The following is a 144,179-nucleotide window of genomic DNA, read 5'->3' as shown; positions in this document are numbered from 1 at the left end:
ACTTTAGATCAACGAGGAAGAAGAAGAAGAAGAGAGAAAGGAGAGGAGAAGAAGAGAACGTAGAAGGAGAGAGTTTGGATTAAGGGAAGAAAGGTTTGCATCAAATAAGAAAGAGGAAGGCTGGACGTATTTGTGGAAGAAGAGGAGAGGGATTCAATACCCTACTTCTTAGCCAATGCCTTTACTTATAGTTTTACAATGCCCTTAGGGCTGCAACTTGATAAAATAAAATACATGAAAGGAACACATATTTTCACATCTATGCCATTATGGAAAGTTCTATATTTTACACATATGCCACTCCTTTGACGTGTGGGCTTCTTGTCTTGAGAGTGTGGGCTTCTTGTCTTGAGAGTGTGGGCTTGAGCCCATCATCCAACACTCCCCCTCAAGCTGGAGGAGAAAGACATCATAAATACCCAACTTGCCAGATATAAAATATAAGATTTTAGATGTAATGGGTTTAGTGAGAATATCAACTACTTTCTCTTGAGATGAAACATGTTTGAGGGAGATTATTCTTGCTTGAAACTTCTCCCATATAAAGTGACAAACCACCTTGTTGATTTTCAAGGCTCCATGATTTAGGTCAAGGAGAAATATTAGAGAGACACCATTGAGAGAAAACGGGAGGTTATAGACTTGATCCAAACCCTCCCCCATAAGGTATATTTATAGATATCATAACTACCAATATTACAAGTATACCCTTCACCCTAATAAGAGTGAAGAAGAGACAGAAACCATAAACTAATTACATCAGTGCCATCCTAATTACATCATATATTCCAACACCCCCCCTAAAGCTGCGAGGTAATGGCAGTGATCCCAACTTGAACCAAATAATTTAAATGTAATAATAATCTCCTCCATCACGGTGTCCCAAGGATAAGTACGAAATTGGACACAAACTCTCAAAAGGTAAAAATGGGTGATAAAACATAAGTCAAAACCAAACTAAAGGATTTCGAACGAATAAAGTGACAATAATCACTAAAGTGGGTAATGTCTGTCATTCACAAGATGGCGATAAAAGACCCACGGGTACCAATAAAAAGTCTCAATGGACTTAAAACACCCATATGAATAAAGGGACAACCAAAGCAATGTGGGTTGGCCAATAAGGGTAAGTAAGAGTCAAATAAATGATGGTAGGAGAAAGACTGCCAAAGGGTAATGGGTAATGGGTAAAGAGGAATATACAATGCTAGGGCCACCATGTGATTTATTTTTCTAAGAAATTCAAAATTTGCATCAAACGAACCAATGCCAACGAAAGTCAGCAAATATTGAACCCAAGGCAAGCAACCGAGGAGTTATTCTTCAGATATAATGTCTCAATCAAAGTGACACAATAGCAACAACGGAAATGGACCAATGCCCAGATAACATGCACCATATGTGTGGTTGTATAGTAGCGGGTAATCGGTAAATAATAGAGGTCCTTAAAATAATAAGAAGATGAAAGAGTTTGTAGCGAGTCCATCAGTAAATAAGGAAGTTGCACCAAATCTGGGTAATAATCCAAGATAATAATCCAGCCGGAGACCGAGAATCGAATTGAACCGAGTCAAATAATAGACCAATATAGCCGAGTTGTGGGAGGAATCAGCATAGAACTTGGGACCCGGACACGTATACCGAGGCAAAAAAATATAAGTGGCCATGGCTGAGTTGACTCACTAACTTGACCCGGACCGGGTTGACTCGGTCCGAGTTGACCCGAGTTGACACGGTCAGGAACAAAATCAGTAACTACCCTCGGGTTGCTGGGTTGCGTCAAGCGCTGAACCGGCGCCACATTAATTGTTTCCTAACTTAGGAAAATCAAATTTTCCAACAGTGTCTTCTTCCCACAGTGCCAAAAACACCAGAGATCACGACGATCAAAGACAATCATTCCAGGCCGCTAATCATGCTTCAACCGAATTTACAGAGCAGATCAATATGGCTTCCAGAATAAAGTCCTCCGAATAAACATCAATAAAATCAATCCAACAAGGAAGATAAAAAATTTCGGAAGCTCACGGATATGTATCTCGGTATGAAAATGCAACGATAGCAGAAAAATAGAACTTCTTTGTCTTCCCCTCACTGACGCTGGTAAGGACTCGCCGGAAACAATATTCTCGGTAGAATAAATAATCCAAGGAACAGAAACACGGCTCGGCAGTCTCACAACAAAGTCATCTTCTCTGGTTCCAAATAGAGCAAAAAACCAGAGAGAGCTGAGACGTATCATCGCGGTCACGGCGATGAACCAGTGATAATTTTTTGAAGATAACGCGGCAAAGGAAATAATCCAGCAAAGCAGAGACCAGACTTTCTTCAGAAAAAAATTGCCAGCGAGGCTAGTGCCAATAACAGCGCATGTCTAGGAAGATGATTATGAATGTCGAATTGGACTAGAAGTTTGCCTGGATCTCTCACCGACGCAAAAAACCAGCGGATAAAGTATACCGGGGGATGAGGATCAATGACCAACCAACCACCAACCAATATGACCAAAGACGAGAGTCAGCTGATTAATGAGAGGAGAAGACCTTACTCAGAAAAACAGAAAAATAGAAAAACATAACCTTCCCGCAACAGCTTGAGAAAGCTGAGCCTGATTCAGGCTAGAGGATACTGCCCATGATGGAACTAGCAGCGAGACCAACCAGAGGGGTCAGGCACCATATCCTCAAGGCATCGGGCTAGTCTCATGAAGATAGAGTAAAATTAGAATAAAATAAAAAATAAACGATCTTGTAACTATGAAAAAACAAATCATCAGAAAAGAAAAAATACCATAGCTACGAGTCCTAAAAATCAATGCTCTCATACCACGTGGATTTTCAAGACTCCATGATTTAGGTCATGGAGAAAAATAAGAGAGACACCATTAGGAGAAAACGGGAGGTTATGGATTTGATCCAAACCCTGCCCCATAAGGTATATTTATAGATATCATAACTACCAATATTACAAGTATACCCTTCACCCTAATAAGAGTGAAGATGAGACAGAAACCATAAACTAATTACATCAATGCCACCCAAATTACATCATATATTCCAACACACCTCAGTATGTTTAGTTCTTTCATGGAAGACTGGATTTGAAGTAATATGAATGACTGTTTGGTTATCACCATGCAGACCCATGGAACCTCTTTTATAAAATCTTAATTCGGTATGAAGGGTCCTAATCCATAAGTGTTCTCTACCTGTATGGGCCATAGATATGTATTTTTCTTTGGCGCTAGATCTTGCAACCACATTTGTCTTCTTACTTTTCCATGTAACCAAGCTCCCTCCAACAAGAGTACAATATCCCGATGTGGATTTCCTATCATCAGGTGCTCCAGCCCAATCTGCATCTAAGAAGCTTTCTATGTTGAAGTGCCAATATTTTTTATACGGCAACCATCTTCCCAGAGCTTGTTTTAGGTATTGTAATATTCTCTCTAAGGCCTACCAGTGGGTAATTTTGGGTTTTTGCATGAATTGGCTCACCACACTTATATCATATGATATATCCGGCCTAGTTACCGTGAGATAGATCATTTTTCCCATGAGTATTTGATATTTGTGAATATCAATATCTTCTCCAGTCGTGGCACACAATTTTACATTTGTATCCATAGGTGTGTCATCTGGTCGACAACCCTTCATTCCTATTTCTTCAAGGAGAACCAAGATATATTTCTGTTGAGACAATATTATCCCATGCTTTGATTGAAGAACTTCTATGCCCAAAAAATATTTAAGCATACCCAAATCTTTAGTCTTGAATTCCTGACATATCATATTTTTCACTTTTTGTATGCTCTGAGCATCATCACCAGTTAAGATAATATCATCAATATATACAACCAATAATATTTTCCCTTTGACAATATCTTTAAAATATATTGAATGATCGATCGAGCACCGTTGAAAACAAAATCGAGAAATGTTTGACTAAATTTATCAAACCAAACCCGAGGGGACTATTTAAGCCCATATAAAGATTTTTTTAACCGGCATACCGACTCCCCCTTAACCACATAACTAGGTGGTTGAACCAATAAATTTTCTCACATATTTCACCATTTAAAAAGGTATTTTTGACATCCAATTGATACACGGAGCATGATGAGTTAGTAGCAATAGAAAAGAAGATATGCACCATATTCAATTTGGCAATAGGAGAGAAGGTCTCCTTATAATAACCTTTAGCAACGAGTAGATATTTAAGACGAGCAATTGATCCATCTGGGATATATTTCACCGAAAATACCCATGTACAACCAACCGGTCTTTTACCTTTCGGGAGTGATGCTAAGGACCAGGTTTGATTTTCATATAAGGCGTGCAATTCTTCATCCATATCCGTCTTCCATCCTAGATGCTTCAGGGCCTCCTAATACGACTGTGGAATGGAAGTAGAAGAAAGAGAAGCAATGAATTGAAAACACTCAGAAGACAATCGATGGTGAGACATAAAATTTGAGATATAATGTGAAGTAGTACAGTAACAACTTTCCTTTCTTAAAGCAATATGCCTAGTATCAAATTCAGACCCAAACATAGGCTAAGCAAATCTGGTGGATCCGACAATTCCACAGGTGAAGGTACGGCCGATGCGTCAGGGGGTGGATTAAATCAACATTGAAAGGCACAAGTGGACACGGAGTGGTAGAAGGAAATGTTCATCTTGGAGGAGTATCATGGGAGGAGTAGAAGGAGGTGTCCTCAAATAAAGTCACATCCCAAGAAACAAGCATCCTCCAAAGGGTAGGATTGTAACAAACATAACCTTTCTGGGTGCGAGAGTACCCTAAAAAAATACATCTCAAAGACCGAGGATCAAATTTATTTATTTTTGGGGAAGTGACATGAACAAAACATGTACATCTAAACAATTTAAGAGGAAGAGAAAATGGATCTTCACCATGAAATAAAGCAAAGTGAGTTTTATTATGAAGAACCGATGAAGGTAATTTATTAATAAGAAAGCATGTCGTAAGTATCATGGAGTAGAGGAGGCCCCGAGAAACTTCAACAAGGTGATGATTCTTCCTTTTAGCAACACTATTTTGTTGAGGGGTATAGGCACATGATGTTTGATGGATAAGCCCATTACCCTCATAAAATGATTTGAAATCATTAGACAAATAATCCTTAGCATTATCAGACCTAAGGATTTGAATTTTATTTCCAAATTGTGTCAATACCATAGCATGAAAATTTTTAAAAAGAGGAAAATTTTCTGAACGTTCTTTAAATAAATATAACCAAGTCACTTGGGTAAAATCATCAACAAAAGTGACAAAATATTTAACTTGAGAAATATTTGAGACACATAAAGGTCCTTATACATCAGAATGTATTAACTCAAAAGGAGCAACACTTGTAGTTGTAAGACGAGGAGAATATGTACTCCTAATGTGTTTACTTAATTGAAAAACCTCACAATTGAAAGTATAAATTACTTTTAAAGATGGAAGCAAAGTGGTAGACGGATGACCAAGTCGGTTGTGCCAAAGTTGGGCCTTGAATGTAGTGGATGATAGGGCAGCTAATGGTGGAAGAGTGAAGTAGTACAAGCCCTCCTTTTCATGGCCGCCACCAATCACTCGCTTAGTAGTAAGCTCCTCAAAAATAAAAGAAGACAGTGAGAAGGTGACAGAGCAATTCAATTGTTTTGTTAATTGACTAATAGAAAATAAATTTAAAGAAAATTGAGGGACAAATAAAACATCTTGAAGAGGAATAGAAAAGGTAAGAGAGGAGGAGCCTTTACCAAGGACCTTGGTTTTGGTACCATTAGCAATAGTAACGAATTTCTGAGGAAGACAAAGAGATAATGACTGAAACAAGTGTTTGTTACCTGACAGATGTTCAGAGGCCCCGGAGTTAATGATCCAAGAGGAAGAGGATGCAGAGGAAGAAAGCATACCTAAACCAATAGTGGTAGTGGCAGTAGATAATGGAGAAATGGAGGATTCCATTAAGGACTTCATGTTCTGAAATGCAACATAGTCTTCAGTAGTGAAAGTCACATTTTTCGAGTGGGAGTCAACCTTTTCTTCACGTTTCTCAATATTAACAGAGATTGGGTTAGTCGTGGCCCAATCAGGCTTCCAATGAAGTTTCTAGCATGTTTCCACAAGGTGGTTCTGACCACCACAATAAGTACAAAGTTGAGGCTCAGTATAGGAATTATTCGGATCCGTTCGTCCACCTCTATTTTTTGCCCCCCTCATAGTTCTGCCCCCTCTCATAATTTTGCCCCGTCCTCAGTATGAGGATGATGTATCCCCATTGTCGGAGAACAAAGTCGATGGAGCATCAATAGGAGATTGAAGGGATGGATCAGGGATTTGAAGTAACGTAGCACTGATGTCATCGAAGGATGGAAGAGCAGAGGAACTTAGAAGCTGGGTCTTTGCAACCTCAAGGTAAGGCTTAATATTTTGTCGAGCAAATAGCTGCTACCAAGGCCTCTCGTTGTCGTTCTTGAACAACAATGTCGGTGGAGTATGGCTGAGCTATTTTCCATTCTTGGAGAAGACCCCAAAGTCGGGCCAAAAACTCATGAATGTTATTTTGTTGCTTAGTATGTAGCATACTTTGTAAGACATCATATCCTCTTTGTAGGGAGGCAGTACTCGAGTAGAGCTTAGCACAAGTGTCCCAAATATCCTTGGTTGTTTCCAAGTGGACCATGTTATTATTTTTAACCCACTTGTGGTAGGCTTCATCTTCTTCATCAATCGGATGAGGGATTTTGATAATATGGCTTAGAAGGTCACGAGTAATGAGAACCCTCTGGAACGATTGTGACCAATCAAGGTAATTGGAGAGACCTCCTAATGGAATCATAGTAATGCAGAGTATGTCACTCTTATTACTGGTTTGTCCACTCTCCAAGATGAGGCAACGCAAATGTGGAGGTCAAGGGTAGGGGCCTTCTTTAAATAACAATTACTCATTATAATTTGAAGAACCCATTGACCAAATCGGTCACCAACAATAGAGGGAAAAGGAGAAAAGAATTTCTTCACAAGAGTAAGCACCAAATTATCAATAAAATTTATGCTTTTGGCAAGTGAGAATAATATCCAGCCATCACTCAATTCCTCTTATATTCTTAAAGGAAAAATGAAGAGGAGAAGGTAGATGCAACCGCTTAGGCCTTAATCCAAACTCCAACACAAACCGAGAACAAAAAATATTTAGAGAAAACTTAGAGGCAAATTAAGACACTCGGAAACAAATTTATCTTTAGCTCATGGGAATACTTCAACGTAAAAAAACTAATAGGGATAAGTGAGTGCTGGAATTTTATCAAATATATAACGGTCATCCAACAACATAACACAATCTAATGAGCAACATCAAGTGGGAGAATTTACAGCAATATGTGCTGGAATTCCACCTCAAATAAAATTGATCCAAATTACATAAAGGCAACTAAATCTCAACACATCAATCTTGATAAGACATAAATAGCAACTAATCTTGATCAAACTTGTAATTGATCAACAAGAAGATCAAGATTATAACATCATTTTAGTCATAAAAATAAATCTTCACAACTAATTAAGATTATCTTGACTTGATGTGATTCAAAGTTCTAGAAGAAGAAAAAAAACATAAAGGAGTATGTATATAAGAAGAAGAAAAAACATAAAGAATTAAGAGAATTAACTTATCTCTTCATAGCGGAACTCCTTCTTTTACGAACTTCTTTGACAGATTTTATAACTACTTCATCAAGTGGGATCCTAAACTCCTTGTTCTGATACCATATAGAATATAGGATCCCATAAGAAGAACTTTAGATCAACGAGGAAGAAGAAGAAGAAGAAGAAGAAGAAGAGAGAAAGGAGAGGAGAAGAAGAAAAAGTAGAAGGAGAGAGTTTGGATTAAGGGAAGAAGGGTTTGCTTTAAATAAGAAAGAGGAAGGTTGGACGAATTTGTCGAAGAAGAGGAGAGGGCTTCAATACTCTACCTCTTAGCCAATGCCTTCATTTATAGTTTTAAAATGCCCTTAGGGCTACAACTTGAAAAAACAAAAGACATAAAAGGAACACATATTTAAACCTCTATGCCATCTTTATGGAAAGTACTATATTTTACACATATGCCACTCCTTTGATGTGTGGGCTTCTTATCTTGAGTTTGTGGGCTTGAGCTTATCTTCCAACAGGATGCAATAGACTCTTATTACCTATAAGATGCTCGGAGGCCCCTGATTTGATGATCCAGGATGAAGTGGTGGAAATCATACCTGAAGTAGTGGTGGTAGCAGTAGTTGTTGTGTTAAGTTGTTGAACCTTATCAAAGCCCTACACTGAGTTGGTACATAAATCGACCTTTGCGGTATGATCACTTTGGGGTTAGAAGGGGGAGGGGAGCCCCCTTCCCAAGGATGTGGAGGCAGAGCCCCCGTAAGGTCCACTATACATTAACTGTTTTTTAATTAAGGCAGTTTGGGGATTTCACACTTGAAATTTGGTTGCCCTAGTTTTCTCTTTATATTTGGGGCGCCGCTATTAGGGTTTCAACATCCGAGGAGCATCATTTGTTGCTGTGAAGAGAGGTTAGAGAAAAGCACTTGTAAGTGTGTGAGATTTAACTTATAAAGTATTTCATTTTAATAGTGGATTATTGCAACAGTGGAAGATAGGACGTAGTCTCACCTTGAGGCAAAATTTTATAAATCTTGTTATGTTTTTTTCGTGCTTGCTTTTCATTTCTTCTATGATTATTATTGTCGCTCTTGTTAGTTTGAAATTAGGGTGTCTAATTCCTAACAAGTGCTATCAAAACTTTGTTTTGTAATTGAGAGCAGTGGCTGATGGAGACGGATCAACACTTAGAATCAACAAGTTCGATGGTATGGATTTTGCGTTCTAGATGATGCAAATCAAAGATTATCTATATAGTAAAAAGCTACACTCACCACTTTTGGATATGAAACGAAAAGTTATGAAAGATGATGAGTGAATCTCCTCGATAGACAGGTGTTGGGAGTAGTCCCGTTAACACTGTCAAAGAATGTTACTCACAACGTGGCATCAGAGAAAACCATAGTGGGGATGATGAAGATTATGCCGGATATGCATTAGAAACCTTTTGCAAATAATAAGGTACTTCTCATGAAAAAAAAACTCTTCAAATTTAAAAATGACAGAAAATACATCAATGGCATCGCATTTGAATGAGTTTAGCACGATTGTTAATAAAATAACCTCCATTCAAATTAAATTTGATGATGAGGTTCTGATTTAATTCTTTTGACGTCTCTGCCAAATTATTTGGAGCCTATGAGGGTTCCGGCTAGCAACTCTATAGGCAATGGGAAGTTGATCTTTAATGATGTTTAGGATACCATTCTCATGGAAGAAGTTCTTAGAAAGAGCTCCACATAATCGTCGACATATAATTCTGCCCTAAATATCGATACTAGGGGCAGGAAATTGATAGGAATTCAAACCAGGTCAATGGTAGAGGGAAGTAAAGGAATGGTAGAAGCAAGTCCAAATTCGGAAGGAATGTGGAATACTGGAATTGTGATAGGTCTTTTCACATTCGAAGAAGGACGAAAAGAAAAATGATGTTGCAAATCCGGTGGCTGAAGACGGACAAGATGCTTTACTCTTGCCGGGTATAACCCTATTAACTCTTGGGTATTAGATTTAGAAACTTCTTTTCACACAACGCACATCATGAGATCATGAAGAATTGTGTTGATGGAGATGACGGGAAGGTGTATCTTGCTGATGGAGAACCTTTTGATATTGTCAGTATTGGTAATGTCAGTTTGAGGATGTCAAATCAACGGGTCAGTGTGGAAAATTCACAAGGTGAGGCATGTACCAAAATTGATGTGTAATCTGATCTCAGTAGGGCATCTTGATGATGAAGGTCATAATGTGACTTTTAAAGGTGTTGTCTGGAAAGTCACAAAGGGAGCCATGGTTGTTGCATGAGGAGTTAAAATCGAAACTCTTTACATCACTTCCAGTTGCAGATACACGGTTACAGTTGCTGATGCTATTACTGATTTTGATTTGTGGCATTACAGGCTCGGTCACATGATTGAGAAGGGAATGAAAGTGCTTCAGTCCAATGGGAAGCTACCAGGGTTGAAAAGTGTAAACAATAGTTTGTGTGAAGGCTATGTTTTCGCCAAACAAAAAATGGTTAGCTTTTCTAAGGCTGGAAAGGAGCAAAAGACAACAAAATTGGAGTTGGTTCATACAGATGTGTGGGGGATTTCAACTGCTACTTCCCATGGTGGTTCTAACTACAATGTGACATTTATTGATGATGCAAGCAGAAAGGTATGGGTTTATTTCCTGGAAAATAAATCTGATGTCTTTGATACCTTCAAAAGATGGAGGGTAATGGTTGAGAATGAAACAGATTTGAAGGTGATGTGCCTGCAGTCAGATAATGGGAGAGAATACATAGATGATGATTTCAAGCAGTACTGTGTTGATAATGGAATCAAAATGAAGAAGACCATTCTTGGAGAACTTCAACAGAATGGTGTGGTTGAGGGGATGAACAAAGCTTTGAACGAGTGTGCTTCGAGCCTGAGATTACATGTGGGATTGCCAAAGATGTTCTGATTTTAGGCCATTAGCACCGCTGCCTATTTGATCAACAGAGGTCCTTCAACACCATTGGATTAAAAAATACCAGACGATGTCTAGAACAGCAAAGAGGTAAACCTTTCTTTCTTGAGTATTTTTTTATGTGTTTCTTATATTCACATTGATTCTTTTGTTAGAAGTAATCTTGATGCTATATCTAAAATATGTTTCTTTATTGGGTATGCTGGTACCGAGTTTGGTTATCGCTTCTCGGATGACCAAAGTCACAAAGGTATCAGGAGCAAGGATGTGATCTTCATTGAAGGTGCCCTATATAAAGACAGGTTGACAACAGAGTCCTAGAGCACAAGTGATGAAGCCAAGATGTTTGAAGTGATTCAGTTGAGAGATCATCCAGTTATCGAGATTAAGAATATTTCTCAGGAAGACCAGGAAAACATACCCCAAGAAATAAATCAGAACATTCTTCTGTCTGAACTCAGGAGATCTACCAGAACTAGTAGACTACCATAGAGGTACTCCCATGGAATGAATTATATTTTGTTGACTGATAAAGGTGAACCTGAGAGTGATGAAGAAGTCGTGCAAGTTGATGAATGAACCAAGTGGGAGTTGGCCATGAAGTATGAGATGGATTCATTGTTATCTAATAAGACATGGTAGTTAACTGAGCTACCAAAAAGGAAGAAGGCCATGCAGAATAAATGGGTGTACAGATAGACGAACATGATAACAGTAAGCAGTATAAGGCAAGACTGGTGGTAAATGGCTTTCAACAAAAAGAAGTCATTGACTAAATTAAGATTTTCTCTCTAGTAGTGAAATTGAAAACTATAAGAATAGTGCTTGGATTAGTGGCAAATGAAGACTTGCACTTAGAGCAATAGGATGTAACGACTGTCTTTCTTCATGGTGATTTGGAGGAAGAAATTTACATGATGCAAAGGGTTTCAAAGCATAGGGAAGAGAGAATGTGGTGTGTAAACTTCAAAAGCGCTTAATGGTCTTACACATGCTCCAAGAGAATAGTATAAGAAGTTTGACACCTTTATGAGTAGTTATGGTTTCTTGAGGTGCCAGGCAGATCATTGTTGTTATGTGAAGAAGTTTGATGACTCCTACATCATTCTACTGCTATATGTTGATGACATGTTGATAGCAGGAACTTAAAAATAGGAAATGGATAAGTTGAAAAGGGATTTGTCTAAGAAGTTTTCAATGAAGGATTTGGGTGCTGCAAAAGAAATCCTTGGGATGAGAATTTCTAGAGATACTAAAGTCTTGAAGTTGTCACAAGAAGAATATGTGAAGAAGGCAGGTTCAACATGAACGATGAAAAACCAAGTGAGTACTCCTTTGGCTAGTCATTTTAGAGTATCTAAGGAGCAATCACCCTCTACAAAGCAGGAGCGAGCCTACATGGACAATGTGCTTTATGCTTATGCTATTGGCAGTCTCATGTATGCCTTGGTGTGCACTAGTCGAGACATAGCTCATGCAGCGGGAGTTGTGAAAAGATATATGAGTAATCCAGGTAAACAACATTGGGAAGTAGTAAAGTGGATTTTCATGTATTTGAGAGGCACTGCAGACTCAACCTTATGTTTCAAAAATTCACACTTGAAATTAAAAGGTTATGTAGATGCTAACATGGTTGGAGACATTGATGTCAGAAAGAGTACCACTGGATATGTATACACATTGGGTGGTACGGCAGTTAGCTTGGTCTCTAAGTTGCAGAAGATAATTGCTCTTTCAAGTACTGAGGTAGAATATGTCATCTTGATGAAGCCAACAAAGAGACGGTGTGGTTGTAGTCTTTCTTGAACGAATTAGGTCTCATGCATAGGAAACACGTGTTGTATTGTGAGTCAGAGTGTTATTCATTTAGCAAAGAACCTTGTTTACCATGCCAGAACAAAACACATACAGGTGTGTTATCACTTCATTAGATCGGCTCTTGAGGATGGGGTATTAACACTTGAGAAGATTCATGGGAGTCAGAATCCGGCTGATATGTTGACAAAGACTATTATGATTGAGAAAATGAAGTTGTGTGCAACTTTAGTTGGACTTCTCTCTGAGGATAGAGAAGACATTGGCGCTGTAGAGGAGATATTGATGATAGATTAGGCTTCAAGTGGGAGATTGTTAAGTTGTGGAGCGTAATCAATGCCCTATGCTAAGTTGGTACGCAAATCGACCTTTGTGGTAAGGTCATTGTGGGGGTTGGAAGGGGGCAGGGAGCCCCCGCCAGGTCCATGATATATAAGTTGTTGTTTCATTTAGGGCAATTTGTTGATTTCACACTTGTAATCTAGTTGCCTTAGTTTCCTCTTTATATTTTGGGCGCAAGTATTAGGGTTTCATCATCCAAGGAGCATCATTAGTTGCGATTGAGAGAGGTTAGAGAAAAAACTATAAATGTGTGCGATTTCTCTTGTAAACTATTTCATCTCTATAGTGGATTACTGCAGCGGCGAAAGACAAAATGTAGTCTCACCATGAGGTGAACTTGTATAAATTTTTTTGTTTTTTTCGTGCTTGCTTTTCTTTTCTTTCGCGATTATTATTATTGCTCTCATTAGTTTGGAATTAGGGCATTCAATTCTTAAAAAGTTGAAGATGGTGGAGAAGATGGAGGGGATACCATTAGAGTTTTCATCCTCTGTAAGAGTTCAGAATCATCATTGATGATCGTCTTCTTTCCTCTTTGTGACTCAGATTGGGCAACATTCTTCTCATTTTGAACTGAGGCTTGGTTGGCAGTGACCCAATCCAGTTTCCATGAAGCTTCCTACAGGTATCCACAAGATGGTTCAGTCCACCATAGTGACTGCAAACCTGGTTGTCATACCTTGAAGGACCAGAGCCACTTCTACCACCTCTTGCTCGACTTCCTCTATAATTCCTTACATGCCTTCGGGTGGTAGAAGATGTACCCCTTATTTCTTGAGTACATATCAAATGATACTTTTGTAGGAGTGGTGGAGGAAGGATCTGGTATTCTAAGTAATGTTGCACTTATGTCATCGAATTATGGAAGTACGGAGGAGCTAAGGAGTTGGATTTTGTCCACTTCAAGATATGGTTTGATATTTAACAAGCAAATAGCTGTTTTTAAGGTCTCCCATTGCTTTCCTTGAACCGATATATCGGTGGAATAGGGTTGAGCATTTTTCCACTTTTGATCAGCCCTCTAAACCTAACCAATAACTCATGCAAATTCTCTAATTGTTTTGTAGTAAAAATATTCTAAAATACATCATATAATTTCTATAAATTCTCAGTGCTGGAGTAGAACTTGGAACAAGTGTCCCATATTTGCTTTGCAGTCTCAAGGTGGACACCATTATTTGCCACATATTCTTCCATGCTATTAATTAGCCAACTAATGACAAGTGTGTCATTCTTTTGCCATTTAATATAGGAACTATCATCATCATCTATGGCTGGAGCTGGTTTAGCCAAATATCCTAATAGATCTCTAGTGATAAGGAATCTCTTAATCGACTGAGCCCAACTTAAGTAATTTGATAACTCTCTTAAGGGTATAGTGGTGATATTAAGTAAGTTAGTTTTTACCACTCATATTCATATATTCTCCACCCATCACTAATGAATATTAAATACACTATATCAAACAACCAATAATAGAAGAGAGGAAACCAAACAAGCCAAACTGAGCCACACCGAGTCAATCAACAATTTACACCAAACCAAACTAACCAAGTCATCATGCACGTAATCAAAAAGATTTTGACTCCACGTGGTAATCCAAATCATATAAATTGATTCCAAATATTTCTCAATTAAGAAAGAATTATAAAGGTAAGGCAAATCTCAAGGGAACTTGGACAACTTTGAGGATCTTTTTAAAGAAGGAAATTTTACTTCTATGTCACTTCTGCCAACTATTGAAATAAGATCACAATCTTTGACTTCCTTCTTTCCTAAATGATTTAAGAAATAAATTCCAGAGAATAATCTAATATAGGAAGCCTTTAAATAGATAAATCACAACTCTTTCTTTTCTCCAACTTTCCTTTTGGCAGGCTCTTGAAGTAGGAAAGTTTCCTTCTATGCAAAGTGCGCTAGCTTTGTGAGTTAAATCACAACTTGATCTTACATTTTCTCCTTGATTTTTTTAGGTAAGATAATCCAAAAAATAACATAACCAATGGAAGGTAAAAAATCCTGCAAAAGACCAACACCTTTTCAAAAATAAAAAATTTCTCCTCTCTGTAATCAAGAAAAGGTCTTCACTGAGCTCTTTTTAGAGAGTAAAACATACAAACATCAACATAAACCACTCATGAATGAATTTAATCATGCTTTGATCATGATAATTCATATTTTCAGCAATAGGACAAGAAAATCTTCATCCAACATATTTTTTCCTAGGAGATAAAATCAAACATATGATAATCCAACATATGCTTAAACCGAGCATTTAACACTCACTTGCTAGATTCAAAGTCAACCATGCACAAGAAATCTTGCATGAGATGGAATACTTATCTATTATCTTGAGAAGAATCAACCAATAAACCTCTTGCAAAGATCAAGTCATTATGAAAATCATCTCATGAAAGGTAGAGGAAAAAATACTTACCTTGCTTGTCAAGCCTTTGCTTCACCAACAACAACACATGAAACTTGATAAAACTTACTTAATTACCACCTTAATATCAAGATTCTAAACCCATTGATCTGATACCATATTTGGATTTAGCATCCCATGATAAGGTCTTCGACCAAGAGGGTGAGAGAGAGGAGAGCAAGACGAAGAGGAGAAGACAAGGAGAGGAAGAAGGAAGAGGGGAGAAAGGAGAGAGAGGGAGACAATTAAGGAGAGGAGAAAGGGAGAGAGGGTTTGAGAGAAACGTTTAAGGATGAATTTGAGAGAGAAGAGGGGAGACTTAGTGATCGACCCCATACCTTGAATCTCTATTTATTGTTGAGGAAGGAAGTTAACAATGACTACAATACCCTTAAGGCTACAAGCTCTCAAAAGGAAAGGACAAGTTAACATGCACCATCTTCTTTAATTACACCCTTGTGTTATTCTTATGAGAAGACCATTAAATTACACCTTTGCCACCTCCTTGACGTGGGGAAGGTATTTACCTTAATCCCACTTTGAGATGTCTTCCAACAACTTCCAACAAGAAGACTATGGAAAGAAAGTAGCAAATGTAGAATTGTGTTAATGAGGTTAGGTTTAGGGTTGTCCCTATTCTCCTATTGATAATGTAAACATTGATAAAAAAAAAAAATACATTAATATCCTTGTTGCAGTTAAACCATAGGAAGTAAGATTCCAAAAAAAAATATTTCCTAGAAACTTAAGTAAATAGAAATTGTATCTTCTGACATTCTTATTTGTAAGTATGTAGTACCTTTATCAACCAACGTGGAGGCACTCATTGATACCAAAATTACCACATGCCTGAAATCTTACATAAGTCACCTTTTGTCACCATATGCAGTTGTGGTAATTCATATTGTTGATTTGACTTATTTTCTATCCTCCAATGAATAGGTTTAGTGATGTAACACATATGAGCTAATTACAATAAGGGGGCTTAGTCTACAATGAACTTGAATTGAAGTAAAGAATTGAATTGAAGTGAAATGAATTGATTCAACCTCAACTCATGTTTGGGTGTTAGTGTAGACGAGTTCAAGTGGCTAGAAAACAGATTCCAGTGTTAGTGCCTCCAAATGAAAAATATGATATAAAGAAGAGAATGAGTAACCTTTTATAATATACTTAAATAGAACATATACTTAAACATATAATTAACCAAAATAAACGTGGTTACTACACTTATAAGTGATTTAACGTGTAGTATTAGAATATATTAATATCCTAATTAATGAAAAATCATATTATATTACTTAATGATTATAGTTTATTCTAAATTAAAACAATAATTACGTGTGACTAGAATAAATTATACAAAATTAATAAAAAATTAAAAAATAACATAAGAGAAAATAATAAATAAACCTAATGGTTTAGTTAATTATAGCAATTGGATAATTAAACCAATTAATGATTACAGTTTATTATAAATTAATATACTAATTACGTGTGACTAGAATAAATTATTTAAAATAAATAAAAAATTTAAAAATAACATAAGTGAATATAATAAAAATAAATTATTTTTAAATAACATAAGATATAGTTTAAAATAAAATCTCATTATTTTAATACCAAATATAAAATACATAATAAATAAATAAGTATATTAATTTATCAATAACAAAATATATATTTTACATATTATTAATAATATATTAACAAAAAATGAAAAACTAATGGTTTAATTAATTGGATAATTAAACCAATTAGGACGATGGTTTAATTTTTCATAACTAAGGAAAAATTAAACATCGTCTTCCCACGCATCGTCTTCCTCAGCGGCGGGCTAGCAGGCAACGGCGACAGAGGTGATACTCCGATGGTATGCCAAGAGGGAGAAAAGAGGGAGGTCGAGAGAGAAGAGAAGGCAGGAGGCTGAGAGACTCTGCGACAGAGGCTGGCCTCCCATGCTCTGCGACGGAGATCGAGAGGGAGAGGAGAGGGAGGCCGAGAGGAGGGAGGAAGGGCAACGGGGGTGAAGAGAGGGAGGCCGAGCGAGAAGAGAAGCCGGGAGGCCGAGAGGCTCTGCAACAGAGGCTCGGCCTCCCATGTTCTAAGACGGAGATCAAGAGGCTGGAAGGCCGAAGGGGGTGGGGGAAGAAGATAGGACGAAAAAAATCGTCTGGAGACAAAAGTTGAGGGAGAGGGAGAGGAGAATGAGGAGAAATTTTTCCTTTTGTGGGGGCAGAAGCAACACGCGTCGCGCGAGGAAAGATGATGATTTGAAAAATAGGTAGGAATCAACTTTCCCCATTTTTGCCTAAGCGAATGAAATGGTGTAATCTCACTTCAATTCAATTCTTTCTACACTAATGCCATTTTTTATGAACTATATAATACGGGGGGAATTCATTCCACTTCATTGTGGACTAACCCCCCATAAACTGGTAATTTGGAATGATCTCCATGAAAATGAAGAGACTATCTTGCTTTTGAATTAATTTTATTAGTACATGTACTAGCAATGGAGCTAGTCCCCTCCAATAATAAAGAGGGGATGACTAAGATCTAGTTACATGAAAAATAGGTCTCATTCATCCTTTGCGTGTGATTGGAGGGACCAGCCCAATGTTAATATATGTATTCTAACATATCTAACCCCTTTTACTTTTAGCCCAAAATAAGTTCTTCCTATAGTTTCTAGTTTTTGAATGTATCCCCACTAAACCTGGATATTAACTATCCATTTTTGTCACACAAAACTTGAAAACTTCAGGTCACATTTTATTCGCCTACCATAACTTTGTGCACCGATTTTGGCAAAGCATCATGTGGTTATTCACATTCTCATAGACATTTAAGTCATCATGTTGGTCAATATTGTCGAATAACTATATTATTTATTCCCTTTTTATCTATGTGAATTATCTAGAATACAACTTACACCTATACAAGAGATGATTATCAACTTTTTTGTCTCATATCAAAGTACTCTGAAAGACATTTATCATATAATTAGAGAAAATATGGGGTAATGTCGCTCACTTTGAGTTTCTTATGACCATGTAATTTTTTTGACTGGTGCTTCCTCCTCCTTAAAAAAAATAATACTAGACCACTTAGTGGAATTGGATCCGACTAGAATTTGAACCTTGTTTGATTTTTATAAACCCTATTATTAAAAAAATTAAATGACTCAACACATGGGTTGGTTCGAGCGCCAAATTGGTTTATCCAAACAATTCAGTTCAATTTGGTAGATTACCCATTTGAATTTCCAACTTCAAATTATAACAATGGAATACCTTTTAATCTTTGACCTATTATAGAGTGAAATATCTTTGACTACTTCATCTACATTAAAATATATGCAAAGATAAGGAAATTAAATTAACAATTATTAAATTTTTATATGAAGTATTTTATTCATTTGTTTTATACGTCTATCTTATAGATATAATATTGTTATGGTTCAAAGGGTAGAAAGATGATCCAATACGAAAAGCCATTGGGTGTGAAACATGTGAAACGGCTACGTTAGCCAACCGATCAATGTCTATCTCATCTATCCGATCAACGTCTATCTCAATTGTCCGATCAACGACTATCTTAGCCTCCGACCAACAACTATCTTAGCCATCCGATCATGATTCGACGGTTGAGATAGTCGTTTCACTTGTTTCGCACCAAATGATTTTTCATATTGAATCAGTCGTGTCAAAGGGTATATGAACCTTATTGAGCTGAATTAAACTTAAATCGATCAAACCATTGGTTCGATGGTAGATACAATTTTAAAGTAGTATTATAAAACTCAAAATGCACTGGTCAGTTGAACCAGGTTCAACCAAATTTGGTCCTCAATTTGGGTCATATACACTTCAAGACTGTAGAGAGTGAAACCTAGCCAGGTTTATTAGTTGTACCATCGACAACAACAAAGAACAGGGACTCATCTCTACTTGCCTTCCCTCTCTTGCCACCCCTCCTATTGGGGAATTGATTTATAAAGGAGGTAAGGAAGCACGCCTCTACTCCTCCCTCCTTTTCCATGGGAAACGAGGAAAGAAACTGCCATCATATGATGGTGGTGAGAGTAGTAGATCCCTCTTCTGTTACAAGTGGAAAAAAATGGGAAGAGGGAGGCAGAGCTCCCTCCCTCCCCCTTCCTCTCTATTGAATTTATGGGAAAGAGAAATACTTCGTTGACTTTTTATAATCAGAGCACATGAACCTCTATTTATAATAGAGGAAAGTAGTAGAGTCCAGTTACAATTAAACTATCTTTGTCCCAATTACACCCAAACTCTAACACTTAAAGATAAGTCCTAGCATAATTAAATAATCCAATATAAATAGAAGATTAACATGACTAAAACACCTTTAAACTGAAACTCTTCTGTGACACCTGCTTCCATGATAATTATGGCTCTGTAAGACTTCTTATTGTGTAAGACTTCTTATGCCACCTCACGTGATCGTGGTGGGTGGGCTTTCTTAGTCTTATGGGCTTGGCCCATCTTCTAACACACTTAGATATGTGGGTCTTCCTTGGTCATGTGGGCTTGGGCCTATCTTCCAACACTCCCCCTTAAGCTGGGGGTGAGAGATCATCATGAACTCCTAGCTTACTACAAATGTTGTATAGGATCTTCTCATAAAATTGGCAGTCCTCTATATCTTCCAACACTCCCCCTCACGTTGTTGCTCTCTTCCATGATGCCCAACTGGCATAAGATAAGTGAGAGTAAAATCACTCCAAGTCGTATGACATCGCTCCATACTCTAGTCATAACCCATGCTGGATGTAGGGCACACTCCTATCGTTCTCAGGTAGTGGCACTCCTATCTTTTGCAGGTAATAGGTCTATATGTAATGCTCAAAAGTGTAGTAAAAACTCCTCCATCACCGTGTCCCTCCACAGGACAACGACTCTCAAGTGGTAGGAGTAATAAATGCCAATTAAGGGGGGTAACATATATGTAGTAATAAGCTCCTCCATCAGGCACTAACTCTCACCAATAGAAATGGGTGATAAATGCCTGTCATTCACAAGACGGCGATAAAAGACGTGATACGTGATAAATGTCTGTCATTCACATGACGACAATAAAAGACGTGATAAATGGGTAATGCCTGTCATTCACAACATGATGATAAAAGACCCATGGGTATATATATAAGTCTCAATGGACTTAAACACCCAACCATGAAGGACTTAAATTCTCAATCGAAGCAACACACAAAAGGTTAGCCCAAAGATGTATGTGAGAGTCAAATAAATAATAGTAGAAGTAAGGTTGTCAACTAACCAATAGGTAATGGGTAAATAGGAGGATAGGATGTTGAGGCCACCACTTCTTCAATAATAATGTCCCATCCAAAGAGACACAATAGCTGAAGTTGAAATGGGCCTGGGCCCTTATAAACACACACCAAAATAATAAAAATCCTTGTAAAAGGACCCATGAAATAATCCGAAGCGAGTATCTGCACCAAGTAATATGCTGACCAAGGAATATATTGCAAATACCTCAAAATAATAATCCAGCTGGAGAAATAGAATCGAGTCAAGCCGAGTCAGGTGTCACCAATAATTACCGCAATTATTATTGCGAGTCAGGATTCTTGATCTTTAATTTTCTTTGGTGCAAAAATTTCTTCTTAGATAAAAAAGCTTCATCTTTTGTGCTCCCCCTTTCTTGAATATTTTGGTCACATAAAACTTACCACAACATAAGGAATAAACACCTCTTTTTTGTACTTCATCTACTGTTCCTCCTCAAGATGAGAGGTAATGGCAGTATTCCCAGCTTAAACCAAATAACATGTTATGGACTCAATAGCATCACGAGTTACCAGCAAGCGTAGGAATTAATTAATGTGGTTTTCAATTTTCATGTAATTTATTTTGGTTTGGTTTGGTTTAGAATTTATTTGGCTTGAACCAGTGACCCAAGGGTCTAAATTGTATTGGGCGTCCTCAACCCTATTTAAGGGGACGGCTAGGTTAATGAAGGTAGCGATTGAATTAGAAAACTAGCCTAGAGTAAATTAGAGTAACAGGTCAAGAACTCCTTCAACCTCTCCCCCTTTTCCCAATTCCCCCATTCCGAATTTCTCTTACAACACTCCATCAATCTATCTCTACGTCATGCAAAGCAATGGAAGGAAGAGAAGAGAGGAGGGTGACAAGATCCATGGCTCGTGAGGATCCTAACAACGTGGTATTAGATAGGTCCACCCTTGGTGACTCCTCTTCTCCAGAGGACAAACGTCAAGTGCTTTCAGAGCTTCAACAAAGGCCCACGCATCAAGGTGCTGAAATTACTAACATCCATAATACATTGTACACGCTGGAATCTTCTCTCCAAACCGTCATCCACCAGCTTGCAGCACTTCAACCAGCAGCGCCACAACCTGGTACCAACTTTCAACCACCGGCAGCACACCACCACCACCCCCACCACTGCGCCCACAAACTATTCCTATGGCTGCTCACGCACAGGGACCAACTATGGTTCCCAGGTACTTTAAACTCAATTTTCCTACATATGATGGCTCAAAGGATCATTTACTTTGGTTCATGAAATGTGAGCAATTTTTCTATCATCAACAAACGGTGGATGTGGACAGGGTCACATTGGCCGCCTACCACCTGCTCGATGAAGCGCTCATGTGGGTCCATCACTACCAAAATGTCCATTCGACTCAGGATTGGCTACATTTTAAACATGCTTGCTAGATGAGGTTTGGACCTCCAGCTAGTAACAACCCCGTGGGGGAATTGATCAACTATAAACAGATTGGAACCTTAGAAATGTACCAAAAAACATTTCAGGAAAGGTTGGCTCGAGCAAGTGAATTTGTTCCTCCTCACCTGCATGTTCAAATTTTTAATGCGGGCTTGACCGAGTCAGCTCGCTTGGAAGTGGAATTACTTGGTCCTACAGACTTGGACTCAACCATGAATTATACCAAGATTGAGGAACAGAAACAAAGAGTTCTGAGGGAATCATTAGGCCGAAAACCCTTTTGGACCAATAGACTACCGGGTACTGCACCTGGACCACGTTTTGGCTCTGCTGCCCCTAACCGTGCAGTGCCCCCCAACAATCTTCCACGTAAATTCTTGACTAAATAGGAAATGGAGGGAAGAAAGGCCAAGGGCCTATGTTTTAATTGTGATGAACAATTTCTCCCTGGACATACCTGGTCCAAAAGTGCTTCTTGAAGCTGATATTGCTGAAGAGGAATAGCAAGAGCCAGAGCTCTCCCTCCATGCCATGCATGGCTTGCGTAGTTCTAATACCATGCAGGTAAAGACCAAGTTACACCATCTCCTGTTACTTGCTTTAGTCGATTTTGGTAGCACATATAATTTTATTAGTGAGCCCGCAACGAAACAATTGGGATTAGAAATCCAACAGCAAAAGGGTCTCTCGGTGTCAGGGGCCAATAGGGCTAAAATTGCCAGTGTTGGGTTATGTGCAGACACCCCTTTTACTATTGAGGGACATTCATTTAAAATAGACTTACTGGTCATTTCTTTGGCAGGATTTGATTTGGTGCTCGGGGTAAAATGGCTACAACTATTAGGCCCAATATTGTGGGATTTTCAGGCTCGGACTATGGCATTTACAACACAACAGGGCCAGATTACATTGCAGGGTATTGAGGCACAGGTGCCTAGAGCACTTCACAATTTATAGATTCAGAGCACTAGAGATTGTAAGTTATCTTTATTACTTACAGCATTTGCAGATTTATTTAATGACCCTACTGGTCTACCACCAATGCATCACTATGATCACCGCATTCATTTGAAGTCGGGAACCGATCCAGTGGTGGTGTGTCCATATCATTACCCACATATACAGAAAGATGAAATCGAAAGACAGTGCCTGAATATGCTCACTCAGGGAATTATCCAGCCCAGTAGGTCTCCCTTCTCATCCCCTATTTTACTAGTCCGCAAAAAGGATAAATCATGGAGGTTTTGTGTCAACTACAGGAAACTAAATTTGAATACAACTAAAGACAAGTTCCCCATCCTAGTGGTGGACGAGTTGCTGGATGAGTTACATGGTGCTACGATTTTTACAAAGTTAGATTTGAAATCAGGCTATCATCAAATTAGAGTTCACCCTGCAGATGTGGAGAAGACTGCGTTCTGCACGCACCACAGCCATTTCAAGTTCCTCGTCATGCCATTCGGTCTCTCCAATGCGCCCTCTACCTTCCAGGCCCTCATGAATGAAGTATTTTCCTCACTTCTGCGAAACTATGTGTTAGTATTTTTCGATGACATCTTGGTCTATAGCAAAAATTGGGACGAACATCTCCAACACCTCCATCAGGTATTTACCATTCTACTCTCCCATCATTTGGTTCTGAATAAATCAAAATGTTCTATGGGCACCTCAGAAGTGGCATATTTGGGCCACGTTATATCAGCAGTGGGCGTGAAGGTTGACCAGAGTAAGATCCAAGCCGTCACCGATTGGCCTCCTCCCACCTCCCTTACCGCCTTAAGAGGATTTTTGGGCCAAGCGGGATATTACAGAAAATTTATCCGTATTTATGGCCAAATCGCAGCACCACTCAACAACCTTCTCAAGAAACATGCATTCAACTGGTCTTCCTCAACGACTCAGGCCTTTCAGCTGTTAAAGGAGGCCTTAGCCTGAGCGCCTGAGCTATAGCTACCAGATTTTGATGAAGCCTTTGTGGTGGAATGTGATGCATCCGGTGGAGGTATTGGTGCAGTGTTACAACAACTGGGACACCCGATTGCTTATTTTAACCGCCAGTTGGGACAACACCACCACAAGTTAGCCGCATATGAGAGGGAACTGATTGGGTTAGCCAAAGCCGTACAACATTGGCTGCCTTATCTCTGGGGACGACCCTTTCTAATTCGTACAAATCATTGCAGCCTCATCTTCTTGAACAATGCCTCACCACATCACCGCAGCAGCATTGGTTGACTAAACTCATGGGCTTTGATTTTACAGTTCAATATAAGCCAGGCAGTTTGAATTTGGGGGCTGATGCTTTGTCTCGTAGGGACATTCCAGAACCACACGTTTATGCTATCAGCAACCCATTCTCACTTTTGTTGGATTCTATTCGAGAGGAGACCCATCAATATCCATAACTTATTTCATTATATCAGGATATTCAGCAAGGGACAGTAGCTAGTCATTGGACGATTCAGGATCGTCTTATCCTATACAAAAATAAGATTTTTATGCATCACACGTCCCCACTTCTTCACACCATTATGTCTTCTATCCAAGATAGCACACATGAGGGTCGACAGAAAACATATTTCCGAATCAGTCGGGAATTTTATTGGAGGGTATGAAGAGCACGATTGCTGATTATGTAGTTGCTTGTCAGATTTGTCAATGAAACCAGGCCAAATCTTTAAGTCTTGTCGGCCTACTACAACCTCTGCAACTACCATCTCAAATCTGGTCCGATATTTCAATGGACTTCATTCATGGCCTTCCAACTTCATCAAGTAAATCCGTGATATTAGTTGTGGTTGACCGTTTTTCAAAATATGGTCACTTCATTTCTTTGGCCCATCCATATACTGTTGCTCATGTAGCTCAGTTATTTATGGACCACATTGTCCGACTACATGGGATTCCAGCTTCCATTATAAGTGACAGGGATGTCATTTTTAGCAGTACCTTTTGGAAAGAATTATTCAAGTTACAGGGCACCCAATTGGCATTATCTTCTGCATATCATCCACAGACTGACTGACAAACCGAGGTCGTCAATCGCACGATCGAAATGTATCTTCGCTATTTTGTGGGGGACTCACCTAAACAATGGGTTAAGTGGCTTTCTTAGGGCAAAATTTTGCTATAATACCTCTTACCACAGTGCACTGGGAACTACACCTTTCAGGGTAGTTTATGGCAGAGATCCACCTCGTTTTTTATCCTACGAACCAGGGGCATCCAAACTCGTCACTTTGGACCAAGCGTTAGCTGAAAGAGACGCTATGCTCACTGAGGTGCGTATGCATCTCTAGGAGGCCCAACACTCTATGAAGTTCTATTGTGATAAGAAGCACCGAGAGGTATATTATTCACCAAAATATCATGTGTGGTTAAAGCTACAACACTACCACCAGCTGTCATTGACTGCCTCCAAGCGCCACAAGCTTTCTCTGAAATATTATGGTCCATTTCAGATGTTGGACCACATTGGCCCCGTAGCTTACCCCGTGCAACTGCCACCCAAGGCAAAGATACATAATGTATTTCACGTATCTCAACTGAAGTCGTTCCAAGGCGACTCGCCCTTACTACACACCCCTCTGCCACCACTCCATGAAGGTCGTGTCCTTTCTACTCCAGCTCAGGTATTGTAGGTATGCCACATTCAAGGCGATTGGGAAATTCTCGTCCAGTGGGTGGATGCAAATCCCAGTGACACTACATGGGAGCTCTTATCAGCATTTCGGCTAATCTACCTTTCAAGCTTGAGGACAAACTCTTTCTCCGGGAGAGGGGTGATGTTATGGACTCAATAGCATCATGAGTTACCAGCAGGCGTAGGAATTAATTAATGTGGTTTTCAATTTTCATGTAATTGATTTTGGTTTGGTTTGGTTTGGTTTAGAATTTATTTGGCTTGAACCAATGACCCAAGGGTCTGAATTGTATTGGGCGTCCTCAACCCTATTTAAGGGGACGGCTAGGTTAACGAAGGTAATGATTGAATTAGAAAACTAGCCTAGAGTAAATTAGAGTAACAGGTCGAGAGCTCCTTCAAGCTCTCCCCCTTTTCCCAATTCCCCCTTTCCAAATTTCTCTTACAACACTCCATCAATCTATCCCTACGTCAAGCAAAGCAATGGAAGGAAGAGAAGAGAGGAGGGTGACAAGATCCATGACTCATGAGGATCCTAACACATAGATGTAGTAACCAAAAATATTAACCGAAAAAGGGAGAGTGAGATATTTTTTTGATATAGTTATCAATAACAGCAACTCAAAAAGTGACGCAAAACAATCGGCTTAAATTCGGATTTTTTAATGCTATATGATACCAGTATGACCTTTGATTCTTCCAATGCGAATATATCCTTAAATATTGATCATATTGATATGAAACTTTCTCCTTCTAAAAATAGACTTAATTAACTTTCATCCAAGTATAACTTATCTTCATAAAATATACTTCTATTGAGATATGTAATTTGATAGGCTTTGGTCACTGTAATCTGGCCGAACTAAGTATTCTTTCTCCTTTTGCTAACATAACCATTGACTCTTCCAAGATCAATATCTCCATAAAAAAAATATTCAGATTGAGAATTTGTTGAATAGGTAAGAAAATAGAAGACTTATAGATATTTCTTTGGATGTATAAGTCTCCATATAAAGTCTCATTCTTGATAGCATAAAATGGCTCAAAAGTTGAAGTTTTCTGTTGTTGCACGAACCTCTTTTGCAATCTGACCTTTGCTGCTTCAAATATCGATTTATCTTTGTAGATAACTCCGATTGCAAAAAATCATTTTTCCTTGGAAATTAGACTCGAATATCTTTCCGTCAATATACAACATGCAATATGAAAAACTCAGTATAGAGGGAAAAACATAAACCAAATAACTGGTATAGGGACTGAAAAAAAAAGAAGAGAAATACGAACCTAAACTGCTAGAGATAATAAATTAGAAAAGGATCACATTACCTCTGTGGATTGACTGGGTCAACTCACAGAACATGCTCTGATACCATGTTGAATTTATGGAAAATAGAAATACTTATTTTTTTTATAATCAGAGTACATGAACCTCTGTTTATAATAGAGGAAGATAGTAAAGTCCAATTACAATTAAACTACTTTTGTCTCAATTACACCCAAACTCTAACACTTAGCATGATTAAATAACCCAATATAAATAGAAGACTAACATGACTAAAACACCTTTAAACTGAAACTCTTCTATGAGACCTGCTTCCATAATAATTATCACTCTGTAAGACTTCTTATCGTGTAAGACTTCTTATGCCACCTCACGTGATCATGGTGGGTCCTATATCTTCTGAGTTTGGGCCCGTCTTCCAACACTCTTGGATATATGGGTCTTCTTTGGTCTTATGGGTTTGGGCCCATCTTCCAATACACATGGATATGTGGGCCTTCCTTGGTCGTGTGGGCTTGGTCCTATCTTCCAACAGTCTCCTGGTGGGGGAGGGTGTCTTCCCTGTGTGGAGCTCCCTTCCATCTTTGTGCATTGTCTTTCAACAAATCAAGGGAGACTTCTCCTTATATCGAATTCTCCTTTTTATTCAAAATAATAACATCATTATAATTCAATAGTTGTCATAATGGATAGCCTACTCACCTTTTCATGTTGATTTTTATAACATTGATTTTGACAATATTAGTCCCATCAGAGGGCATATGAGACCATGTGTCACGCGGTCAGATTTGGGCTAAGTCCGTCAAGCCCAGCAAAACATCTACCCCGTGCGGCCTAGCTCTTCCGAAGAACTAGTCAGCCTCCTTAAGCTTCGGATCTTCCCACCGATACTTCACGCAAGAAGTTGCAAGCCAAAAGGGACAACGAAAAGACCAAGATATAGAAGAGAAAAACCTACTATGTATTGAGAATACAAGATTACAAAGGGTGGTCAAACACTCTTGAAGGCCCAGGCTAAAAACTCTCTCTATACACTCAAAGAGCAAAGAATGCTAAGAATCCAAAATTCCTCCCTCTTTACAATGGGAGAGGCCCCTCCTATTTATAGCCTCCTCCCCTGGGCATTAAAAGGCTCAGAATCCGTCCTGGCCCTTTGAAATTTCTAAAAAAGCCCAGAAATTCGCCAGATCCCAAAAATTCGGTTTCTGGCGTCAAGGTCGCCTTGGTCAGGCGGGCGCCTGGCGACCTGGTCGCCAGGAAACCCCATTTCGCGCGCAGGCGCCTCAGGAAACCCCATTTCGCGCGTGGGCGCCTGGTCTACCGCACGCGCGCCTGCGCCTGGAGTCCTGCCCCGCGCGCGTTGGCGCTTGGCATCCTGAGGAAACCCCATTTCGCCCCGCCCAGAAGCCTGGTCATGCACGGGCAACCCCATTTCGCCCCGCCTGGAGTCCTGGCAGTGCGCCAGCAACCCCATTTCGCCCTACCAGGATTTCTGGTCGCGCCCAACCCCATTTCGCCCCGCCAGAAGTGTCTGCTGGCATGCTGCCTTGTGTCTGAGCTGGCTACTGGGGTTGTTGTGCACCTTGTTGCTTGGCCATCTGTTTGGCAAGCTCAAGTGTGTCTTTTTCTGTTGCATTTGGTTCCGGGCCGGCCATATGCGTGCGCCCCTCTGGGTCGTGCCTTTGCACTTGGCCTTGGCCACCGCTGCTATTGTTGTGCACTGGACTTGCACAGTCTTCGCACTTGGTGTCTGGCTACACCATGGCTTCTTCCCCCGTCTCATACTCCCACCGCTATAAGGCAGACGCCCTCGTCTACATCCCCTGGCGATAGTGGGCCACCTCCTTCTCGGATTGCTACAACTCGGCAGTGTCTTGCCATGTTGCCTAACTTTTCGGTTGACCCCGCCGCTTTGCCATGTATTGCGTCCTCTAGGGCTTGCCCCTTTTGCGCTCCTCTCGGTCTTTATAAGCTCCGTTTGGCCGTCAGTATGAGGATGAAAACTAGTGGAAAAATTTTCAGTAATTCCCAATAGTTTAATTAACTCGGTCCAGAATTTTCTTGTGAATCTGGGGTTACGATCACTGATGATCATTGTGGGCACACCCCAGTGCTTCACCACTTGTGCCATGAAAGATTGAGCAACCTCCTCTGCTATACAATCAATTGGCACTGTTACGAATGTTCCGTGCTTCGTAACCTGGTCCACCACTACCATGATAGACTCAAACCCTTCTTTCTTGCGCAAACAAGAAAGGAAGTCCATTGAAGTAGACTCCCACGACCGTTTTGGAATGGGCAAAGGCTGTAGCAAGCCTCCGGGCTTTCTTTGTTTCATCCTATCTTGTTGATAGATAAAACATGTGTACACAAACTCCTCCACATCGCTCTCCATGTCTAGCCAATAGTACTGGCCAAAGAGCAAGGCCAATGTCCATCTTTGGCCTGGATGTCCTCCCCACAAGGAATCATGGCATTCCCTCAAGCGGTCATGCCGTAGGTAATCATACTTAGGCTTATAAAGTCGATTACCTTTGGTCTTGAGCAATCCGTCGTCAAGCCATAGTCTTCTCCTCTCACCCAAAGTTGCAGCTTGCACAATGCTGAAGGTCTGGGCAGCTTGGTGAAGTCTAGTGTGAATCTGGTCTGGCAACGAAGTACTAACATGTGTAATTGCTGCTAAGACTCGTAATCGCCAAGTCGTATTTTCCGTTTCTGCGACAAGATGTTCCTGCATGTGTGCAGGCACTCCTTGCACAACGCTCATGTCTCCTACGTCTATGTGTGCGTTATGCGCCACATCAGGTTCTGCTGCTACCGCACCACACGTGGTGCGCGTGAAACAAGTGCCGACGCATGTGCTGCGAGTATATCCGTCTCGCGCAGCCGCTACCGCATTGCACATGATGCGCGTGAAGGGTCTGCCGCTTGTTGCCTCACTCCTTGAAGTTACTAAGTGTTGTTCGCATAACGCCACATGCACCTCTGCCTCTGCTGCACGCACGAATTCCGTTTCTGAGTGTGTTCCAACTATGCAATCTAGTGTTGTGCACTGTATATGCGCCAATACCCTTGTGCCCTTTTCTCCATCAAAAGGCATAGCAGAATTTATTTTTCTGCTTAAGGTATCTGCAACAGCATAAGCTTTCCCCAACTTGTACTTCATCTCAAATTCAAACTCGGCCAAGAAAACTTGCCATCGAGCTTGCTTTGGGCTGAGCTTGCTAGCTTGGAAGTATCCGTCGTCGAGCCAGAATTTTCTCGTCTCATACTCCCACCGCCATAATACAGACGTCCTCGTCTGCGCGCCATCACCATACGCCACCCACTCATGGTTGGTTTGCTGCTTCTGCCAGCAGTTTCTGCAATGTAGCACTGGATATGGCGCCTTTCTGCTGTCTTTCCCAGCAGCACCAGATCTGGCATCTCCATGCTGCCTCTCCCAGCATTTCCAGGAAAGCAACACCGGATCTGGCGCCTTGCTGCTGTCTCTCCCAACAGTACAGGAACTGGCACCTCCTTGCTGCCTTTCCCAGTAGTTTCTGAAAATTAGCACCGGATCTGGCGCCTTACTGCTGTCTCTCCCAGCAGTACAGGAACTAGCACCTCCTTGCTGCCTTTTCTAGCAGTTTCTGGAAATCAGCACCGGATCTGGCGCCTTGCTGCTGTCTCTCCCAGTAGTACAGGAACTGGCACCTCCTTGTTGCCTTTCCCAGTAGTTTCTGGAAATCAGCACCGGATCTGGTGCCTTGCTGCTGTCTCTCCCAGCAGCACCGGAACTGGCGCCTCCTTGCTGCCTATCCCAGCAATTTATGGAAATCAGCATCGGATCTGGTGTCTCTCTGTTGTCTCTCCCAGCAGCACCGGAACTGGCACCTCCTTGCTGCCTATCCCAGCAATTTCTGGAAATCAGCACCGGATCTGGCGCCTTGTTGCTGTCTCTTCCAGCAGCACCAGAACTGGCGCCTCCTTGCTGCCTATCCCAGCAATTTCTGGAAATCAGCACCGGATCTGGCGCCTCTCTACTGTCTCTCCCAGCAGAACCGGTCTTAGCACCTCCTTGCAAACCTTCTCCATTCGCAAGGGCTCTCTCGCATAGAGTGAGTCTTGCCCCCACTTCTTTTTCGATGGTCTTAACATCTCCGTCCACTCTCTGGATTTCAGTTCGCATCACTGCCATGGCACTATGTACGTTGTCCAAAAAACTTTGGGACAAGTTAAGGACAGGGTGTAGGCCATGCACAATGTCACGTACGAACTCCTCCAGTCTTGAAAGCTGATTTTTCAAGCTAAAAAGCCTGGACTTGAAATCACCAAAACGTAAATCGTTTTCAGAGAGTGTTTCCATACCTCTTGCTACTACTTCTCCACTTGTGGACGTCATGGATGGAATGTTGCTCTGATACCAGTTGTCACGCGGTCAGATTTGGGCTAAGTCCGTCTAGCCCAGCGGAACATCTACCCCGTGCGGCCTAGCTCTTCCGAAGAACTAGTCAGCCTCCTTGAGCCTCAGATCTTCCCACCGATACTTCACACAAGAAGTTGCAAGCCAAAAGGGACAACAAAAAGACCAAGATATAGAAGAGAAAAGCCTACTTTGTATTGAGAATACAAGATTACAAAGGGTGGCCAAACACTCTTGAAGGCCAAGGCTAAAAACTCTCTCTATACACTCAAAGAGCAAAGAATGCTAAGAATCCGAAATTCCTCTCTCTTTACAATGGGAGAGGCCCCTCCTATTTATAGCCTCCTCCCCTGGGCATTAAAAGGCTCAGAATCCGTCCTGGCCCGAAAATTCGGTTTCTGGGGTCAAGGGCACCCTGGTCAGCGGGCGCCTGGCGACCTGGTTGCCAGGAAACCCCATTTCACGTGCGGGCGCCTCAGGGAACCCCATTTCGCGCGTGGGCGCCTGGCGCCTCAAGAAATCCCATTTCGCGCGTGGGCGCCTGGCGCCTCAAGAAACCCCATTTCGCGCGCAGGCGCCTGCCGCGAGCGCCTGCCCTTGGCGTCCTGAGGAAACCCCATTTCGCCCCGCCTGGAAGCCTGGTCGTGCGCGGGCAACCCCATTTCGTCCTACCTGGAGTCCTGGTCTTGCTCCAGCAACCCCATTTCGCCCCGCCAGGATTCCTGGTCGCGCCCAACCCCATTTCGCCCCTTCAGAAGTGTCTGCTGGCGTGCTGCCTTGTGTCTGAGCTGGCTGCTGGGATTGTTGTGCACCTTGCTGCTTGGCCATCCGTTTGGCAAGCTCAAGTGTGTCTTCTTCCGTTGCAGCTGGTTCCGGGCCGGCCATATGCGTACGCCCCTCTGGGCCGTGCCTTTGCACTTGGCCTTGGCCGTCGCTGCTATTGCTGTGCACTGGACTTGCACAGTCTTCGGCCTTGGTGTCTGACTACACCATGGCTTCTTCCCCCGTCTCACCATGGCTCAAAGGGTACCACAAGCATTGGAAAAGAGAGCAACCCCCCCCCGCAATAGTATAAACTTAAATTTTTTTAAAAAATATATAATAAAATATAAAATAGATGAAAATATATAACCATACAAATTAACAAAACCTAGGGAAATTCTATGCAAAAAACAAATCTAGTTCCCTCAAATACATTTGTTCAAGTAATTTTTTTTTTTAAAGTAAGAATATAGATGTATTTTTAAATAATAAAAGATAACTTTGTAACTGCAACAATTTATGGCCTAAGGTCAAGGAAACCTGTCTTCTGTATGAATCAATAGGGAGAATTTCATGAATTACCTACCAAAGCCCACCTCTCTAAATGTTGGAATAAGCTTGCTATGTGAGGTTTGATGTTTGGAGTGGGGACAGGTTTTTCTATCTCCTTTTGCCCGGTTTTATAATATATATGTTTGTGTGATTTTATTTGTAAACCAACATATGGAACAAAGTATGAATAAAATTGAAAATGAAGCTTATTGTGGGATAACAAAATAAAGTGAAAGATGATATAAAGTTGATAAATTAATCCTAGCGCCTACTAGTATTGTAATAATTCTTACTTGAAAATATGTATTTAAGGGAACTAAATTTTTTTTTTTTTTGCATAGAATTTCCCTGGGTTTTGTATAATTTGTTTGGTTATATATTTTTACCTATTTTATATTTTATTATATGAGGTTAAAAAACTAGCTCTATCATGAGGCGAAGATAGAATTACATGGGTTGGGTTACTTAGAATCCACTTTAAACTTGCTCTTCTACGTTCTTAGGAGACCAGATCCTTTACTAGATCAATGATCGCACATTAATCTTGTGACATGTGTCCCAAATGCGTGACAAATGAATAATTAAATATGTTAAGCAAAAGAGTAAAATAGTGAATTAATATATTCTCTTCCTTCTCACTTTCTTGAAGAGAAGAAAATATTTAAACAATTACTTTCTCTCAAAAAGAATAGAATTTGGAGAGAAAAGAAAAAAATTAGAGAAATAATTTTATAGATAATTAAAATTATTATAGAGAAAATAAAAATTTATGGATAATAATTTAATACATAGATATTTTAGTTTTTAGGTTTGAATATAACTTTAATCATTATTTTTTTAAAAATTATTAAAATTTATTTATTTTTCTATTACTTCCAAACAAAAAAAATAATGTTTCCCTTTTATGTTATCTCTTATGTTTTTCTTTTCTATTTCTCTCCTGTGTGTTTTTTCTCCGACTGTGAAGCTAGCGAGCAGTCATTCGCGGGTCGCACGGTAGCACTGCTGTGCTGAATCCATTAAGACAATTTTGCACGATCAAAACCTCCACAATTTCCAATGGCAGTTGCCCCTACTAAATAAGCGCTGCCGTCAGTGCCATCCATTCGAGATTTCATCCCATGTCCCTCAATCAACTTCTTCGATTAGCATCATAGAAAGTCTTCACAATTTCCTTCGTCTGGCTATTCTTCGTTCCCACGGAAATGGACCGGAGGATCTTTTTTGTACTCCTCATCGGCGTGGTGTTACAGGTCAGTTATCCTTGGAGATCCATGAAGTGTAAAAGGCGTAAAGATAATTTCCTGTTCGACTTGTTGTCGATTTGACCTTCTTCGTCTATTGTCGTTAGTTATATTTGATCCGAACCTTTTACGGACGAACCTTGGAAAATGATGGTAACGTAAATTTCGAGACGTTTGGAAGCGATCACATGTTTATTAGAGACTGTCCTGCTGCTCCAAATGCACTTAACTACCTTATGTTCCCTACTCCGCCAGTTAACTGAGTACGCTTTAGTATCTTTTAAAGTAAACTTCAAGAATTATGAGATGGTAGGCACGTCTATTTGTTTTATCTTTCAAATTCAGTAACATTAGCTGGATAACTGGCACACTACATAAATCAGGTATAGGAAAGACGATGTACCACGTCAGTTCAAGCTTATACTGCCAACTTGTTGAAATGCAATCAAGTTTTTTTTGAAGCTCATGTGTTTTAGAGAGTTTGGTGCTCCTATACGCTTCAAGTTTCCAGAAGTGTATGTGATCTTTGCTGACAGAAGTACCAGGTGACATTCAAGTGTACTGACTTACTTTATATTCGTCAAGTCATAGACAATCCGTACAAATTCAGTAGGTCCAAAAGGGCTATAACTAACATGTTAATGTCCGCCAACGTTTAAGGCATGTACTTAAATCTCTCAAATTAGTTATCTCATATCTCAAAATTAGACGTTGTCTACTTTCAGGTTTTCGATTCGTGGACTGTGAATGACCTTTTCATGAAAGATCTTGTTATGGGTCAATGTTTTATTAGGCTGGTGTTTTTTGAGATTCTGTCTAAAAAGTGAAAGAAAAGTTATCTTCTCATGGATTGGTGATCACCTAATTTCAGATAAAAATAAGAATTAGCTCGGAGATATATTGATGTGAACAACCTCCTATATGGTCCCAAAGTCAACTTTTTCTCATATATAGTTTTACTTTTCTAATGCTGATTTCTAATGCTTTCTTATTCATACTTTTCTAGTGAGGGATACTATTTCAGAGATAATTTTGTAGCTGCCAAATGGCCTGTTTTGCAGAAAAGGATGGATATGTTATTCACCTAAAAAGCATCATACACAATGATTTTTAGCTGTTTATATCGTTAAATTTGCGAGATATTCTTTTCTCAAATGGAGGGGTTGGAGTAGATTTAACTGAAAAGAAGCTTGATCGACCATCTTATGACTATTACTACTATATCACTGTATTAGGAAGTCAGATAGGTACCCACCAGATAAAGAAGGCAGTTTTCAAGTTTGCTTTTTTGCATGGCAGGGGCCACTACCAATTGAATGTCCTATGCATTTGTGAACATCTAGAAGCTATTAATAATATTTCCTGCAAGGGGTTCTCTTTTAAAAAAAAAAAAATTTGGCTTCGAAAAGAAGGTGGACACAGTATAAGCATTTTCCCCCCCTTATAGATGATTTTATTGGATAGGGCATACAATAAATACCATTCCAAGAAAATTGTGTGTTTTAAGTGACAAGTTACTCTTTCTTTGACTGCCTGATAATTTCTCGACCCTTCTCTTTTACTTTTTGGCTCACTCAACTAAGTACTGGATGGTACTTGTGTCTAGTTGCAAGCAGTGGGGGCAGATTGGCAACCATTGGGAAGTCGTAAAAGTGGGGTGTCATCAGTATTCTCCTTATTTAATCTCAAAGGAAAAAGTAGATTCTGGAGTGAAGATGTGATACGTAGTGGTAATGTTCTCACGCTTGTGCTCTCTCTCTCTCTCTCTCTCTCTCTCTTGTGTCACAAGCAAATAAATGTGGTTGGTGGTAACTATTTTGTGTTAATTTTTGGCCTTGGAGGTAATGTCTTCTGTCTATCTTATAATGATGTGATGCTTGTTAATTTTCAGATTTTGATGATTTGGAAAGCTCGGTACATTCTGTCTCTGACAAGATGAGTTTGCTCAACTATACCAGGGCAGGTAGTTGCAAATGCATAAGAAGTATTTTTAAACTCCTTTGGCTATGATAACACGCTATCATTTGAACTCCTACATTCTTGAAGGATAATCTATCTTAACAGTTTGTTTCTTGTACTATTCCAACGGCTTTCATAAAAAAATCAATCTTAACAGTTTGTTTCTTGTACTATTCCATCAGCTTTCATCTTTGCATCATGTTCTGCACATTTTCAGGTGTTCTGGTGAGACTGAACTATCTTGCATCTGGATGCATCATTTACCCTTGTAGTATCATGTGCTTCACACTGTATTTTGTATTATACTTCACTACATATCTACAAAGATCATATTTAGAAAGCCGGAGAGCTGTGTTAGTCTTTGGGCTTTGTCAATAAAATGTGACTTTCTTCAAAAAAAAGAAAAAGAAAGATCATATGTGGAAGTCCAATTGTGAATTTGAAATGCCTGAGGCAAGAGTGATGCAGCATTTAGGCTTGATAAATTGGGTAATTTATTTAGTTTTATTTCTACTTTAGAATCTTAACATTCGAAATTTTATGGAGGACATGCCCCTTGTAGTATCACTCAATGAGCAATTTATTTAGTTTTATTTCTACTTAAGAATCTTAACATTCGAAATTTTATGGAGGACATGCCCCTTGTAGTATCACTCATGAGTTGACTCTTCCAACTTTGGTTCCTCATCCTATTCTGAGAACTACAGATTGATGCCTTCATCCATTTTATTTTAATTTGGAGTTTTTGTTTTTGAAAATGATGAAAATTTCATCAAGGAGAGAAGAAAATACTCTACTACAAAGAAAGCAGCCATAAACTTGTAAATAGGGTTACATAATCTCCCACAACAATATGCTGAAGCAAAACCCCGTGTCTAGTTAGAGAACGTGTGATGGAATTTGCACTTCTAGCTACACGCTTCCATACAATCAAGACACGTTGACATAAAGAATAAATTCAACCATAAAAAGTGATGAATCTCCAAGGAGGTGGCTGCCACATCCTTCCAATTATCTCTCAAAATTGCGTTATGGAAATGATGAAGTGTAGGGTACTTATCCAACACTAAGTATGATGAATCATACATTAAGTCACACCTTTAATTGATCTTTGTTAAAATAATAGTGCAAGGATATTTTGGTATTTATCATATTCTGATTTATCTTAGCATACATCTGTTAATTAGATATAAACTCTTATATTTCAAATTTCATTAAAATTAGAGTTGTGTTTTATGAGTTATAGGAGTTTTTGTAACTAAGGGCATTTTTGTCCTTCTTGTAATTATCACTTAAAGCTGAACTTGTGCCTTTTGGCACAAACTCCAATGCAGCCAAGGCTGCTTCTCCCTTTCCTTTTCTCTCAACTTTGCTCCTTCCTTTTCTCTCTCAATCTTCCTTCTTTACATGGGATCAGAGCAATGGAGGTAGCCTTGGGCAGATCTTCTTCAGTTTTGTGACTTCTTCCTCTCTATTCAGTAACCCTATTGAAGGTTCTTTCGAAAATTTCTACACTGGTAGCGTAAAAACTCAATTTTTCCTCTTTTCTTCCTGCCATAACCAATTGGTTGATGACTTCTACTCTCAATTGAGTAACTACTATGATTTGAAACCCTGGCTTCATTATGTGCAGCCTACCCAAGGATTGTGTCGTCCTCCCAATCGCCTATGTCATCCATTCTTTATGCTATCAAGCTGCTGTTTACTCAATTTTCTATCTCAATTGCAAAGTGCAACTGCTGTCCATTGCTGGTTAGGTTAAAATTTATTAGATAGAATGGGTTATGCCTTTTCAAAAAAAAATTATTTGAATTGGTCAAGGTCTGTTCTTATGCTTCTGAAGGCTAGAAGAGTGGCTAAATACATCATAGACGATCCCCCTATACCAGTTATTGAGGACTTAAAAGCAGAGGATAATCGAGTGCTGCCTTGGTTGGTAAATAGTATGAAGCACGGTATAGTGACTAGATTTTGAGTGTGTGACAGTAAAGGAGATGTAGACAACCCTGCCTTCTATTTTGTCTCAAGAGAGTAATTTGTCTTAGATTTATGAGCTATATTTCAAATATTTTAATATGAAGCGAGGAGATAGATAGGTGACAAATTATTTCGCTGAAATGAGAGGGGTACTATAGGAAATCAACACCTTTCATTCTTTTAGGACATTTGTAAGAAAGAGAATCAGATTCAGGTTTTTAGGTTTCTAGATGGTTTGCAATTTGAATATGATACTATTCGGGCTTAATTGTTGACCAATGAAGATGTGATTACTCTTCAACAAACCTTTAACAGAGTGCTTCGAGCAAAAGGTGCAGTAGTGACTAAACCTGAAAAAGATGCTAGACTATCAGATGGTGCCGCTCTTAACCTTCAGTCATCTATTGGTATGCCCGAGGGTTGTTTTTGTGGTAGTAGTAGAAGTAGAGGTCACGACTTTTCCTACTCAAAGTCGTGACCAAAATGATAGAGGGGATCGAAAATGCATTCACTGTGGTCAGTCTAACCAAATCTACCACAAGTGTTGAGAGAAAATTGGTAAAACCATCTTGGCCAATTCCATAGTCACAGATAGAGATGCCTCCTCTTACATTGGTTCACATGATGAGATTCAACAGCTACTACAATGACTTAGCCATTTATCTACACCATCTACCACTTCTTCTACCATTGAGTTTGATCCTTCGTCTTCAACAAGTGCCATAATGGCGAGCATAAGTATGCCTCCACTAAATGTGTCTATTCCCAAACACGTGGCATTGACCACTGCAGACTCCTCATACTTATGACACCTATGCTTGGGGCATCTATCACCAGTTAAGCTATGTCATTTCTTTTCTTCCTTGCCAACAAATATATATATATATTGTTGAGAAAGTGATAATTTTATTAAGCAAGAAAAAGAAACAAACAAACTAGGGAAGCATACCCTTTACAACAAGGGATTGGAGGGAGGCTCCCTGTTTGGCAAAAACATCAGCTACAAAATTAGCAGATCTAGGAACATGAGACCAAGTACAAGAGATGTGGGGAAGAATATCTAAACCATAGTAGTCAGCGTCCCAATGCCGCCACAGCGGGGTGGAGGGCGAGGAGAACCATCCGATGATCACCTTAGAGTCTCCCTCAATGTGGAGCAGGCCGGAGAGGTGCTCTAGGAATATGGTGAGATTGCTGAGGAGGGCCTGAAGCTCGACAAAAGTGGAATCAGAGATGCCCAATGGCCTAGAGTATGACAAAAGGTGATTACCATCCGAGTCATGAAAAACGCTACCAAAAGCCCGCTAGGCTAGGATTGCCGAAGGAGCTACCATCAAAATTCAGCTTGATGAAGCCCGACATCGGAGACTGTAACTCCTGCATAGTGGGAGGCTTCACTAGGGAGGCCATCTGAGCAAGGACACTCCAATTGTCCTTGAGAGGGTGACTCGAGAGAGAGGAGAACTCCTTTATGGAATGGTGCCAAGACGATATGAGACCAATGATGTAGGAGGCAACCGTTTCTTGGGATAAATTTTTGGCATTGAATTGCCTATTGTTGCGCTCCTTCCAAATACCCCAAGGTATGAAAGCAACACAAGTAGAAATAAGCATCTTGCTTAGTTTAGGGATAGGAAACCCAAAAATTATGCGGCATATTGAGAGGAAATCCCTAGACAAACATAATTGAAGGCCAATCCGACTGAGAATACTTATCCAAACCGACCAAGAGAAGGGGCATGATATGAGAAGGTGGCTGATAATCTCCTCCTCGAGGCCACAAAGAGGACAGGAGGTGCACACATTGTGGTTACCACGATGTCGAAGAATGTCAGTAGTGAGTATCTTATTGAACCCAACACTCCATAGGAAGAATTTAACCTTCGGGGTGGCGCATAATTGCCAAAGAAGAGTCACCTCATGATCAAGAGCCGCCGAAGTCCATCCCTTGATGAGGGAATAGGCAGAGGAAACATAGAAGGTGGTAGAAGTCTCTAGCCACCAAATCATCGAGTCGACCATGGCTTCACAAGGTCTAGAAGATGAGATCACCTCCAAAAGCCGAGAGGCAAGCAGGGCATCCGAGTTGTCAAGACCACACCAGAGATGGAGGTCCCAAGCGCCTGATCTCCATTTAAAAAAAACAATAACAACAAGGGCCTCATTGATTATGTAAACAACATAGGAGATAAGGGTTCCTCTACTGCTCTTGCACTGTTAAAAAACCCATGAGCAGGACCATTAAAAGGATAGAAAATGTGGCTTGGGCCATTAGCTCAGCGGTCACATAGGGTTTTGTTTTGTGTGATGTCTTGGTTCAAGTCTCACCAGGGGTAATGTGGTGTGTGTGCATGTAATCAGCATTAAAAAGAAAAGGATAGAAAAGAAAACCTTATCTTAAGAAGGACGGGTTGTGTCAAGCCAAGCCAATTGCATTAGAGTTGGGCACAGGGATAAGGTTTTCAACTCTAACACAACTCAAAACCGGTGCTGAAGATATCAAAACCATGAGCAGAGCCGTTCTCAACTCTAATTTACTCTCCTTGTTTCTGAAGAAGAAATATTTGTTTGATTATCTTGAGGAGTTGCTCCTTTAAGTTCTATTTGATTATCCTAGAAAAGACTTGGTTATTTTCTTTGAGAATTATATGGCCTTTGAAAAGGATAGAAATTTTGTGTCAGACAAAGAATGGCATGAGTAAAATTTATACTCCTTTTCCTTGAAAGAAGTGATTTTGAAATTAATTACAGTATATTCGAGGGCATTTCTAACAAAAAGAAGATGTTGAGGCCTTTAAATATATATAAAACTCCTCAATTGCATTAGATAACTAATTTTTTTTTGCTCAAGTCACTTTCTGAACTTACAAACTGATGATTGAGTTGATTCCATGTCCAGTGACTGAGGCAAGTTTCATAAATTTTGACTTGGCACCTCTGCTAACTAACATTGTCTACAAGCCTATTTATTGTCTGATTGTGGAAGGAGTTATATTGTATAATCAAAATGGAGTCGATTTTTTTTTTTTTTAAAGAAAGGTGAGATTTTATTGCAAGACCCAAAGGCAAAGAATAACAAACATCAACAAGAGGGGGGAAGTTTACATTACAACTAGAGATTGGTGGGGGACTCCTTGTTTAGCAAGAGAGTCAACAAAGTGATTAGCTGACCTCGGAAAATGACTAAAGTCAACTAGAGATGATTTAGACAATGACTGACATAATCAGAAGTCCAACACTAATAACGTTTAAATTGTAGCTATATAAAGAGGATTTGGATTTTTCATGTTACATCGGTGATCTAAGGATATGATTCAGCAATTAATAATTAAAATTGTATCAATTCTATTAAGTAAAATTGTAATTGGAATCTCATTCCTAGATCAGCCAACTCTTTGGCTGATAAATTGGCTAAATTTGGAACTTCCCAACAATCTCTCATTGTTTGGGACGGCTTTCTCCCTTTGTAAATTGCTCTCTTGAGCTTTTGTCTTAATAAAATTTAGCATCATTTAAAAAAAAAAGTAAAATAACACGTTTTTTTTTTTTTTTGAAAAAGTAAAATGATACTAACTTGGTAAGTCATGTTTTTCTTTTAATTTGAGATAGTTGTATCTCAAAGGAACATATATGTAGGCCACCTTTGCTTCTCTTATGCAGGTCCCCTTGGCAACTCCGATTCTACCACAGCAGAACTCTTGGGACTGCTGCTCGGCCTAAAAATTTTCTTTTGCCACCTCTTTGTATTGAAGGAAATTCAAATGTGGTTATCAATTGGTGTGCAAACTCCGTCAGACCCCCATGACATCACCTGTCAGACGCCCAGGCCAAGGCGGGCATTTCTCTCCAACAATTTGTTGTGGAGTAAGGCCCCTAGACCTAGTTTTGTAATTTTTCTTCTCCTTTTTATCAATATACGCACCATTAATAAAAAAAAGGAACATATATGTTTATACTTCTAAATAATTCATACAAAAGCCAAACAGTACCTACAATTTCCAATATAAAAATCAATAGCTATTCTTCTATGTTAAAATCAAATAAAAAGTTTCTATCCATTTAAAAGAAAGAAGTATACATTATGTATTTACTAACGAGAGGTAGAAATTTGGCGAAGTATCTTTCCAATTTTTTTAACACTTCATTTCATATTTTATATGTGTCTATATGTATATAAGTATATATAAGTACACACACACAATCTTTTTGAAACTGTTGCATATGGTAAACACATCTTAGTGCCTTCTCTTCCCCTGACTTAATTCAAAACTCAGATGCATTATTCTTCAGCTCTCCAGTTGTGTGCAAATGGCTGGTCTTATGCCTAATTTAGTGGTTCAAAAGCTTAGATTGGCATCCTTTGTTTTTTTTTTTATGAAGGTCAGATTGGCATTTCTATAACCCAAGCTGACTTCTTAGAGACATTATTACACAGGCTAAGTTCCCCAACTGCATATGCAAGTAGAGAATATTTTTCTCTCCTCTCGTCCTCCCTTACTGCCTCTGGTTTCTGCTGATGAAAGATTGACTGTGGAAGCCTAAGCTTGCATGTGCAAACTTGGAATTTCATAAAATTTGAAACTGGCTCAATATCACAAATCTTATGAGAAAATGCAGCAAGTGGCAATCATGTCTACAATTTCTAAATCTTTAGCATAAGTTTGCTTGTCTTGGGGTTTCTCAGCTGCATTTGTTTGTGGGAGATCATTTCCTTTAGTTTTTCCCTCATGATGTATTTCTTGCCGTGTTTTGCTAGGTCTTTGTAGCTAGCTTTGCTAACCTTTTCTTGTATTTTCTTTTCTCTTTTCAATGAATTTTTAACTGTTTTAAAGAAAAAAAAATTGGAACTTCATTGATAAGGTACATATTGTACTGTTTTCTTGACACGAAGATATGAATATACCTGATGTCTTATTGTATATGTTATATCTGTAAAATTTCATGCATTACATTCATCTTCTATGTGTACATATATGAACTTATCCTTTTTGCCTCATTGAAAATTCATTGCAATGGATTTTTTTTGAATTTTTTTCTTAAATAATTGCTATAACAGAAAATCTTAACTTGAAAAAAGAAAAGTTTCGTGGTGATTCAGATTCTTTCCAGTTGTTTCATGACTTGGAACTGGAGCTTTGGGGCTAGTCATCTGTGTTTTGGATATCTATGTCATAATTTTGTGAAATGCACTGAAATACGGTGAAGATGTTACCCTAAATAGAGTGTATTTCAACCACTGAATTTCTATTTACAGTGTCAAAATTCCAGCATATCTGGTATTGCATCCTGACCTAGTTTTGCTTTCTGGATGTACTCATCTCTTTTTTCAATTTATGAATAGGATGGAGATGGGTCTTCTGTGGCATAGTGAACTTTGTTTTGTTTCTCAGGTAGTCTAGCTAGTTATCTGCAGCTGTCAGAGGTTGAAGCCATGTACCTTCCTGTTCCTGTGAATTTCATCTTCATAGGATTTGAAGGGAAAGGAAATCAAGGTTAAAACTTTTTTTTATTTTCTGATACTTGTTTCTTTCTATTTTTTTTTTTGAAAATGACGAGAAATTCATAAGGAGATACACATTACAAGGAACTACTATCTGAAGAAACCAGCTACAAAAAAAAGACTGAACTAGCTGATGTGAGCAATATTCAGAATTACTCGGTGGAAATAAAATTACAAAAAAAAAAAAAAAAAACTCAGCCCAGATGAAAAAGATATGAATCACTTTGACCTAAACTCACATTGAGTTACACCTAATTGAGCCAACTGATCTGCTATGCCATTCCCACTCTGACCAATGGGAGACCGAGACAATTAAAGGCCATCACAAAGTACATAAACCTCATCATAGATGAGACCAAAATCTCCAAGGAGGAGATGAGATAGTAGTGAACCAGTGAACCAGCTAATAATAACATAAGGATCACCCTCAATTACTAAAGGAGAAACAAAATTCTGCCTAAGTACTCTCAAGCCACAAAAGCAAAGCTTCAAGTTCAGCTTCTGTTGAACCACATAGCCTAAAAGGAACAGAAAAAAACACGCAATACCTGTCCCAAGGGATCACAGAAGACCCCCACCACCAGAAGGCCCCGGATTCCTCCTTGAACTACCATCAAGGTCAACTACTAACTATCCATGGGATCAATAAAAGCAGCAATAACACATATGGATATGAAAGATGGGGATCTTTTTTATTGAGGAAAAGTGTGAAAGTATATTACTGAGAGAGAGAGATACAAACCTAACTAAACGGGACCTTCCTCCACAACAAGATGTTGGAGAAAAACACCTGTTTTAGCTTGTTTATCCGCTAAGTGATTAGCGGATCTAGGAATATAATTCCATGTACATTGTAATTGAGAAGTTAAGGTACATACATCATTAAATAGATTCCAGTGACGCCAAGGCCGTTTACATTTCTTAGTCCCCCAACTGATAACGAATTGAGAATCGCCTTCAACATATAATGGGCCTACTAACCTTTTGATGGAATAGTTTGAGACCATTAAATAATCCAGATAACTCTGCCGTTGTAGAATCTGAAATCCCAATAGGTCCAGCAAAAGAAAGGAGAAGATTCCCTTTATCATTGTGAATAACCCCACCATAGCCAGCAGGTCCCGGACAACCAAATGCACTTCCGTCAAAGTTTAGTTTAAAGTATCCGGCCGGGGGGGGGGGGGGGGGGGGGGGGAACACCAAGTCTTCATTATAGGAGGCCGAGGGGGATAAGACATTTTTGCAACCAGATTTCAGTTTTCTCGTAAGTTGATTCCTTCAAGGATTTTAAATTCTTTTCTCATACGAATCCAAGATGTAACTTGCCCAATAACTTGATTGCTAAGAATATTATCAGGGAGCGATTTTTGATTAAACCTTCGATTATTCCTCTCTTTCCAAAGGGCCCAGATGATGTGACCAACGCAGCAAGAGATTAAAAGCTTTCCAAGTTTTGGGAGATTAGCCTTAGTGATTGTATGAATAGTTTCTGTAAGGTTTTGAGAAGAGCAATACTGCAGGCCGATTTTGTTGATGAGAGTGGTCCACACCGAGTGAGCATATTTACACGACAATAATATATGATCCGCAGTTTCAATGCAGACAAAGCAGAATGGGCACATAGGATTGGCAATCTGAGTTCAGCGACGTATTAGCGAGTCCGAGAAAGATGGGGATCTTACTAATCCAATGTTGCGTATGATGAGCCATAGGCTCCACCTACCCGATCACAGAAAGAGTTCTATTTGTAAAAGTACTAGCATTTCATTTTGCCCATAAGGCTCAGATGGTAACATATACACTAACCAGCTATAAAAGTCTGCCCTGCCTAGTAAAGGAAACCTGTAACAGAAAATCAGGAAAAGAGATGGGAAAACTAAAACACCAAAATTTTGTCTGTTTCCTGATGTTTTCATTAAGATATTTCTCATAATTACATACCATTTTGTCATATTTATTGTGTGGTATGTGATAGGTTTCAAACTTGGGCCTGAAGAACTGCAACGCTGGTTTACCAAAATTGATCACATTTTTGAACACACACGAGTTCCAAATATTGGAGAAGTACTTGCCCCATTTTACAAGATCAGTGTCGATAAAGTGCAACATCATCATCTTCCCCTTATCAGTCACATAAACTACAAGTGAGTAATGTCTCAACTCATGCTTGTGTCTTTTTCGGTTTTTCTTTTTTCTTGGATGTTCTACTTAGCTTTTAGAATAGAAAAAGGCAAGTTTTGCTTGCTTATATATTGCTTGAAAGTTTTCTGTGACTTTTCCTTTTCTGTGAGTGTTGATGTTTGTTGTTGTGCCTGTTCAGTTTTTCTGTTCATGCTGTACAAATGGGAGAAAGGGTTACTTCAGTTTTTGAACATGCCATAAAGGTCTTATCTCGCAAAGATGATATATCAAATAACAGGTATTATATTTAAGTGTCATCTACATTATCTGCTTGTTTGAGTTCTCAAATCCATCATTCAACATACTCTGTATGAATGCAATTTATGCTATGATTACACACTATATAGAGATTTTCAGTCAAGAATCTGTTGGATTGATGGACAAAAATGATAGCCTTTGACTCAAAACAGTTTCTTATTGCAGGCCAACATACTGCCACTATCATTATCATCATTAATAACTACTACTACAATTTTAATAGTAATTGTAATGACAAAAATAGTGACAAGAACGACTATAATGATCTTCCGCTGTGATTAAATCTTTCTATGGGCTTATGTTATCCCATTTTCCAAGTTAATTTGATTGACAGGCAATATACTATTTGTTAGCATGCAATCACTTCTTCTTAAATCCCCTGAAATGCAGCTTTTATGCCCTCTGAATGCAGTAACAGTGAGAATATACTTTGGCAAGTCGACATGGATAGGATGGAGTATCTTTTCAGAAGCCTAATTGATTATCTTGAACTAGACGAGGCCTATAACATCTTCATCCTGAATCCCAAGCGTGATAAAGAGAGAACTTATTATGGTTACAGGTGTTTATTCAACTTTTGATTCTTCCACGTAATATTCTACCTTAATAGCTGGTTAAATTATGTCTTCTTTACTATTATGCAAGCAAAGTAGGGTAGCAGTGTACTTTGCAAAAGTGAATCACCGAAGGAAGTGAAATTGAATTCTGTGGTGATTCACATTCCATGAGGTGGAGTACTTTCTTGTGTTAGTGAAGTGGAAAGTGTGGCCGCTTGATCTTTTAAATAACTTCTAACATTTTTGATTGACAAAGGCATCATGTTACCTTAATTCAATTAAAAACTTTTTGTAGAGAAAGCGAAATTAACTCTTTTGTCTGGTTATACACTCTCTCTCATTTTGTGCTTGATCAAGGTGGAGTAAATTCAACTGATGAACAAATTCCACCTTTTTTTTTCATGTAGACAAAAATGTTTTTGATTCATTTCCCAGAGAATGGCTTTCCAAGGGTCTAACTTAAGACATCGTGCTGCTCAAAATCATCGTCATTTTTGAGTGGTCAAAATATAATTTATGTTCTTCTGGTAACGTTTTTATGGATTGGGGCATGAGCATTTTTCACTTTCATTGGACATGTGAGTGTCCAACAGAAATGCAATGCAAATGTAGAATATTCAGAAGTTTATCCTTTCTATTTTTTTTTTTTTTTTTGAAATAAAGTGAAGTTTATCCTTTCTATTATTCACATGAAAAGACAAAGGAAAAGGAAGGCTCCTATCAAAGGCAGGGAGGATAGTCCTTCTCAACTCATGCATTGCTGGATTACCAAATTATGACATGTCATTCTTTCCCTGCCCTGCCTCTACTTGCAATAAGATTGAGAGCTTAAAAAGGAGAATTCTCTGGAGAGGAGCAGATGGTGGATTTAAATATCATTTAGTGAATTCGAATTATGTCTGCAAGACTAAGAGATAGGGTGGATTGGGGATTAGAAGTGTCAAAGAGATGAACATGGTTTTGCTCCTTAAGTGGATTTGGAAATTTAACACAATCAGGAAGCTCTATGGCAGCGCATGGTCTCTAGAAAACTTAATCGGCACTCTCCTTAGGGTTGGTAGGGGGCGCAAAATGGATACTCTCACCTCTTTGGAGGGCTCTCTACCTGCTGCTATTCAAATTTGAAGTTGCAACCAAATTCTATGCTGGTAATGGTGTGAAAATTCAATTATGGAATGGTAATTGGTTGGATTGTGGGTCATTGGATAGATGCATATCCGGATCTATTTCACCTTGCTCGCTCTTCTGATATTTCTGTGGCCGACTTTCTGAATGTCGAGGGAAATTGGAACTTCAACTTCAGAACAAGACTGACTGACAATGAAGCCATTTTAGCGAGTAATTTGTTGTCTTCCCTTGAAGCTATCAGAATTAGAAGGAGCATGGAGCACAAAATCGTTTGGACTCCTGATAAAAGCAGAAAATTCACCGTAAAGTCAGCCTATCACTACATCAAAGGTTTGAACCACCGCCGAGCCACTTATTGCTGCAATCTCATGGAACCTGTTGGGCCCTCCAAGAATCAGATTCTTTTTATGAAGTGCTATCCTTGATAGGATACTCACAGATGAAAATTTGAGAAGTAGGGGGAACAATGCGCCTGATCCAGCATCTCTTTTCTGTGGCTTAATGGAGTAAAAAATTGACCATTTTTGCATTTTCAATTTGCCTGGACGGTTTGGACAAATCTCTTGAGAAAATTCAGTATCCAATTCTGTGTCCCTTGTGGCATTTCTGATATCTGTCTTCTCGGTGTTGGTTCTTAGTTGCCTGGGCGGGGCAAGGAGCTCCTCTCGGCCTGCATTGCCTGTGCTCCATGGGGCCTATGGTCTGAAAGAAATAATAGGTGCTTCAACAATGAATTCTCAACTGTGGATGAGGTCACTATCTGGATTTCTGGTCTGATTACAGTTTAGATTCATACAAGGAAGAAATTATCCACATTAGGAGTTTTCCCCTTGGGGAGAATTGGCGAATTATTGCCCAAATGGCTGTCCCCTCGAAGCCGCCGATCTCTATGGAGTGGACTCCACCTCCTAGGGGTTCACTAAAACTAAACTTTGATGGATGTGCTTTCGGGAATTCAGGCCCAACTGGATTTGGTACCATAATCAGGAATGATATTAGAACTATCCTTTGTTCCTATCCTCATTTGGTATCTCTGACTCCACTTCAGTTGAGCTGCATGCTTTGCTCCACGGGCTCCTCATTTTCAAAGACCAATTCAATGGCCACCTTCTCATTGAGGGTCATTTGAAGATTGTTATTGTATGGTGCTCCTCGCTTACTGTTCCTCCTTGGTGCCATTGGAAAGTTTTCAATGATATTATTGACATTTCTTACTTTTTTCTTGTAATTGAATTCATGTCCCTAGGGCAGCTAATGATTTAGCTGATTCCCTTGCCGAACAAGGAGGCTCCATCCAATCACTCGTTATTAGGGGAGAGCTCCTTTGCTAGTGCTATTGTTGTGTTTGTTCATGTTTTTGTTCTTGGCTTACCTCGAGTAAAACTCATCTTTTGAGAGTTTTTGTTCTTGGCTTACCTTGAGTAAAACTCATCTTTCCTCAAAAACATAAAAAGACACAGGATGACAGATGCAACCCAAAAAACAGGTTCGAAGTAATTTTACCCTCTTTATTTGGTCAATAAGTGAAAGGGGTTACTTTCCAAAAAGAAAGGGCATTTTAGTCATCTGATTCCAATTACTAGATAATGTGTTTTTCTTTATTTATTTTTTAAAAATCAATTAACTTTTAAATGGTAAGGAGCAGCTTTGGGTTTTGAAACTTAAAAAAAAAAAGGAATGGATATCCTTGTAATTTTAGAGAGAGCACTTTAGAGAGGGCCAATTTACCCTTTTTCTTTTTTTGTAGTAAGAGAATGGGTGGTTGCACGGTTTACTCTAGTCCTCCCTTTATCTCAGTTAAGAATTTTAAATGAAAACCACTATTTTCCTCTCTTGTCCCTAATTCCTTTTAACTGAGCTTGTATCTACAATTCCTGAGACAAAATTATAGCAATTCTTTCTAGGTCTAAGGCCAGTCGAAGTGCAAACTTATATCTGTTCTCTTCAGCTCTCTAGTGCAGACTTGATTTGTCACTTGTCTTATTTGTTTCCAGCCTACATCAACTTGGTACGAGAGCTTTTGGTGATTGGTCCAATGGAATCAAGGCATGGAAAGGCTGTGAGAGAATCAAGTGGGGCAATGAGTGGGTTAACCTTTCGATCGTTATTTTGGAAACACTAGACAGCAGGGTCAAATTCTCAGAAATGTAATTTTTAAGACTTCAAAGTGGAGATGTGGATGTTTCAATCTATCTCAAGTAGGCTTTGTGTTTTGTCAAAATGGGGAGGTCTAGTTGCTATAGAGCAGGTAGGTCCAGAGGAGGCTCACCCTTGATGTTTGATGAGTTTTGAATGAGAAGAAGAAGCCAACAAGCGGGGCTTCAAGAAGAAACCAGTGAATTGAGAAGAGGTTCTACTAAAAGGGAGGCTGCTAGGTTAATGAAGTTATGGAAGTATAGAGTTCAAGACAAGTTATCTCCAACTTGGGCTGACTGATGAGAAATGAGAGTTAGCATAATTTGTCTTGTTATGTTGATAAATTTAGGGTTTATTCATGCTCAAAAAGGGTACTCAAGTCATTTGCTTCGGTTGATAGTGTTATTTATTTTAGTCATTTAGTTCTCATTAATAGGACTATCTATTTGTCTTTATTCTTGTTTTGTCTCAGCGCATGTATGACGAAGTGAGGAGCATCTTTTTAATTTTGAAGAGGGCACTTGAGTGAGAGGCAAACTCTGTCATTCTGCAAATGGAAGGCTTCATGGTTTAATTTTCTAGTCCTGGACCTCCTCATCTCAGTAACCAGTTCTGAATGAAAATTCTACAATCCGTTCCCCTCAATTCCTTCTATGTTAGGTTTGATTTACCCAATCTTATCTCTATGTCAAAGGCCTGTTGGTGTTCAAATTTATTGGTTTTCAGTTTTTTTACATATTTGAAGTGCAAACCTAATTTATAAGGTATTTTATTGCATTGCCCTGAAAAAAGGTATGTTGTTGCCTTGTCCTAAAAATGGGTTTGTTGTTTGCCTTTAAAGAAAAAAGGTGTGTCATTATGCAAGAAAAGTTAGGCCCGAATTTCATAAACATTATTGTAATTTCATGATTATGCAGAATACATAAATAAAACATGATAATTATTTTTTAGTAGAACTTTACTTGAAGTTCCCATTGATTAGGCTTAAAAAGAACCTATGTTCATTAGCTGGGAAGAGGCCTCCCAACTTTTGCTAATCATTTTGGAAGGAAGTGGTCCAATTATGATGTTTGATGGCAGACCCCTTTCTGTTTGAGATAGGTTAGATTTATTTTTAAATACCAATATGGCTGCCTTAGCATATGCTCATATTGAGTTGTAAGGCTCATCAACCTTTTAGACCTCTGCAAGGGTTCTTTATCTATCATCTCTTATAACTCAAAACTTTTTTTTTTGAAGAGAGTGTGTATATTGATGAAAAAGGAAAACGTACAAACAAACCTAGGTCCGGGGGCCTACCTCCACAACAAGGCGTTGGAGTGAAATGCCCACTTTGGCCTGGGCATCTGCCAAGTGATTAGTAGAGCGGGCAAAGTGTTTCCAGTTACAGTTTAAAAGAGAAAATAAATTACATAATTCCAAAAACATATCCCAGTGATGCCACAGGGGCCTGATGGAATTCGTGCACCAGCTGATGACCGTCAGAGTTAGGTGGTTCCGTCCACCACTGATGGGTTAGGTCCTTGGCTTTCCGCACTTAACAGACCGTTCTTTTGGGTTGTATTGGCTAGGCTTTTGACATGGTATCAGAGCTGGGCACCACGTTCCACATTCGAATCCCGGGTGAAGTGGTAGGGAATGGGAACGGTGGGTGTCAAAGCTCGGTGGTTCCGTCCACCACTGAGGGGTTAGGTAATTGGCTTTCCGCACTTAACAAACCGATTTTTTAAGCTGTATTGGCTAGGCGTTTGACATTGTATCAGAGCTGGGCACCATGTTCCACGTTCACATCCCGACTGAAGCGGTAGGGGACGGGAACGGTGGGTGTCAGAATTAGGTGGTTCCGTCCACCACTGATGGGTTAAGTACTTGGCTTTCCGCACTTAACAGACCGGTCTTTTGGGTTGTATTGGCTAGGCGTTTGACAACCCAAAAGACCGGTCTGTTAAGTGCGGAAAGCCAAATACCTAACCCATTAGTGGTGGACGGAACCACCTAACTCTGACACCCACTGTTCCCGTTCCCTACCGCTTCCGCCGGGGGTTCGAACGTGAAATGTGGTGCCCAACTCTGATATCATGTCAAACGCCTAGCCAATACAACCTAAAAGACTGGTCTGTTAAGTGCGGAAAGCCAAGTACCTAACCCATCATTAGTGGACGGAACCACCTAGCTCTGACAATGACCACCTTTGAGTTGCCTTCAATGCAGAGAGGACCCGAGAGGTGACTTGAGAAGATTTTGATACCATGTAACAAACCCGAAAGTGCCGTTGTTGTAGAGTCAGAGTTGCCAAGGGGGCCTGCATAGGAGAAGAGGAAGTTGCCATTTGCATTGTGGATAACACCACCGAAACCCATTGGACCCGGGCAACTGAGAGCACTACCATCAAAATTAAGCTTAAAGTGGCCGATCGGAGGCGGGGTCCAGATGACCATGATCGGGAGGCGAGAGGGCTGGGAGAGACCAACGATTATTTGCTAGTTTCCCATGAAGTTGGTGTCACTGAAACATCTGAATTCTTTTCTGTTGAGGAGCCAAGTAGTTACTTGGCCAGAGATTTGTTTTGTTAGAACTTCAATAAGGGAATATTTGAAAAGAGCCCAAATGATATGACCAATACAACATGATATAATCATTTTTCCTGACTTTGGAAGTTTGGACTTAATGATTGAGAGGATAGTATCTGGTAAATTAGCCGCAACACAATATTGGAAACCGATTTTATTTAGAAGGGAGGTCCAGACCGAATGGGCAAACTGACAAGAGAGGAGAATGTGGTTGGTAGTTTCTGGGGCATCCTTACAGAAAGGGCAGAGTGGATCCTGAATGTGGGTACCCCTTTGGATTAAGGAGTCCGGGGTTAGGATTTTATACTTGCAGGCAGTCCAGATGAAAAATTTACCATGTGGTGTGGTGAGGAGGTCCCAAGCATTAGGCTGCAGGGTGCTTTGGGTGGGCCGAGGAATTGCTGCATGGGAACTGGTAAGCAGAGGTTGTGGAAAAAGACCCTTTTGGACATGAAGTTCAAATTAAAGGGTCTTCTGAGTTATTGGGCTTTCTGACCGGGAGGCTATCAAGGAGCTCGGAGGCAAGAAGGGCTTCAGGATCAGAGAGACACCTTCTAAGGTTTAAGTTTCAATCCCCACTATCGGACCAAATGTCAGAGATAAAGGCGTCAGTGTTACCCAAAAGGCCAGAGATTGCTTCAAAACTATTTATGAGGCAGGATTGGCCAATCCACCTATCATTCTAGAATTTTGTTGAGACACCATTTCCAATGTAGCATTTTACTGCCCTTTTGAATTCGGGAAGTAGACTGACAATTTTTTTCCAAACAGGTGAGAACGAATAGTGTTGAATTTATGGAAAAGAGAAATACTTCATTCACTTCATTAACTTATGTGATAAGGATGCCAACTCGTGGTAATCATGGTGGGTCCTACTTATGTGCTTGGGCCCATCTTGTGGGCCTTCCTTGGTCGTGTGACCCATCTTATAATATTCTTAGATATGTGGGCATTCCTTGGTCGTGTGGGCTTGGGCCTATCTTCCAACACTCCCCCTCAAGCTGGGGGGTGAAAGAACAACATGAACTCCCAACTTGCTACAAATGATGTATAAAATCTTTTTGTATAAAATAGCACATCTTCCAATATACCTTCATCTTCCAACACTCCCCCTCACGCTTTTGCGTCCTTCCATGAGGCCCTACTGGCATAATATAAGTGAGAGTAAAAATCACTCCTAGCCGGTAAGACATTGCTCTATACTCCAGTCCTAATGCTGGATGTAGGGCACACCTAGTCTTCTATAGGTAGTGTGTCTATTGGCATTGCTCTGAAGTGTCCACCATCGTGTCCCTCCACAGGACAACGACTCTTAAGTGGTAGGACTAATAAAAGCCATTACAAGGGGGGTAGTGGGTTTATTTATAATGGTGTCCCAATCCGGACACCGACTCTCATGGTATCCCAACAGTGATATTTTTGAGAGTTAAATTTATCATGGTGTCCCAATCTGGGCACCGACTCTCATGGTCTCCCAACCGTGATCTTTTTGAGAGTCAAATAAATTATGGTACGAGAAAAAGTATTGAGGCCACTTCTTCTTCTATAATAATGTCTCATCTAAAGAGACATAATAGCTGTAGTTGTAATGTAACACGTCCATCTACCAACACAAATAACACGGACCAAAATAATAAACCTTGTAGAAGGACCCATGAAATAATCATAATCCGATATAAATATTTTTTTTAGATGCATAAACTTCATCATTTGTGCTCCCTCTTTCTTGAATATTTTGGTCACATAAACTTATCCACAATATTTGGAATAAAATACCTCTTTCTTGTACTTCTTGTACATCTTCCCCTCAAGTTGGGAGGTAATGGCAGTGATCCCAGATTGAACCAAATATCATAGATGCAACAATAAACCATTAAACCAGGGAGAAATGAGATATTTTCCTTATATAGCAACTCAAATAGTGACTCAAAACAAAGGGCATAAATTCGGATTTTTCAATACAACTAAATACCAGTATGACCTTTGATTCTTCCAATGCGAATATATCATTAAATATAGATCAGATTGACATGAAATTTTCTCCTTCTGAAACTAGACTTAAATACCTTTCATCCAAGTATAACTTCTCTTCATAAAATATAATTATCGGAAGATAAATAATCTGATAGATTTCAGTGTCTATCATCTGGCCGAACTAAGCACTGTTTCTCCTTTTTTTCTAGCATGACCATTGACTCTTACAAGATTAATATCTCCTTATAAAAAACTCAGATATAGAATTGATTGAATAGGTAAGAAATTAGACTTACAAATCTTTCTTTTGATATATAATTCTCCATATAAAGTCTCGTTCTTGATAGCATAAAATACGTCGGAAGTTGAAGCTTTCTGCTGCTGCTCGAACTTTTTTTCAATCTGACCTTCGCTGCTTCAAATATCGATTTATCTTTGTAGATAAATCCGATTGAAAATTGGTTGAATATGCAAGAGAATAGACTTACATATATTTCTTTTGATATATATATATCTCCATATAAAGTATCGTTTTTGATAGCATAAAATACCTCAGAAGTTGAAGCTTCGATCCAGAGTGATGATTTGCTTTTGTTGCAACGAGAGCTCTCCAAATTAAGGCAGGATGGAGATTGAATTTCCAGATCGACTTAAGGAGAAAAGCAGAGTTTGTGATGGTGGTGTCTTGAATACCCAACCCGCCAGAGGACTTTGTGAGGCCCAAAGGAATCTTCTTCTTAAGAGCTCAATTTCTGACTGAAGTGGGGCACCAAAACATGGATAAAAAGTAGTTTGGGATTTCGTGTAAACATGATTTGATTAGAACTACTTTTCCCGCCTTTGAGAGGAATTTTCCCCTCCAGGAGGTCTAGTGCCCTTCCAAACGCTCAATGACAGGGTGCCAAGAAGCCTTGGAGGGGAGTTGGGGGGTTAGGGGGAGCCCCATATAAGTTCCAACAGACGTTGCAATCTAGCATCCCAGATAGCTAGCCATTGAACCGAGCAAATCTGGCTCTATGTTGTACCCCGAAATGTAGGATTTCCCTCAGCTGATTTTTTGCTCAGATGAGATTTCAAATAAGTTGAGGATGGCACTTAAGTTATGAATTTGGCTGAGGGAGCCATCACTAGAAAATGATTGTGTCATCCGCATATTGAAGGAGGCCAATGTCAGGAGCTGGATCAGGGAAGATAAGCCTAAGCCAACCTGCCGTTTTAGCTAGCCTGACCATGGCAGCCAAACGCTCCCCAATGAGAGTGAACAGAAAGAGGGATAGATGATCCCCCTGCCTGATACCCCTAGACCCTTTGAAAACCCCACAAGGCTTACCATTAACAAGAACAGAGTAAGAGGCATTAGATATGCAACTTCTCATCCAGAATCTCCAACCAGTAGGGAAGCCCATCACACCAAAAAGGTGGTCGACGAGCTTCCAGTCAACCCTATCAAAGGCCTTCTCGAATTCTAATTTAATAATTGCCCGTGGGTGGTTCAATTTTTTGAAGGAGTGGAGAATTTCATGAGCTGCCATGGTCGAGTCCAGGATGTTTTAGCCCGCAATAAAAGCACTTTGGCAAGGGCTGATGATGGTGGGGAGAGCAAATTTAAGGCGCTTAGCAAGGATGCAGGCTAGAATTTTATAAGAGCTTGTGGTTAGACTGATGGGTTTGTAGTCTTGAGGAAGGGCTATGTTGGTTTTTTTTTGGGATAAGGGCAATGAAGGAGGCGCCAATGGAACTGTGGGTGATTCCCACTTGATGGAAATTGCTAACAAATGCGTGCACATCTTTTTTGATAATGTCCCAGGACTGCCGGTAGAATTCGCCACTAAAACCGTCCGGCCCAGGGGCTCTATCTGTCGGCATTACGAGAGTCGTCTCATCAATTTTTTCTGGGGCAAAAGGTCTCTCTAGTATGAGTAGCATCATACACAGAGATATTGCGGAAATTGATCTGGTCGAGGATAGGGCGGTTGAAACTCTCCTCAGTATGTAGACCTGAAAAAACTTCACAAACTCATTAGCAATGGAGACTCTATCCATACCCTCCTCTTCCTTGATGAGAAGGGAGGATATACGGTTAGTTCTCCTACGGCTTGAGGCAATGGCATGGAAGAATTTTGTATTGCCATCCCCATCATTCAGCCAGTGGAATCTAGCCCGTTGCTTCCAGTGAGTGGTTTCACTTTTTAGGATTTTAGAAAGATCAGCATTCAAGTTATTCCTACAAATCAGCTCGGGAGAAGAGAGAGACCTTTGCTGCTCGAGTAGATCAAGCTCAGAAAGGCGGAGTCGAATGGAGTTTTTTGCAGATGCAACAACAACTTTGAGGTTTCTAACCTGGACGATATGCCGCAAGAAAATCTTAACCTCTGACGCTTTACAAAGACGTGGGACTAATGTTCCAAACCCAGAATGCCTGTTTTGTAATTCATCTCCCGAAACAGCTGATCACACGCTTCTGCACTGTGCATATGCTCATAAGATCTGGACCGAATTGATGGATAAAATCGGTATTTCATACTACCCATCTCAAGATTTACATGACACCATCCTAACTTTGGTTAGCTCTTGTCTCCCAAAACTGGGAAAAATTTTAATCTCTTGCTGTGTTGGACACATTGCATGGAATTTTTGGAAGGAAATAAATAATCGAAAATTCAATCAGAAAGCTCTCCCACGGAAAATTCTTTGTGATCAGATTATCGGTCAAGTAACCTCTTGGGTTCTCCAACGCAAAGAATTCTACAACTTGAAAGGGACAAACATACGAGGAAATTAGCGAATTGTTGTAGGTATGTCTAATCCGACAAGAGCCCCTGAAATGGTTGAATGGTCCACCCCCCCTCCTGGGCACTTTAAACTAAATTTTGATAGAAGTACTCTTGGATGTCCGGGACCGGCTGGTTTTGGTGGAGTTATTCACGATGAACAAGCCAATCTTATCTTCTCATATGCGGCTCCAATTGGTGTATCTGACTCTACTAGCATGGAATTACATGGGCTGTACAACGGTCTGAAACTTTTCAAGCAAAAAAGGAAGGTGCTCTCTTAGTTGAAGGAGATTCTCAAGTCATTATCAACTGGTGCACAAAGCCATCCAAACCTCCTTGGCGTCATTGGGAGTTATTTGAGGAAATCTGTAAGTTAATTTCTGTTTTACATTGTACTTGGAAACATGTTCCAAGATCAGCTAATCACTTAGCCGATGCTTAAGCTAAAAAAGGCTTTTCCCTCCAACACCTTGCTGTGGAGGAAATGTCTCTTTAGCTTTTAGGGTTGTAATCCTTTTTTCTTCAGTAATACATTCACACTTACTTCTAAAAAACCTTTGAGGTTTCTAGCCCACGACCTGATAATTGATTTGAGGGCTTTGAGTTTTGTAGGGAAAGCCCACCCAGGGTTTGGGTGATGGGAAAGCTTTTCCCACCGGTTCTTCAGTTGCGGGACAAAAGAATCAGACAAGAATCAGGAGTTTTCAAATCTGAATGGAGAGAATCCCCAACTAGGGGGTGAGTATTTATAAGGATTGGCCAATGGTCAGAGCCGATTTTGTTGAGAACTTGACCGGAAGTATTGGCGAAAAGTTGCAACCAATCGTTACTAGCCAAGAAGCGGTCTAGTTTTGAAAGAATGGGGGGACTTTGTCCATTGGACCAGGTAAATTTTTTCCCTGATAGTGGAATTTCAAGGAGCTCCAGACTGCTAATCAGTTCCGAGAATGCTCTTATTGTAGAGGTGATTCTTTTTGCAGGGTTTTGTTTTTTGGAGCAATGGAGGGTGGCATTGAAATCCCTAGCCAGAAGCCAAGGGACATTCCATTGTTGGACTTTTGACATTATTTGGTCCCAAAAAGAAGGATCGATCTCCATTCCGAGAAGACCCGTAAATGCCCGCGAGGGCCCATTCAGATCCCAGAGTTCTGCCCCGGAAGCGAATGCATAGGGAGAAACGTCCCAGCTCGGTGGAGACGGCCTCAACCGAGTGTGGGTTCTAGATGACAAGAATGCCACCAGAGTGCCCCACCGCATTAACCATCGCCCAATCAGGGTCCGAATTAAACCAGAGACTACGGGCCACTGAGTTATCAAAACATTGCAGCTTTGTTTCAGAAAGTATTACAATATTAGGCTTATATTCAAAAATAGCTGCTCTGATGGAGTCTCGCTTGGAGGGTGAGCTGATTCCCCGAACGTTCCAGGATAGAACTATCATGGTCCAGAGATTCTGAAAACATCCTCTTTTGTGTAGCAAAAGAGGCCATTGTAGTACTTGGAGAACTCCCAAGTTAGCTCTAACATCTTCTCCAATCGGTGCAGGGAGACAACACCCGCCGAGTGTTCCATTATGTAATGCTGCATATTTGCCACCCGCTCCCTTCGGGTGAGGATGGCATAGTCTTTGAGATATTCAGGACATGGGGGAGATGGGGTGGAGGGTGGGTCTTGAGTTGGGACTTTGGATTCCGGGGCAAGGCTTTTGCCTTTGTTAGGGTATTTCTTTCTGGAGTATGTTTTGATGATGGATCTGGGTGGCTTTCTCTGTTTTGGATTGTGCCTGGAGTAGGTGATGGGGAGAGGGGTGGTGGCTCCATGCTTTGCGGATTCGCAAGCAGGGGTCACTGGGGATTTGGTGGAGTTGGGGTCCATGAAGGCCAGAGGTGTAGGATAGAGGACAATGGAGTAAGGATTGTGGTAGCGAGGTGATGATCTACTTGGAGAGGGGGTGTGCCATTTTAATAGAGGTGTGAGCTCTGCGAGGGGGATTGTCGAGTCTCGAGGAAGGTTACGATCATTGGCTTCGGGGGGTGAGGGGCTCAAGAAATCAGAGTTGAGGGGACGTAATTCCAGTTGGGGGTTATCTCGGGATTTATGACTTTGAGGGGACTTTGAAGGAGGGTCCAAAAAATCTAGATCATTGGACAGATGGTGAGAAGCGTAGGCAGTGGATTGTTTCAAATGGACAGGGGAATCATAGTCAGGGTGTTCAGGGTTTTCTGAGGGGACGAGAAAGGTTATTTTTGGTTTTAGGGGGCTGATTGGAGCAGTGAGGTTGTCAGGGAGATGATTTTCCAGGTGGATTGATGGGAGGCTGGAGTTGACTTCCAGAGAGAGAGAGAGTCATTCAGCGGTAAGGTGTGGTGGCGTGGGGTTTGAGTGGTTATGGAGCAAGGTGGGCTTGAGTTGATGGCTCGGGGCTCCAAGAGAGGTTGAGTGGATAAGGTATCGGGGGTGGGATGGGGTGTGTAAGTGGGAAAAGAGGGGCATGTAGAGGGAAATGAGGGGTGAGGTGGTGATGATTAGTTGGCCTAGGGGGGGCGACGTGGCGAGCACTGCTGCTGGTAGTTGTTGGATATGACAGTTATGGGAATGGGAGATTTGTTTTTTGGGAAAGGACCATGGTGATCCAGGTGGACTAGAGGCAGGTCGATGGTGACAGGGCTATTCGGCGGTAGTTGGATGGTTCGGAGTAGACGTGGGCTAGGGGGATCTTGGGTTGGTGGTTTGGAGTTCACATGAAGGCTGATTTGACAGGATCTTGGGGGTGGAGAGGGGCATGTCAATGGGAAAGGAGGGGGAAGTGGAAGGGGATAGAGGGTGATGTGGCAAGTAATCGATATGGCCACGGGGTTCCAGGTAAGAAAAATCGGGGATGGGTTGGGACAGACAAGGGGGATTTCCAGGTGTCAGGCTTAGAGCGGGGTCATAGGTGGGTTGGTTCGGGCGATGGGGATTTGAAGATATATCTTCGGCACCAGGTGTCATGCAACGGGTGGTGTTGAGTGGCAGTGAGGTGATGTGGGATGAAATCCGGTGAGGTGATGGCTGAAATGGTTTTATGGTGTTGGAAGATAAGCTCAAACCCACACGACCAAGGAAGGCCCACAAGATGGGTCCAAGCCATCTTATCTTATGATTACCATGAGCTGGCATCCTTATCACATCAGTTGGAAGATCAAGAAGAACTCACAAAAGTATCTTATCTTATGGTCACGTCGAGTTTTAGTTTGAGTTATGTTTGTCTTTTATCTATATTGAGTTATTTAATTATGTTAGGACTTCTCTTTAAGTGTTAGAGTTTGGGTGTAATTGGGACAAGGGTAGTTTTATTGTAATTGGACTTTACTATCTTCCTCTATTATAAATAGAGGTTCATGTACTCTGATTACAACGAGTTACTGATGTCAATCAAGTATTTCACTTTTCCATAAATTCAACATTTGGATTTTGGGATTTTCAAAATTTGAAATTTCCTTCGGGAGAGTTCCTTGTGCGGAAATCGAAGTTATCTTTTGCTAAGTTGTGCTAGCTATCTCGGACCTTGACTCAGGGTAAGCACGACTCTAGTTTAACTCAGTACTCAGCGAGTCAAAGTTACAATGAGCCAGGCGCAGTTCAGGAGCTCACGAGTCGAAGGTCATGGAGGGGAGACATCTTAGGTCGTCAAATTCCAAAATGATCCAGACAGAGAAATCGCCGGAAAACAGCTCAATGAGTTGAGTTACTGAGGATTTTGGCTTGATGAAGAAATTTTCCCATAGCAATTCCGGCGGTTTCTCATCGGCCCAGACGAGCTCGCCGAAGATATTCGCTAGGCTTTCCAGCGTGTGCCGACATCAGAGTTCTGCTGGGATGCCGTGAGCAGTTACCCATTGACCGACCCAAGAGAGGCCGGAGTCCCAAGGGTTCATACCCATAATTGCGGATTCAGTCTCATTTTTTAGGCGGAGCAACGCCTCCCTATCCTCCTGCGACCGGAAGGCCAAGAGCCAGTGCTTGTCTTGGATGTGTGTGATATCCACTGGCCATCGGAGATATGCTTTTTTCCGGATCCAAGTTCCGATCAGCTCGGCTGAGTTATGGTCAGGTTGGAAAGTGATGGTTGTGGCTGTCGATAACCGCTTCCTTCCTTCCCTCAGGGCTTGATCTGGGAGAACCAGTGAGATGTGATTCTCGTGGTGGTTGAATTTCGACTGGAGTGGAGGTGGGAGTGTGACATTTGTCTCTGGGTATTTCGTTGAACTTGGGGTCTGGGGAGGAGACGAGGTGTTTCCCTGAGGGAAAGGGGCTGATGGATTGTTTGCAGGTTTTTTTTGAAGTGGGTAGGTTGGTGGTGGTTGTTCTGTTTTTTCCTGGGGGGCGATGGTGGGGGGTGATAAGTTGGCCTTTTTCTGGTGATGGATGTTGAAGGTATTTTCTGTGGCTGGTTTCTGGGAGAGTTGGGCAATCGAAAGTCGGAACTTCCTCCATCCCAAAGTAGAGTTGGGCCTTTGTGGAAGGAATACCATTCCCATGATTGTATTTCCGCGTCTCTAAGTGATTGAATATTCGAGCTTTCCTCCATGAGACTGAGTATGTATCTAGAATTCCAGCTCCTTGGTGAAGAGTGACCTACCGAAACTTCTTCCCGTCTTGTCTTCCCATACTTTTTCCGGAATGAAGCCGAAGGCTTCCATGGCTTGGATGGGGATGGAGATGAAGGACTGCTTCGCTCTAGATCGGGAGGTGATTCGTAGATAAGATCTAGTTTTGTCTTTCGATTTTCGGAGGGAGATGGAGCTGATGCCGTTTCTGTAGTGGAGCTCGGCTGGATCTTCTACCATAATCCTCCTTCTTGATGTACGATTGATGACAATTTGCCACTTTGGGTCGTCAGTTGAGGCCTCGGACTGGATGTCTCTGCTTCGGTTTCTTTCTGCTGTTGCTGTTGTGTCTGCGTTGGTTCAGATTCCGCCCGATGATCTGAGAGATGTGTTACTCGAGGAGGTGGGTTAGGAAAGTCTATCGTGGGGGGGACTCAAACTTGAACACTAGATAAATGAGCTTTCTCCATCAACTAGAATGTCATCCCAAATATCACATCTATTGATGCAGGCCCAAAGGTAATTAAGAAGCTAAAGACGGGCATGAAATGTTAAAAGGAAAAAAAGGTGGGACAAGAACAGTCTGGAGAACTTGAAAATGAATCTGAGAAAATGAGCTTTCAAAAAGTAAAGCCTAGAAGATCTTGTCGTTCTTCTGGAAAGGCATCTTCTCAAGCATGGACTATTCAAATCTTTTGTTTTTATATTAGGCCAATATGTGCAAGGAGTTAATTTCTTGTAAAAGGGTATTTTTGGCTATTTCTCTTAAGTTTGTTGGATATTTATGTTTCTATTTCTGTTTTAAGTTCTTTGCTGATAGGTGCATTAGGTTTTTGAGTTAAAAGGGGCATCCTTATAATTTTAGAGTGAATACTCAAATGATAGGCAAAACTGACATTATATCGATGCCATCACGACTAAAAGCGCCTCTTCTCCTCGTGAAAAGGAATTTCGATCAAACTCTTTATTTTTCTCCCTCTCTGTTTTCCGATACCATGGAGCCAGGGAGTGCAAAATCATCCAAAGCAGGGGAGACTTAATCATGGCACAGATCTATATTCTAGAGAAATCAGGCCTTTCTTTCAACTGGAGCATTTTCCGAAACTCCCTCTCATCATTCTTCTAGGAAAACTACTCGAATCTTCCTAACAAAACCCCTTATTCATCGACTGCTCCACCCAACGCCACCGCCCTTTTAGATTCGAACAGTCACATCACACCCCCCCCCCCTCGAAATACCCTGCCCTCAGTTTCCAGCTTCCCCACCCCCAGACCTCGAGCACATCAACCCCTAAAACTGATCTTGAAAGCCCCGTTCTTAACCCTCGTCTACCTCCCACCCTCCAACAAAGTCCTTATCTCTCATCACCTTTGGCTACCCACCCTTCACCTTATAAAAATCAAATGACCCTCTTTGTGCCCCTTTCCAAAACCCTCTCTTCAACCACCAAGAAGACAATCACTCCGATGTCTTCAGCCTTTGTCCCGAGATAATCTATTTTGATCCATAGCGAAATCAACTTCCCCCAGATAAGGCCACGGCTATGCCAATCCCTCAAAGCACCACCCTGACAAACACAGCGCCTAACTTCATTACCAGGATACAAAATTCGGCTGAAATGTCCCCCCGGCCGTTACCTCAGGATCCAGAGGATACTTCAGACTCCGAACCCAAATCTGGAACCACTCACCGTCTGGAGGTTCCATCACCTCCCATTTTGGCTACTTACCAAAGAAGAAGAAAGATTGACCCCGCGCATAATTAGTCAGAGGTTACTCCTGCTAGCAGGGCAACCCCGCCTTACCTGATTAACTTCCCCCTTCCTCCTCCAACCGAGAGGATGGCAGCAAAGGTACAATCTGAATAGAACCGGTATGATGATGAAACATGGCAAAACATGATGAACCTGGCTCGACTCTTGGGAGTGGTTTTCCATGGCCAAAATCCAGGAAGGAAAGATGATGTGGGAGTCGAATGAATGAGTTTCAAATTATTTTGATTTCCTGGAATGTTCGGGGAGTACGGTCTTCACGGAAGTGAGCAATCATCTGCCACCTTCTATCCCAATTCAATCTTTCTATCATTGTGCTTCAGGGAACAAATGTCAAAACTCGGATGATAGGCTCACTCGAGATCTCTGGAGCTGCCCCTCTTTACAGTGGTCGGCCGTAAACACGATTGGCCACTCTGGAGGAATCATGGTGTTATGGGATACCTCTCTTTTCGATGCGATTAACACCATTCATGGGAACTACTCAGTGGTGATTCATTTTTCGTGATCGTAGTTCCGGCTCACAATGGTGCCTCGCTGGAGTATATGGGCCTAATCGTTATCGTGAGAGAATGAATTTTTGGGAGGAACTCTCTGACCTCCAACTTCGGTGGGCCTTACCATGGATTTTTGTAGGAGATTTCAATGCGATTCGGTTCTGTGACGAAAAGCAATCTCCGGCTATCCACATCTCGTCCTCAATGAGAGGATTTGCAGATTTCATCGGCAGTGGGGAGTTGGAGGAGATCACCCTCTTCTGGAAAACCTTCACAGGGTCCAACGGACAGCATCATCCGATTCTTTCTAAGTTGGATCTTTTTCTCGCCGACTCAAATTGGCTTTATCTTTATGATGATGTAACTGGGAGGGTTCTCAACCGGGCTGGGTCTAACCATTGGCCCATCCTATTATCCACCTCGTGTGGTAGATGGGCCCCCCCATTCAGATTCGAGAGGCCCTAGTTTTTTTTTTTTTTTTTGTTGAAAAAATGTGATTTTATTAAGAGACCAAAAAGGAGGAGCTAACTCCTAACAACAAGAGATTGCAAGTAGGCTCCTTGCTTGGCTAAAACATCAGCCATAGAATTTGTTGATCTTGGGATGAGAGACCAAAAACAGTCAAATAAATTGACAATTTCCTTAATTTCAAAAAAAAAAAAAGTGTCCCAATAGCGCCACAGAGGCGCAGAGGAATTCTCACATCAACCAATCACCACCTTAGAGTCTCCCTCAATGAGGATGGGCCTAGAGCAATGATCGTAGAAAACGCGGAGCCCATTTAGTAGGCTTTGAAGCTCGGCCATCGTGGAATTCGCAATACTGAGAGGGCCGGAGAAGGAGACAATTTGGTTCCCAAGAGTCACAAATCACTCTGCCAAAACCAGCTAAGCTAGGATTGCCGAAAGACGATCCGTCAAAATTCAACTTAAGGACACCAGAAGGAGGCAGGGTCCACTTAGAAATAATTGGGGGCTACGAAGAAGTGTGGAGTTGGGCAAGACATCTCCAATTGTTTTTTATGATAGATCCCAAGAAGGGGGAAAAGGCTTTTCGAGAATGGAGCCATGTAGCAATATTCCCTGAGATAGTTTCAATGACTCTATCTTTAGAGCTGAACTTGGCATTGAATCTCCTTTGATTGCGCTCTAGCCAAATACCCTAGGAGATGAAAGTGGAGCAAGCTGAGATCATCAATTTTCCAAGACCGGGAATAGGGGTCCCTGCAAGCATTCAGTAGGCGGCGCGCAAGTCCTCAGGGAAGCAGAGATGGAGTCCAATTTGGCTTAACACCTAGCTTATTATTGATGCTGAATTTGATGTGCTGCTGCAGGACTGGTGGACTAGCTTTTAGGCTCGGGGTAAAGCTGAATGGTCTCTTCTGATAAAGCTTAAACTCCTTAAAAAGAAATTCAAGGACTGGTCTTTTTGCTGACGTCAATCATTAGGTGCTGAAAAAACCTCTCTCCTCATTCGTATCACTGATTTGGACTCATCAGAAGAGCAAAGGTATCTGACCCAATCTGAATTTTCCACTCACCTTTCGCTACAAAAAGAGTTGCAAATTATTTTGAACTAGGAAAGATTCAGTTGGAAGCAAAGAGCCTGCATTAAATGGCTAACTGATGGAGATGCAAATACTAAATTTTTCTACTCCCTCATGACGAGGAGGAGATCCAACCGAATTACCTCTTTATGCATCAATAACGAGGGAACGTCGGATAGAATCCCAATTACTAATGAGTTGCTCAGGTTTTTACAGATCTATACACAGAAGATTACCTTAATAGGCCCAAAATCCAGCAACTTCATTTTGGATGTCTACCCCACACTGCTTCATCTCTTCTTGAAGTCCCCTTCTCCCAAATGAAAATTGAAAAAGCAGTTTGGGTATGACTTGCGATCGAGCCCCGTATCCTAATGGATTTAATGGAGATTTCTACCATCGAGCTTGGCCAATCATCAAGGAGGATATTTATCTAATGGTTGGTGGTATTTTTGAAAGGTGCATTTCCTTCTGGAGCATGGGTGCCTCTTTCATCTCTCCGGTTCCCAAGAAGAGGTATGTCGAAATCCCTGGTGACTTTCGACCTATCAGCCTGGTCTCGAGTACATAAAAGATCATTGCCAAACTCCTCGCTAATCGGCTCAAGACGGTTCATCCTCCAGTAATCAACCATGGTTAGAGTGCATTCCTAAGGCAAAAATATTTTGGACTCCACTATGGCGGCTCATGAGCTTGTTGATCATTTTACTCGCTCGAAGAAGTCAATAGTTGCACTGCAGTTAGACTTAGAAAAAACTTTCGACCGGGTAAACGGGACACTTTTGGATGATCTCATGTACCGCATGGGTTTTGGAGATTGATGGAGATACTGAATCAAGAGTTGTCTGTCCTCGGCATCATACTCTCTCATCCTAAATGGAACAGCTTGCGGGTGCTTTAAAGGCTCGAGGGGGCTAAGACAGGGAGACCCTCTCTCCCCGCTCTTATTCAATATAGTGGCGAAATTTCTTTCAGCTATGTTCTACTTAGCTAAAGAATGTGGGTGGCTAACCCCAACCAGCACCTCTACTGCTTTTGATATTCCTATCCTCCAATATGCGGACGACACTTTGATCTTCGAAGTAGGAACAATGGACAACATTAGAAGAATTAAGGCGGTGCTTGGGCTCTTTGAGATTTGCTTTGGACAAAAGGTAAATTGGGGGCAGACCTCCTTGATTGGGTTCAATATTAACCCGAGCTCCCTCTCGGAAGTGGATGAGGTCCTTGATTGCTCAGTTTCATCCACCCCCTGCTCTTATCTCGGCCTTCCCCTATTTTCGGTACGCATTCGCAAAGATCTCTGGGCAATTGAAAAGATGAAGATGTGCCTCGCCACCTGGAAGGGTCGGTTACTTAGCAAGGCAGGAAGGCTCACCCTTCTAAAATCAAGTATTGCAGGCATTCCAAATTATTATTTATCCTTTCTGCCTTGCCTTGCCTTTGTTTGCCGACAGTTGGATAAGATGAAGAAGCGTTTTCTATGGAGAGAAACCAACTCAGCTTTCAAGTACCATTTGGTTAGTTGGGAGGAGGTCTACCCTCCAAAGTCTCTTGAAGGCCTCGGGATCCTTACCAGAGACATGAATTGTGCCCTGCTCTAAAAATGGATTTGAAGATTCAACTCGACCGTTCCAAACCTCTGGAAAGATATAGCGCAAGCAAAACTCGACATTTCTTCGAATTGGTGGATTGAGGGGGGGAACAAAAGGCTATTATTTCCTATATGGAGATCTCTCTATCTCCTTATCCCGATTTTCTCCTCGGCAATCCGGTTTTATGTGGGTAATGGCCAATCTATTAGATTTTGGGAAGATTGGTGGTCGGGCGATATACCTCTTTAGAACACTTTTCCGAACCTTATCAGAATTTCTAGAATGAGGAGGATTTCAGTTGTTGAAGTCGCCAGTAATGGGGGATGGAACATTCACCCTTGTCGGTGTCTATCGGACTTAGAAGCTCTGGAAGCTAGTCACCTTTTGGAAGCCATTCAGCCGACTTGGATTCAGGTTAGCAGATGTGATAAATTAATTTGGCGGCCAGATAAGAGTGGATCTTTTCGGTATTCTCCACCTATCTTGTAATTCGAGGATGACTCGATCACAACTCCAGGCATGCGGTGGATTTCACCTGGCATCTCAACGTCCCCCCAAAAGTAAAGTTCTTCATGTAGAGTTGTTTCAACAAAATCCTCTCTGTTGACAATCTCAGAAAGCGTGCTCAACTTGGGGTGGACTCCATTTGTCCTTTTTGCCAAGTCTCCGAGGAAACTGTCAGCCACCTGCTCCTCTTATGTCCTTTCTCGTGGGGGAATTGGACGTCAATTCTCAGCCGAATTGGTTTCCAGTTCTGATTTCCTGCGGATCTTCACGCAGCCTGTCGGATGCTTGAATTGGTTTCCAGTTCTGATTTCCTGCGGATCTTCACGCAGCCTGTCGGATGCTTGTAGGGACTGCCGTCCCCGGTCTTGGGAGAATGATGATCTCATCATCACCACCCAAAATCACAAACCATAACTTCCCTCCCCTCTCGAAATCCGTAACAACCCCTCTGTCAATGTCACCGCCACCATCAATCCCACCTCCTTCCAAAACTTTACTCTCCCCACCCCTACACCCTCCAAAACAACACCATAAACCTACCACCTGATTCTTTCTTGGAGGGCCGAAAATTCTTGCAGGCAGCAGTTACTATAGATGGATTTGCTCTGGGCTATGTCACTATGTTAGAGAATCTCTCAATCTCAACTACCATCCGACCACCTCCTATTTTGGCCACTCGAGACGGCTGATCTCCTTTGAATCGTCGATGGACATGGAAGCTGCTCTTCATCTGTCACCATCCCATAAAATCAATTTCTCGATGATAAAGGTGTGGCCTTCAACCACCCCTGGAAGTCAATACGGCCAATGGATTTGGTTTCTCGGAATCCCAGTGGAACTCTGGTCGGAAAAGACCCTAAACCATCTTGCCAGTAGTTTCAAAGATCCAATCAAATGGGCGGAGGAAACTGTCAACCGTGCCAGGCTTGACATAGCAAAAGTGTTCATTGCCCCAGCATCACCATGGACGAAAGATTTCTTCCTAAAGCTAGTAGTCGGAGAAGCATTTTTCTGGATTAAGGTGGTGATTGTAGAACTGTCCACGGTGGACTCGCCGGAATTCCACCCCATTGAGGTAGGCCACTCGATCATACCCCTCCCCCCCCCCCCCCCCCCCCCCCCCCCCCGAACCCAGACTCACCCGAACCAGCCTGGAATTTGCTGAATTTGTATCTGAATTCAAATCCAAACCCAAATTCCAACCAAATTTCAATTTCAAATCAAATTTCAATTTCAAATTTTAAATCTCCCACAAAAAACTTTTCAGCTTGAAAATACAAATTTGCCTTCCCAATGCCACTAAAATTTTGAATATTCCCATCATCCCCTCCCTTTCCCTCCCTCCACACGCCAACCCAAACCTCGAAAATCCAAACCATCCTTTCCTCCCTCCACATGCCAGCCCAAAAATCGAAAACCCAAATCATCCCCCCTTCTTCCACGCCCCACCCCAAACCTCGAAAATCCAAACCACATCCCCCTTCTTCCACGTGTCGCCTCAAACCTCGAAAATCCAAATCATCTTTCCCTCCTTCCACACACTACCCCAAACCTCAAAAATCCAAACCGTCCTTCCCTCCCTCCTCATGCCAACCCAAACCTCAAAAATCCAAATCATATTTCGCTTGCCCCAAACCTCGAAAATCCAAACCATCCTTCCCTCCTTTTGCACGCCACCCCAAACTTTGAAAATCCAAAACATCCTGCCCTCCTTCCACACGCCACCCCAATCCTCGAAAATCCAAACCAGCCTTTTCGAAACACTCCCCTCCTTCCTACATCCTTGAACGCAGTGTCTTCTCTCCTTCCCCACGCTGCCCCGTCAGCCAACTCCTTTCCCCAACATGCCACCTCTAACTTTCACCTTGGAGATCCCACCCTTTCCCATTGACATACAAACCTTCCCCCTCAAACCTCGACTGCAGCACTGACTTCAACGCTGACAGCCAACCCCACCAATACCTCAGCAGCCAACATCTTCTTTCCTCCACACGCCACCTCCAAAATCCTCCTCGAGACTCCCACCCACTCCCTTCGAAATACAAACTTCTCCCCTCATACCTCGACCGCAGCGTTGGCTTCAGCATTGACAATCAAACCCATCATTACCTTCACCACGGCAAAGGCCATTCCCCAAAAAATCTCGGAAATCACTCACCCTCCCCTCATAACTCACCACCAATCTCTAGCACTGTGTCTTGGCAATTCAGCCTGTAACATCATTTCCCCGATCAACCTTTTTGGTGGAATCATGGTTCTATGGGATAGCTCTCTTTTCGATGCAATCAAAAAGGCCAATTGAATTTACAGCCGACCATTGAAACGAGGGGCAGTTCCAGAGGTCACGGGTGAGGTTGTCGCTCGGATTTTGGCATTTTGTTTTTTGGAGTACCATAATAGAATGTTTGAATTGTGATAGGAGGCGACAAATTATTGCTCGCTTCTGTGAAGATCCTACTCCCCGGACATTCCAAGAGATCAAGATTATTTAAAACTATTTTGTTGCACTCCCATAACTTCTTTCCGTCCTGGAGTCTGTCCATAGAAAACCACTCCCAAGAGACAAGCCAGATTCATCAGGTTTTGCCATGTTTCCTCATCGTACTGACTTCGTTCGGATTGTAGTTCTGCTGCCATCATTTCAATTGGAGGGAGAGGAGGTTTGAGATGGTCGGGGGGGGGGGAGGGTTCTGTTGGCCGAAGCAGTCCCTGATTGGCATCGGACGGGGCCACTCTTTTTCCTTCTATGATAGGTAGCCAGAATTGGAGGGGTAGGAACATCCAGGTTGAGCATCGTGTTAGGATTGGGCTCAGGTTCTGATGTGGTTTTTGGATTGTGATCAGTGAATGGGGAAGGTATTTCAGGTGGTTTCTTCGTCCTGGACATGAGATTGGATGCAAAAAATTTCAATGGTGTTTTGAGGGGTTGGAGAAGCCGTCGCCATATCTGGAGGGGGTTGGTTTTGCCATGATTCGAAGTAAATCGTGTCTGGGCAAGGGCTGAAACCATCAGAATTGTTATCCTCATGATAGCTGAAAAGGGGGTTATGAAAGGCAGGGGTGAGGAAAATTTTTTTATGGTTATTTGGTGGAGGTGATAGGTCGGAGTTTTTCTGGTGGGTAGGGGTCCCGAGATCCATTTCTGGGTTTGAGATACTCTGGGAAAGGATGGTATAGACTGAATTGCCCAGACACAGTGCTGGAGATTGGTGGTGTGCTATGAGGGGAGGGTGAGCGATTTCTGAGATTTTTTGGGGAATGGCATTTGCCGTGGTGGAGGTATTGATGGGTTTGACTATCAATGCTGAAGCCAGCGCTGCGGTTGAGGTATGAGGGGAAAAGTTTGTATTTCGAAGGGAGTGGGTCGGTGTTTTGAGGAGGATTTTGGAGTTGGCGTATGGAGGAAGGAAGAGGTTGGTTGCTGAGGTATTGGTGGGTTTGGCTGTCAGTGTTGAAGTCAGCGATGCCGTCGAGGTTTGAGGGGGAAGGTTTGTATCTCGATGAGAAAGGATGGGAGCTCCAAGGTGAAAGTTAGAGGTGGTGTGTTGGGGAAAGGAGTTGGCTGACGAGGCAGTGTGGGGAAGGAGAGAAGACACTGCGTTTGAGGATGTAGGAAGGATGGGGGTGTTTTGAAAAGGCTGGTTTGGATTTTCGAGGATTGGGGTGGCATGTGGAAGGAGGGAAAGATGTTTTGGATTTTTGAAGTTTAGGGTGGCGTGTAGAAGGAGGGAAGGATGGTTTGGATTTTTGAGGTTTGGGGTGGCATGTGTAGGGAGGGAAAGATGGTTTGGATTTTCGAAGTTTGGGGTGGCATGGGAAATATGATTTGGATTTTCGAGGTTTGGTTTGGCATGTTGAGGGAGGGAAGGAAGGTTTGGATTTTCGAGGTTTGGGGTGGCGTGTGGAAGGAGGGAAAGATGATTTGGATTCTCGAGGTTTGGGGTGGCGTGTGGAAGATGGGGGAATATGGTTTGGATTTTGAGGTTTGGATTGGTGTGTGGAGGGAGGGAAAGGGAGGGGTTGATGGGAAAATTCGAAATTTTAGTGGCATTGGGAAGGCATATTTGTATTTTCGAGGTGTCAGAAAAAGCTGAAATGCTTTTTGTAGGAGATTTGAAATTTGAAATTGAAATTTGGTTGAAATTTGGGTTTGAATTTGAAAAAGGAGTTTGGGTTTGAATTTGAATTTGGATTTGAATTTGAATTTGAATTCTGATTTGAATTTGAATTTGATTTCGGATCTGAAATGGGATTTGATTTTGAATTCGGATTTGAATTTATATTTGAATTCAAATTCGGGTTTGGATTTGAATTCGGATTCAAATTCATCAAATTCTTGGCAGGTTCGGGTGAGTCTGGGTTTGGGGGGTGGTGTGATCGACTCGGTCGAGCGATGACTCGGTCAAGTTGGGGAGGGGGGACAGAGTGGCCTACCTCAGTGGGGTGGAATTCCGACGAGTCCACCGTGGACCGTTCTCCGATCACCACCTTAATTTAGAAAAATGCTTCTCTGACTACTAGCTTTAGGAAGAAATCTTTCGTCCATGGTGATGATGGGCAACAAACACTTTTGCTATGTCAAGCCTGGTGCGGTTGACAGTTTCCTCCGCCTATTTGATTGGTTCTCCAAAATTACTGGCAAGATGGTTTAGGGTCTTTTCCAACCAGAGTTCCACCGGGATTCCGAGAAACCAAATCCATTGGCAGTATTGACTTCTGGGGGTGCTTGAAGGCCACACCTTTATCGTTGAGAAACTGATTTTATGGGATGTTGATAGATGAAGAGCAACTTCCATGTCGATCGACGATTGAAAGGAGATCAGCCATCTCGAGTGGCCCAGATAGGAGGTGGTTGGACGGTAGTTGAGATTGAGAGATTCTCTGACATAGTGACATAAATCATCGCTGCTCCAGCCTGGAGCTAATCCATCTATAGTCACTGCTGCTTGCAAGAATTTTCGGCCCTCCAAGAATGAATCAGGTGGTAGGTTTATAGTGCTGTTTTGGAGGGTGTGGGGGGTGGGGAGAGTAAAGTTGTGGGAAGGAGGTGGGATTGATGGTGGTGGTGACATTGACAGAGGGGTTGTTACGGATTTCAGGAGGGGAGGGAAGTTACGGTTTGTGATTTTGGGTGGTGATGACGGAGTGAAAGGGTTTTTTTTTGGGGGTGTTTTTCTGAAAAAAGGTGGATAGAGAACTTTGGAAAACATTCTAGTTGAAGGAGGGACCTGATTTCTCCGGTATGTAAATCTGCGCCATGATCAAACTTCCTCTACTTTGGGTGATTTTGCATTCTTTGAAAACTGAGAGGGAGTAGGTCATGGAGTTTGATTGGAACTCACTCTACCAAGGGGGGGAGGGGCCATTTGTGGTGAAGGAGTCAAAACAACGGTGGAAGTCTGTCTCCGCCGCCACTGGGATCGAAATGAAGGAGCGTTTCGACCCGTTTCGTATTGTGATTCGAGTTGAAACACCACTCCTTTCCCGGAGACGTCGAAGAGAGATTTCCGAGTCACCGAAAGAGAAGGTGATCATCGAAAAAGATCTTCTCCTACCTTTCGTATTTCGCTGTATCACTGTCCAGCTATCAGAGAGATCATCTCGGCTGCCATCTTCGGTCTCATTCTCCATATCTCCATTATCGCCGATGGGATGGAGCGTCGATGGAGGTCGACTTTTGGAAAGGTAGGAGAGCCCCCTTTCTTCTTCATTTCTTTGCCGATTTGAAAGGGGGTTGTCATTGGGGTCTTCTTGATCTTCCCGCTTGCTACGTTTTTGAGACTCATGCATTTTCCATCGGGTGACATGAGCATGCTCGTCAAAAACCCCTTTTCCACGATCGATGCTCGGTGAGAATCTCGTCTCTTCTCCATCATTTGCGATTTTAGAATTTTCTCCCCGAAACTCGTTTCTCCTTCATTTATATCGCTTTCAGGCCTTACGATCGCAACGCTGTTGTGCTGTCGTTCGAAAAGGCCACACGATCGCCACTCGCTCCCGCATCTTTGTTTGCCCTTCTCACACTACGTCGCAACTCATGATTTTGCTCTCGACTTACTCTTTCTTCTCGCCGCCGATCGCTCGCTCTCTCCTCTTGTATCGCTTTCTCCTCTTGCCACCCGTCGCTCGGTCTCTCCTCCCGCATCGCTCTCTTTGTTGACTAGCCGGAGTTGTCTCTCTACCTCCTTACTCCAACTTTCTCATCTGCAGTCTGATTCTGTGTGGATGATGGCCATCATATCAGATTCTGGGAAGACTGGTGGTTGGGTGATATGCCTCTTCAGAACACTTTCTTTGACCTCTTCAAAATTTCAAGATTGAGGAATAGTACCATTGCTGAAGTCACTGATAATGGGGGATGGAACATTCAGCCTCGTCGTGGTCTATCTGAGCTAGAAGGTCTTGAAGCTAGTCGCCTTTTGGACGCTTTGCAGCCAGCCAAAATTCAAGCTAGCAAATCAGATAAATTAATTTGGTGGCCAGATAAAAGTGGCTCCTTCTCAGTCTCTTCCGCTTATTTTGTTATTCGAGACGGGATCACTCTTGGTCCCTAGCATGCAGTGGAGTTCACATTGCGTCTCAGTGCCCCCCCCCCCCCCCCCCCCCCCCCCCCCAAAAAAAAAAAAAAAAAAATTCTTTATGTGGAGTGCTTGCCACAAAAAGATTTTCTCTGTTGACAATCTAAGAATTCGTGGCCAACTCGGAGTTGACCCATCTACCCTTTCTACCATGCAAATGAAGAAACTGTTAGCCACCTGCTTCTATTGTGCCCTTTCTCTTGGGGGATTTGGACGTCGATAATTAGCATAATTGGGCTCCATCTCTGCTTCCCAGAGGACTTGGCCGCCACCTGCCGAATGCTTACAAGAAAATCCTATCCCCGGTCTTGGAAAATTGATGATCTCTGCTTTATCTGCATGCATCCCTTGGGGTCTTTGGCTAGAGCGCAATAAAAAAAATTCAATGTCAAATTCAGCAGTCAAGATAGAGTCATTGAAACCATCTCAGGCAATATTGCGACTTGGCTTCACTCTCGAAAAGCCTTCTCCCCCTTCTCGGGATCATCCATCAAAAATAATTGGAGGTGCCTTGCCCATCTCCAAACTTTTTCGAAGCCCTTTGTGATATGTGAGTGGACCCCGCCACCTGCTGGTGTCCTTAAGTTGAATTTTGATGGATCTTCTCTCGGTAACCCTGGCTTAGTGGGTTTCAGTGGCGTGATTTGTGATTCTCTTTGGAACCAAGTTGTCTCTTTCTCTGGCCCTCTCGGTATTGTGGACTCCACGACGGCCAAACTTCAAAGTCTTCATAATGGACTTCGTGTTTTTCGTGATCATTGCTCCAGGCCAATCCTGATTGAGGGAGACTCTAAGGTGGTGATCGGCTGGTGCGAGAATGCCTCTTCGCCTCCATGGCTCCATTGGGATGCCTATTTTGAAATTTTGGATATTGTCAATCTTTTTGATTGTTTTTGGTCTCTCATTCCGAGATCAACAAATTCTGTGGCTGATGCTTTGGCCAAGCAAGGAGCCTCTTTGCAATTTCTTGTTGTCAGGAGTTAGCTCATCTTTTTTGCCCTCTTAATAAAATCACATGTCATAAAAAAAAACTGAAAAAGGGAAGAGAAAAACTCAAACCCTAGGAGAAACGAAGTCCCCAATTACAAGATCAGATCTATGCACTCCAGCCTTAGCTAAATCATTAGCAAGATGATTAGCCGAACGTACAACATGAATGCATCTTACATCAATCCCTGAACAAAGACGAAGAATTTCATCCAGGAAGTAATGAAGATGCCATTAAGGAAAAGAAGATCAAGCAACAAGAGATAACCGTGGAAGAATCTCCTTCAACAACTAGTGGGAAATGAAAATGTTGAACCTAAATGTAAATGTCACAAATTTCAGCCTCTAAAGCATTTGCACTACCAGGTGGGCTTGAAAATGCAAAAAATGACAAATCCACAAGAATTCTTTTGAACACCTCATATACGAACTAATCCAAGATTACCTAGAGAACTGCCATAAAAATTCAACTCGAAATAATCATCCGGAGGAGGACACCAAGGAACCACTTTAGGAAAAATAGAGGTCCGAAAGTGAGCAACGTCATGCCAATTCAGCTTCACAATGGCACTAGGGACATATGGGAGCAGATTATAAATATGAGTCCACGACATAATGGAATGAATCACCTTCTCTATAGCACCAAGTCAAGCATGCAACACCCCTGAAAGTTTGACTATTACACTCCCATATATGCCAAAAAACTGCTGAGATAGAGAGCTGCCACAAAACTTGCCTTTCTTAGAGAAAGGGCCAACAAGTTGCTGACTGAGAAAGGCCCCAAGTGAGGAAGGAAAGCAAGAGATGATTCCAAACATAATAAATCTGTATAGAAAGTGTTCTGAGTAGCGCATCACTCACAATTTGTCATTGTATATGCTAGTCTCCTCAAATATATAGAGTATATCTGTGGAACTCTCTTTTCATGTGTTGAAATCCTGAAAAAGCCTATAGAAGATTCTTGAGTTTGAGGGGACTGTATTTGAGCAGCTAGTAACACTCACAATACATGTCTTTGGTTCATATGTTTTATCTATTCCCTTCTTACCCAAGCATGTGGCTCGGAGAAATTGAGCTGATTTTGTTCATTTCAATGTTCCTTCTGCACCTGCTGTGGTTAAGTGGAGACCCTCCAGGACGGGTATTTCAGGTTAAATTTTGATGGCAGCTCAATGGGTAATCCAGGTTGAGGAGGTATTGGTGGTGTCTTGCATGATAATCATGGTGATGTGAAGTTTGTTTTTTCAGGCCCTATTAGTAAGGCAGATGCCTTGGAACATGAAATTCATGTTCTTTTGGAGGGAGTTCAAATTAATCCTCAAAGGCTTACTGGTTGACTCATTGTTGAAGTTGATTTTTATATTGTAAGTTCCTAGTGTGCGGGTTCGCCTATGCGCCTCAAGCATTATTTTTATGAAATTATTCATATTAGTATAGGGTTTGATATTAGCTGGATTCATGTTTTTTTTTTTTTTTTTTTTGAAATGATGTTGATTTTTATTAAGACAAAAGCTCAAAAGAGTAAATTACAAAGGAGGGAATCCTTCCCATACAATGAGAGATTGCTGGGATTTTTCAAAATTTAGCCAATTTATCAGCCAAGGAGTTGGCTGATCTAGGAATGAGATTCCAATTACAATGCAAAGAAGATACAATGTCAACAATACTATCAGTGATGGGCCAGTGGCGCCAAGGGGGGAGGTTGTCTTTGGAACACCAACTAATAACCGTCTTCGAGTCGCCTTCAATGATTAACTTGCCATGGAGACGATCTCTAAAGATTTGGAGGCCGAACAGTAGAGCACTAACTTTAGCAGTATTAGAATTGGCAATGCCCACCGGACAACATAAGAAAGAATGGGGTCTCCATTGTAACCTTTGAATATACCACCTGCTCTTGCTGGACCAGGACATCCAATAGCACTACCATCAAAATTCAGCTTTATGCAGTCACAAGGAGGAGGATCCCAGATAGCCATTCTAGGAGCTCTGCTAGGGCCAGACATGTGAGCGATCAAATTCCAATTTTCCCGAAGGGAAACCCCTGAAAGAGTGGCAAAATCTTTCTTTGTATGAAGCCAGCTCGAGATGAGGCCGACGACATGAGAAACCGTGTTGTCTGGGGTACTAGCTTTGGAGTTGAATCTTCGGTTGTTCCGCTTGAGCCAAATGTACCATGGAACATGTGCAAGACAGGCTGAAAGAATTAACTTGCCCAACCGAGGAAGGAGAATCCCTCGAACCATCTCAAAGGTGCCAAAGAGGTCCTGATGTAGCCCCAGTTGGAGCCCGATTTTCTGAAATATCTTCATCCAAACTTGCCACGAAAATCCAGTGTAAGAGGACATGCTGGACTGTCTCTTCACACTCACCGCAAAGGAGACAAGAAAGATCGGGGCAGTGAAGCCTCTTCTGTGAAGGTTGTCTGAAGTAAGAATCTATTCCCTGATGGCTGACCACATGAAGAACTTGATTTTGCTTGGTGTTGAGAGTTTCCAGGCCAGATTTACCTTGTGCTTATGAGGATTGTAGTCTTGCTTTCTGATATGAGAGTAAGCCGAAGTGACAGTGAATCGGCCATTTTTACTGGGCTTCCAAATCATCTTATCAACTGAGTGCTCCCGAATAATAGTACTGTTGAGTTTAGTAAGGAGAGAACAAAAAGCCAATGATTCCTCATCATTTAATCCTCGACGAAACTGAAGACTCCACGAGTGATCCCTCCATGAATCAGCCACATAACAAGAGAGGTTGTTTGCCACTCTATGCAGCTCCAGAAAGTCCTTTGGGAGAGATCGGGGGCCACACCATTCGCCCGACCAGAAGAGAAGGGTCCTTCCGTTGCCCGTGTGAAATGTGGTAGCATCTCTGAATTGTGGAAGGAGCTTGAAAACTGATTTCTATATCGGGGATAGGAAGCGAACAACGCCACCCTCTCTCCACCATGCACCCGAAAACTGAAGGTAGAATTTCACCATATTCTTCCATAAACTGTTGTGCTTGTTGTTGAAATTCCAAATCCATTTGAGCATAAGAGCTCTGTTCATTTCTTTTGTAGACCGGATGCCCAATCTTCCCCTATTATGGGGCATGCAAATATCCTTCCAACTAACCAGATGGTATCTAAAGGTATCTGTTAGGGTCCTGGGGTTAAGTACCTATGTCTTCCGCTCCTAACAAGCCGATCTTTTGGGTAGTATTGGCTAGGTGCATAACATCTGGTATCAGAGCAGGCACTACGTCCAGACTTCGAATCCCGAGTGCAGCGGCAGCGGCGTTGGAGGTGTCGTCTCCAAGCCGGGTGGACAACGCGCGAGCGCTACGACTAGTGAGCCACCAAGGTCGTCGGCTTGAGCCGGGCGGGGTGTGATGTTAGAGTCCTGGGGTTAAGTACCTATGTCTTCCGCTCCTAACAGGTCGGTCTTTTGGGTAGTATTGGCTAGGTGCATAACAGTATCTTTTGAACCCCTCCACAGAAATCGTTGACGGATGGCATCAATTTTGGAGCAAACGGAGGCCGGATAGTGCATGAATGATAACAGATAATTTGGAAGCCCCGCCAGACAAGACTTGAGGAGAGTGAGATGCCCTGCTGTTGATAAGAGTTTACCCCTCCAAGTGGCTAGCCTCTTTTCAAATTTCTCAATGAGGGGGGACCATAGTGACGCCGAAGGCTGAGAATCAAAAAGTGGGAGCCTAAGATATGTAGCTGGCATATTTCCCACAGAGCATCCCAGATAGTCCGCCATATTCTGAAGTCCAGCTGGATCAATATGATAGCCAAGAAGAGTGGTTTTTCCCAAGTTTATGCTCTGACCAGAAGCCAATTAAAATAATCCCAGCACGCCATGTAATTTTCTGATTTGATCCATAGTACCAACCCCGAAGCAAATAGTATCATCTGCAAATTGGAGAATCGGAATATCAAAGGCTGTGCAATCAGTCGTGGGTAGGAGCCATCCCATGTTCTTGGCCGAGAAGATCAAGGAGGATAGGTATTCTGCCACCACATTGAAGAGCAAGGGGGAGAGGGGGTCTCCCTGTCTGATTTCTCTGGTTCCCTGAAAATACCGGCAAACTGTGCCATTGAGAAGGATGGAGTAGCTTGCAGAGGAGATGCAACTTTGGATTCAGAAGCGCCATTTTTCTTCGAATCCCATCTTCCCCAGGAGGGTGTTCAAAAACTTCTAGTTAACTCTGTCAAATTCCTTTTCGAAGTCAAGCTTGAGGATGAATCTGGGGAGCTTTCGGACCTTGAAATGATGACTAAGTTCATGACATGACATGGCTGAATCAAGAATATTTCTTGCCTTAATAAAAACACTCTCGCCATGGTGAATGGCAATAGGGAGGATTGCCCTGAAACGACTAGCAAGGAGGCGCACAATCACCTTATATGCACTGGTAGTGAGACTGATCGGCCGAAAGTCGGATGGGAGCTCTGCTCCGCTCCATCTTTTTTAGGGATGAGGGCGATGAAAGAGGCTCCGATACTCCTATATCTGATGCCATGCTGATGAAAGGAGCGGGCCATGCTGGAAAAGTCTTCTCTGATGAAGGGCCAACAACGACGATAAAATCACCCGTTGAATCCATCCGGGCAGGGAGCACTATCCAAAGGAAGGCCAAGGGCTGCAATTTCAATTTCCTGCGTAGAGAAGGGGAGCTCGATGAGACTGGCTGCAACAGATGGAATAACCTAAAGGTTAACCCTTTGGAAGAAGGGCTGAAATGGCTTGTGATCAAAGTATAAATCTGCAAAAAAGTTCATCAGTGAGTCAGAAATAATGGCTCCGTCCGAGGTGGTCTCACCGTTGACGCTAAGCATGACAATACGGTTGGCCCTTCTTTGTGCAGAGGCGACTGCATGGAAGAATTTTGTATTAGCATCCTCATCGGAGAGCCATTTGAATCTTGCACGTTGCTTCCAGTGCACTAACTCGCTGTGGGCGAAGGACTGCAATTGCCCTTGAAGGGCATACCTCTGAGAGACTTCCGGAGAAGAGAGACCTCTGACTTCCTCCTCCGAGTCGAGAACGGCTATCTGAGCAAGGGCATCGGTTCTTGCAATTGAGGAAGAGGCCTTCTTTTCAGAAGCCCAAGTCCTCATTAGCGGCTTTAGCATCTTAAGCTTGATTGGGAAGGCCCACCCTCTCGGTCCTACAACGGTCATATTCTCCCAAAAGGATTGGAGAGATAGATCAAAAGAGGGGTCCGCCATCATCGGGGGGTCAGCGAGTATAGTTCCCATGCCAACTATAAGGCTGCTTGGAGGGGATCGCAACTGCTGAGAGGGGGTAGAGTCGAGAGGTGCACTTCCTATCTCATTGGCTGGTTGTGTGATTTCCCGAGGTTTGATTGTGCTTTCGGGGACCACATCTCTAAAATCATCTATCACATCGATGCTAATACAGATCCAATAACGCTCTTTATCCACCATGACGCATCTGAAATATTGCCCTTCACATGGGTGAAGAGGGTTGATGAGGATCCGGGCCTCATCCAGACGGTGCCAGTGCTCTGTGAGTGGGTCCAAAGCAATGATAGTGCCGAACTCAGATACGACTCTCGAAAAGACCGCGTTCTGCCATAGCTCAGTAGGAAGCCTTGTAACTCTGACCCATTGGCCGTATTGGCGGGGAGGGGGCCGAGGGGAGCCATTCTGAGACCCCGATGATGCCAGAGCTGGTGTGAGGTATGATGGCAAGAGCCGCAGAAGACTCCTATTGGGTTCCGAAATGAACAAGCCAAGTTTGGGGACTGAGATAGGATATTCTAAGAGTGTAAGGGAGGTGAAGTGCGTCAATCAGCCATTGAAGAATGCTGGATTTGATGACTTCGAGGGATGTTTGGACGAGAATGGAGCGAGTCAAAATTTTGCGCCCATCATGGAGAAGGTTTGGTGGGATTTGAATGATTTCGGGTGTTTCTGTGGGAGTAGGGGGGATTGATGCATGGTTTTGGGGCAAATCAGGAATTTTCGGGGAGTAGGGGGGACTGATGCATGGTTTTGGGGCAAATCAGGAATTTTTGGGGAGGAGGGGGTGCTGATATGAGTAGGAGGGGATGTCGGGAGGGTGTTTTGGTGGCGCTGGGTTGCTGGGAAGAGAGGTGGAAATCTTACTCTGGCATCACCAGGGCGGATTGGCTCTTCTACTGTGGCTAACGCTGGGGAGAAGCTCTGGAGTGCATCAGCTAGCTCATTCCAGCCAAAACCCGAGTATGTGGGCTCAGGTATGAATAGCCTGGCTAAAATGGAGGTTTCACTTCTGTGGGTGATCCTACATTCCCGGTGACCATGGAAGGCAGTCACCTAGAAGAGGAACATCAAGTCCCATGACCAGAGCTCACGGGATTTTTCATCTTCCAAGGTAGCTCTTTGGAATTGAAGCCTGAAGTTGTGAATCGCTTCTACTGGGACACAGATGAATGAAAGCTTTGATCCGTTGGCTGAGGAGATACGAATCACCGGACCTGATTTCCGGACAACTCTCTCGATGGTAACTCTACATTTTCCGTAACTGAAATGGAAAATACTATTTCGTTTCTTCCGGTGAGTGACCGTCTTCCAGCGAGCTTTGTATTCCTCCGTCGGAGCCTTAGAAAGGTTGTCGGAGCGGTGGCTGGACGGATCCGACTATCTGTGATTTTTTCTTCCTCGTCGTGGAGAGACATTTCCTCCATTTCTTCTCGTTGATGTATCGCCGAGTCCTCTGTCAGCGTCGGAAAGGCTCGCTGTAGCCTTGCTTGAGTATCGGTGGTCGACGGGAGTGGTCCGGTCGCCAGCCGTAAGGACGGCAGCCGTCGGGAGAGTTCTCTCTGTCATTTGAGGGTTTTGGCGCACTATAGCAGTTTCGAACCAGACGGTGCACAATACGATCACCAACGACGCACGTTAAGCGAAATTTCGCCCAAATTTGCCCAAAATCGCCCTCTCTCGCTCTCTCGCTCTCTCACTCTCTCACTCTCGTTTTTCCAAGCTCAACACATTTGCTGGATTCATGTTGTAAGATCAGCAAATCATATTGCTGATAATCTTGCAAAGGCTGGGGTTTCTCATTTGGTTACTGTCATTGGGGTTTCTTGAGTTGAGCAGTCTCTCCCTTTTCTCATTTTATTTATTAAATTTTCGTGCCCTTTTTGAAAATAACAATACATGTGATTAACTCACACCTGCTAAATGAAGGATTCTTTCAGGGTTTACCTTTATGGCAGGCCCTATAAGTGTCTTTGCTATTCTGTGCCTTGGCTTGTCTATTTCCTGTTTTTTTCCTAGTAAATTTATCAGTTTAAATGAGATGGTGTTTTATTCTCTTGCAGGCGAGGATTATCTGAATCTGAAATTAGTCTTCTGAAGAAGGTATGGTGGAGTTGATCTGAATCTTCTTTTCGAAAAGTGATCTGAATCTTGGAATTTTAGTAAATGCTCTTTTTTTCAACTAGATGGTCATTTCTTTGTTGTTCACTACTTATACCTTAGCAAAAAAATTGCGGTGTGAATTTAGGTTAAAATGCATTTATTAGAGGGCATGCTTAACTTCCAGTAGTGAGGGCAATTTCTAATTGAATTGAGAAGAAGATATCTACTATTTGTTTACTACAAAAATGAAAATTCAATGTAAATCAAAACCATAAAAGCTTTTCATCCCCTATTCAAAGTTACTTTATGTCTGTAGCATAAGTCAGCTATTGAAACTAGTGGGAGAGAAGCAAGTGGGAGAAGCAAACGGAAACTTAAACCTATATGTACTGGAGGAAACTTCCTCCACTCCAATCCTGGTTCTCTCTGTGGACCATTGCTAGCAACCCCAACTGGCCTGGGCAGTTCTGTCTAGGTCTGAAATTTAATCTCTTTACCCTGAGATTTATTTAATCAGAGGAATGAAAAAGGAAGAATAAAGGTCCAACAAGAAGTCTTCATTTTTCCCATTAGCAATGCCTCACATAGGACCATGAAAAGAATATGTCCATTCAAAGAACTCCCAGACAATCACAAAATATGAGTCGATTTTTTATTGTAACCAGGGTCTAACTTATTGCCTGGATCGCTATATTTTTCTTTTCTTTTTGTTTTTGAATTATCCCGGTGTGCATTACTTGCAAGTGATATTGTGAACCACAGTAATGTTTATTGCCTGAAAAAAGTAATTGAGCTTGCTTATAAGTCTTTCTATGCGGGGCATTATATCAAAAAACAATAAATGTCTAGTAGGACAAGATGGGAAGATCTTTATTTATTTATTGATTAGGAAGAATTATGTCCAAAAGTTTTCTTGTTTAAGGTAAGATCATGTCCAAAAGCTCTTCTATTCGGCCTCCGAATCTTCAAGGAACGTCTCCATGGCAAGCTAATTATTGAAGGAGACTTAAAGACTGTCATCAGTTGGTGTTCAAAAGATAGTTCCCCCCCCTTGGTGCCACTGGCCCATTACCGCTTGTATTGTGACATTGTGTCATCTATTCATTGTAATTGGAATTTCATTCCTAGATCAGCGCACTCTTTAGCTGATAAATTGACTAAATTCAGAACTTCCCAGTAGTCTCTCATTGTTTGGGAAGGCTTCCCCCCTTTGTAATTTGCTCTCTTGAGCTTTTGTCTTAATAAAATTCAGCATCATTTAAAAAAAAAAAAGAGGTAAGATTTCACAGATGTGTAATTCCATTACTGTTTCATGGTCTTGTGTTGTGCACAGTGTAAATTGTATTACAGATTCTTTGGCTCACGCAGGTGGTTTATTTTTTCTTTTCATTGGGCTGGTGTCTTGATGTCCTTGTTTTTTTCTTCATTGTATTCTGTCTCTTTGATGAATGGAAATTCTCACCATTTCAAGAAAGGAAAACAAAAAAAAAAGAAGCTGAAATAGTAACCAATTATAAAATAAGTACAAGATGATAGGTGCTGTTATTTATATTACTCCAACCATAAGACATGTGATGTTTATATGCTAAGCTGCTTCTGACATATAATGTATGGTCTTGCAGTATGTTGTGTTGTACCTGCTCTAATTTGTACTTTGGGACCATCTCTTTTCTAGGTTGACTGCATCCTGTTTTTTATTAGTGTTATGTTGTACAGGATAAGAATTTGCAAACCAAACTTCTCCAATCAGAACATGTAGCAGAGAGTTCATTAGGTAACTATTAGTCTAGTAGTCCTGCCTTTTGGTCATATTATTTTTAGTAGTACCTGGTTCCTTTATATGAACATTTCCCTTCAAAAGAGGCAATCACCTTTTGTCTGACTTTACATTTCAGAAATTGATAAGGGCAAGAGACCTCTTTACACCAAGCATCCTATGACAAAGTTTGCCTGGACAACAGCTGAGGACATTGATACAGTATGTACAGATTCTTGCATTGAACTTCTTTTGAGCGCTTGCTTCTTTGAGCATAATTTAATTTCTTCCTATTGGTCAGCTGCTGCATGCAGTTAATACCTTTATTATTCTCTAGGTTTACTATCACAGAGGGCATCTCAAATTTTCTTATTTTCTTGTTTATTGCAAAGAGTCAGTCATTTCATGCCTTTTGGGATTTAGTAGACTGGATAAATAAGAGTAGATAAAGTGTAATGTGAAGGGACAAAGTTCATTGACTTGGTCTTCTGTTTCATGCAGGTAGAGTGGTCAAATATGTGCTTAGAAATTTTTAATGCCGAAGACAAGTTATATCATGGAAAGGATCTAGCTGACATTATCTACGAGAAAGCTAAACAGGTTGGTTTTATCTTCTTTACAGCTGCAGTGCTTGCAAGGACTGGCTTATTGTGAATCCTCATGAGATGCTAATTTAGTCTTGAATGAACTTTTTATCCCTTTTTGTAAGGTGTTGCATGGAAAGAACGATGATTTAAAGATCCTGTGGGAAAAAGAGCTAAAATCTGGTGAATTGTCTGGTCTGCACCCAGAATGTGTCACAGATACATGGATAGGAAGTGACAGGTCTCTCTCTCTCTCTCTCTATGTATGTATGTGAGTATATCTTTGTCCTAATAACAGTAAGTTTTTTTGGTTGCTGTATCAGGTGGGCATTTATTGATTTGAGTGCTGGTCCTTTTTCTTGGGGTCCGGCAGTTGGTGGAGAAGGTGTCAGGACTGAAAGAAGTTTACCAAATGTCACTCAAACCATTGGTGCAGTAGCTGGTATGGTGTTTTGTACTTTTATTGTTTTTTTATTTATTTTTATTTTTTAAATGTGTGTTTAGACTATTAAAAAGAAGAGAGAAGTACAATTCAAACGTAGGAGAGAGGGCCTTCCTCCACAACAAGGTGTTGGAGTGAAATGCCCGCCTTAGCCTGAATGTCTGCCAAATGATTGGTAGAACGAGGAATGTGTTTCCAAGTACAATTCAAAAGGGAAATTAAATTACAATTTTCTGAGTACATGTCCCAGTGATGCCATGGAGGTCCGATGGAGTTTGCACACCTGTTAATGACGACCTTTGAGTCGCCTTCGATGCAGAGTGGGCCCGTGAGCTGGCTAGAAAAAAAATTGAATTCCGTTCAACAATCCCGAAAGTTCTACTGTTGTGGAGTCAGAGACACCAAGAGGGCCCGCGAAAGAGAAAAAGAGATCACCGTTAGCATCATGGATAACTCTTCCATATCCCACAGGGCCAGGGCAACCAAGAGCGCTCCCAGCAACCAGCTGCCAATTTACTCTAAAGTTTGAGTTGTTGAAAATTTTGAATTATTTTCAGTTTAGAAGCCAGATAGATACTTGACCCGTAATGTAATCAGTCAGAATTTTAGTGGGGGAAGATTTGAATTTGAATTTCCTCCTATTTCTTTCTTTCCATAGTCCCCATTGGATATGCCCAATGCGACACGAGAGAATCATCTTTCTTAGCTTTGGGAGTCTAGTGTCAATGTCCTTTTATTGTTAGTAATGCTTCTTTCTACAAATTGTTTGGTACTCTATTCTAGGCATTTGGTGAATTCTCCCTATACAACACTCGACTCACACAAGTCCTTTCAAACTATAAAATTTTGCCTTGATGTTGGAGTATCATGTTGTTTTGCAGCTTGATATTATCCATTTTCCTCGATTGCTGCATTCTACCACTTGATTGTCTACCTTTAATGTACTTGGAACAACAATCCTTAACCATGTGAGCTTTCGATAAGACACATTTAGAAGCAAAAAAAATATGATAGGTTCAAATCTTTCTTTTTTTGAAAAATATAGGTCAAACTTCATTACCGGATTATCCAATTATAGTGAGGGGTAGTTTTTCCATTTTATGTCCCTTTGTAAATATAAGAAATGATTCCTAATGGATGATTTATTTTTAGACTCTGAAATTAATGATTAAGCAGCAAAAATAAGAAGAAAGTTGAGAGATAATATGACATAGAGAAAACGTTTTGTATCAAAGAAGATAGGAATCTAATCAATCCTAATCTCTTTTATTTATTTCCATCACTAATTGACATAGCTGAGAAGCTAGAACTAGATTATAAATGAATTTAGCAAACAAAACAAAGAATATGAAGAAGAGAAATAAAAACTGAGCTAGAAGTGCTTATGTCTTGGGCCACATTTCTTCTTGGCTTCTTACAAAGAAGGCCTTTTCTTCTATTGTGGGCTCCTCTATCACTGATAACTGAAATTGTTTGGCTCGAATGCGGATTGGCATCAAACCCCCAATTATGAAGGCATGGACCCCGCCAAAGCCCGGATTTCTCAAGTTAAATTTTGATGGCTCTTCTCTCGGTAATCCCAAGATTACTAGCTTTGGGGGAGTTATATCTGAGTCCTCGGGCAAGCAGTGTCTCTCCTATTCGGGCCCTTTTGGAATTTTTGACTAAACGTCGGCTGAGCTGCATGGCCTCAATGGGATCCATATTTTTAGGGACAACTATGGGGCCCCTCTTCACATTGAAGGAGATTCCAAGGTGGCCAAACAGTGAGCAGCCCGTCAATCCCTTGTTATTGGAGGTTTGCTCCGCTGATTTTGTCCTGTTTCCTCTTCTTTGTTAATATATATATCATTTTAAAAAAAAAACTATTAATTTCAATTTCAAAACCAAGTTACAACAGCTCTCTTGAATCCCATATATATAATCGTCTCAAGGAACTAAATTCCTATTAAAACTCAGCAGTAGACTTTTTTTTTTTTTTTTTTTTGGAGAGGAAGTTAATTTTTTTGCAAGCAAAGAGAGAATAGAATAGACACTAAGGGAACACTCCCCTTATAACAAGAGATTGTAATGAGGCTCCTAATTTAGTACAAGAGTCTGCAACAAAATTTGTTGATCCAAGAACACGAGTCCAAGTACATGAAATGGAGGATACAATATCAGAAAGCTCCAAGAAAACATCCCAATGACGCCACGGAGGATCCAACGGGTAGGAATACCAACCAATCACTACTTTTGAGTTGCCTTAAATGATGAGAGGTCCTTTAAGGCGGTCCCAAAAGATGATGAGTCCATGTAGTAGGGCGGATAACTCAGCAATAGTAGAGTTAGCTACACCCAAGGGGCTGGAATAGTAAATGAGAGAGTTACCATCAGCATCACAAAACACTTCACCGAAGCTCGCAATTCTGGGCTTCCAAAGGCACTACCGTTGAAGTTGAGGTTGAGGGTCCCACATGGGGGAGTTTGCCAACTCACAAGTGTAGGAGTCCTAGGAGGGACGGACATTTAAGCAGCCACACGCCAATTGGTGCGGATAGGGACATTTTGGAGGCTGTCAAACTCCTTCCTGGTGTGAAGCCAAGCAGACACGAGGCCAGTGGCATGGCAAATGACTTCATTTGCAATGCTGTACTTTTTTTTTTGAAATGATGCTGAATTTTAAATCAAAAACTCAGAAAGCAAGATTACAGGGGGGGAGCCCTCCCAAACAATGAGAGATTACTGGGAGGTTCTGAAATTAGCCAATTTATTAGCCAAGGAATTGGCTGATCTAGGAATGAGATTCCAAGCACAATGAATTGTGGACACAATGTCAGCAATACAATCAATGATAGGTCATTGGTGCCAACTGATGATTACCTTGAAGTTCCTTCAATAAACAACTTTCCGTGAAGACGGTCCTTGAAAATTTGAAGATCATATAGAAGGGCACTCACTTCAGCAGTGTTGGAGCGGCGATGCCAATCGGCCTTGCATAAGAAAAAATAGAATCCCCACAGTTGTCTCTGAAGACACCACTCGCACCTGCTGGCCCAAGACAACCCAAAGTACTGCCATCAAAGTTGAGCTTGATGCAGTCACTTAGGGGAGGCTCCCAAATAGCCATGGTCGGCATCTTGTGGGGACTCGCCATATAAGCGAGCAAGCTCCAATTGTCATGAAGGGAAACACCCGATAGAGTGGCAAATTCCATTCTGGTAGGCAACTAGCTAGAGATTAAGCCCATTGCATAAGAAACCATATTATCCAAGGTATTGGATTTTGAATTGAATCATCAGTTGTTACGCTCTAGCCATAGACACCATGGGACATGAGCAAGGCATGCCAAGAGGATTAACTTGCCCAATCTAGGTAGGCAAGTCCCCATTACCATCTAACAAGTGTTGAAAAGGTCCTGTTGAAGCCCCATTTGGAGGCCAGTCTTTTGAAAAATCATCATCCACACTTGCCAAGAGAACTTGCAGTGCAGAAGTATATGTTGAACTGTCTCATCACACGCCACAGAGAGGACAGGTGCGGCCAGGAGCGGTGAAGCCTCTTTTGCGGAGGTTATCAGAAATGAGTATCTGCTCTCTGATGGCAGTCCACGTAAAAATCTTGATCTTGCTAGGCGTGGAAAGCTTCCATGCCAGATTTGCCTTATTCTTAGGCAGGCTGGGGTCATGTTCTCTGAAGTGAGAATAGGCAGAGGCAACTATAAAAAGACCATTGATGCTGGGCTTCCATGTCAGTTTATCAGTCACATGCTCCCGAATAGTAATGTTGCTAAGCCTAGAGAGGAAAAAACTAAAATTTGGGGCTTCCTCATCGTTTAGCCCCTGGCGGAATGGAAGACTCTATGACTGGTCACTCAAAGAATCTACCCTAAAGAACCCCGGGAAGTCCTCCGAGAAGGAGCGGGGGCTGCACCACTCGTCCGACTAGAAGAGGAGGGTCCTCCCATTTCCAGTGTAAAAAGATGTCGTAGCCCTAAAGGTTGGGAGTACTTGTACACTGATTTCCAAATCGGGGATAAGTGATGAGTGATGCCACCTTCTCTCCACCAATACCCAGAAAACTGAAGATAGAACCTGACCATATCCCTCCATAGGCTGTTGTGTTTGACATTGAAGTTCCAGATCCATTTGAGCATTAGGGCTTTGTTAATCTCCTTTGTAGGCCGGATGCGTAACCCACCCCTATTGCGAGGCAAACGAATTTCCTTTCAGCAAACCAGATGGTATCTGAAGGTGTCATCTAATCTTCTCTAGAGAAAGCACGACGAATGACATCAATCTTGGGGCAAACTGAAGTCTGACACTGCATGAATGATAAGAGATAGTTTGGCAGCCTCGCCAAGCATGACTTGAGGAGAGTGAGTCGCCCCGCTGTGGATAGAAGTTTGCCCCACCAAGTGGTTAATCTCTTCTCGAATTCTCAATAAGGGGGGACCAAAGTGTTGCCGAAGACCAAGAGTAAAAAAGTGAGAGACCCAGGTATGTAGCTGACATGTTCTCTAACGTGCACTTGAGGTAGTCTGCCATACCACGAAGCACGAAGGTGTAGATGTGATAGCCGAGGAGAGTGGTTTTCTTCCAATTAATATTCTGCCCAGAAGCCAACTCAAATAAGCCAAAAAATGCATGCAACTTTTTGATTTGATCCATGGTGCCAACCCCAAAACAAATGGTGTTATCTGCAAACTAGAGGATCAGAATATCGAAGGTTGCACAATCTATCATGGGGAGAAGCCATCCCAAATCCTTGGCTGAGTAAATCAAGGAAGAGAGGTATTTTGCCACCACATTGAAGAGCAAGGGGGATAAGGGGTCTCCCTGTCGGATTCCCTGGATCCCTTAAAATAGTTGCAAATAGTTCGGTTGAGAAGAACAGAGTAGCTGGCAGAGGAAATACAACTTTGGATCCAGAAACGCCACTTTTCACCAAATCCCATCTTTCTAGGAGAGTGTCTAGAAGCGTCCAATTGACTCTGTCAAAAGTTTTCTCAAAGTCTAACTTGAGAATGAATCTAGGGAGCTTTAACGCCTTGAAGTGGTGAATGAGCTCGTGACACGCCATGGCCAAATCTAAAATATTCCTTCCCTTGAGAAAGGGACTCTGACTGTGATGAATAGCTATCAGAAGAACCGCATGGAGGCGGTTAACGAGGAGATGTGCTATCTGTTAGGAATTAGATGCCCTAATTCCAAACTAACGAGAGCAATAATAATAAATGTGGAAGAAGGGAAAAACAAGCACGAAATAAAGACAACAAGATTTATACAGGTTCACCTCAAGGTGAGACTACGTCCTGTCTTCCGCCACTGCAATAATCTACTATGAAGATGAAATAGTTTACAAGAGAAATCGCACACTTGTGTTTCTCTCTAACCTCTTGGGCTGCAACTTCAACTCCTTCTCGGTGATGATTATAAAACCCTAATAGCGGTGCCCCTCAATTATAAAGAGAAAATTAGGGCAACCGCATGACAAGAGTGAAATTCCCAAACTACCCTTCATGAAATAACAGTTAATATATCCGCGACCAACTCAGCGTAGGGCGTTAATTAGGCTCCACAACTTAACAACCTCCCACTTGGAGACTAATCCATCATCAATATCTCCTCTGCAGTGACAGCAATTTTTCAATCCTTAGAGAGAAGTCCAACACAACTTCAGTTTCTCAATCGTAACAGCCTTTGTCAACATATCTGCCGGATTCTGACTTCCTTGAATTTTATCAAGAGCTAAGACTCCATCCTCCTGAGCCCATCTGATGAAATGATAACACACCTGAATGTGTTTTGTTTTGGCATGATAAACATGATTCTTTGCTAAATGAATAGAACTTTGACTGTCACAATACAACACATTCTTCCCATGCTTGAGTCCTAATTTTTCCCAAAAAGACTGCAACCATATGATCTCTTTGCTGGCTTCGGTCACGACGACATATTCTGACTCAGTAGTGGAAAGAGCAACTATCTTCTGCAACTTAGAGACCCAACTAACTGCTGTACCACCCAACGTGTATACATATCCAGTGGTACTCTTCCTGCCATCAATGTCTCCAGCCATGTCAGCATCTACATAACCCTGTAATCCCAAGTCTGACTTTCTGAAACATAAGGTTGAGTCTGCAGTGCCTCTTAAATACCTGAGAATCCACTTCACTTCTTCCCAATGTTGTTTACCCGAATTACTCATATATCTGCTCACAACTCCCACTGCATGAGCTATGTCTGGTCTAGTACACATCATGACATACATGAGATTGCCAATAGCAGAAGCATAAGGCACATTGGCAATGTTGGCTCGCTCCTGTTTTGTAGAAGGTGACTGCTCCTTAGATAGCCTAAAGTGACTAGCCAAAGGAGTACTCACTCGTTTTGGTTCATTCATGTTGAATCTACTCAGCACCTTCTTCACATATTTTTCTTGTGACAGTTTCAAGACATCAGTATCTATAGTAATCCTCATCCCAAGGATTTGTTTTACACCTCCCAAATCCTTCATTGCAAACTTCTTCGACAACTCCCTTTTCAAATTATCTATTTCCTGTTTACAAGCACTTGCGATCAACATGTTATCAACATATAGCAGTAGAATGATGTAGGAGTCATCAAACTTCTTCAGATAACAACAATGATCTGCTTGGCACCTCAAGAAACCATTATTACTCATAAAAGTGTCACACTTCTTATACCACTATCTTGGAGCTTGTTTAAGACCATACAAACGCTTTTGAAGTTTGCACACCATTTTCTCCTTTCCTTGTGCTTTGAAACCCTATGGTTGCATCATGTAAATTACTTCTTCCAAATCACCATGAAGAAAGGTTGTCTTTACATCCAACTGCTCTAAGTGCAAGTCTTCATTTGCCACTAGTCCAAGCACTGTTCTAATAGTAATCAATTTCACTATTGGAGAGAAAATCTTAGTGTAGTCAATGCTTTCTTTTTGTTGAAAGCCCTTTACCACCAGTCTTGCCTTGTACTGTTTACTGCCATAATGTTCGTCTTTTATTCGGTACACCCATTTATTCTGCAAGGCCTTCTTCCCTTTTGGTAACTCAGTCAATTGCTATGTTTGATTGGATAACAATGAATCCATCTCGTCCTTCATGGCCAACTCCCACTTGGTTGATTCATCAACTTGCACGGCTTCCTCATAACTCTCTGATTCACCTTTATCAGTCAACAAAATATAATTAAGTGCAGGGGAGTACCTCTGTGGTGGTCTGCTAGTTCTGGCAGATCTCATGAGTTCAGTCACAACAATGTTCTGATTTACTTCTGGGGATATGTTCTCCTGATCTTTCTGAGCAATATTCTCCATCTCAATAGTTGGAAGGTCTCTCAACTAAATCACTTCAGACTTCTTGGGTTCATCACTTGTGCTCTTAGACTCTGTTCTCAACCCGTCTTTATTCAAGGCACCTTCATGGAAGATCACGTTCTTGCTCCTGATAACCGTACGACTTTGGTCATCCTAGAAGCGATATCCAGACTCGGTACCACCATTGCCAATAAAGAAACATAATTTAGATTTGGCATCAAGTTATACTTTTTTTTTTTTTTTTGAAAAAGTCTTTTTTCCTTGGTGCCAATCGCACCCTGTGTGGTGTTGGCATCAAGTTTACTTCTAGCAGCATAATCAATGTGAATATAAGAAACACAACCAAACACTTTCAAGAAAGAAAGGTTTACCTCTTCGCCGCTCTAAACCTCTTTTGGTATTTTGCAACCCAATGATGTTGAGGGACCGTTGTTGATCAAATATGCAGTAGTGCTAATATCCTCAGACCAGAACATCTTTGGCAATCCCGCATGTAATCTCATTCTCCTAGCACGCTCGTTCAAAGTTCTATTCTTCCTCTCAGCCACACCATTCTGTTGAGGTTTTCCACGAATGGTCTTCTTCATTTTGATTCTATTATCTGCACAGTACCGCTTGAAATCATCATCTATGTATTTTCCCCCTTTATTTGACTGCAAGCACTTCAGTTTCAAATCTGTCTCATTCTCAACCATTGTTCTCCATCTCTTGAAGGTATCAAAGACATCGGATTTCTTTTTCAGGTAATAAACCCATGCCTTTCTGCTTGCATCATCAATAAATGTCACATAGTAGTTAGAACAACCAAGGAAAGTAACAGCTGAAGGCCCCCCCACATCAGTGTGAATGGTATCTTGAACATCATTAAAGATCAACTTCCCGTTGCATACAGAGTTGCTAACCGCAACCCTCATAGGCTCCCAACAATTTGGCAAAGACGCCAAAAAAATTAAAGCACGAACCTTATCATCAAATTTAATTTGAATGGATGTCAATTGATTGACAATCGTGCTAAACTCATTCAAATGCGATGCAGCTGATGTATTTTCTATCATATTTAAATTGAAGAGTTTTTTCATGAAATATACCTTATTATTTGCGGAAGGCTTCTCATACATGTCGGACAAAATCTTCATCATCCCCGCTGTGGTTTTCTCTGACGCCACGTTGTGAGTAACGTTCTTCGACAGTGCTAAACCGGACTACTCCCAACACTTGTCTATCAAAGAGATTCCACTCATCATCTTTCATACCTTTTGGTTTCATATCCAGAAGAGGTGTGCATATTTTTACTATACAGATAATCTACCATTTGCATCCTCTAGAACGCAAAATCCATACCATCAAACTTGTTGATCCTAAGCGTCGATCCTTCTCCGCTAGCCATTGCTCTTAATCATGAACCAAAACTCTGATTCCACTTGTTAGAAATTAGACGACCTAATTTCAAACTGACGAGAACAATAATAATAAACGAGGAAGAAGGGAAAAACAAGCATGAAATAAAGACAACAAGATTTATACAGGTTTGCCTCAAGGTGAGACTACATCCTGTCTTCCGTCGCTGCAGTAATCTACTATGAAGATGAAATAGTTTACAAGAGAAATCGCACACTTACAGGTGTTTCTCTCTAACCTCTTGGGCTGCAACTCCAACTCCTTCTTGGTGATGATGATAAAATCCTAATAACAGCGCTCCTCAATTATAAAGAGAAAATTAGGGCAACCACATTACAAAAGTGAAATTCCGCGACCAACTCAGTGTAGGGCGTTAATTAGGCTCCACAACTTAACACTATCACCTTGTAGGTATTGGTGGTGAGACTGATAGGCTGAAAATCTGAAGGGAGCTTTGCCCCCTCTTTTTAGGGATAAGGGCAATGAAGGAAGCTTCGATACTCCTGTACTCGATGCCATGATGATAGGAGGAGTGAACCATGTGGGCAATGTCTTCAGTGATGAGGGGCCAACAACGACGATAAAATTCACCATTAAAGCCGGTCGGGCCCGGAGCATGATCCAGAGGGAGACCCAAGACACTTTTTTCAATTTTGCAACTGGAGAAGGGGAGCTCAATGAGGCTAACTGCCACCGACGGAATAGCCTGAATATTGACCCTCTGAAAGAAAGGGCGAACTGCCTAGCATTTGGAATATAGATCCGCAAAAAAGTTCACCAACGAGTCAGAGATAAGGGACCGTTCCGATGTGGTCTCACCATTGACACTGAGCGAAGTGATGCGATTGGCTCTTCTTCGGGCTGAAGCGACATCATGGAAGAACTTGGTATTTGCATCATCTTCTGAGAGCCACTTGAAGCAAGCATGCTGCTTCCAGTGCATGAGAACTCTATGGGCGAACGATTGCAGTTGCCCTTGGAGGGCATATCTCTGAGCTGCTGTAGATGAAGAGAGGCCTCTAGACTCCTCCTCTGAGTCTAAGGAAGCAATCTGGGCAAGGGTGGAGGCCAGGAGCGCAGCAACGGTTTCAGCAACTTAAGTTTTATCAGGAAGGACCAGCCGTTCGGGCCAGCAACAACAATCCTTTGCCAGAAGGACTGGATAGAGGTGTCAAAAGAAGGGTCCGCCATCCATGCATTGTTGAATCAGTGCCAGTTGCAAAGCTGCCTGGCGTGATCAAATCTGCTGGGGAGGGGCAGAGAATGGAGATGCTGCTCCCAACACATTGACTGGCCGAGGGGCATCTCAAGGCTCAACTGTGGTGTTCGAGACCACACTTATGAAGTCCTCCATAGCGGCAAAGTCGATACGGATCTAGAACCGGGCATTATCCACCATAATGTATCAGAAATAATGCCCTTCACAAGGACAAAGAGGATTGATGAGAATCCAGGCCTCATCAAGACGGTGCTAGTGCTCGGTGAGTGGGTCCAGGGTCATGATGGAACCAAATTCAGAGATGATTCTCGAGAATACCGCGTTCTGCCACAATTCTACAGGAAGGCTGGTGATAGTAGCCCATTGGCCATACGGGCTGGAAGGTGTTGAGGGGAGCCACTTCGAGATCCCCGTGATGCCCAAGGGGGTGTGGGTTGTGAGAGCAAGAGCCGTAGAAGACTCCTGCTAGGTTTCGAAATGGATGAGCCAAGTTTGGGAGCTGAGATAAGAGATTTTGGGTGTGTAGGGGAGGTGAAGTTCGTCAATCAGCCATTGAAGGATGCTGGACTTGACGATGTCGGGGGATGTGCGGATTACGATGGAGAGGGCCAAGATTTGCCGTTTGTCGCAGAGGAGGTTTGGAGGGATTTGGATGTTTTTGGAAGTTTTTGTGTGAAGGGGGGGGGGGGGGGGGGGGGGATGATTTTGTGGTGGTGGGGCTTGGAAAGGAGGGGTGGTAAGGCTTGTCTGGCATCACCGGGGGGAACTGATTCTCTTGCTCGAGATGGTGCCGAAGAGCTGCAGCCAGTTTTTGCCAGCCGAAACTCGAGTTTGTGGCATCTGGTATGGAGTTCTGGACAACCCGCTCTATCGTTACTCTGCATTTTCCATAACCGAAGCAGAAGAGATGATTCTGCTTCTTCTGCCGGGAGACCATCGTCTAGCTGATGTCGTGATCTTCCGTTGGAAGCTCTGGAAGCTTGCCGGAATGGTATTCAGTGATTTCCGACCTTCTGGGAGATTTTCTTCCCTGTTTCGAAGAAAGGTCTCTTCCATTTTTGCGAGATGCTGCTTCGTCGCGATGTTGGCCGGCATCGGAGGTGGTGACGTCAGTCCTGCTGGAGCTACGGTGCCTGGTGGGGAGGTTTCGGTGACCGGGAGGGAGGGGCAGGTTCTCTCCTGCGCGTACAGTCACGTAGAGGCTCATTTCGAATTTTAGCTGCAGTGCTGTACTTACAATTGAAATGTCGTCTATTTCTTTCTTTCTAGAGGCACTAGGGAATGTGAGTAATGCAGGCTGAAAGGAGAAGTTTGCCAATGTTGGGGATGTGGATCCCAAGAGATGAAGGACTCATCCCACAAAGGTCTCAAGGGAGAAGAACTGAATACCCAATCTGCTAAGAAAGGAGGACCAAACTTGCCAAGTGAAGGAGCAATGCAGCAGGAGGTGGCTAAGGGTTTCCTCTTCTAGGTTGCAGGAGGTGGTTAAGGGTTTCCTCTTCTAGGTTGCAGGCGGTGACTAGGGGTTTCCTCTTCTAGGTTGCAGAAGGGGCATAAGGAACAAGGAATTACGTTGTGGCACTTTTGGAGGTTATCTGCAATAAGAATCTTGTTTAAGGCAAATACTCCAGAGAAAGAACTTAATCTTGTACGGGGCCATGAGGTGCCAAGCTACAACAGCATCATGCTCAATACGGGGGCTGATCCGACACATAATATGCCAGTATGCAGAAATGGTAAAGCAACCACTGCTCGGAAGCCAAATCATTTTGTCTTGCATGCGTGTCCATATCTTTACAAAGCTAAGGCCATCAACAATTACAAGAAACCAGAGCTTCCTCATCATTAAATCCCCTTCGAAACCACATATTTCAGGATCTATTTCCCCAAGCCTCAGCAAAAAGGAACACCACTTGTTCGTTTCATATGGAGTTGTCAATGGATAGCAATTTGAACTGGTGACAATAAGGAACACCTCGTACTCATTTTAGATGGAGTTGTTAGTGGGTAGCTATTAGAACTGGTGTAAACTATTCCATTGCAGTTGTGATTGATAATTCCTTTTCTAATCTTCTTTCTTGTAGAACAGGCAAGGGTGTTCCTTTACTTGTTTATTTACTGAACTATCTGCAGTTATATGGGTTAATAAACAGATGAATAAAAAAGTTTAGAACTATTTAGTACAATCTCTAATTTTTCATAAAAAACCTATAAAATTACACGAACTTTATTAAAAAAATTCAATATAAAATTATGGACAAAACATAAATTAAGTTGCTTTAAGGTAAACATCTTACAAGATCAAGTAACTGACTTCATTTAAACCAGAAATGTAAGTAAACTAACTTACATGGGTATACTAATTACCACATAATCCTAAAAATAGGTGGGTAATAGGGCAATCAGGTATGGAATGTGCTTTACTTGGATCTGTTTTGTTTAGTGAATTGGCAACCTTATTGAAATGCAATAAAGAGGTAAAAATGTTGTTTCATCATGGTGATCAGGCAGATACGCCAGTAGAATAGGTAATCGGGTAAATAGAAACCGAGTAACCTTGATCCCTTCCACCCTTCACTTGTTTATTGCCCATAGTTTGTGTAGCCATCCTATAGTTATATATTAGAATTTGCAGCAGAAATGGAAGCCACCTATGCAAAACTCTCTTTTCTTGGATAGGTGCATGAGGCATCCATATGTTTTGTTGCCATCTTAGGGTAGAGAAACCAACTTTGTGGCCTCTGTAATGAATGACATGGTTTCTAGAACAGATTTATTTTGTTAAATATAGAATTTTAGTCTTTTTTTGTAAGGAAAATGTTTGTTGAAAGTTCCTCCCTCATTGCTGGAAGATCTGTTTTATGGTATCGCACTCTTAGATTTTTTATTTTTTATTTTTTTAAATTGTAGATCTGCAAATTGTTATGGTTATCAGTTTGCCACTGAAAGGTTGTTGGGATCTCTTTTTGTTTGTATTCTCAGGGCAGGTCTCTCCCCCTTATTTTGTATCTTATTTATTCTTTGATAAAAACAATTCACCATTTCAAAAGAATCTGTTCTTTTCTGCCAGGTTATATACAAAGTTTTTGAACTATTGTCTTCTTACTTCTTCCATGCTTTGAATATTGGTTTCTAGTTCAATCTTGACAAGAATGCTTGTTAATTAAAAGACAGTATATTTTTGTAAATCTGGAACCAATGATTGCAATATATTTTTGCTAAAAATAACAGTTTTTAGGCTCTGCTAAGAGTGTAGAAAATTGCTATATCCTAGCAAAAATTGCCTGCAGATTCTCTCCCAGCAAAAGGATGTTGTAGGTTCTTCCCTCACAGTGATTGTAATTTATTTGTGGCAACAGAAATAACCGAAGAGGAAGCTGAAGATCGACTGCAGGGTGCAATTCAGGAGAAATTTTCAGTGTTTGGTGGGGTATGTGAAATCTCCTGTCATACTTCTCAGTCATTAGAAATAGAGCTTTATCTGATTTTTTCTACTAATGCATTTCCATGGTGTTATGGGCATTGCGGGCTTGTTAGGGTCTTGGGGTTAAGTACCTATGTCTTCCGCTCCTAAAAGGCTGGACCCAACCCACCTTGTGGACCTACTAGTAATTTTAATCCAGCCTCTAGGTCGCCCCTTCCGCTTGGGTCACTGCCGCCGCCAAGATTCGAACTCGCGACGCGGCCGCCTACTCTGATACCAAATGTTGAGCACCTAGCCAATACTACCCAAAAGACCGGCCTTTTAGGAGCGGAAGAGATAGGAACTTAACCCCAGGACCCTAACAAGCCCGCAATGCCCATAACACATGGTCTGGCTTACTTTTTGAGTTCTTGTTTGAAGTTTGAGTGTACTTTTTTTGGGAAAAAGTTGAGAATTTTCACTGCAGAGAAGGAGAGAGGTCAAACTGAACCTGAAAGCCAAATCTAACTACTAGAAACCAGAAAATAGAAAGAAAATAAAACAAGGAAAACAGAACTGTTAAAATACAATTTCAGGGGTATTTTGGTCATTTCTTATATTTTTAATAATAAATTTTTCTCCTATAGCACGGCTAATAGAGAATGTCTTATTTTATCTCTAGTTAAATTTTCATTCAATTTAGACATGTATTTTAGGAGATATGTAATTTTGAGTATTGAGGGGCATTTTTGTCCTTTTGTAAATTTTCACTTAAAACCTTGATTATAAAGAAGCATGAAGGGCCTTTTTGGCTTGGATTCCAAGGTAGCAAAGCTGCCTCTCTTCCAGAAATCCTTTTTCTCTTCTATTTTCTCCCTAAATCACCTATTTTTCATGCTATTAGAGTAGTAACGCAAGTCTTGGGCAAGTTTCATTCAATTTTGTGGATCTTCTCTCCATTTTCAACAATCTCCTTGAAGGTTTTCCCCAGATTTCTGGACTAGTAGGGTAAAAATTTCATTTTTTCCCTTTTCAGCCTATCTTAGCCTATTGGTTAATGATTATTACTTCTATTTGACTGAATGTTGGGATTTAGAAGTGTTTGATGATTCCAATTTGAGGAATTTTTCAAATCTGCATGCGTCATCAATCTAATGCTTACGTCATCAACCTAATGCTTGCGTCATCATCTATATAACCCACACCATCTTGATTTCTTGCAATTAGGTCATTCTTTCATTGATTTATGGTCTCAATTGCTAGAATTGATCACTAGTTCTAAATTGAATGAATTGGGTGCTGCATTGCCCTAATTGAATTTGGTGTGGGGCCCACTTGACTATGCAAATATTGAAATTTGGGGAAAGTGCTTCCCTTTGGTTAATTGACACTCTAGTGTACTGAATTGTGGTGTTTGGTGATATTAAATGGCTGATTCCAGCACACGGGTTGCTGTCCAAAAGATTGCTGAGAGCTCAGATGTGAAATTCTCTCAGTTAATTTAGATAACTATGATCCAGTTGAATGGATCGAACTATGTAAACTGGTCTAGATCAGTTTTGATGTATTTGAGGGCAAGAAGAATGACAAAATATATAAATGATGATCCCCCGGTACCTGTTACTGAAGATTGGGTGGCGGAAGATAATTTAGTAACGACCTTGTTGGTCAATAGTATGGAATCCAGATTTAGTGATCAAATTTTGAGTTGCTGTAATTCTAAGGCAATGTGGACTACATTGGCTTCCATTTTGTCTCAAGAAAGTAATTTATCAAGGATCTATGAGTTATATGTGAAATTCTTTAATATGAAGCGTGGAGGTAGATCAGTGACAAATTATTTCACTGAGATGATTAGAGCCCAATTGTTGGTCAATGAGGATGTGAGCATTATTGAGCAAGTTTTTAACAGAGTTCTTCGAGCTGAAGGTGCAGTTGTAAATAAGAATGAGTCAGGTGGAGCCCTTTTCGAAGCAGTTGTTCTTAACCTTCAATCTACTACTGGTAAGCCTGATTGTTAGTTTCATGGTGGTAATAATAGAGGTAGAGGTTGCTCTTACACAACTCGTGGTCGTGGCCGAAATGATCGGGGGAACCGAAAATGTGTTTATTGTGGTAGGATTAATCATATTTCTAAAAAATACTAGGACAAATTTGGTAAACCTACTTGGGCCAACTCTATAGTCATAGATAAGGATGCCTCCTCACACACTGGATCCTATGAGGAAATTCAGCAGTTATTACAGTGACTGGGTCAACTGACTGCTTCATCTACTGTTCTTAGACTACCGAGACTCCTCCTTCCTCAGCGAGTGCTACGATGGCTAGTACAGGTATGCCCTCTCTCCCCCTCTTGGATCATTGATTTAGGAACCTCTACACACATATCAGGTATGCCCTCTCTATTTCAGTCCATTAGTCCATCTCATTCATATCGTCGAGTTACATTAGCTAATGGATCCACCTCTCCCATTCAGGGGCCGGTATAATTCGCACTACTGCACAAATATCCTTAGATTCTGTTTTATTTGTACCAAAGTTTCTAGTTAATCTCTTGTTTGTGAGTCATATAACTAAATCGTTAAACTGTTCAGTAACCTTTTATCCTACTTCTTGTGTTTTCTAGGACTTGCAGATGAAGAGGACGATTGGTTCAGGACATGAGAAAGGAGGGCTCTACATGCTGGATGATGTATTCGTTTCTCGAGCTGTAGCTCTCACTACTATAGATTCTTCTTACTTGAGGCATCTACGCTTGGGACATCCTTTTTTTTTTATTTTATGAAATGTGATTTTATTAAGAGAGCAAAGAGGAGGAGCTAACTCCTAACAACAAGAGATTGCAAGGAGGCTCCTTACTTGGCTAAAGCATCAACCACAAAATTTGCTGATCTCAGAATGAGAGACCAAAAACAGTCAAAAAGATTGACAAAATCCAAACTTTCAAAAAATGTATCCCAATGTCGCCACCAAGGAGCAGAGGTATTCTCACACCAACCAATCACCACCTTGGAGTCTCCCTCAATCAGGATAGGCCCAGAGCAGTGATCTTGAAAGACACAGAGCCCATTAAGTAGGCTTTGAAGTTCGACCGTTGTGGAGTCCGCAATAACGAGAGGGCCAGAAAAGGAAACCATTTGGTTCCCAAGAGAATCACGAATCACGCCGCCGACACTGGCTAAGCCTGGGTTACCGAAAGAAGATCCGTCAAAGTTTAATTTAAGGACACTAGCAAGTGGTGGAGTCCACTCATAGATAACGGGAGGCTTTGAAGAAGTGTAGAGCTGGGCAAGGTGCCTCCAATTATTTCCGATGGAAGATCTGGAGAAAGGGGCGAAGGCTTTTCGAGAGTGAAGCCAAGTAGCAATATTGCCTGAGATGGATTCAGTGATTCTATCTTGAGTGCTGAATTTGGCATTGAATCTTCTTTGATTGCGCTCTAGCCAAAGACCCCAGGGGATGAATGCGGAGAGGGCAGAGATCATCAATTTCTCGAGACCGGGGACAGAGGTCCCTACAAGCATTCGGCAGGCGGCGGCCAAGTCTTTCGGGAAGCAAAGATGTAGCCCAATTCTGCTAATAATCGACGTCCAAATCTCCCAAGAGAAAGGGCATAGGAGAAGCAGGTGGCTAACAGTTTCTTCAGTTCCATGTCAAAAAGGGCAAATGGGTCAACTTCGAGCTGGCCGCGAATTTTGAGATTGTCAGCTGAGAGAATCTTGTTGCGGCAACCACTCCACATGAAGAATTTTATTTTTGGGGGGGCGTTGAGACGCCATATGAACTCTACTGCATGCTTGGGACCACGAGTAATCCCACCTTGAATAACAAGGTAAGCAGAGGAGACTGAGAAGGAGCCACTTTTATCTGGCCACCAGATTAATTTATCTGATTTGTTGGCTTGAATTCTGGCTGGCTGCAAAACGTCTAAAAGGCGGCTGGCTTCAAGACCCTGAAGCCCAGATAGCTCACAACGAGGTTGAATGTTCCATCCCCCATTATCAGCGACTTCAGAAATGGTAATATTCTTTAATCTTGAAATTCTGAAGAGGCTAGGGAAGGCATTTTGAAGTGGCATATCACTCAACCACCAGTCTTCTTAGAATCTGATATGATGGCCATCCCCCACATAGTATCGGATAGCTGATGAGAAAATTGGAGTGGGGAGATAGAGAGACCTCCGTATAGGAGATAAATGCCTTCTGTTTCCCCCTTCGATCCACCAATTCGAGGAAATGCCGAGCTTTGAGAGCACCATATTTTTCCAGGGGTTTGGAGTAGATGAGTTGAGTCTCCAAATCCATTTAAGAAGCAAAGCTCGGTTCATGTCTTTGGAGAGACGGATTCCAAGACCTCCAAAACTCTTCGGGAGGCAGACTTCCTCCCAACTGACCAAATGGTACTTGAAATCAAGGCTGTTTCCTCTCCAAAGAAAACTCTACTTTATCTTATCCAGTTGTTGATAAACCGAGGCTGGGCAAGGCATAAAGGATAAATAATGGTTTGGAATGCCAGCAATACATGATTTTAAAAGAGTCAACCTTCCTGCCTTGCTAAGCAACCGACCCTTCCACGAAACAAGCGGCAATTCTATCTTCTCAATGACTGGAGTCTAGAGATCTTTGCAGATACGACCTATAAACAAAGGAAGACCGAGGTAAGTACAAGGGGTGGATGAGATTGAGCAACCAAGCAGTTCTGCCATTTCTAAGGAGTTTGGGTTTATATTGAACCCAATCAAGGAAGTTTTACTCCAATTTACTTGCTGACCAGAGCAGATTTCGAAGAGCCCCAAAACTGCCTTTACTTTTCTGATGTTGGCCATTGTCCTAGCTCCAAATATCAAAGTGTCATCGGCATATTGAAGGATAGGAATATTGAAAGCCGTGGAGCAACTGGTTGGATGGAGCCAACCACATTCCTTGGCCGAAAGTAACATAGCAGAGAGGAATTCCACCACAATGTTGAAGAGGAGAGGTGAGAGAGGATCTCCCTGTTTCAATCCCCTTAAGCTTGTGAAACATCCGCAAATGGAGGATAGGCAGCTCCTAATCCAATATCTCCAACGATCTCCGAAGTCCATCCGGATAATGATGTCATCCAAAAGTACCCAGTTTACCTGATCGAAAGCCTTTTCTAAATCCAGCTTAGGGGGGGGTTAGTCAACTTGACGCAGGAGATGAACTTCAGCCGCATTACTCAGTTCATCTCCTGACGTCGTTAGTGGAGCACCAGAGTTCAAATCATGTACATGACTAAGATGAATCCGAAAATTATCTCCAAGGTTTAATTTCGGGAATCTGGTTTTCGCAGTATATTGCGAGTCATCTAGATGAATCTGGCGCCGCGATTCGAACCCTCGTCGTTTCTTTATTTTTTGTCTCTCTCGCTCTCTCGGTCTCCTCCGTCGCTCGTCATTTCTTCCTCCTCAAAATTTTGTTTGGCTCTCGGCCTCCCTCTCTCTCCCTCGCACTCGCTCTCCCTTTTGGCCTCCCGCTCACTTCTCCCTCACTCCTATCCCTCTCAGCCTCCCTCTCTTCTTGCTCTCGGCCTCCCACTCCCTTCTCCTTGTCGCTATTCTCTTTTCCCCCAAAATACCTTCCAATTTCGTTCGATTTTCTCCATTTCAATTTCGATTTTCGACATTTCGGCATCGATTTCTCCATTCGGCTTCGGTTTTCCCCAAATTTCAGAAGGTAAGCCTAAACCCTAATTTTTTTTCGATTAATTTAGAGATGTATTTGATTTAATTTTAATTTCTGTGCGTAATTTGGGGATTTAGGGTTAGGGTTTATGGTATTTATGGTCAATTTCGTCTTTATAGGGTTTAATTTTGGGATTAGGGTTAGGGTTTAGTGTATTTAGGGTTTAATGCTTGGTATTTAAGGGTTTGTGGTTTATTTTTAGAGTTTAGGGTGTTTTTTTAAAAAAAAAATTAGGGTTCTCGGTTTTGGGGTGATAGGGTTTAGGGTTTGGGGCTTTTAGGGGTTTTAAGGTCTAGGGTTTAGGGTTTAATTAACCATGCTTCAGTGACCATGAATCTGTATTACCAGACCAGGGGGAGGAACACTTGGAACTGTCTTCAAAGACTCTGCCTTGTCATTATGACTGACCCAAGTAAGCAACTGTATCCATATTCCACAATCTTGCTTGATAACCTATTTTTAGGACGTAACTAAGGATTGACTGCATTTTTTGCAGGTTATGGCAATATCCTTATCTTTAACATTGTTGATGTATTGATGCCCTTTGTAGAGAAGTGGTTCTTGCATGGTTTTGCCTCTGGAATCAGGCTGTTCCCATCAATTAGAGAAGGAATTTGTTTTAGATTGATTCATATAGACGATATTTTTTCTTCCCAATAAATGAATTAGGTCTATTATGCCTCTTTTCTTTCTCTGTAATTTGAAATATTTGCAATAATTCCAAATGCTCTCTCCTAATTAGAAAGAGCTACATGCTGGTAGTATGAAATTCACTATCATCACAAGCGCATGTTCCACCTTGTCCAACAACAAGACCAACAGACATTTGGTGGCTCCCAACACAAAGCATATAATTGAACAACAATAATTTATGCTGATGTTCAAAAATATCTTCAAGTAACCATAAAACAGGTATAGGTCCAAACTTGAATTGCTCCAACCTGAATGCAGAAACAAAGAGGACTTCAGGGAGGGGTTTTTATACCCACAAAGGCCCACAGAGATACATACTGCAGCAATAGCCACCAGTCAGAGAATGGCTAGTTGCAGTGGAGAACTCTTTGCCCTCTGCCATAAACTGATGTGTATGAACAGGCCAAACAATTCTTTTGATTCTGCTTTGAGTGTGTAAGTTAGAACCAGTAAGCTTCTGCTTTTATTCCTCTTAGTAACTCGATATCATAACCTCAGGTGATGGAATGGCAACAACAAGGATCAAATAGGATTACTTGCTCCATTAGATTTCGCACTCTGAACAAGCTGAATAGAATAATTGTTGCCTCTTTGACATGGAATAACCTGTAGGAGCAAAACCCAGTTCATCCTTGGCTCTCTCCCATGTTTGTAGTCAATGCTAACCAGCATTCAGCATCACAATATTGTTGGTCCTCAATATATTGCTCCCTGGTGAAAAAATAAAGATAAAAAACTAAAAATGATGAAAAAGCGAAGATCTGAGAGGCATACCTGTTCTGAGCAATCTGCAGGTAGATCTAATACTCAACTGAGGCAGCAATATGAAGAGTAATACCTCTGGGATCTTTCATGCCAAAGTGAACAGCCTCATTACTGAATTTTGCATCAGGTCTGACTTTAGGTAGGAGCTCTACCATGGGTTTGCAGTTTCTCCTTACTAATCCGGTGAAGAAGGCCTGCCTCATGTAATATTTGTTACATCATCTGCTTGTACTTGAGTCTATTAAAAAATAAAATTCAGGATATTTCTGACAACAACATGCCAATCATGTTTCATAGGAAAATTAAAGGAGCCATTTGAATCGAAAACTGGAAAACACTTTGCTTTTAAGAATTGGAGAAATTTGATGTTGACAACAAGTACGACCTCTCAAGAAGCCAAGATTACTATTGAAACTCCATGGATTGTCCTGTTGAGCTTACTTAATAAGAGTATGAATTGCTAGTCTCAATGGAACTCTTCAAGGAAATAAGTTCCAAGAAAATATCATTCTCTTATCTTCAGCCTGAAACGAGCAATTCAAAAAATCCTGTTTAAGCTCTAAGAAATTCTGCAAAGATATTACAGTTCACCTCTATATCTAATTTAATTAATAGTATATTAATATATTTAAATTATACATTAAATTACTTATTCGTGTAATAATCATGTTTGTTTTACCTAATTTGGGGTTTAAGTATTATGTTTTAATTAAGTATACTGTTACAATATACTAATTCTCTTGTTTTTTATATTTTTCTCATGTTGGGGCACTAACACTGGAAACTGTTTTCCAGTGCATATGAACTCGTCTACACTAACACCAAGTTTGAAGATGAAGTTCATGTAGATGAATGAAATGAATTTGAAGCATGAGATGAAGATGAACTTCAAATTTTCATTTTGTTGACTAACCCCCCCTTAAGTGCAAAGGTTGGATCCTTCGAACGGGAAAATGGTCAAATAACTCATGTGCCGCCATAGTGGAGTCCAAAATGTTTCTACCCTTCAAGAAAACACTCTGACCATGGCTGATAACAAGAGGGAGAACTATTTTGAGCCTGTTTGCAAGTAGTTTAGCAATAATCTTGTTAGTACTCAAGATCAGACGGATAGGACGAAAATCACTAGGTGTCTCAACATTTCTCTTCTTGTGGATCAATGAGATAAATGAGTCCCCCATGCTACGGAAGGAGATGCCAGTCTTTTAAAAACCTTCAACCATCTTATGAATATCTTCCTTGATAATCAACCAAGTACAGTGGTAGAATTCACTGTTGAATCCACCTTGGCCCGGGGCCCAGTCACAAACCATGCCCAGGACTGCCTTTTCAATTTCCTTCTACGAGAAAGGAGCTTCGAGAATAGATGAGGCAGAGTGGGGGAGATGCCCAAAATGAAGCTGTTGGACTTTGGGCCACTTAACATAATCATCAATGTATAAATCTGTGAAAAAATTGAGTAGCTCATTAGTAATATGGATCCTATCCGATGTTACCTCATTATTGATGCATAAGAAGGTAATTCGGTTGGATCTCTCCCTCGTCGATGCGAGGGAGTGAAATTTTTTTGTATTGGCATCTCCATCAGTTAGCCATTTAAAGCGGACTCTTTGCTTCCAGTTGATTCTTTCCTGAATTAGGAGTGTTTGCAGCTCCATTTGAAGCGAAAGGCAAGTGGGAATTTCAGATTGAGTTAGATACTTTTGCTCTTCCGAAGAATCTAGCTCAGTGATGCGATCGAGGAGAGAGGATTTCTTTTCCTTAGCAGTTTGACGACGCCGGAAGGACCATTCCTTAAGAATATTTTTAAGGAGTTTGAGCTAGAGACTACTCTGGATGACCCCAAGACAGCAAGTTTGACGACCAAATTTTCAATAGCACATCAAAATCAACATCCGTGAGCCAAGAGTTTTCGAATCTGAATGGGGGAGGGATAATAGGATGGGCCAATGATCGGATCCAACCCGACTGAGAACTCTTCCGGAAATGTCATCATAAAGATGGAGCCAATTTGAGTCGGCAAGAAAACGATCCAACTTCGAGAGGATGAGTTGCTGATGCCCATTAGACCAAGTGAAGGTCTTTCCCGAGAGAGTGATCTTTTCCAAGTCTCCACTATTGATGAAGTCAGCAAAACCCCTCATAGAAGATGAGATGTGAGTAGTTGGAGGTTGCTTTTCGTCACAGAAACGAATCGCATTGAAATCTCCCGCAAAACCTACTAAGTTGCATTAGTCTCTCTACCAACCGATATTTCATTTGATTGCGAATCCTGTCAGCTAGGAAAGTATCGTCGCTCCAGTTTCCCAGTTAGTTTTACTCAAAGCACCAAGTTGTTTGAATTAGTCCACTCTAATGTATGGGGTCCATGTCGGGTTCCTAACCCATTTGGTTTTAAGTATTTTGTATCATTCATTGATGATTTCAGTAGAGTCACTTGGGTGTATCTCCTACATGAGAAGTCCGAAGTATTTGATGTATTCCTCATTTTTTTCAATGAAATAAAAAATCAATTTGGTGCTTGTGTTCATATACTTTGTACTAACAATGGTTTAGAATATCTTAACTATAAATTTTCAGTATTTGGTGCTTCTTACGGTATTACCCATCAAACATCCTGACCTTATACACCACAACAAAATGGGGTGGCTGAACGTAAAAATAAACATCTCCTTGAGGTTACAAGGACACTATTACTACACATGGATGTTCCTAAATTTTTTTGGGGAGATGCGGTTTTAACTTCGTGCTACTTGGTTAATCATATGCCCTCATCTGTTTTGAGTGGTCAAGTTCCTCTTCAGGTTTTAAAACCCAATTTTAAATTGTTTGGTGTGGTTCCTCGTATTTTTGGATGTACCTGTTTTGTTCATATGCTTGGAACTTTGGTCGATAAGTTGTCACCTCGGTCTGTCAAATGTGTTTTTTTTTTTATATTCTCGTCAACAAAAAGGGTACAAATGTTATGATCCTATTCGACGGAAAACATGTGTCTGCCGATGTGACATTCTTTGAACATACTCCATATTTTTCATCATCTACTAAACTTCTTGTATCAATTGAATCTCCTTCAGACAGTCCTGTTCCTCTTGTAGTTTAAGATGTACCAGTATCATTGAGTTCTTCATTTCCTCTTTGTGTTTACAGTCGTCGCTCTCGTACTCCTGTAGAGCCTCCAGCAGTTACTTCTACAAAGCTCTCTTCTCATGATCCACCAGCTTCCTCATTGCTTGTAGATCCTGTACTCTTTGATTTGGACTTGCCTATTAGTCTACGAAAAGGTAAACGATCTTGTACTTTTTATTCGATATCCAAACATGTGTCACTTGATTTTTTGTCCCCATCCTTCAAAGTTGTTTGCTATGTCATTGTCTACTTTCCATATACCTCATTCAGTGCAAGAAGCCTTGTGCTCTCCAGAATGGAAATAAGTTATGGATGATGAGATAAGTGTTTTGGTATCTCGGGGAACATGGCATCTATGTGATCCACCTTGAGGAGCAGCCTTGAGGAGCAGCTATTGTGGGGCTGTCGTTGGGTTTATACTATCAAATATAATGCTGATGACTTTATTGAACAGTACAAAGCTCGGTTGGTAGCGAAAGGATATACGGAGACTTTTGGAGTTGATGTCTTTGAGACATTCTCTCCTGTGGCCTGACTTACTTCAGTACGTATCTTAATATCTATGGTTGTTAATAAGGGTTAGCCTCTCTCTCAACTCGATGTGAAGAATGCCTTTTTATATGGTGATCTACGTGAGGAAGTGTATATGGAGCAACCTCCTAGGTATGTTACTCAGGGGGAGACAGAAAAGGTGTGTAAGCTGCAGAAGGCTATTTATGGACTTAAACAGAGTCCACAGGCCTGGTTTGAAAATTTTAGTGATGTGGTACTACAATTTGGGTTCTATAGGAGTCATTGTGATCATTCTATGATCCTACTTGAAAGGAAGACTGGTATGGTGGTTTTGGTTGTCTATGTAGATGATATTGTGTTATCTGGTGATGATCTTGATGGTATTACAGAAGTTAAACAATATCTGGCCACACATTTTTAGACAAATGATTTGGGCTCTCTCAAGTACTTGGCATTGAAGTCGCTCGTAGCAAGCGAGGTATTGTCCTTTCTCAGAGAAAATATATATTGGATATGTTACAGGAGTATGGTTTATTAGGTATTGTTGAATTTATGGAAAAGAGAAATACTTCATTGACTTATTATAATCAGAGTACATAAACCTCTATTTATAATAGAGGAAGGTAGTAGAATCCAATTACAATAAAACTACCTTTGTCCCAATTACACCCAAACTCTAACACTTAAAGATAAGTCCTAGTATAATTAAATAACTCAATATAAATGGAAGACAACATAACTCAAACTAGAACTCTTCTATGAGGACATGACCATAAGATAAAGATGATAGCTCGTGGCTATCTTTGTGGTCCTCTTGATCTTCCAACCAGCTTGTAGTTATCTTTGTGAGTCCCACTTGATCTTCCAACTTATGTGATAAGGATGCCAGCTCGTGGTAATCATGGTGGGTCCTACTTCTTATGGGCTTGGGCCCATCTTACAATACTCTTAGATATGTGGGCCTTCCTTGATTGTGTGGGTTTGGGCCCATCTTCCAACACTCCCCCTCAAGCTAGGGGTGAGAGAACATCTTGAACTCCCAGTTTGCTGCAAATGATGTATAGGATCTTTTTGTATAAAATAGCAGTCCTCCATATCTGCCAACACTCCCCTTCACGCTGGTAGCTCTTCCATGAGGCCTAGCTGGCATAAGATAAGTGAGAGTAAAATCACTCCAAGCTGTACACTGCTCCATACTCCAGTAGGTTACAGCACACTCCTATCTTCTGTAAGTAGTCGGTCTATACGCGATAATCAGAAGTGTAATAAAACTCCTCCATCACCGTGTCCCTCCACAGGTCAGACTCTCAAGTGGTAGGAGTCATAAATGCTAATAAGGGGGGGTATAACATAAATGTAGTATTAAGCTCTTCCATAACGGTGATATAACATAGATGTAGTAATAAGCTTGTTCATCACGGTGTCCCAACCCGGGCACCGACTCTCACAGGTAGAAATTAGCGGGTAACATAGATGTAGTAATAAGCTCCTCTGTCACGGTATCCCAAACATAGCAACACTCATAAGGTTACAAATAAGGGTTGGCCCAAAGATATTTCTGAGAGTCAAATAAAGGATGGTATGAGAAACGATACTAAGGTCACCACTTCTTCTATAATAATGTCTCATCCAAAGAGACACAATAGCTGCAACTGAAATGGGCTTGGGCCCATATAACACAAACCAAAATAATAAACCTTATAAAAGGACCCATGAAATAATCCAATGCAAAAATTTCTTCTTAGATGCATAAGCTTCATCTTTTGTACTCCCCCTTTCTTGAATATTTTGGTCACATAAAACTAATCCACAACATATGGAATAAAATATTTTTTTCTTGTTCTTCTTCTACTTCTCCTCCTCAAGCTGGGAGGTAATGGCAGTGATCCCAACTTGAACAAAATATCATAGATGTAATAATAAACCCAAATAACATAGATGTAGTAATAAGCCCTCAAACCACGGAGAAGTGATGTATTTTCCTGATATAGCAACTCAAAAAGTGTCGTAAAACAATTGGCTTAAATTCGGATTTTTCAATGCAACAGGATACCAACATGGCCTTTGATTCTTCCAATGCGAATATATCTTTAAATATATATCAGATTGACATGAAATTTTCTCCTTCTGAAACTAGACTTAAAATACCTTTCATCCAAGTATAACTTCTCTTCATAAATTATACATCTTTTGAGATAAATAATCTGATAGATTTCGGTCACTGTAGTCTGGCCAAACTATGTATTTTTTTCTCCTTTTGCCAGCATGACCATTGAATCTTCAAAGATCAATATCTCCTTATAAAAAAACTCTGATCAAGAATTTGTTGAATAAGTATAAAAATAGACTTACAAATCTTTCTTTTGATATATAATTTTTCATATAAAGTCTCTTTCTTGATAGCATAAAGTACCTTGGAAATTGAAGTTTTTTGCTACTGGTCAAACCTCTTTTGCAATCTGACCTTCGCTGCTTCAAATATCGATTTCTCTTTGTAGATAACTCAGATCGATAATTGGTTGAATAGGTAAGAAAATATACTTACAGATCTTTCTTTTGATATATAATTCTCCATATAAAGTCTCGTTCTTGATAGCATAAAATACCTCAGAAGTTGAAGCTTTTTGCTATAACTCAAACCTTTTTTGCAATCTGACCTTCGCTACTTCAAATATTGATTTCTCTTTGTAGATAACTCCGATTGGAAAAAATCGTTTTTCCTTGGAAAGTAGACTCGAATATCTTTCCGTCAATATATAATTTGCAATATAAAAAGCTCAGTATAGAAGTGAAAAATATAAAACAACTAACGGGTGTAGTGACTGAAAAAAAGATAAATACGAAACCTAAACTGCTTTAAATAATAGATCAGAAAAGGATCACATTATCTCTGTGGGTTGACCAAGTCAACTCACAGAACTTGCTCTGATACCATGTTGAATTTATGGAAAAGAGAAATACTTGATTGACTTATTATAATTAGAGTACACGAACCTCTATTTATAATTGAGGAAGGTAATAGATTCCAATTACAATAAAACCACCTTTGTCCCAATTACACCCAAACTCTAACACTTAAAAATAAGTCCTAGCATAATTAAATAACTCAATATAAATGGAAGACAACATAACTCAAACTAGAACTCTTCTATGAGTCACAAAGAAAATCCATTATGCCTACCAAATCTCCCTCCTTCAACCCATCACCTGACACCTGGGCAGGCAACTCAACCTTGCCTACGCTGCCTTGATCCCAAACCTGAAATCCCCTTGCCTCTATTCCTACACCCCGGTCACATGTCAGTCTCCAATCCCTCCTCGAGCCCTACCCAAGACTCCCCCTCCGTCAATGTCAAAAGCCGCCATTCCTTTCGTCCGCAACTTCGCAGTTGCCTCGAGCCCTCAGGCCTCAAACTCCACAAGAAAACTTGCCAACACATCGCTCGGAAGCCACCCATCCAGTCATCCCCCACCCAGAAAATCAATTACCCCGCCGACAACACACCCAAATTGAGATCCGCCTAGGATTCCGACTGTCATCAAGATTCATTTCCCCATGCACCCCCCTTTCATTGTCCATCACCTTTAAATATCCGCTCCCCCTCCATTCTTTGCCCCACCCCCCTGTGAATATTCAACCCAAAGTCCACCATGGCAGCGTCATGCTCAAATTTCAAATCTCCTCCACCCCTCCCCTATCCAACCCAACCACTTTCGAGACAGAAAAAAGGCCTTCCATTTCCCCCTTCACCTACACATATTTCAGAAAGAAAAGAAAGGGGAAAGAAAAAATGACCAGCCAAGCACCCCCACTGTCTCCCCTCCACATTTCCCCCTTCCAATGCCTGACTATCTGCCAACGTTTGACCCGAGTAACCAAACTAAGGGTCAGATTGTTCTCCTCCAATTCCTGCAAGAACAAGAGCAGGATTTCCCTCCAGAAGAATACTTGGAAATGACGGAGCTTGCTTGGATCTTCTGCTCCTACTTTCAAGAAGCTTCTCGCTAGACGGAGAAGGATATCACCCCTCCCTGTTCTCAATGATAATTATGTCTTGGAATATCAGAGGAATCAGTTCGCGGTTCAAGTGTGCCATCATCAAAGCAGCCCTTTTTTAGTGTAAGCCAAACATTGTAATTTTTTTTTTAACTAAGCTGCAAACTTTTGACTACTCTATTGCTCACAAATTATGGTATGATTCAGATCCTGCGTGGGCAAAGGTCGACGCGATTGGGCACTCTGGTAGCTTTGTCATCTGGGACCCAAAAGCAGTAGACGCCTTTCTCTCTCAGTCGGGCCAATTCTTTATTGGCATTCGTTTTCACCACCTGTCCTTGAGGTCTTCCTAGGTGTTGGCTAGTGTTTACGGCCCAACTCAAAAAAATGACCGCGCCTCTTTTTGGGAGGAAATTCTTCAACTCATTCAACTTTGGGATGTGCCCTGGCTTTTGGCTAGCAACCCGTGTGCTGGAATCAACCATTAAATATAACCAAATACTACAATTCAGTACACTAGAGTGTCAATTAACCAAAGGGAAACACTTTTCCCAAATTTCTATGCTTGCGTAGTCGAGTGGGCCCCACATCGAATTCAATTAGGAGAATGCAACACCCAACTCACTCAATTTCGAACCAATAGTGATCAATTTCAGCAATTGAGACCGTAAATTAATGAAAGAGTAACCTAATTACAAGAAACCAGGATGGCACAGGCTATTTGGATGATGACACAAGCATTGGGTTGATGACGCAAGTAGATTTGAGAAATTTCCTCAAATTGGGATCATCAAACACTTTTAAATCCCAACAATCAATCAAATAGAAGCTGTAATCATTAGCCAATAAGCAAAGATAGCTAGAAAAAGGGAAAAATTGGAATTTTTACCCTTCTATTCCAAAATTTTGGGGAAAAATCTTCAAGGAGATTGTTGAAAATGGAGAAAAGATCCACAAAATCGAAAAAAACCTGCCCAAGACTTGCGTTACTGCTCTGAAACCATGAAAAATATGTGATGTGGAGCGATAATAGAAGAGGAAGAAGAGTTTTGGAAGAGGAACTGTTTTTCTCCCTTGGAATCCGAGCCAGAAAGGCCCTTTAAGCTTCTTTATAACCAGGGTTTAAGTGAAAATTTACAAAAGGACAAAAATTACCCACAATACTCAAATTACATATCTCCTAAAATACATGTCTAAATTGAATGAAAATTTAACTAGAGATAAAATAAGACATTCTCAATCTAATAGCCATACTATAAGAGAAAAATGTAATGTGGAAAATATGGGTAATGACCAAAATACCGCTGAACTTGTATTTTAACATATACAATCACAATATGTTTTGACATATTCTAGGCTATCGGTTTCTTTTTGTTTTTATTCCAAGATTATAAGTTTGAAGACCCGTATGAAGACTCCCTTTAATTAATTGCATGGACCTCATCTATAAATTTTCTCTATTAAGTCGATTTCGACAATTCAGCTGCAGATTTGTGTGCTAAGCTTGCCCCCTCCACCCCCTCAATCTCTTGTTGTTAGGGGAGGCATCCCTTGATGTATTTTCCCTTTCTTTGAAATAAAATTATCATCATTTAAAAAAAAAAAAAAAAAAATCTACTCCAAGCCAAAGTTAGGAGGCCTTTTCCCGACTAATTGCTGCAAGATTTTTGTTGACATGAACATGTGTGGGATGATTCCCATTAACTCTCCCCTTCATGTCTAGACCTATAAAATGGAACATAAACTTGAAATATGGATGACACAAATGATGTACAAACTAAATGGGGCATAAACTAGGCCTAACAAAAAAAAGACATCCGACTTTGATACTATGTGAAAGTTGGGTCTAGGTCCATCCCAAAATGATTAGTTGAAGTTAGGGTTTTTGTTTTTCCCAAATGACAAGCATTGAACTTGTTGGAAGATAAGGCCCAAGCCCACACAACCAAGGAAAACCCACATATCCAAGTGTATTATAAGATGGGCCCAAGCCCATAAGACCAAGGAAGACCCAAGTATCCAAGAGATATAGAAGACGGGCTCAAGGCATACAGATCAAAGAGAAGGCCCACAGGCCCACATACAATGATGGCAGGATGATAAATAAAGAGTCATCTCATAGAGATGGCATTGATGTAATTAAGTTAAGGTTCCAGGGTTAAAACCCTATATCCTAAACCCTAACTTCAGGGGTATTATTGTAATATAGTAGTTTCACTAATCTATAAATAGAGCTTCAGGGGGAGGGTTAGGAAAAATCAAGTCCATAACCTCTTCTTCCTGTGGTTTTCTCTCAATGTGTTTCTCTCCCTTTTCTCCACGAACTAAATCCATGGAATCCTGAAAATCAACATGGTATCAGAGCTTTGATTTTCAGAACTTGTAGTATGGTTTTTCTTATTCCAAAAAAAACCCATATTTTTTTCTTTCTTTGTTTGTATTTTTTCTTCTTTCTTCTTCTTTCTCGTTATTTTCTTCCCCAAACTATAGCTTTTTTTCAAGTAAAGGTTTTTCTTTGTTCTATCGTTGCCTCGTCTTTCATCATCTTTCTTCCTATCAGAGGACATGATAAAATCCAGAAGACTTGGGACTGAATCTCCCTTTCTTTCTTCCTTTATGAGCGGCTTCCCCCCTTACTACTCTCTGAGATCACTTCACTGTCCGAAAACCGGAAGCAAAAGACGGCGAATCACCGTTCTGAGAAAGACTGCGGATGAAGTCAATGTAAGAAACAGTTGACCCCGCCGTCGTGAGGCCTGAAGCCGTTGTAACCTACAAACGGCAACGACAACCCCTTCCCCTGTTACTGAATCTCCCAGATGACGCAGAACCCCTTCCCCTGCTACTGAATCTCCCCGACGAGGTCTACTCGCGACGCAAATGACTCTGTGAGAGGCCACCGAAACCAAATCAAGAACCGAGAACCTAGATCCGACAAAACAGAAATCGGGAGGAAGATAACTGACCTCTGGGAGCACCGAAAAATACTCCTGGCGTCGATGATCTCCTGCAGCTCTGATACCATGTTAATCGATTTCACCGAACGAAGGTAAACACTAAGAGATCGATTTCTATTTCGATACCTGATTTTCTGTTCGATACATAGATATAGAAGTTTAAGACAAAAATTACAATAATGCCCTTATAAGATACAAATTTACAATAATGCCCTTGTATACGATAACAGTTATTAGTTTTCTTGGTTGTCTAATTGAAACGACTGATTTAAGCCTGGAAGTCTCTGATTTGAGCCTTAGTTTTCTTGGTTCTGGCGACGAAGTCTCTACTTTCTTTGGCACTCATCACCGGTGCAAAGACCGACGCACTGGAAAAATCTCCTAACTGTCGACCCTCTATCGCCGAAAGTCTCTGCCTGCGGCTTCTGTGGGGTCTTGAGAAGGACACTCTGGCGCTTACAAAAGATTCATGTTACTGTTTCTGGAGACTGGCACTGGAGACGATGACTCCTCACTGCGAGGAAGTCGCATTGGCAACCGAACTCTGTTCCCGCCGAACTATCGCTGAGTAACCTGCCGTTGAGTTATTTCTCTCCAAAAATTATCGAAGTTCTTTGCCGGCCTACACTCTACATTGCCAATAGCCTCTGCTGCAACTAGAAGTATTTTTTCCGTTGCGCCGGAGAAGACAACTTCTCACGGCGAGGAAGTCGCCAAACATTGCTCTGTTGATGTTTACAATCTGAGATGTCTTGCCTTAGTTTCCGTTCTGGAAGTGGAAAACGATTACGGTTGTCGAAAATTTTCTCGTTAGTGCTATCGGAAAGATCATTGCTACCTATCTTCGAAAAATTATTCTGTGTTGCTATTTTTCGGAAATTGCCATCATCAAAATCTTAGAATCAACGTTCTACTTGATTCCCGGTGGTCTCTTATTTTGGAAAGTTTCCGTTTCCGTTTCATCTTCAAAATATCTCTGCTGGATTGATGTTATTCGGAAAAATTCCTCCCCAAGAACTCTCTGTTTCCGCTCCGTTCGGAAGTCGAGAAGCAGACACACTGTTCAAATATTTCATGTTTCCTAAGTTAGGAAAGATGAAATAATCAGCCCCGGTTCAGTGCAGCCCACGCCTGTTCTAGCCCAACTCGGACCAAACCGAGTTCCCAGCCCACCCGAGGGTAATGCTTTTGCCCCAGCCAAATCGAGTCAACTCGGACCAACTCGGTCCGGGTCAACCTGGACCGGGTTAACTTGGGTCTGGGTCAACCTGACTTGGGCCACTTATTTTTTGCCTTAGTATATGTGCCCAAGTTTTATACATATTTCGGCACAACTCGGTAATTTTTTTCTCTTGCTGGATTATTATTTTTGAAGAATTGACAGATTATTCCTTGGTCAGCATATTATTTGGTACAAATATGTGCATAGGATTATTTCATGGGTCATTTTACAAGGATTATTTTTGTTCGTGTTATATTGGCCCAAGCCCATTTCAGCTGCTGCTATTGTGTCTCTTTTGATGAGACATTATTATTGAAGAAGAGGTAGCCTCATACCATTATTTATTTGTCCTTGTCAAAAATATCAAAATTATTTGTGGTTGGGATTTCATGATAGATGAACTTAATACCCCGTAAAAAATATCAAAAATATTTGCGGTTGGGAGTCCATGATGGAATACCCCGTCAAAAATATCAAAATTATTTGCGGTTGGGATTCCATGATGGAGGAACTTAATACCCCGTCAAAAATATTAAAATTATTTGTGGTTGGGAGTCCATGACGGAGGAACTTAATACCCCGTCAAAATTTTCAAAAATATTTGCGGTTGGTAGTCCATGACGGAGGACCTTATTATTACATTTATGTTACTTCCCCCCATTAATGTCATATATTACTCTACCACTTGAGAGTCGTTGTCCTGTGAAGGGACATGGTGGTGGAGGTGGACACTTTAGAGCAATGGCGATAGACATACTACCTACAGTAGGAACGTCCAGCATGAGTTAAGACTGGAGTATGGAGCAATGTCTTAGCGGCTAGGAGTGATTTACTCTCACTGATATTATGCCAGTTGGGCCTCATGAACGAGAGCACTAGCGTGAGGGGGAGTGTTGGAAGATGAAGGCATATTGGAAGATGTGTCATTTTATACAAAAAAGATTTTATACATCATTTGCAGCAAGTTGGGAGTTCATGTTGTTCTCTCACCCCCAACTTGGGGAGGAGTGTTGGAAGATAGGGCCCAAAGCCCACACGACCAAGGAAGGCCCACATATCCAAGTGTATTAGAAGATGGGCCCAAGCCCATAAGACCAAGGAAGACCCATGTATCCAAGAGATATAGAAGACAGGCTCAAGGCCCACAAATCAAAGAGAAGGCCCATAGTCCCACATACAATGATGGCAGGATGGTAAATAAAGAGTCATCTCATAGAGATGACATTGATGTAATTAAGTTAAAGTTTTAGGGTTAAAACCCTAAGTTTAGGGGTATTATTGTATTATAGTAGTTTCATTAATCTATAAATAGAGCTTCAGGGGGAGGGTTAGGAAAAATCAAGTCCATAACCTCTTCTTCCTCCGGTTTTCTCCCAATGGGTTTCTCTCCCTTTTTCTCCATGAGCTAAATCCATGGAGTCCTGAAAATCAACAAAACTTTTTCGAAAATTAACTTATATGGGATTGTTTCCACTAACATTCGAGGGTTCTCCTTGTTGGTTTCTTGTTCTGTACAATTATCTGCTATCTTGACCATGATTCTAAACTTCAAGATCAATTTGTTCTTGGCAACTGTAGTTGAAATGATGTAAAGTTGGAAATGACTAGCCAACTTAGGAAACATCTTTCCCAACTAATATACTCAAGATTTTTGTATCCCCCAATCTATGTGGGACTATTCCTTAACACTCCCCCTTATGTGTAGACTCTCTTTTGTGGCTCTACAAGTGGATAATTTAGGTGTAGGCCCTCTTTTTGTGGCTCTACAAGTGGTTAATTTTAGGTGTAGGCCCTCTTTTGTGGCTCTACAAGTGGATAATTTTAGGTGTAGGCCCTCTTTTGTGGCTCTACAAGTGGATAATTTAGGTATAGGCCCTCTTTTGTGGCTCTACAAGTGGATAATTTAGGTGTAGGCCCTCTTTTGTGGCTCTACAAGTGGATAATTTAGGTGTAGGCCCACATATGAGTGCCTACTTTGATACCATGTTAAGTTGCATCCAAGGTCCATCCCAAAATGACTAGCCAACTTAGGAAGCCTCTTTCCCAACCAATAAAACTCAAGATCTTTGTACTCGCTAATCTATGTGGGACTTTTTCTTAACACTTCCCCTCACGTGTAGGGCCTCTTTTGTGGGTCTACAAGTGGATAATTTTAGGTGTAGGCCTCTTTTGTGACTCTACAAGTGGATAATTTTAGTGTAGGCCCTCTTTTGTGCTCTACAAGTGGATAATTTAGGTGTAGGCCCTCTTTTGTGGCTCTACAAGTGGATAATTTAGGTGTAGGCCCACATATGAGTGCCTGCTCTGATACCATGTAAAGTTGGGTCCAAGGCCCATCCCAAATGACTAGCCAACTTAGGAAGCCTCTTTCCCTAATAATAAATTCAAGATCTTTGTACTCGCTAATCTATGTGGGACTATTCCTTAACAAACATGTTGTTGGATAATTAAACCGCCTAAGTATTTTAAGTGAATTATCAGTCCTAAAAAATAAAAACATTGGACCATAAAAGCACTTTCTTTTATCAAGAATGCACCTTTGGATGTCTCTTACTGCTTCTACACTTGTTTGGGTTTAATTTTAAACTTCCTTGTACAAGTCTCTCAGTTGCTTTTTATTAAGTATTTTGTTGGATTTTTTAGTTGAGCTTAGTTCCATCCCGAATTGGCTGATCTAAGTACATGAGACCAAGTACAAGAGATAGTGGAAACAATGTCCAAAATATAAAAAAAAAAATGCCAGTGACGCCATCGGGGGAAGGATGAGGTGGAGCACAATCCGATGACATGACTTTGGAGTTTCCCTCCACAATAAATATACACAAGCCGTTAAGGAGTCCAGAGAGCTCAGCAGTGGTCGAGTCAGCAATGCCGAGAGGACCAGAGTAAGAGATAATGGCTGTGTCTCTCAGATAAAAAATCACCCCTCCAAACTTTTTCCCACTCAACGCATTTTTTTATCAGAAATGCACCTTCGGATATCTCTTATTGCTTCTATATTTGTTTGGGTTTAATTTCAAACTTCCTCGTAGAAGTCTTTCAATTGCTTTTCATTCTTTTCTAATTGTTTTCTTTGTGAAATTGGCAACTTTATAGAAAAAAGAAAGGTTTTTTGGATAAAAAGATAAGATTATATCTTATCTAGCTGAATCCCAAAATGTATTTTGAATATAATTTCTATTTCTTTTCATTTTTCTTTGTTGAAATTTTTATGTACTATTTCTTGGTCTACCTTGTATTTATCTTTCCCTTCTATTCTTTATTAATCCTGCTTCCTCTTCTCTAGAGGTGCCTTCCATATGTTTTATTTTTTATTTGTGTTTTTATTATTGGTTAAAAATTCCATTGAGAAAAAATAGCCAAAAAAACAAAACAAGAAGGGTAGGGAGTTCAAAAAAGAAAAGAATAATACTCAAAAGAGCAATTTGTTTTGAACAGTACAAACAGAGGCGCCTCCCATAATTTTTTTTTTTAATGAAAATGATTTTTGATCTCATAATAATCTTATTCCGAAAGTTTTCCGGAAGCTAGCACAAGAAAGTCCCATTTTGTTTTATTTTTTGTTTCTGTCATATCTGAAATATGTGTTAAAAATTTTCAGCAAGACCATCAGGCTATAGACATAGTCTTGGCTGAGATAGACATATATGAGCTTTTTTCTTTCAAACACTGCAAGGGCAGAAGGGCTAAGCTTGCCCTATGTGAAGGTAATGTTTTGCTCTTCCTTTTTGAATGTATCAATTACATCTGTTGAATGGTTACTGTTGTAAAAGAGAGTTACTCTAATTAGTAAAGACTTAGAAAATTATAAGGCTCTTTCATCTCTGTGGGGCACCTTTATGCAGATGCTCGGTAATACACAAATTGATACATGCCTTTTACAAATGTAAGTTGAATGGTTACAGTTGTAAAAGAGAGTTACTCTAATTGTAGTAAAGACTTGGAAAATTATAAGGCTCTTTCATCTCTGTGAGGCACCTTTATGCAGATGCTCGGTAATACACAAATTGATACATGCCTTTTACAAATGTAAGGGCATAGTGGCCTCTAATAATGATTATGAATGTCATCAATTTGAGAATAATTTGTTGGGCTCTTTAGTATAGTTTATTCAGAGTGTTCGACATCATCCTTTGCATCAAAATTACATTAACGAAGTTTGATGTTTTCAGAGTTGGATGAGAGGATGCAGGATTTGAAAAATGAGCTTCAGTCTTTTGATAATGAAGAATCTAATGAAAGCCACAGGAGAAAAGCTGTTGATGCTTTGAAACGAATGGAAAACTGGAATCTGTTCAGTGATACAAATGAGGTGGGCCTGTGTTTGAATCTGAACCATGTATTTACACAGTTTTAGGGAATTGGAACTTCCATTCTTTATTCTGCTTGTGCCATGCTATTTGTCAGATTTGCTCACGATCTTAGCATGCATGGAGCCATCTTTATTATTCTTGACAGGTCAAACTTTGCCCAATCCATTAATTCTGTCTAGCCTTACTGTCCAGGATCACCAAAACTACACGGTTGCATGTGATTCATTTCTTGCTCATTTGGGTGCTACATTATGGGGCTCAATGAGGCACATTATTTCACCTTCAGTTGCTGATGGGGCATACCATTACTATGAGAAGATATCATTCCAATTGTTTTTCATCACTGAAGAGGTGTTGTTGGTATATCTTTCTTTGCTTCTTTTTCTATAGACATTCTGATGTCCTAACCATGGTTTTAGTGTTGCGCAGAAAGTCAGGAATACTAAACTCTTACCTGTGGAGCTCAATGCTCTGATGGCTGGGTTTTCTTCGTTGGTGTTACCAACTCAAAAAGTTATGTTTAGTCCACATATGTATGTGATTGGCTTAGTTCCTCGAGCATTTTGAATTTGTTTTAAGCAAGGCATTGGTAGTCAAATTGGCTATTTATATTAATGATCAAATACTTTTAGGTTGACTCTTTCAGAAGATCCTGCCTTGGCTATGGCTTTTTCAGTTGCTCGTCGAGCAGCAGCAGTACCACTTTTGCTTGTCAATGGAACTTATAGGTCAACAGTCCGGGCTTATCTAGACTCCTCCATTCTCCAACATCAGTTGCAGAGATTGAGTGATCAAAGCTCACTTAAAGGTAAAAGTGTGAAACATCTCAGTAGAATTTTAGCTAGACTTGCTTGTTCGGCATAGAGCATCTGTATTTAGAATTTTCCCTATGTTTGCAGGCACACATTCACATAGCAGATCTACCCTGGAAGTTCCCATATTCTGGTTTATACATAATGAGCCATTATGAGTGGACAAACATTATCAAGCAAAGGCTCTGTCAGACATGGTCATTGTAGTTCAATCCAAGACCTCATCTTGGGAAAGTCATCTTCAGTGTAATGGGCGGTCGCTCTTGTGGGACTTGAGGTTGAAATATAGATCTTTAAGTGCAATCATCTTTTGTGTACAGTGAAAATTTGGTAAATAACTGAAGCTTCATGACATTGACAGGAGGCCGATAAAGGCTGCTTTGGCTGCTACTGTAGAACACCTAGCTGGTTTGCTTCCACTTCACATTGTCTATAGTCATGCCCATGAAACTGCAATCGAGGTAACTCCACCATATAATTTCTCTTTGAGAGAAGCCACAACATTGACCTGATATGCAACTTATAATAAGCATAGATTCCTGGAATAGATAAATTTGTAATTTGCTATGGTGATTTCTTGTCTGTATTGTGTATGTTTTATTTCTCTATGCTCCTCTTTTTGCCAATTGAATGACTGCATTTATCACAATAACTAGAAAGCCCCAGTAACTACCACTGTCGCACTAGTATGCAATCCTCCATTCCATGAATTTGTAATGAATGCCTTGGTTGATGGTCTCAAGACTATAATAACACTTATTTTTTCTTTCTTGTGTTTGAGTGCCAGGAAGTGGCTGATGCATTTACATGCTAGTCTACAGTTTTTCTCTAGCCTGTAGTAAAAATGATAAGTAAAAAGGGTTAATTTAGAATAGTGTTAATTTAAAAATGATAAACATTCCAGGTGTAGAAGGGTAAAAATTACATAGTAAAATTACTAAAATACCCCTAATACATATTTCAACACTCCCCCTCTTGTTCAGGCCTTTGTTGTGGTTTCTGATATATGGATAATTTAGATGGTGACCCAACTATTGTGGGGGACATTGAACTTCCTCTAATACCATCAATATAGACATCCAACTAAAACATTTAAGCAAAGAGCCGAGTACTACCTAAGGTCATGTAGTAGGTTGTGGATCATTCAATAACTGATGTTGAAGACCCCTTCCGATTAATGTTCCTGTCTATCAAAAAAATTGTTAGAAAATATGACAAAAGGATGATATAGTCATTGTATATTTATGTACTTTGTCTCCTCTCCGATTGGTTCTAATTTTGTTATGTTTAGTGGAGATTTAGTGTTTTATTTAACTCTAAGGATATGTGGATATTTACCTATTAAGTAGTGGATATTTACCTATTAAGTAATGGATATTTTTTTATTTTGTAACTCACTTACAACGTAATAAAACAATTAGAGGTCGAGATCTATTCCCCTAATGAGACTGTTCTAGTTTTACGACAGCCACTTCTTTCTCATTTCTCCATCTCTCTTCTCTTTCTTTTTTTTTTTTTTTTTGAAATAGGATTATAAAATATTAAAAAAAAGAGAGAAAGTACAAACAAACCTAGCTAGGAGGGTCTTCCTCCACAACAAGGTGTTGGAACGAAATATCCAACTTAGCCTGGGTATTTGCCAAATGATTGGCAAAACATGGAATGTGCTTCCAATTACAGTTTAAGGAAGAAATTAAATTAAAAATATCAAAATGCATATCCCAATGTAGCCAAGGAGGTCGGATTGACTTTGCACACCAATCAATGATAGTTTTTGAGTCCCCTTCGATGCAAAGGGGCCCCGTGAGCCATCTTGTGAAGATTTGAATCCCTTTAAGTAATCCAGAGAGTTCTGCAGTGGTGGAATCGAAAACTCTAAGTGGTCCAGCAAAGGAGAAGAGGAGACAGCTGTTTGCATCGTTGATAACTCCACCACATCCCGCAAGACCCAAATAGCCAATAGCGCTCTCATCAAAGTTTAGCTTGTAGTGGCCCGCTGGTGGAGGGGCCTAGATAGCCATAATCGAGGGGCAAGAGGGCTGAATCAGTTTCCTCTGAGATTGGAGCCGCTGAAACTTCTGAACTCCTTTCGGGTCAATAACCAAGTTGTTACATGGCCCGCAATGTTATCAATCAAAATTTCAGTAGGGGTAGATTTAAAGTTGAATTTTCTGTTGTTTCTTTCCTTCCATAGAGCCTATAGGATATGCCCAACGCAACATGAGAGAAGCATCTTTCCAAGCTTTGGGAGTGCACTAGTGATTGAGAAAATAGTGGATGACAGATTTTGTGACAATTTTATTTAAGAGGGTAGTCCAGATAGTATGGGCATAATGGCGATGGAGTAGTTGTGAAGTGAGATGGAGCATGAGAGAGAGGTGAGTGAAAAAAAGAGAAGACATGAGAACCTGTAGCGAGAGTGGCACGAGCAGCGTAAACGAGAACAGAGAAAAAAAGTCCACTTTGTCCTAAAGAAGGGGAGTCGCCATTGACGGATAGAGCTCGGGCGCTACTTGAGGCAAGAGGCTCTATAAGAGCATACTCGTGAGGCCCAACAAATCCACCATGAAAAAGAAAATCGAGATGATGGGGACCAGGTGGTCTCCGACGCTAGCGACAAGCAAATTGGAAAGGCTCCTTTTTGTATTGGCAGCAAAAAAGTAGGAAACACTGAAGAAGAGCCCTGAGAAGGTTGGACAATGATACAAAAAAACCGAAAAGGTAGGAGAGGCATTTCTCGACAGTTAATGGTCATCCTCTCATTTGGAGATTCGGAGCTTTCCCTGAGGAGGCTCCTGGACTAAAATGGTTCTTCGATCTGTATCACATTGTGAAACGGATCAAAATGTGCTTTCATTTCTATCCCAGAGACAACAGGGAATGATTTTCTCAAAAATTTCGACTCCATCACTACTGAAGGCGCGTCCTCTCCTCGGCATAAGGAATTTCGATCAAGCACCATATCTTTCTCCCTCTTTTTTGTTTTCCGATTCCGTGGAACCAGAGAATGTAAGATCATTCAAATTAGGGGAGACCAAATCATGGTGAGGATATACATTCCAGAAAAATCAGGTTCTTCTTTAAATTGGAAACTCTCTATCATCCTTCTTCCAAGAAAACCACTTGAGCCCTTCAAAATAAAAAACCCGTCTTCACCGATACCTTTTAAAATTATAGACTAAAACTTCCCCCCTCTTCCGAAAATTGGGCCTACTCCATCGCCACTGACACCCCCACCACCATCACCACCAACATCATTCCCCTCTTCCTACCCTCTCCTCCCCAACCCCCAAATTCTACAAACCCAAACCATAACTCTTCCACCTGATTATCTTCTGGAGGGCCGAAAGTCTCTAAGATCGGTCGTGATCGTTGACAGATTATCCCCATGCTAGGATAGAGAGGAATTATGCTATTGCCTATGCGAGAAGCTAAACCTGGACTACCGTCCAACCACCTCCTATTTGGGGCTTTTGGAATGGCTAATTTCCTTCAACTCTCTATCAGACAAGGAGGCCACCTTCCGCCTCTCGCCGACGCAACAGTTTAACTTCTCGGCAATAAGAGACTGGTCCTCGACATCCCCCGCCTACCTCTATGGTCAATGGATCTCCTTTCTTGGAATCCCGGCGGAGCTCTGGTCGGAAAAGGCTCTGAACCAAATGGCCTGCAACTTCGGAGAACCGATCAAATGGGCAGTGGAAACCACCAGCCACGCCAGGTTAGACGTTGCAAGGTTTTCATAGCCTCCTCATCCCCCTGGGCAGTGGATTCTTTCTTCTCGACCGAGTCATCGCTTAGCCGAGTCAAAACACCCAACAAAAAACAAACCTAGTGTTATGACCTCAATAACAGGCCGAGTCATGCAGAGGCAGTGGCTGGGTCATTTAGTATTAAGTTAATTATTTTTCTTTCAATTTACTTTTACTTTATTTTTATTTCAGTTGAAGAGTTAATATGCCGCAGGGGCATTATTGTAATATTTTATCTGGAACCTTGTTAGCGTGAACGCTACTAAATGGGTGAAAGAAATGGGAAAAGGCAAGTATTGATTTAGAGTAAACAAGGGTTTTGAGTTCTCCTCAACGAGCTCAGGGGTGTGCGTTCTCCTTAACGAACCTAAGGTTTTCAAGCTTCCCTTCGGCTTGATTCTTCTCTTTTCTTCTTCTTCCCTACGAATCACCGTGTGAGATCCTGGACCGTAACAACTGGTATTAGAGCAGGAATACAATAAGCGATTCTTCGTCCCGAGAAAAATGGCTGGTCATACTCGATCTATTGGGAGAAATACGCACAAGGGTTTTAGCATTGGAAGAAATACACACAGAGGTTTTAGCATGGCGTGAATCTTCCATTAAAATTTCTAAGGAGCCGAGCATAGAAATCCGAAATCGGGGACCATGAAAATCTACGAGCAGTGAAGTCCAGAGCAAAAATCCCGAGCATGGAAATCCGACATTGGGGACTCGGAAATTCCGAAACCGGAGGCTTATTCTGAAAACACCTCATTGGTAATGGCTGATTTGGGTTCGACATAAAAAAAACCCTGCTCACGGCAAGCAAAACCCTTTTCCGAATAGGAGATGGAAAAATTTCCAACGACTCTTCCGACCAGGAAACCTTTCAACCTACCTTTGTATCGAAAAAATTTCACCCTAACTTCTCCAAGCTTTACTATGTGGAGAAGCATCGTGTGGCTACTGTTCGCTGTCGGCAACAAGTCAAGCTCGACGTTGTCAGGGGGCATGAAAAATTTCTCCATAGCAGAGTCATTTTTTTGCCATTGACGGGTTATGCAAACCGAAAGGCAACAAAATCAAAAGACTTCAATTTTGAAGTAGAAATCGTTGCCCTGCCGGAAGGAAATACTTCAGGAATAGTGAGTTCCGAATTGAAATTTCGACACTGCTCCCTTTCACTCTCGGCAGACCAGTGGGAAACAGACTTGCACGAATTTTGGGGTAAGTTTCTGAGACGATTTTCTCCAAATTTTGTCTTCTCCTTTCTCAAGCCCCTCCAAGTTTTACGAAAACTCTCTACAATGGCGTTGGAATTGTTCCATGAGGCAAAGTAACAGAGAGATTACTCGTATTTTGACGGATTTAAGGCTTTTTTGTCAGAAATTCGAGATGGAAATTTTCTTATGATAATTCCTATTTGTAATTCTATGCTAAGGAGTTTGATTATTCTTGGAATGGTAGAGAAATGGCTGTGGGGGATGATTTATATTCCTGTTGATGAGAACAGAACCAATGCGTCTGTTCATTGTCAGATATCCAGCAGTAGCAGTCAATCTGAAAACGTTGTGCTTAATTTTTTTGGTCACATGTATTCCGCTCAGACACTGTTCGTTGCAATTCTTCAACCAGGTGTGAGTTTTGGAAATGATAGGGTAGTTGAAGTGAGAATGAATGGGGAGACTGCTGGGTTCAACAGACTGACAATTTTAAAATGGCTGATGCTGTTGCAGTGAAGAAAGTGCACAACAGCAGAAAATTAAAACTGACAGTAAGGATGTAGACAATAAAGTGGAATCACAGGGTGCATCTATAGATCAGGAGAATCATGTCAATGCCGCAGTGATGACTGTTGATAAGATCTGTGAGCAGAATTTGGAGAAAAGAAAGCTGATAAGTCAATATTTTCGGACAGTCCAAAGGACGATGTGGGATACTTACCAAAATTGATTCCAACTATTGCTATGCATTAAGTTATGCAGCAGGTGCCCATCACATCCAGTGGCATTACATGCCCAGAAAGAAATTTTCTTGCAGTGGGCTGATCTTATACTGGATAAAATGCCTACAAAAGAGGTGGAGTATTGGATTTCTATGCTAAGAGGTTTTGTTGAAATGGGTGGTGATGTTGCTGTGAGCAAGGAATACAGTCCTGTACAGGATGTTGCTGATTCTTGCAGCACAGGGACAGCAACATATGTCATCTGTGTTCTTGCTGCATGTGCCATTCTTGGAGCTTTTGACACTGACAAATGGGTTCAATTCTACATAGCAAGGAATAGGTTGGAACTGCTTGTCAATCTAGGACCTACCTTTCTGAATTTATATGCAAAATGTGAATTGTTAGATAACTCCTTGGCGGTAATTGAGCAGATGCTCCAGAATTGTTTTTTGTTTTTGACAGCCTTAGGATAGTCATGGATCCTTAGAAGAAGCTGCTGGTTTTGCAGCATGTGGGTTATGCAGAGATCCACCTAGTGTTGGGGCTGATGTAGCCTGCAAGATATATGTTGGCATGCTCAGATGGATTCAGACAAGTGTTGGGTGCAGGTTTGAAATCGTAATTGATACAACTAACATAAAACCCAGTGAAGATGGAGATATTGTGGTGGGGACTGTTTTGGCTCCAGGCTCTCAGAGGGCAAGTGAATGCAGGATGGCAGCTTTCTATGCTGGTTTTCCAGAAACTGTGCCAATCAGAACTGGGAACCGGCAATGTTCTTCTGGCCTTCAGGCTGTTGCCAATGTTGCTGCAGCTAAAAAAGCAGGTTTCTATGACATAGGAATTGAAACTGGATTTGAATCGATGACCACAAATCCTATGGAGGGGGAAGGCTCAATAAACCCTAAGATAAAGAATTTCCAGCAAGCTCAAGATTGTCTTCTTCCTATGGGTATTACTTCTGAAAATATTGCTCATCGATTTGGTGTCACCAGACAGGACCAAGACCAAGCTGCTGTTCTATCCCATAAGAAAGCTGATGCAGCAACTGCGTCAGGAAAATTCAAAGATGAAATCATCCCTGTGGCTACAAAGATCATTGACCCTAACACAGGAGGAGAAAAATGCTGTGGTTTCTGTGGATGATGGCTTTCGACCTACTGCATCTGTGTCCGACCTGGCTAAGCTGACGCCTCTTTTCAAAAAGGATGGCACGATCACTGCTGGTAACTCGAGCCAAGTGATGGTGCTGGTGCAGTCCTCCTTATGAGAAGATCAGTTGCAGAGCAGAAAGGATTACCAATTCTTGGTGTATTCAGGAGTTTAGCTGCCGTTGGTGTGGACCCTTCTGTAATGGGCATAGGTCCAGCTGTTGCAATTCCTGCTGTGGTGAAGGCTGCTGCAAGATGGAAGAGTTGGTAAATACTATGCACGAAATCAGTAGGTTGCAGGGCCTTGATTCTGTCATTGAAGCTTCACTACAGGAAATTAAGGCTGAACCAAATACACCACCTCCAGCCTCAAAAGAGGTGGTTGCCAGCCTTCCAGTCACACATGAAATCTTAGTGAACCTAGGGAGAGACAAAATGTGCAGTTTGTAGGGAGCACTTGGGTATAGATGACAACATGCAGGAGTTGCCTTGCAAGCATATATTTCACCCAAATTACCTCAAGCCATGGCTGGATGAGCATACTTCGTGCCCGATCTGCAGGCATGAGCTACAAACAGATGACCATGCCTATGAGAGCTGGAAAGCGCGTGAAAAGGAGGCTGAAGACGACAGGACAGAAACAGACTCTGAGGTAGAGTAGAAAAAAAAAATTATATTTTCAGAGGAAACTTTCGGCCAATAAGGGGAACCAATGTAGGGTTTAACACCGCAATCTCTCCATCCGGGGTGTTACATTGCAGTGCTTACACAGCTTGGGTCATCCAGTGGGTTGAGCCACAAATGCTACTTGGGGAGACGTGGTGACGTTTCGGCACGCATCCCTACCTTTGAGCTTGAAGACAAGCTCTTTCTCCAGGAGGGGTGTAATGTTATGACCTCAATAATAGACTGAGTCATACAGAGGCAATGGCTGAGTCATTTAGTATTAAGTTAATTATTTTTCTTTCAATTTACTTTTACTTTATTTTTATTTCAGTTGAAGAGTTAATATGCCATAGGGGCATTATTGTAATATTTTATCTGGAACCTTGTTAGCGTGAACCCTACTTAAGGGGTGAAAGAAATAGGAAAAGGCAAGTATTGATTTAGAGTAAACAAGGGTTTTGAGTTCTCCTCAACGAACTCAGGTGTGTGCGTTTTCCTTAACGAACCTAGGATTTTCAAGCTTCCTTTCGACTTGATTCTTCTCTTTTCTTCTTCTTCTTCCGTACAAATCACTGTGTGAGATCCGGGACCGTAACACCTAGCCCCATCCGACTCAGACAGATTGTTCCCAAATTTGAACTCAAATTCAAATTCAAGTTCAAATATCAAATCCCTGACTGTCCCCCTAGTGGAAAAACTGACACATCGAAATTCAAAATCCCCCCCAAAACCGCCATCATCTTTTCAAAACCTGACACCTTGGAAACCCATATTCCTCTGTCCAACGACACCACCCTTTCTGACTTGGACAGCCACACCACCCCCTCTCTTCCCTCCCTTCTCCTACACGAAACTATTTTCAGCCCAAATCCTGAAATTCCCCCCACCCACCATCCTCGTCTGTAGTGCTGGCAGACAATCCCCCTAAACCTCGTCAAAACCACCACCACCCCCATACTTCGTTTGCAGTGCGGGCAGAAAATCCTCTTGAAAGCCCCTCTCAACCTTGTCAAACCCACCCCCAAAACTTGATCTCCCCAAAGGCTGCCTCGGTTTTCCAACTCTCCCCAAATCTCACCTTCCTCCCTATTACCTCACACCTGCATCCCTTGAGCACCGTGACCTGTGCTTAGAACACCCCACCCTCAGTCCTCTACTCCCCCGCCCCTAGACCTCGAGTTCCGCAACCTCTGAAAATGATTTCGGAAGCCCCGTCCTTAACCCTAGGCTGCCTTCCAACCTCCAAAAAAATCCTTACCTATCCTTTCCATCGGCTGCCCAACCTTCATCTTCTAAAAGTCAAACCCCCTTCTTCATGCCCACTTTTCAAAACCCCCTCTTCAGCCACCAAGAAGACAATCATTCAGATACCTTCAGCCCTTGTCCCGAGATGTTTTTGGATCCATGGTGAAACCAATCTAACCTAGAAAAGGACACAGCCCTATCAATCCCTCAAAACACCACCCCTGCAAACATTGCCCCTAACTTTGATACCAGGATGCAAAATACTAACGAAATGTCCCCCCAGCCGATCTCTCAAGAACCAGAGGATTCTTCGGACTCCAAGCTCAATAATGGAACTACTCACCGTCCTAAGTTTCCATCGCCTCCCATTTTGGCTACTTACCAAAGAAGTAAGAAGATCAGCTCCGCACATTTTTAGTCAAACGCTGCTCCTGCTAGCAGGGCAACCACCCCTGACCTGATCAACTTCCCCCTTCCTCATCCATCAAGAAGGATGGCAGCGAAACTACAAGCTGAGAGGAACCGGTACACGATAATGAAACATGGCAAAACATGATGAATCTAGCTCGTCTCTTGGGAGTGGTTTTCAATGGCTTGATTCCAGGAAAGAAAGATGGGGCAGGAGTGCAACAGATGAGTTCTAAATGATTCTGATCTCCTGGAATGTTCGGGGAGTAGGATCTTCGCAGAAGCGAGCAATCATTTGCCGCCTCCTATCCCAATTCAATCCTTCTATCATTGTGCTCTAGGAAACAAAATGTCATAACTCACACAACAGGCTCGCCCGAGATCTTTGGAGTTGCCCTTCTTCAAAATGGTCGGCAGTAAATGCGATTGCCCACTCTGGAGGAATCATGGCGTTATGGGATGCTTCTCTTTTCGATGCGATTAACACCCACCATGGGGACTACTTTGTGGGCATACATTTTCGTGATCATAGTTCCGGTGCTCAATGGGGCCTCGCTGGAGTCTATGGGCCTAATCGTTATCGTGAGAGAAGGAATTTCTAGAAAAAGCTCTTTGATCTTCAACTCAATTAGCCCTTGTCGTGGGTTTTTGCGGGGGGTTTCAATGCTATTTGGTTCTGCGACGAAAAGCATCCTTGGGTTACACACATCACGCCCTCTATGACAGAATTTGCAGATTTCGTCGGTGGTGGAGAGTTGGAAGAAATCACCCTCTCAGGAAAGACCTTCACATGGTCCAACGGGCAGCAGCACCTGATTCTTTCTAAAACTGGATCGTTTTCTCGCTGACTCAAATTGGCTTCATCTTTATGATGATGTAACCAAGAGGGTACTCAACCGGGTAGGTTCAAATCATTGGCCTATTTTTCTATCCACCTCATGTGGTAGATGGAGCTCTCCCCCTTACAGATTCGAGAACGCTTGGCTCATTGATGTTCGATTTGATGTGCTTTTGAAGGACTGGTGGTCTAGCTTTCAGACCTGGGGTACAGCTGAATGGTCTCTTCCAACAAAGCTCAAACTTCTTAAAAAGAAACTCAAGGATTGGTCCTTTTGTCGTGACAAATCTTTGGGTGCTGAAAAGCCCTCTGTCCTCACTTGCATTGCCGATTTAGACTTGTTAGAAGAGCAAAGGCATTTATCCCAATCTGAATTTTCCCCCCGCCTTTCTCTCCAAAATGAGTTGCAAATTATTTTAAACCTGGAAAGAATCAAGTGGAAGCAAAGAGCCTGTTTTAAATATCTAACTGATGGAGATGCAAATACAAAAAATTTCCACTCCCTCACCTCGACGAGGAGGAGATCCAACCGAATTACCTCCTCATGCATCAATAACGAGGTAACGTCGGATAGGATCCCAATTACTAATGAGCTGCTCAGTTTTTTTACAGATTTATACACTGATAGGTACCTTAATCTGCCCAAAATCCAGCAACTTCAGCTTGGTCGTCTTCCCTGCACTGCTTCTTCTCTTATTGAAGTTCCTTTCTCCCAGAAGGAAATCGAAAAAGCAGTTTTGGGAATGGCTAGCAATCGAGCCCCTGGTCCTAATGGGTTCAATGGAGATTTTTACCGTCGTGCTTGGCCTATCATAAAGGAGGATGTCTATCAAATGATCGAGGGCTTTTTTGAAAGGGGCATCTCCTTTCGGAGCATGGGTGCATCTTTCATCTCTCTACTTCCCAAGAAAAGAAATGTCAAAATCCTAGGTGACTTTCGACCTATCAGCCTAGTCTCGAGCTCATAAAAGATCATTGGCAAGCTCCTCGCTAATAGGCTCAAGATAGTCCTCCCTCTAGTAATCAATCATGGTCAAAGTGCATTCCTGAAAGGCAGAAACATATTGGATTCCACTATGGTGGTTCATGAGTTGGTTGATCATTTTACCCACTCGAAGAAATCAATTATTTATTTGAAATTGGATTTAGAGAAAGCTTTTGATCGGGTAAACTGGATTCTTTTGGACGATCTCATGTACCGCATGGGTTTTGGAGAGATATTGGATCAAGAGTTGTCTGTCCTCCGCATCATATTCTCTCATCCTAAATGGAACAACTTGTGGATGCTTCAGAGGCTCAAGGGGCTGAGACAGGGAGACCCTCTCTCCCCGCTTTTATTTGACATTGTAGCAGAATTCCTTTTTGCTATATTCTATGCAGCTAAAGAATGTGGATAGCTCACCCCAACTAGCACCTCTTCGGCTTTTGATATCCCTGTCCTTTAATATTCTGACGATACTTTGATCTTCGGAGAAGGAACAATGGACAACATTAGAAGAATTAAGGCGGTTCTTGGACTCTTCGAGATTTGCTTAGGTCAGAAGGTTAATTGGGGGAAGGCATCCTTGATTGGATTCAATATCAACCCGAGCTCCCTCTCAGAAATGGCGTAAGTCCTCAGCTGTTCTATCTCATCCACCCCCTGCACGTATCTCAGACTTCCCTTGTTTTCGGGCCATATTTGCAAAGACCTCTGGTCCCCAGTTATTGAAAAAATGGAGATGCTCCTTGCCACCTGGAAGGGTCGACTATCAGCAAGGCACGAAGGCTCACCCTTTAAAATCATGTATTGCAATAATTCCAAACTACTATTTATCTTTTCTGTCGTGCCCTGCCTCGGTATGTCGACAGCTGGATAAGATGAAGAAGCACTTTCTAGAGGGGATCCAACTCTGAGTTCAAGTATCATCTGGTTAGTTGGGAGAAGGTCTGCCTTCCAAAATCTCTTGGTGGCCTCAGGATCCGTCTCACCAGATATGTGAATCATTTTCTGCTCTTTAAATGGATTTGAAGATTTAACTCGTCCATCCCAAATTGCTGGAAAGATATGGTGCAAGCAAAGCTTGGCATCTCCTCGAACTAGTGGATTGAGGGGAAACAGAAGGCGTTTATACCCTATCTGGAGATCTTTCTATCTCCTTATCCCGATTTTCTCTTCGTCAATCTGGTTTTATGTGGGTAATGGCCAGTCGATTAGATTTTGGGAAGATTGGTGGTCGGGAGAGATGCCTCTTCAGAACTCTTTTTTGAACCTCTTCCAAATTTCTAGACTGAGAAGGAGCTCAGTTGCTGAAGTCGCAAGTAATGGGGGATGGAACATTCACCTTTGACGGGGTTTATTGGACTTAGAAGCTTTGGAAGCAAGTCGCATTTTGGAAGCAATTCAGTTGACAAGGATTCAAGCTAGCAGAGCTGATAAATTAATCTGGTGGCCAGATAAGAGTGGCTCTTTTTCGGTGTCCTCCGCCTATCTTGCTATTCGTGGATGGCTCTCTCACAGATCCAGAAATGCGGTGGAGTTCACTTGGTGCCTCAGCGCCCCCCCCAACCCCCCCCCCCCCCCCCCCCTCTCTTCCAAAAGTTTCTTCATGTGGAGTGTCTGCCTCAACAAAATTCTCTCTGCTGACAATCTCAGAAAATGTGGCCAGCTTGGGGTCGACGCCATTTACCCTTTTTGTCATGTTGCTGAGGAAACTATCAGCCACCTGCTCCTTTCATGCCCTTTCTCATGGGAGATTTGGACATCGATTATCAGCCGCATTGGTCTCAAGTTCTGCATTCCCATGGATCATCCCGCAGCCTGTCGAATGCTTGCAGGGACTTCCATCCCCAGTCTTTGGAGAATAATGGTTTCATCTTGCTCGGCTTTAATTCCTTGGGGGCTCTGGCTAGAGCGCTATCAAAGGAGATTCAATGCCAAGTTCAATTCCCAGGAAAGAATCATTGAAACCATCTCAAGTACTATTACTACATGGCTTCACTCTTAGAAAGCCTTCTCCCCCTTCTCGGGATCTTCTATCAAGAACAATTGGGTTTGTCTTGCCTAGCTCCATACAAATTCTAAATCCCTGGTTGTCTCTGAGTGGACCCCGCCGCCTGTTGGAGCCCTTAAATTAAACTTTGATGGCTCCTCCCTCGGCAACCTTGGTCTAGCTGGCTTTGGTGGAGTGGTTCGAGATTCTTTTGGGAACCAGATCATTTCTTTTGCTAGTGCTCTCAGTATTGCGGATTCTACGACAGCAGAGCTTCATGGCCTTCTTAATGGGCTCCGTGTTTCCGCGATCACTGTGTTGGGCCCATTCACATCGAGGGAGACTCTAAGGTGGTGATTTGCTGGTGCAAGCACTCATCAGTGCCCCCGTGGCGTCATTGAGACACCTTTTTTGAAATTATGGAAATTGTTAGTTTGTTTGATTTTTTTTGGGCTCACATCCCGGGATCAGTAAATTTTGTGGCCGATTGTTTGGCCAAGCAGGGAGCTTTCTTGCAATCTCTTGTGGTTAGGGGTTAGTTCCCTCTTTTCTCTCTGTTTCTTTTAATGAAATCATTCTTCATAAAAAAAAAATAGTAAGATAAGAGTATATGATTGGCAGTTTCTGGAGCATTTGGCAGAAAGGGCAAGAGGGATCTTGGACAATGGTTCCACACTGAATTAAAGAATCCGAGGTGAGGATTATATTTCTGCATGCGCTCTAGATAAAAAAATTTGCACTTAGGGGGGGAGGGGGGTTCGAATTCCAGCCCCCGGTTTCAGACTACAGATCTGAGTTAGAGGCATCAACATTTCTTGCCAGGATTGAAATAGGTTCATAAGTGTTGTTGAGGCTGCATCATCCAATCCACCAGTTGGACCAAAATTTTGTGAATGTCCCATTACCGACGTAGCATTTGATTGCCGAAGTAGCATGGTTCTAATTCTATTTTTTATCTCTCAAAAACTTTAATTTAGATTTTACATGGCATTCGAGTAGTATTTTTTCTTTTTGGGCCTAGTTTGTGCCTCGTTTAAAATTGTCCTTGTTTATGCTGTTCATGTCTCAGGCTCATTATTTATTGAATAGACCTGGATGTGACGGGGAGTATTGCTGGAAAATTACTATGTGGGTCAATATCAGGAAAAGTCATATGGTTATTAGTTGGGGAAATGCCTTTTAGCTTTGGTTAGTCATTTTGAGATGTACCTGGATCCAATTTGAACACAAATATTAATGAATATTAACTTTTAACCACTAATAGAACTTAAAGAGTATGTTATACTTTTATCTTTTATTTTTTGCATATCTCTGTTTTTTTACGGAATCATGAAGCCTAGCAAAGATATTTCTATATGAGGAACCTAGCAAATGATAGCTCACCCAATATAATTGGACAAGACCATGATGATGATGAATTGAGGCAAATAAATTTCCATGAAATGTAATAGTTTGCTGTTTGTTTTTTATTTATGTATTTGTGTCCTCCATCAACTAGATCTCTTTTATTAAGATTTCTCTGTTTGGTAATTTGTACTAGGACTGGATCTGGTCAGTTGGGTGCAACCCACTTTCTGCTACATCTCAAGGATGGCATGTTTCACGGTTCCAGCAGGATACAATAGCCCGAAGTTACATTATTTCTACCCTTGAGGAATCTGTACAACTTGTCAATGAAGCTATTCGTCTTTTAGTCATGGAGCAGACAAGTATCCTCTCCTTGAACTTTGTGCACTTAATGTAATAGGGTTTCTGTTTAATGTAGTCTGTTTGCATGGTTTGTTCTATGATACCAGTTTATTGTTTCCGTGGCTTTTGTTACATTGAATGCATAGATAGTTGACTCATGAAGGTTTTAACCTAAGTTCTTCTTCTCTTTTTTTTTTTTAAAGAAGTTGAAATCTTTTTCGAAGAAGCAAAAAACAAAAGCCAGGTAGGGCTGACAATGAGAAGTAGGAGATTAACCCCCTCCTTAGCAATGCTATCAGTATCGCTAGACCATTTCTAAGTTAATATGTGAGCTCAAATGTTTTGCACATAAACTCATGAATCACTCTTGTTGATTTTGTGCTTTGGGTGGAGCTGAATTAAATTGACAGATACCCAGACCATTTCTCTTTTTCTTTTTTTCCATTTAAGAACAATGCTATTTTTCCCTTTTTATCTTACTTCTTTCGTTGTTATACTCTCCACATCTCATTCTTTTCTTCTATTTAACTTGTTAGGTTGAATTAAATTTGGGTAGTGGTGCTTTCTTTGTCCATATAATGATGCCCTTTTTAAACATATTGAGTGTTGGTCCTACCATAACTGCTTGAGACAGTTCAGCCTTAATGTGAATCAGCTCAACAGACGTACAAGTTCTTCAAATCTCAGGAGCGGGACTTGGTAAACAAGTACAACTCAGTTGTTAATATGTGGAGAAGAGTAAGTAAACTACTGCTTCTTGAGTCTGTGTCGTATAAATTTCTCTATTGACATTCTTTCTTAGAAGTTTAACTTGAATTTTTAATGAAGATTTCAGTTATTTCTGGGGACTTGCGATATACAGATGCCTTGAGCCTTTTATCATTTCTTGAGGATTCATCAAGAGGGTAAGAATCAATGGATTATTTTTGTTTTCTAGTAGCATCACTCATAGTGAAATGATCCCTTGCTTAACTTCATTGCTAAATCCTAAAACTGATTGTGGATTATATTTTCAGGAATAAATCCTGTTTTTGTCAAATATGATTTTTTTTATCTGGTCATACCCTGACCCTTGAACACCACTAGTAATTTAGACTGCCTTTTTTGTAAACTGATCCATCTCTTGCAGATTTTTCAATACTGTGAATGCTACTATTGCCTCCATGCATCCTATTCACTGCACTAAGCAAAGGAAAGTTCAGATGGAATTTGACATGACCACAATACCTGCATTTATAGTCGTTTTTGCCATTCTCTATTTTGTGCTAAAGCCGAGGAGACCCAAGCCGAAGATCAACTGAATGTTTTCCAGAAACAGGAAGAGTCCATTTCAATTTTCAAAGGGAAGAGAAGTATCAGGATGTTGTATTCAATTTAGTTTCCTGATGCATTCCCCTTATATGTTCTGAGTTGGGGAAACGGAAAATGTAGTCTTAAGTGACTGGACTAAAATGCCAAGCATTAATGATGTAAATTTTTACATTAACAGGAAGGAAGTCAGAAAATAGAAAGATGATTTGATTTTAGTCAGACACTTACTCTTGGGAAAATGTCTTCAGCGAAGCATTATGGTAATGAGAGCTCTAATAAGTGCCAATTTGCTGTGTAAAATCATTTTAGCTCTGGAGATGTTCCATTGGCAGCTACAAGGAAACTAACGAGTGGTACACGAGCACATTAGTAAAACCCTGTTGCTCACCATGAGGATTTTATGTGCAATCCTACAGCTTTATTGTCTACGTATTCTCTATTTTGCTATCAAGTGGAGCGGTTTATGTTTTTAATCGAACCCTAGAATAAATTATCAAGTGGAGTGTTTTATTGTCTACCTTGTGTCGGCAAAAGGTACTAAAATCCTTTAGGTCTAGACTAGTGTGTAGCCAAGCTACTACAAGTCCATATCTAGGTCTAGGTTTGTATAACCTAGTTAGTTATTAGAAAATCTCTTTGTAGATCCAGATTGTGTGCTTAAAATCTACATGAAGGTGACATTTTTAAACTGGGTATTATGGCATTGTAATTGGCCAAAGACACAATTTGGTGTAAGGATCATTTGGGAACCTCAAACACCTTAGAAGTGAATTAACAATTCACAAAAGAAGATTGTGAACTACTATAAATTATTGTGTATTTTTTGTTTAAGTTATTATGTGCCTGAACTTTGATTATAAATCAATTTTGCACATTTATGAAAAAACAATAAAAAAACCCAGTAACATGGTTAACAATCCCCCTCCACAGACCCCCTTCCCTCCCAAGTTTGTTCCTGGCTACTTGAGTTTAGTCTCCTTTCCCTTTTTACAATATATTTCACCAATGAGAAATTAATGGAAAGCTAGTGCATAGGAAAATAACATCACCCAAATTATTCCAATGCTAAAACAGAGGATAACATTACACCATGCCATCTATAGGTTAAATTTTACCTTCTTTTATTTTGTACATGAATAATGTGATTCAATTTCTTGAGATTTTACTCGAACTTTCTATATACTCTAACACCTTTTTAGCCAAATCTCTAAAGAATATTTTTCCTCTCTATCGTAGTTGATGCTTTTACATTTTAAAATATTTAGATTAACTTCAAAATAGTTTTTTTAACTTCCCAAACAATAGTATGGTTAGTTATAAGTTTTCTTGTCATCCAAAAGAGAAAATTTGTTAACCAACGTTTCACTATTAGCTATGACCCCTTGGTTTGGAAATAATTATATGGTAGCTTGAATGTTCTTAAAACGAGCATTTTGTATGGATGCAATGCCTTTTGACAATATAGATGATATTAAAAGTTAAATATGTGGAGCGAAACATCAAGATAAAAAACAATGTTTTGTTGGAAGATAGGCTTAAGCCCACACGACCAAAGAAGGCCCATAAGTCCATGTGTGTGGAAGATGGGTTCAAGCTCATATGACCAAGGAAGGCTCACACATCCAAGAGAAGTTGAAGATGAGCTCAAGTTCCATAGACCAAGCAGAAGCCCATAACTCATAAGCTCATATAATGATGGCAGGATGATAAATAAAGAGTCATCTCATAGTGATACATTGATGTAATTAGTTTAAGTTCTAGGAGTATTATTATAATATTATGGTTTTATCGATCTATAAATTGAGCTTCAGGGGAAGGGTTAGGACATGAGTTCATAACCTCTCTTCTTCCTATTTTCTCCCAATGGGTGTCTCTCTCTTTCTCTCCATGAGTTAAATCCATAAAGTCCTGAAAATCAATATGGTAAAACTCATCATTTTTTTCTTTGCTCGTATTGTTGCTTAGTTTTTTCATATTGTTGTTAGTTTTCGTGGTTCTAAAATGCAACGTGCCTTCCCTCTGATCCGAAGAACGAGTTCGCAGCCAATTGTGCCCACACTGTTCTTGAAGTTTTTTTATTTTATCAAATTGTTGAAGAGATGGGTCATTCCAAGGAGTACTCATGCGAAAAATTATGGCCCTGGATCTCGTGCATGCGGGGTGTGTGGAAATGGGCATTGGCTTATCAGGACGTATGGATTGATGTGTTTCAGGCCGTGCTTCCGCAGCAATGCCAAAGAAATTGGATTTATCAAGTATCGCTGAGGAAAAGTCTGATGGCGTGGAGCACTGCGACACCGCTAGGCATGTCGTTTGAGGTTAAAAAAAAAAAAAGCCATTCGCAAGAAACAGAAGTTGCGACGTCGCCTCTATCTTTCCTTGAGTAGAAACTAGTCCATCGGCGTTCCCTCGCTCATCCTTTTTGGAATTGTTGGCTTCAACCTTCTTGTTTTACGGATCTTCTGCTTCGCATTCATCAGGGATTATGGCTCTGCTTAATTGTACAAAATTGATCGTGGTTTGAGCAAGAGGACCGATTACAAGCATTTCTTTGAAATGGAAGCACCAACAGATAAAGAAGAAGAAGAGAGAAGCAGGAGGAGGCCATCATGGACGAGGAGGCCGCCGAGAAGCAGAAGTAGAGGGTTGCCACGGCGTCCGCGACAGCTGCGGAAGAGAGAAATTTTGCCAACCAACATTATCTTTCTGCAAATAACTTCGGCGACACCGAGAGAGGTGGAGACACAGACATCCTCTTCCTTGGCATTCTGCTTCTCTGGCATCGTATCTATCTCTCTCTTCCTGGCTGGAACTTGCTGCTATTTCCGTAATTGGCGTCTATCCTCTTTGGCAGCGTATTCTCCGTACCTTGGCTCATTACTACAACTTAAACCAGTGGCAACAATCTAGGCGAGATAGTGGAAGACTTCTAGAAATAAAAACACGGAGCAGCAGATTGTAACAGAGACGTCTAGACAAAAATGAAAAATGGAAATTTCTGCTATCTGAGATTCGAAGAGGCAATGCAGCAGAGAACGATGAGTAATGGCAGCGAACTTCCGACCACAACAATGGCAGAGAACTTCCGACTGCAACAATGGCAGAGTAATCAGAGGAATCCAGTTCTGTTGGAGCGGAGTCCGTGATGGAAAAAATTAAAGAAAAGCTCCATGAGCACGATTCATCCTCTTCCAATTCTGATAACGAGAAATCATCTTCCTCCCATGCTGAAACGGTAATTTATCAAGTCTTTGGAAAGCAGAAACTTGTACACAAGGTCTTGGGTGTGCTGATGTTTTCTTACGTAGGAACAAGAAAATTTCCGGTGGCGTGCTTCGGGGGACCACCGCGATCTGGGTTCTCTTTAAGATGCTTGAGAACAACCTGCTTATAGACTCGCTGATACTGAGTCAACCCGAGTTAGGTTGAATCAGGCCAAGTCAAGATGAGCCATAAGGATACCATTGTTTCTGTAGAGATCAACTCAGAAGGAAAAAAACTTCACCTACTGCTTCTCCTAAAAAAGATTAAAGAACCCATAATATGGGTAGCAACTCTAAATGGGCAATAGAGGGCAAGATAGGAACCAACTCGGGTGCCAATCTTCCCAACTAAAATACCATCATTAACTCAAATGAACAACAATAATAATCAGAGTAGATAGCAAGATTGGAATTGTAAAAACTCATAGCTACGAGTCATGAAAATTAATACTCTGATACCATGTTGATTTTTAGGACTCCATGGATTACTTCATGGAGAAAGAAGAAGAACACACATTGGGGAGAAAAAGAGGAAGCATAAGGTTTTGGACTTATGTCCAGATCTTCCCCCTTAAGCTCTATTTATAACTAATAAAAGTATAATATTATAATTATGTGTTTCACCTTAGTAAAAGGGAAGCAGAGACAAGAAACATAAACTAATTACATCAATGACACCCTAATTATCTCATATTTTCCAAAAGTTTGCTATAATCCTTCTCTTCGAAAGCTAATTGTCTCCAGGGATATCACATTTTTTTAGGATACATCATTTTATTCTTCAAAGAATAATCCTCTGAGTCTCTCATCTGTTCAGGTAGCTTCGAAGCTTGTTGTTCCACTCGATGTAGATCTCTCAATTCAGCCCCCTAAAGCATCGGTTGATACCGTACCTGTGGAGTTTACGGATCCATCTGAGGTACGTTCATCTTCCCCTCTTATATTTGGTCCACAATTTGATACTAGGTCCATAGTTCTTCGGAAGTAACCTAGGACTTGTACTAGGTCCTCTACTTCTCATCCAATATCCAATTTTGTTTCTCACCATCATTTATCTTCTTCTTGCTGTCAATTTCTTCCATCTCTGTCCCACCGTCGTATCAGAAGGTTCTGAGGCATCCAAGATGGAAGGAGGAAATGGAAGAAGAAATGAATGCACTATATGAGAATCAAACTTGGGTCCTGATTCCATTTTCTCCTGAGAAGAAACCTGTGGGTTGTAAATGGGTTTTTACTATCAAGCACAATCTAGATGGTTTTGTAGCTCGTCTCAAGGCCCGTCTAGTTTCAAAAGGGTATATTCAGTGCTATGGAGTGGATTATGACAAAAAAATCTCCCTAGTGACTAAGTTAAACTCAGTAAAAATTTTATTATCACTCAGTGCGAATTCTTCTTGGCTAGTATATCAGTTGGATGTGAAGAATGCATTTTTGAATGGTGATATTAAGGAAGAAATATATATGCATCAACCACATGGCTTTATGGTTAAGGGGGAGTCGGTATGAAGATTAAGGAAGTCTTTATATAGCTTAAAACAATTTCCTCAGGCTTGGTTTGACAAATTTTTCTAAGCAAAGTTGCGGTTTGGATTCACCCGGTGCTTAGTAGATCATTTTATCTTTGTCAAGAATACATTAAAGGGAAGAGTACCATTGGTGGTTTACGTAGATGATAAATTCTTAACTGGCAGACAGTATAAAAAAAGTCAAAAAGTAGATTTACAAAGAATTTAAAATAAAGGATTTTGGACTTCTGAAATATTTCTTGGGTATCAAGGTATTCTAGTCACAACATGGAATGATGTTGATATGGGTAAATATTAGAGACTAGTGGGAGAGTGATCATGGGAGTATTGGCAGTTGAGTAGTGGTTTGTTTGGGACAAAATCAGCTTAAATAAATGAATTCTCAACGTTTAGAGATAGACTCATTGATAGGCGTGGCATTAAGTCGAAGCGAGCTCAAACCTGCATATGTTCAAGTTGGGCTTGATTCAAATACTTCAAACTAGAGCTCGAGTCAAGCCCAGTCTCAAGGCTAAAATTTGAATCGAGCTCTAGCCCAATAATTTTAACCGAGTTCGAGCTGGTTAAAGCTCCAACCTACATTTAAATTTTTTTCATAAAATACATGTCAATTAAACTGTATATAAAATTATATATACATTTTACCTAAATTTGGTCATAACTTCTACATAAAATTGGATACACTTTTAAGAGATTCTCCCAAAACAAAATCTTTCTGGTCAAATAAGGCTTTATTTTCAAGTTCGGAATAGAAGAGACCTATGATGAATCGATGGAGTACTTCAAGGCTAAAGGATTGCTCCCAAACTGAGGATTCCTTGTTACTAATTAGAGCCACATTTTATATTTATGTTGTCACGGCTTTGCCGGTAATAAGGAAGACATTAATTGAAAAAATTAAATATTGCTGTTCACGCAAATTACCT

General features: G+C 41.2%; 1 pseudogene; it reads left to right on the top strand.

The window, feature by feature from the left end:
* Nucleotides 1-33,570: 33,570 nt before the first annotated feature.
* Nucleotides 33,571-138,659, top strand: LOC137937621 (uncharacterized; annotated as a pseudogene).
* Nucleotides 138,660-144,179: the final 5,520 nt, after the last annotated feature.

The sequence above is a fragment of the Aristolochia californica genome, unplaced genomic scaffold (assembly GCF_029961685.1).
Source record: "Aristolochia californica isolate CCGP_79_NKW_82.1479 unplaced genomic scaffold, dmAriCali1.0.hap1 SCAF_7, whole genome shotgun sequence".
In the NCBI taxonomy this organism is placed as follows: Eukaryota; Viridiplantae; Streptophyta; class Magnoliopsida; order Piperales; family Aristolochiaceae; genus Aristolochia; species Aristolochia californica.
Note: the sequence above shows the minus strand (reverse complement) of the source record. Positions and strands in the feature narration are given on the sequence as shown.